The sequence below is a fragment of the Schistocerca gregaria genome, chromosome X (genome assembly GCF_023897955.1).
Source record: "Schistocerca gregaria isolate iqSchGreg1 chromosome X, iqSchGreg1.2, whole genome shotgun sequence".
Classification (NCBI taxonomy): Eukaryota; Metazoa; Arthropoda; class Insecta; order Orthoptera; family Acrididae; genus Schistocerca; species Schistocerca gregaria.
Window position 1 is genome coordinate 720,079,581 of NC_064931.1, and position 144,179 is coordinate 720,223,759.

The 144,179-nt window shown below is 40.3% G+C and overlaps 1 long non-coding RNA gene across 1 annotated transcript; it reads right to left on the reverse strand.

Annotated features, from left to right (window-relative positions):
- Positions 1 to 9,260: 9,260 nt before the first annotated feature.
- LOC126299219 (uncharacterized) lies at positions 9,261 to 117,780 on the reverse strand. Its single transcript, XR_007552745.1, has 6 exons — positions 117,543 to 117,780; positions 71,562 to 71,711; positions 56,893 to 57,142; positions 56,699 to 56,817; positions 47,184 to 47,381; positions 9,261 to 11,467 (listed from the first exon to the last, which is right to left on the reverse strand). It is a non-coding gene; the product is annotated as an uncharacterized LOC126299219 (long non-coding RNA).
- Positions 117,781 to 144,179: the final 26,399 nt, after the last annotated feature.

Sequence of the window (144,179 nt, forward strand, 5' to 3'; positions counted from 1 at the left end):
TATTGATTATTGATATTGCACATATATGAAGCATTGTGCTCGTGAATTTGGTAGCAGGCTTTCACACACTTCCACAAAACAATGTAATTCCTCAAATCGTAATGATTGAATACAGTAGTCTCCAACATTTGAGTACTCATAAATGTTTCCTTATATGTGCTACCGAGTTTACGCACTCTGCTGGGTCCTGATAAGCTGGATCACAGCTACACACTACCTGCCACTGCAGAAACTTACACGTCTTTACAAACACTCACTATTTAAACCTCCTTGTGCACAAGTTACTAAATGATCGTTGCAATATTCCTTACTAACACGTCTACCCTCAAGAGATCGCCAGTTTCATTTTTAGTATAGAGAGGAGTTTTATTTGCGACTTCAGAGCAGTTATACAAAATCTGTGCACAAGAAGCACCCGATCACGCTTCAACGCTACAGTCGTTCTTGACCAAACCCTCCTAATAGAAAGCCGTCTTGTTCATTCACAAACCGTTGCAGTCCACACAGCTATGGACTCGACATTCATCAGGTGCTTCCCCTTGTAAGAGAGAGCCCCACCATGTTTCTCTGTTGCCGAAGCCGTTAATGAGTGCGGAAATTCCCACTGTGCCGCCTAAAGCTCACGATAACACCTGAACGTAAAACGGGCCGTACGATCAACAAGACAAACAGAAGCAGTCATCAGAAATTCTTAGTACAGGCAAGATAATGAAACCATCCACTATGTGACATATTATTACTATGCAAATTCTACACTACCATAAGACACTTTGTAACTAGTGAAAAAATTTAGCAGCAAAATTGAAAGTACACTGACACTCCACTATTTGGTACATACAATCTGCCCACTCTTCTGTGGCTTTCCCTTGCCACGTGTTTTAGGACAGTGTATGGAATTTACTTAAAACACACAGAAAATGCATTCACGAGGGAACACATTGCTGCCACGAGGTGAGCGCGTGACAATCCTGCAGTGCAGAAATTGCTAACGAGTGCTGCTTATTCAAGAAGAGCTACACACGTTCATGAAAAAAATATTTCAATTCAGCCGCCAAAATCATTGCAGAAAATCTGTAATAACTACAATCAGCTTTGTCGAGTAACTTTCCGAAGGATTATCAAAACTGTGTTTAGGAGTACGAACGTCGAAAGATAAGTTTGTCACAGGAGATGCTGCTGTCACCGCGGCTCTGAGATCGATGGCCCAGCAGGTTGGTCAGAACAACATGATCAGGAAAATTTGTAAGTACCTGGTACAGGACATACAATACTTGTGGAGAAATGCATTACGCACAAATTCAATAGCATTTGTGACATTACTGATTATCAGGAAGAACAACTTGAAAGCCTCTGAAGATATATTCAGAACTAAAGATAACGCCACAGTAATAAAATGAGACAAATAACGTTGAATCCCAACTCAAGTTTATGTGATACTGGAACACAATTCATCTCACACATAATCCTGATCTTCTCTTCAGTACTGCTCAGTGTACATATAATATTCGTATGTTTGCTTCTAAAGTCCTGTGCCTTATTACATTCAAGGCATGCATTATAAACTTTAAGTAATGCCTAATGTAATATGGTAGCTTAAACCATTTTAACTCTTTTCCGTGAAGATGGATCAAGACTGCAACTGGTAGATATTTGGGTTTAAAATAAAAGCTGATTGTTCAAATATGCAATTTATACATCACACATAATGGGTTAAATGTTCATGGTGCCTTCACTCTGTCAAGTGAAGTGCAAAGTGACGGAAGACTTTTCTGAAACGAATGATACGCTAGCCACTCCCAATGTTGCTGTGGATACTGGCTGTACATCGTAATATTTTTATGCCTTTTGTGATCGTACAAGCTGTGGTGTGAGATTAGAGTAGCAGTTTCTCGCCACAGAGCACGTGGCTGGTGGTTGCTATGTGGCTGTGGCGAGCGGCTAGCGTTTACACAGCCTTGGAAAAAACCCGAGTGCTCGGCAAGGGCACATATGGCCGTGTCTGCGCACTTTGAGAAATTTATATGCCTCAGAAAAGTTGATAAAACAAAACTAAGCATAACAGGGAGGTGCGAGTTGGCACTCATGGACAGAAAAATATGTAAGCTAATTATCTAGACGCACCAAAAAATATACAGGGTGAGTTGCATAAGACTTAACACCCCCTTTACTCCAGGTGCGATTGCACGTATCGGCATGTGGTTTCCAGCAAATCGTAGTGGACTACGGGGCACATACATTGGTACATGCACAATAATCACAATGTTTATATTGACCAAGATAATGAGGCAAGTACATGTTTTTTAAATGGGATGCTATACTTTGTTAACCATCATTCGAACGCTCTGGAAAAGACGCGTATAGTGATATAACGCATGTTGCCACTGTAATTCAAACTTTGCTTAAAAGGCGCTATGAACTATTGTGCGATTGAAGGTCGAGCAGTCGGAAGCAGCTGCAGACTGCAAACACACCTCACGCGACCCGGAAAGCAGGCCACGTCGTACAACTAGGAGGTCATGTGACTTTGAATCAGTAGGACGTGCATCTCCTATCAAGACATAGTTGCTGCTGGAACATTACGTCAAGATATGTACATAAATCAGGAGAAGTTAGACATATTACTTTTGTATGACGAATGTCATAAGAATGCTGTCGAAACCATATGGAGGTACAGGGCTCTGTATCCTGACCGTCAGTGTCCAACTCGCCAGGCCATTGCAAAAATGATTACTACACTAGTGCGAACAGGCAGCTTTAACAGCAAACAAAAGAGGAGGAAGAAGAAGACTGAGACCGACAGAGACCACGTTTATCGATCCTCATTGTGGAACGAGACGTATTGCTGCGGAATGTAGTGTCAGCCAGACGAGAGTCATGCGCATTCTGCACTGGCATAAGTTCCACCCATATCACCTTTCACTCCATCAGGCACTCTAAGGACACGATTTTGAACGTCGTGAGGAATTCTGTCAGTTTGCTCTGCGACACCTGCGAGATAATACATTCTTTAAACGTGTGCTCTTCACCAACGACTATTATGATGATGATGATGATGATGATAATGATCATGATGATGAGTTGGGTTGGGTTGAGGGGGCGCTCGACATCACGGTCATCAGCACCCCGATGAAAAATCAACATGAAATCTCATGGGTGGGGACGAAGGCTGTCCCCACATGCAGAGCAGTTTATAACTTACTAAAGTCTGCCGCCCTTCCCCATGAGTTTAGGGATGAGACCTGATAGTTCGCAAAATTTCACCACTCTGTTAACACTGGTATCGGTATCTGCGAGGACTGTGGGCAGCCCAAGGGCTGCCCTATTATCAGTATACAGAACACACGTAATCACAATATGCTGAACTGAAACTGGCACGCCAAAAACTTCATAGAAAGGTGGATCCTCCCCCCAGAGGAGGACGCCATGTGTATAAGGGCTACGCCCGATGCGCAGTCTGGTAAGCAAAACCTCCTTCCAGCGGTGAGGCTGACACGAAGTCCGCCAAGCTTTTGTGATCAATTTGAGTGACCGCAGTTTGTTGTCCGACACCTGCAACCATCAGTCTTCCACTGACGCATGATGCATCTGTCAGAAAATGAGATATGGCGTGCAACGGGATGGGACACTGATGGACAGCACTATCCCAACATGCTTCCTTGGCAGCTTTATCAGCTATGTCATAACCCTGTATCCCAACATGGACAGGTACCCAGCCAAAGATCACCTCCTTGCCATGGCATTGGAGCCATTGTAAGCAGTCATGGATGAGCTGAATCAGTGGGTCTACCAGATACATCTGGTGAAGCACTTGCAGTGCACTAAGAGAGTTCACTGAAGAAGAGACATTCACTAATCACACTAATGTAAATTTACGTAACATGCACTACTGGGCAGCTGAGAACCCACACTGGCTGCATCAGGTATAGCACCAAAGGCCATGGCGCGTCAACATGTGGTGCGGCACTGTAGGAAATTACATTTCATTACAGGAGTAGTAAATGGAAATAAGTATGGTGACTTTCTTAGGAACATTCTACGTGTTCTGCTAGAGGAGATACCACTCAATGAGCGCTTGTGTATGTGTGTGTGGTCCCAGCTCACTTCTTATGTGTTGCAAGTCAAATATTGATCGGGACATTTGCCAACTGCTGGATTGGATGGTATGCTGCAGTACAATGGCCTGCCAGGTCCCCCAATTTGACTCAACTTGACTTCTTTTTGTGGGGAACACTGAAAGATGTGGTCTACCGTAAAGCCCCAACAATGCCGGATGACACGGGCCACCGAATCGTCACAGCTTGCTCCGCCATATCATCCACTGACCTTTCATCTGTTACCCATTCTCTTCAATGTCGATTACAGATGTGTATTGCTGTCAAGGGTAAACTGTTTGAGTACATGCTTAAGTAAGGTACAACGCCACGTTTTGTTAAGAACACTATGAATTGTGAAGGTTATCAGCAGGAATCAATGTATTACCTAACGATATGTATCAATGACCAGTAACATCCTTGAAGTATAAATGTAATGTGTGTGGACAATGTGTATACCACGTAGGTTGTCCTTCTGTCTTATTGTTTGGTGCGAGGTGGTCCGCATATAAAAGTGATTATCTTATCAAGCAAAGCTTAAATGAGAAACTGCGTGACAAAGAAGTTGTTATGTTCACACAATAACTATTCATTTCAGCCTCGGAATGTCCATGCATTTGGCATAGTTCTCATAATCCCCTTTTCATATGCAATTAGCTAGCATGTGCCCACAGTTAAATACGAAACATGACTTGCCACCCTTGTACCTATAGTGCTTCATGAAGGCAGGTTTTGCTACAAGAACGATCTGGAAGGATCATTCTGATTGGTCATTCAGATCAATAGTCAATCAGAACTAAGAAGTTCCCACATGCAGATAATTAGATAGGCAGGGAGGAGAGGAGAGGAGAGGAGCATCGAGATAGTCGCTCACTAACCTACTTCTGAGTAACACTGTGTTAGATGTCCCCATGAAAATAATATGAAAAATGAGGAACTAGCGAGTTCATTGCATTTAAAATATGACGCGACTAAGGCGGCTTAAGTTAAGGACATGAGGGAAGTTTGATGTTTCTGAATAAGTTAGCTGAAGCTTTATAAGCGTGTGATCCTTTGGTCACAGAGACAATTCCACATGACATATTCTGTGTTCTTTACGGAACACTTTAGTGAGCACTTCTGACACAGAAGACCACAGAAACAACTGAATGTTAAACTCGCTAATAGTGGTGGGTCAGTGACTATTGGATCGCAAATTTAATCGGGTCGGACTTGCAGATATTCTGGCTGCTTCTTCGTGTGAAAGTATGTTGTATAGTCTGAACTTGGAATCAGCCTTTGCATTCTTAAATACAGACTTGATAGTCATTTCAAGTGCTTTATTAAGAATAACAAGCCATTTAAATAGAATTTTCAAATGCTTACTGAAATTAAACTCCATCCTCCCAACGCCAGAAATTTTTGAATATGAACTTACAGGAATTGGTTTGCAACTTGAGTTACGCAGCGTCTGTGTATTAGGTAGTGGTTTCATCAACGCTGCCTTACACTGCCTAGCGTGTATCTACTACCGCAGAGTGAAGGGACATTGGAAAGAAGAAATATAGAGGTAGGTGAACTGTTCGAAGGAAGTTACTGAGAGAGAGTATGGAGCCAAAGAATGGCAGAACGATCCTGCCCCGCCGCAAGAGGTGTTCAACAGCAAACTATTGTAGCAGTATGCTGATGTTGCCTGCAACCTATTAATGAGGCTTATCAACATTTAAGTGAGACAAGATATTAACTAGGAATGGTCAAAATAAATTAGGAAACTAATTACATACACAATACTAAGCACAAAATTAGAGTTGGTGCTATATTCCTTAAGAATGAGGGCCAACCTTTCTTTCTAATGGAAATGCAGATTATACTTATGCATGTTAATGGTAATTACGCAAAAATGAAAATAAAATTAATTTAAGGAGGCAGATTGTTAAACAAGAGAGGAAGTAAAGAGATCCTAGCTAGCTTCGTCACATTATAACAGAACGTCACCTTGAACCCTAAACTAGTATAGTAATACTCGATACAGTAAATAGTCTGGAAGTAACCGATACTCCAATGTCCGATATGAAGACTGTCAGATTCCTTATATCTATCTTTATACACTTTAACCTTCTTTACGTGGCAATGGTGTCTACAACTTGTGACTATTGAGTCGCATGTAATAGTTTCCAAAGCACATTGAATATACCGTTTAGCTTAACCTTGAAGCGTGCAGAAAACATTAGCTAGCCTTTTCTGTGCATTCCTCCACATTTAAACTAATGGCCCAAAACACATTGGCAATTGTGAGAAACGTAAAATTCTCTTGATTGTAAATTTGGTGAAAGACAATAAGTTTCATTTTATATTTGTGTAGAAGTGTTGTTAAATGTGTGAAGATTCATTAAATAGTGATGTGCATGAACTAAAGTAACTCTTTTTCTCTAAAATTCAAAATACCACATGTTACCATAAAAACCTGTTAGTCTCATCCTAACAAAAAAAAAAAAAAAAAAAAAAAAAAAAAAAAAAAAAAAAAAAAACCCACACATGAACCTCTCAGCAGAATCACTCCTAGACTCAATGAAGCCACTATATACTATGAAGAAAATAATAAAGCCATCATTGTAAAAGCTATATACAAACACTGTACGTACGTGTTAACAACCTCCATCTAAATTTGAACCTTCTGTAGATCCTAAATTACCATGTGGACAAAGGAGTAGGACTTGAATATGATCTAACTTATAGACTGTGGAACTTTAGGAAGGAAGAGGTCTGTTAAAACATGGTGAGTATCATCTTCAAAGAGGACCCCCCATGCAACATTAAGCCTCCCCATAGTGTAACACCTGCTCCACCAATACAATCACATTGCCGGGTTCATTGTGTGTTCCCACTTCTCATCACTTGAGCGTACGTCCAGCATCATCTAACATTATCATTTTGCTGGTCCAAGTTTTATCATGTGGGGAGGCATAATTGTTGCATGGGCATATTGACGTCAAAATCTCTGAACATGGTACACTCACCAGTCATCAATATTGTGACACTGCCTCCTTCCCGATGCTTTGTGACACTGACTCCTTCCCGATGTGCATCTTTTCAGGGATGCATTTGGACTTCAATTCATTTTTACAGATGACAAAGTGCAATTACACAAAAACTGAGTTGGTTGAGGAGCTCTGGGAACAAGAGGATATTTGGCAAATGGACTGGCCTGCCAATTCCCAATTAAAATCCTATCGAGCATGTGTGGGATGCCTTGGGGAAACATATTGCAGTACATCCATACGCAACAATGACCACCCAGCAGTTTTCAACCACACTGGAGGAGGGAATGGAATGCCTTACCAAAAGAACTTTACCAACCTTGTTGCCAGCATGGGAGCAAGTTGTAGGGCATGGTTTGCCATCTGTGGTGATAACATACCCTGTTAAGGATCATGTCCCAACCTCTGCAATGTCCAAGGAGCATAATAAACTGCGCCGACTTCAGTATAATTATTGTCTTTCAATAACAGCATAATTTCTGTTTGTCTTACGGTCTGTTACTTTCACTTCTGTACTATACACTAGCAGTTCTTCCTATGCATGGTTAAAGTTTCACAAAGTTATGTTACTTCAAAGTGACACATCATGCGAAAGTTACTTTTGTCCTTGCGTTTTTCACACCAGTGTATGTAACGAGACACAGCAAATCAGATAGCTCCACCTCCTGCATTTGAACTCCATAAATAACTTTTTCTTTTTTTCATTTTTACGTTTTACGCATGGTATATACAAGTAGGAGGGTAATATCCGTGGCGTGTGTAATGAGGTGTGGTTCCGACCAGAGCAAGGAAGGAAGTAAGTTCACAGCCCATCCCTAGAGGTCACACGTGCGCGTCACGTGACTATACAGGGATAGCAGCAGCATGCATCAATTGTCCATACACTGCCAGTTGCATTGCGAACAGTGGCAGGGAGGCGTCAAAAGATGAGCAAAGAGGTGTTGTTCGTTTTCTGACAGTGGGAGGAGGAGGAGGAGATGTTCATCGACGAATGTCACAAGTGTATGGCGAACACTGCATGTCCATTGCAAGCGTCAAGGCATGGCACAAGCGCTTCAGGGAAGGATGGGTGTCGTTAGCCGATGATGCACGGTCTGGAGCAGCACACTGCGTTACTGATGACAACATCTGGCTGTTGGATGCACTCACTCATTACCCACGACCGTCGAGTGACAGTGAAAGCCATAACCACCGTGGTATGATTGAGTGTCTGAAGTGTTCACTCAGCCATGAAGGAATGACTGCACATGCAGAAAATGGGTGCCGCACATTCTTCAACCACACCAGGAAGCATGCTGAATGGCTCCCTTCCGAGTCACTTCTTGCAGTACAGGAAAACAGTGTCCAGCGTTACTCACAAACCTTGACCACCCTTCACCAAGGGATCAAATTAAAACGACCACACAATCTCACGTAAGGGGTCATTCTGCTCCACAACAATGCAAAGCCTCATACAGCTAACACAGTCACAGCACTCCTGCAGAAATTCAAATGGGAGGTTCTCTGCCACACTCCATACAGTCCGGGCCTCACCCCCTATAATTATACCATTTTTTGTCCTCTTACAAAGGCTCTGAGGGGCAAACAATTCACTTGAGATGACGACATCCAGCTGTACATGCAGAACTAGTTAACATCGCAGCCCCAGGAAATTTTTGAGACAGCCATTCACCACCTTGTCACAGTGGGACAAGTGTCTCAACAGCCAGGGTCAATACTTGTGACATACAGGTACTGGTTTCTGCAATTATGCCCCCGGCTCATTTCTTTTTGAATGCCCCCTTATAATAATAATCATCATGGCCAACAGTTGTGTACATAGTGGCGATGCCATGAGACACTGTTATACTTGTGAATTCACATTGTATACTTACTCATCATTCTATACTAGTGTAGTCTGCTTTTACCTGACAACAAACTGACTTAAGTGATAAGTTATTAGTTAAATGGTCAGTAGTGCAGCCTGGAGAGTAAAGTCTCCAGACAGCAAGTTAGGAGATGACATCACAGGACCCACTGTAATGTTTAAAATACATGTACAGAGCTCGTTTCTGATCTCTATTGGTAGTATCTTTCTGTATAATTGATTGGGGTGGGGATGGGGGGGGGGGGGGGGGGGGAGATAATCAGACATAGCTATGTGACACAGATGTACTTGCTACAATTCTATTCTTCAATTATGTATTTTTTTCCTGTTTCATGTGGTACACACTTAAATACAACTGCACAGCCAGAAATATGTCAGTATACAGGTGCCATTATGCCCAACACTAGATTGTGTGTATTACGTTATTGCACTGTTTTGTTTTCCCCTTTAGTCACTTTTTCAAACCTGCTTGCTTAGGGGGTCACTTGCGCACCTCGTGTTTTTGCGAATGTCTCACTTAGGACATTTGTTGTTTGTTATTTTCACAGATCTTCGAGTCTGTTTGGGTTTTTCCCACTTCACTTGAGATTCTGTTGCTTTGTGGCCACAGCACTATTCCTCCAGAAGGAAATACAAAAAGTGTAATTATAGACATGAAAATAAGTTAGAAATCAACCTACTGTATCTTCTAAACATTCCTACACATGAAGAAAATCCTGAGCTTTGCTTTTCTGGATGACACTTGAAGAGTGAAACTGACATGTGCCAGTAAGAGCAAGAGCTTTGACTACTACTGTGTTATTTCAGCCGAACAAGTGGGTTGTTATGGAAATCTTGGGAGAGAAATGAATAAACATACTGGATGTTTTGTTTTTTTTTTTTTTTTGGGCCGCTAGAGGCCATTTGATCTACTAATATGACAGCAGGTGTGGGCGCAGCATGCCGGCTGCACCACCTGTTGGAACTAATGTCTATATAGGCTGGAGCACAAGGCTCTGCTGGCCACTGACTTATTGCTAATTGTATTGTACCTTGTCTTCCATGTGTGTGTACTGTTCGAGCAATAAATTACAGTGTTCTTGGTTAAGTACAATACTCAAAATAATTTCAGTGGTAAACTGTGCACATAAATGAACAATTTCAACTCTTAACAGTGCTAATATTTTAGCAGAAGTGAGTTGTTACACTGCTGCAACGTCGGAGCCGTTTGACCTGCAGCAGAAAATTCCATATCTGCAGTCAGTATAATTCTTGAGCCATTATTCATCTGGAGAAAGTTCCTCTGGCAAATATGAGGAAGACGATACGTAAAAACACTTATTTTGGGAGGATATATTAGAAGCTTGTCCTTTCTCCTGGCAGAAGAGGATGACCCTCTGAAATCAAATTCTTTAACAGAATGAGAGAACAATAAGACCATTTTTTCACACATTGTGAAAACACGCAAGCATTCATTTCCTCAAAATGGCAACTTCAGTGCCTCGTGAAACAACAAACACCCCTCCAACCACGAACCTGGCACTCCACTCTCACAACAGAGAGATCAAATTTTTGCCAAAAACCAACAAAAATAAATATTTTAGGCAGCATATCAAAACAGAATATTTCTGTTAAATGCAACTTTTCACTACGAAAATAGTTTCGTTTTTAAGAACGGCATTTGTGTGTTAGATGAAATTTATATCTATGCCTCTACTTTGGTTGAAATTTTGAAAATTTCACTGTTATGGTTTTGTGTATATTACACTTTATACTGAGGTCAGTTCATGTACATACAGTGCATGTCCCATATTTTGCACTGTATTCCAAACCATTTGTCTTGAAGGAAAGCTCAAAAATATGTAAAAAGCCATCAATACCTTGCTGTATTTCCAATATCAATACTTTTGTTCCTATATTATCACGAGACCTATATAACTGTATGTATTGGTATTGATACCAAATATCTTATTGAATCTGGTATTGGAACGTCCCTATATCCAGCAGCAGTACATAAGCCAATTCAATCTATGTGCAGTAGATGCACTCAAAGATGCCCACTAGCATTTGTTTTGCCTGAAAACACACACACACACACACACACACACACACACACACACACACACACACACACACTATTGCATAAGGACACAGTTTAGGAAAAGGGATCTGACAGCAAACTGATCTGACAGAAAACCAAGCTTCCAGCATTAAGGTCTGTTTGCCAGTCCAGCCTCCAACCACAATAGGGTCAGTTCACGTGGTTTGTCATTGGGAATCCACAGGATGCAAACACACCTGAATGTAGCTCTTCAAACTGAAGAGTTTAAACCTTACCAGGACATTTAGGCAAGAACATCATAAGTTAATTCTTTGTGTGCCATCATTCCCAACTGTGACCTCAATGGCTGCACAAGCTAGTTGGCACCACAAGGACACATGGACAGCTTATGAAACACTGGACACAAGCGTCAATCCACTTGCTCCAAACACCATTCTTCTTTTACATCTTCCTGTAACAAAAGGGAATTTATGTTAATCACTTGACAATATTATTATCAGATAATTTAAGATACACATTTTTACAAAACATTTAAAATATGTTAAAAATGGATTATAAAAGACATGTAAATGGTCATAATTATCTCGGTGAAAATAATTGTTCTCCTTTTTGTTTATGCATGTGCAGTACTCTGATATATTGAAAGTGCAATGTAATCTCTTTGCCTGTGCAACTAAGCAACTGCGGCCTCCACATCCCAATGGGTATGCGCCCTCGCACACACACTACTGATTCTGCTTTATAGCAGTGCATGCGCACCTGCTCTCACTCATTTACCACCCATAACTGGAGGCTGGCCATTCAAGGGCTAGTGCTCACAGTCCTGTTGGATAACTTTAATTGTTGTAAGTTTTCTGGCAGTTTTTACCACAGTTATTCCTGTTAGGAAGGTTAGCCCAGTTGTCGATTTGGGAATGCTACTTGTTCTGATTCTGTGTAATTTATTTTGTACTCAGGATTACTATACGTTCAATTTCACCACTTTGTTTTGTTTCAAGCTATGGTTTAAATTTTGTGTATACCTTCTTTTAGTGTACTAGCCCGAGAGATTTGCATTCTACTTGAATTCAATGTTTAACCTACTTATGGGAGTTCAAGTAACATTTCTTATATTATCACTATTTTATAGTTGTCCTTTGATTGATTTGATATGCTCTGCTTACGCGGGTTGAAATGTTCTTTTCTTTGTTTTAATAAAAGCTGAATTCATACTGTGCTTTATTAAATTTCAGACAGAAGGTCTAATGTCATCACTGAAAATCTTAACTGAAAATTGCTTAATTTCAAATATTAACAGCTTATTGGCAATCATCTTGCATTTACATGTTTATGTCAAGTTTCACGTGTTATACCCGTAACAACAGTTGGGTGAAATTTTTTTTCATAAATTAGCATTTGACCCCCACTGCAGCTGAGCCCTGCTGTCCTGAGTAAGTCAAGCCATCGTTGTTTGTCTTATGTCCCTAACCAGTGTGCAACACAGTATTTGACCAACTTAAGGACAGCTGTCACTCATGGTCTCCCCATTTCTGGCACAAGCTCATTTCTATCATTTAAGTAATTAGTTAAAGGATTTGTTTAAAATGAATACTGATGTGAAGCAGAGCACAAGAGAAAGTTAAGGAATTTCACCGTCATGCTAATTTACTGCAGTGGAAAGAAATTCCTTACAAACACATACGCATTGATGATGATAGTATTTTGCAGCATGATAGTGGGCTGCAGATATGGGAACATTTTAATTGTTTACCTACCCCCGTCATGGCTATTATACATGAGATTCATAAACTGTCAATGGAAACCAGTGACCAAATTTTAGAAGTTTTGTATTTGTTGGTTAAATTACAATAGGCTAATGTTCTCCAAATTCTTGATCTTGGAGTCTTCAGACCATTTACCCATTAACTATCAGGTGGTTGGCTAGTATTATTGATCATGTTATTCCAGAAGGGGGGTGCCTTGAGTGGTGGGACTGTAAACCTAGGTTTGTCAAATAGGCTGAGAAAGTAATTAATTAATGAACATTATTTTTGGGTACAAAGTCAACAAGAAACCTTAGTTAATTATATTGAGGATGTCAGATTGGCTCGATTAGCATTGTGAGTCACGGTCCAGCTCTCAGCTGATTAACACTTTTACCGCTCTGTAGATGTTTATCTTTTCCTGTCTTCTATTTGTAGTATACTTCTTAAGTTTCATGCACGTTTATCTGTTCCAGAGGTGTAAGCTTGCATTTTGGAAGTGTAAGTTCAGGCAGTCAGTACCAAGCTTCATTTCTTCTGAACAGCTAGCTACATAGTTCACTGAGGCATCAGGATCTATTGGTGATACATCAGAGGGTAGCAAGTTGCATATCTAAGATTATGTCTGCTTTTATGGTTAACTCCTTCAGTTAGTCTTCCTAGGATGGGTAGATGTATGCATGCTGTGTGTGGACGCAGGAGCAGCTGGCCGCAGCTCGCAAAAAGTTGAATGCGCTTTTGGCTACGGCCAGTCACCATCAAGCTGCTGCCTCTGAGTGTAGCTGTGGCAGAGAATTTGGTGCGTCATACGAGACACCGTAAGTGCCGCTTGTTTCATCCACAGGCTCTGCTACCAAAGCATCACCTAGTGAATTCGCCCTCACAGCAGGGGGAGTGGCAGGTGGTAACACATGCGCATCACTCTAGGCGGAGGGCCAATGTGGAGACTGGCTGTCTAGTGTCGCCCATTCACCCTGTGAGTGGATAGGTGGCTGCTCCTTTAGCAGGGTATGAGAAGGCACACGATCAGGGGGGGTGTGTGTTTGCCAGTTATCGGGAGCTCCACGTTAGGTGCTTTATGGAAGCCCTTAGCCAGATGACATTCAGGGCTGGAAAGAAATCCAATGTGCACTTGGTGTGTCTGCTGGTGTGCCTTATCTGAGATGTGGAGACAGCCTCGCCTGCTGCTACAAAGCATGCAGAGTGCAGTCATCTGCAAGTTGTGGCTCACATCAGCACCGATGGCATCTGTTCCATGGGTTCTGAGGCCACCCTCAGGTCATTAAGGCGGCTGGCAGAAGTGGTGAAGGCTGCTGTCCTTTGTGATTAAAAGCTATGACCTTAATTCTCTGAAGAATCTACTGCAGTTAAGTAGTTGACAGGAATGGTGATGTGCAAAAGATCGTGTATTACAGCTTCTACCCATGGCACATTATTAAGGGTTTGACAGTACTTTCTAAACAAACACTGCAAGCAGCAGATAAGTCATTACTTTTATCAGGTGATATTTCTCCAGTTTCAGGGCCTCCAGCGAATGAACACTTACCAATGATTTGACATTACAAAGTCTTTATCGTTTTTATGAAGTGTCATACAGACCTCTAATCTGGAGTCAAGGTACATTCCCCTCAGGTCAACTTTCATTAAAAAGACTGAGATGAATCTGTCGAGACTATGAGTACTGCAGTATACTGTACCAATTGAGATCTGGCCATTTCACTGCATTATTAACCACCAGCAAAGCGAATTCTGATTCCTACACAAAGAAGGAGAATTTAAATTCAAGCACCACCTTCTACACATTCTCTATACAACAAATTTCAACCTGTACATAATTACCAGGTGTTATTTGGTGAAAAGAATGCGCTATTTCGTTGGTCACTTCAACACATATACAGGGTGATCAAAAACTGTCTGTAAAGCTTGTAAGGGTATTGCAGGATGGTTGTGCGAAGAAATAATTGTTAAGGTAAAAATTTGATACATTGCACCACATCTGTGTTAATTAACATTGAAGTTAGCCAATCATGGCACTGTGCATCCAAATTCAAGCAGCATACCAGATACAGTAAGAGTCAGTTTTTCTCACAGCGAAGATGATAGTGCACAAGACTGTTCAACCTTTGACTCTGGTTTGATCATTACTATCACCCCAAATTCAAGTTTTACATCCCTCTTGTTTGGTTTTAGGAAACCGAATGAAAAATAGGTATGGGAACACAGTCCCTGACAGGCCACTTGAATTTGCAAGCACGAAGGCCTGATTGGCTAACTTCAATGCCAATAAACTCTGAAACCAAGGGAAGTATATTATTTTTGTTCTTCACAATTCTTTATCAGCACAGTCTACGCTGTAACACTCTTACAAGCTTCCCAGATTGTTTATGACAACCATTCATTTCCGAGTGACTCCCCTAACATGGTGGTTGAAGAGGGTTAACTGACTTAATTTTGCTGGAACTATTTACATGATCAGTTCCTAATTTCCTTAATTATTCTGTAACCTTTTGCTCTTTAGACAGGAATGACTGCCACACTTTCTGCTAGTGTCTACACGTAATCATCCACCTTCCCCGTACTATAGTGCAATAGTCCTCATTCCAGCATCGGGCAGACTGATTCTAAGCTGCCAAGACAAAACTGGAACGAATATTAGAGGCTTTGTGGATCACAATTGTAATGACATCCACTGTGTTCATTAACAGCATAACCTTTTTTAAAATTTATGCCACCTAACTGTATTGCTCCCAGTTTGACGTCGTGTGTATCCCTCTAGGCGATTTGCTCTTGAGCACTGCTATTTTGGCTAGTATAATCCAGTTTGAGAGTTTTCACTGGAATGTAGATCATCATGAACTTCCCAGCAGGAAGTGTTCATACGATCTAGTGATGATGAGAGGGTCATGTCTGAGAACAATCCTGCTGCAATGCACCATTTGCTCTTTGCTCAAAATAGAGAGCGCAAATCAGAATGTAGCTTACTGTAATTTGGCCCTTGTAGCAAATGTTAATAGGATCACATAACTGTGCATGGGGTAAGGGCAGGGGGGAGGGGTTAGTCAATACGGCAGCAATAAAGCACACACTGTGTTCAGTGATGTACACATTCTGATGGCAGCTGCTTTTAATATGATGGTAGGAGAGAATAAGATGGAATTGTAAATGCCACTATAGAAAACAGCACCAGCAAGTAAATGCTTTATTCTAGGACTGAAAATGATCACACTGTGACAAAATTATATGCAACAGTAAAAAACGGTTTTGAATTTATACGACTAATGCTGGAGTTTCCCTTGTTTGCAACACTTGTGTGGTCATGGTGCACAAATTTCCTAATGTAGGTCAATTCTTACAAAAAAGAAGACAGCAACCAGCCACTATTGATACTGCTATTTATTTAGGTGAATAGCACTGTTACCAGCTTCGAACTGGCAAGTTCATCATCAGACGGCTGTTCACATGATTTCCAAGATACACTTTACTTCGCCACAGTGAAAAAAAATAAAATCAAAAACAGATGATAGTGTAAAGTGTATCTTGGAAATCATGTGAACAGCCGTCTCATGATGAACTGGTCAGTTCAAAACCGGTAACAGTGCTATTTACCTAAATAAATAGCAGCATTAATAGTGGCTGGTTGCTGTCTTCCTCTTTGTAAGAATTAACCTACATTAATTGTACATAGCCACGGTCTCACCATGTCAGTTTTAGACAAAATAAGATTAGAATTTCCTCACGAGTTCTATCTCAATTATAGAAAACAAGCACACACCTTTGTACACACCAAGATTTTACTCTTGTGCATTTTGCAATCCTTTAGTGCACACATGCTCTTATCATCTCCTGGTGAGTGATGTGTATAAAACATGTTTCGCTTGGGGATATTTACAAATGCCTAGACTTTACTAGCTTTGGAAAGAGGTGGTGTGGATTTAAGGGAAGACACAATTCTTACTATTAATATGGACTCCTGTCTATATGCTTTCATCTTTGTTTTCTTTGGCATCATTACACAAAATTGATCACTGGTACCAAAGAGCACTGTTATGCAGATACATGAGATACCTGACAAAATGTCACCTTTTGTGTGTGCTGGGCCATGTCCATTCTTTGACATACAACCCGGCCACCACCTAGCCACCACACAGACTAAGTTTGAGTCATTCACTTAAGGCATCACAAACTGGCAACTTCTCAGACTCCTAAGTCAGGCCACCTGCACAAAATGGCAACACTTCAGGGCAGAAGTTTCTGGTGGAAGTGTTGTCTTTTGCTTGAGCACTTGCTGTATCTATTTGCAATTCAGTGGTAAATGTCTCAATACAGCAGACGCTGACCATTACCTGCCTGATGCAACATGTGTCTGCACATGTGATTACAATGTGGCACACCTTGGCCAAGTTTCTGCAGTCCCATTGACAAGCAAAAAAATTGCCCACTATTGTAGTTTGATTTTCCATGTGAAGTAATTTCCTTAGATGAACACCAAGCAATAACGCAATAGTGCTGTCATTGCTCACATGGGAGTGTGAGGAATACTGGTGTGTGTAATATACCATCAAACAGCCACATAAAATTAGTTTAGCGTATACTTTTGTAACATTTATGTCTGCTAATTTGGAGCACAGCTTGCTATTAGTGTATTTATAGAATTTTCTATTTTGATTATAGTTCCAGTAATTGTCTTGCAGCTACTTATTGGATTTTGCATACTTTAATCTTATAGATGTTGTGCAAGACTGACAAAACAGTCTTAAGTGCAAAGAGGTTAACATTTGTGACATTATGTTTGCTTTTGGTGAAGGAAGCACAGGAAGCATCTGTACCATGTGTGGTGCAATTGTTATTGCAGAAATTATGTCAGGAAATGGTTCTCTCATTTCAAGAAATGATCATTCCAGCACGAACAATTTTCCAGGTTCAGCAAGCCTGAAAACTGCCGAATGTTATGAACTGTGACCATTTAACTTGTGTGTGACACAGGCATTCAATGGGCAAGGTTCGGAAGGCCAAGCATTCCTGTGCAATGTTGGCACTGGTGGTGAGGTTGATGCCCTTGTGGTAACTTGATTAGAAGAAATTAGTGGCCGAGCCCTAACAAGACACATCTACTTAGACAACAAGCAATGGAACAGATAATATTTTGCATCTTGTGGCACAGAAAGGATTGTGTGGTATGAACTGCTGCTCCCAAGGGGTGTGTGTGTGTGTGTGAGAGAGATTATACTTGTTTCGGGTACGAAGTAAGAAAAACAACCAAGAAAACTATATGAAGTGTTGCTGTTGCATAATAGTATATGCCTGTTCATAAAAAGCTATCCAATAGCTCCCTTATGCCCTTATTCTTCTGATCCTGCACACAAATTTTTCTTTTTTGCTCTTTATCAAACAACTAGCATGAACATTCCTTTAGAGAAAATACCCTTCAAATCTGAACCACTAGGTGTCTACAGCCATGGAATTAGTGAACTTTATATGCACTGCCACACTGTTTCAGATAAATTGAGAGAATAGTGTTTTGTACTATTGATGATTCATTTCTTTTATGTTTACTCTTGTGTTCAATAAACTAATGGAAAAATACTATAAAAATATGCACTTTACAAATACAAATGAAATAACTTACTATTATAACCTTAAATGCGAACATTTTAGGTTAGGCTTTACCGTGACTGTTATTGACTGTTTAGAAACAGTGACTGGTAACAGTAAATTTGTTGTTTCATTTAATATTATCACCTTGTGATGAAAGTTTCTGTAACATAAGCATGCATAAATCTATATGATTTACTAAGATATTATGCATTTTGGTCCGCAACACAGTTTCTGTTTACTTGCATCATACTCAGGTAGTACGAAAATGTCTCAGTTGGAAGAAACACAAAGAAACTCCATCAACAAATAATTCAGTGACAATTTCACCAACAAAATTAAGTATTTGTGAAAGTCAAACCTTTTTTGGCAGAAACAGGGAAAAAGCCTGCAATATTGTAAGTTTTTAGCCTTCAAGGATATGAGTACTGAAAGTAGCAAGACAACTTATGTTGTTGTTTCCTTAAGAGGTCCTTACTGAGTTTTCATCTGGCTGTTTGTAATTCTGTCACAGAAGAGGTACAAAGCTACTTGGAACACAGCTACTGCAGCAGTCACCTTCCAGAACGACCATGGAACTAACAAATGACTGCAGCATCCATCTTCCCTCCAGTGCCCCAATGGTGGTCAACACACACAATTTCCAACATAAAAGAGGAGATTAGTAGTAGTTTCTGCATGGAAAGACTTTCCAGAGTCAAAAGCATGTAACTGATAACCTGATTTCAGTTCTCATTTGAAAATCACTATGATTCTTTAATGAAAACTGCATAATATAAAATGGATTTAAAATGATAATTCTGTCTTATTCTCAAAGATACAGATGCCGCGGTGACCAATGGACAAAACAATAACGTTTTTTACTCTTATCCTTGTAGCCAGGTGTAAAGGCTACAGTGTAGTTATTAGTAATACAACAGGAAATTACAGTCTCAGAAATCCAGTTTGGAATTAGACTGCCCAGGTTAAGAGCTCTGAAGTTTTACTTAAAACTCATATAGCAGTCAGTTTATACACTATGGTAGCATAGCAAAATGGCCACCTGTACCAGACTCGCCAACAGAGGATCCAAGTTCAATCCTAGCTTCAGGTAACTTTTTGTTTTATTCTGTAATGGCTTTAAAAATTATAACATCTTTTAAATGAAGTTAATGACCTAAAATATTATCAATTAAATCTTAAAGAATTATTTTATTTATGAAATCACTTTTACAGCTAATTAACACAAAATGTTAATTTCAATTAATATCTCTTTTTAAAAAATCTGTATAATTTCAAACATATTTTCAGTGAAGGAAAATTAAAGCTTAATTACCATTGTAATAAAATTTTCGGTAGAGTAAAATTTATAAAAATTAACTTTTACAATATTGTCTTTGTCAGTTTCCTATTTTATGTGCAAGCACCAGAATGGTAATTATCATAGAAACATTGAAAACAAAGTATTCTGACATCTTGCACAATTTATGAAGGACAATTGTTTACACAAGCATTTTTTAAAAAAAGGGTCTGTTGCAAAACATTCTCCATCACCAATCATGAAAACTTATCTTTTATCAGAAAGCCTGGAAATGTAACTGGCGTACCGGATAATTTCATTAAAAATTAATGATGACAGTTGATGATGCACTATCGATTGTACTTCTATACAGCCTTGATGGGAATTTATTTCTCTATTATTTTGAGTCAGATAAGTCCAATGTTGTATACACTGTGTCACATTCTTTTAGCTGTCTACAAAAATAAATGTCATGAGGTTGAACAACAGGAATACATTTTGGATTTTTCATCATCCTGAAAGATTTCATCATATAGTTCCAACAATTTGGTTATCCACCAAAGGAGCCAATAATTAACACTGCTTGTTTCCCCCAATACTAAACAATGGTTGAGAAAGTTAATATACAGTCCTGTCATTGGCTTCTAAGATTTCAAAGACATTATTAAGAGATATTTATATTTCTGCACATATTCATTTACTGTTTTTGGACCTGGGGAGGGCCAAGTTACTGGGTGCCTCTCAAACAAAGAAATACTCGAGGTAGGACTTTTTCCAGACACAGTGAGAGCATATTGAAGGGTATATGTATGCATCAGTTTATTCATGTCTCATTTTTATGAAAATAGTTTTCCTTTTTTGTCAGCCAGCAACCTGTTTTACACTGATTGATACTGACAAGAGAAAACAACTGAAACCATAGTATTTTGTCATAGAATCATTACAATTGAGAGCAAAATAAATTTGTAAAAACTCAGCATTTTTTTAACAGATTGTCATTTTTCATTGGCGAAGTCCAGTCTTATTTTAAAATTTATGAAACCAGCTGTCAGAAGCTTTAAATTCGATATCTGCCAAAGAAAACTGTTTGAAATTCCAAGATGTCACTTGTTGGTAATTCTCTCAGGCTCCAAAAAAATGACTATGTCCAGGAATTGAATGTTGTGTACTTACCAAATTAATTGCCTCCTCTTTTCTCTCTTCTTCCCATTGGGGTACATAATCCTTATTTTGAAGTGGCTGCAGCCTTTTTTGTAATGTTTGTAGTTTTCACATGGGTTGAGCCTTCTACATCTACATCTACATCTACATGATTACTCTGCAATTCACATTTAAGTGCTTGGCAGAGGGTTCATCGAACCACAATCATATTATCTCTCTACCATTCCACTCCCGAACAGCGCGCGGGAAAAATGAGCACCTAAACCTTTCTGTTCCAGCTCTGATTTCTCTTATTTTATTTTGATGATCATTCCTACCTATGTAGGTTGGGCTCAACAAACTATTTTCGCTTTCGGAAGAGAAAGTTGGCAACTGATATTTCGTAAATAGATCCCGTCACGATGAAAAACGTCTTTGCTTTTATGACTTCCATCCCAACTCGCGTATCATATCTGCCACAATCTATCCCCTATTACGTGATAATACAAAACGAGCTGCCCTTTTTTGCAACCTTTCGATCTCCTCCATCAATCCCACCTGGTAAGGATCCCACACCGCACAGCAATATTCTAACAGAGGACGAACGAGTGTAGTGTAAGCTGTCTCTTTAGTGGACTTGTTGCATCTTCTAAGTGTCCTGCCAATGAAACGCAACCTTCAGCTCGCCTTCCACACAATATTATCTATGTGGTCTTTCCAACTGAAGTTGTTCGTAATTTTAACGTCTAGGTACTTAGTTGAACTGACAGCCTTGAGAATTTTACTATTTAACGAGTAATTGAATTCCAACAGATTTCTTTTGGAACTCATGTGGATCACCTCACACTTTTCGTTATTTAGCGTCAACTGCCAACTGCCACAACATACAGCAATCTTTTCTAAATCACTTTGCAACTGATACTGGTCTTCGGATGACCTTACTAGACGGTAAATTACAGCATCATCTGCAAACAACCTAAGAGAACTGCTCAGATTGTCACCCAGGTCATTTATATATCAGGAACAGCAGAGGTCCCAGGACGCTTCCCTGGGGAACACCTGATATCGCTTCAGTTTTACTCGATGATTTGCCATCTATTACTACGAACTGCGACCTTCCCGACAGGAAATCACGAATCCAGTCACACAACTGAGACGATACCCAGCTTGATTATAAGTCACTTGTGAGGAACGGTGTCAAAAGCTTTCAAGAAATCCAGAAATACGAAATCAACCTGAGATCCTCTGTCGATAGCGACCATTACCTCGTGTGAATAAAGAGCTAGCTGCGTCGCACAAGAACGATGTTTTCTGAAACCATGCTGATTACGTATCAATAGATCATTCCCTTTGAGGTGATTCATAATGTTTGAATGCAGTATATGCTCCAAAACCCTACTGCAAACCGACGTCAATGATATTGGTCTGTAGTTCAATGGATTACTCCTACTACCCTTCTTAAACACTGGTGCAACCTGCGCAATTTTCCAATCTGCAGGTACAGGTCTATCGGTGAGAGAGCGGTTGTATATGATTTCTAAGTGGGGAACTATTGTATCAGCGTAATCTGAAAGGAACGTAATTGGTATACAATCTGGACCTGAAGACTTGCCCATACAAAGCGATTTGAGTTGCTTTGCAACCCCTAAGGTATCTACTTGTTAGAAACTCATGCTATCAGCTGTACGTGTTTCAAATTCTGAAATATTCCATTTGTCTTCCCTGGTGAAGGAATTTCGGAAAACTGTGTTCAATATCTCTGCTTAAGCGGCACAGTCGTCGGTAATCTTAGCTTCAATTTTGTAATCCTGAGACAGATGGTCTACCTTTTTTTTCCTTTTCTAGTTCATATCATCTGATGAACACTGGTTTGACTTTTTGAAAAGGTTTCTCATCACAGTTTCCAATTTCTTATGCACATTAATCATCAGTCACAAGTAGTTTTTCAGCCACCATGTTCATAGTACATTTATAAATTTCTTTACCGATCAACACTACTTCACAAGCAAATTGACACTAAAGATTCCAATGTAAATCAAATCATTTTCAGCAAGCAAGCTTTCATAATAAATGACTGGATCTTCAATATTCACCTTTGACATTTTCCTGTATAATGAATCTTGGCCAATTTCATCTGTGGCTTCTCATACTTTTGCGATGTCTTCATTAAATTTAATTCACAATATCTTAAAAATTCAGATAATATTTTGCAGTACAAAATGCTCCAATCTCTGAATATCAGGAATGAAGTGGTACATTAGTTCAAGTTACTATACAAATAAGGGTGGGTACAAATGTGTGTATTATTTTACAGCAGGTAAGGACTATCTGTCAATTAGTCTTCACACTTCCTCACCAGTTGCCTATTTGTATGTACAATAGGTCAACAGCTATGATCTTCTCTTCCATGTAGAAACCTGTTCCACAGATTTACAACAAATATTTTTAAATTCTCTGCAGCTTATAATATCACTAAATTTATAATAATATTTTAATGAAAATAGTTATTAAAGCTTTAATTTACCTCCATTACAAATGCATTTGAAACTATTCAACTTTTTAGAAGGAAATATTAATTTAAATTCACACTTTATGTTAATTATATGTAACAGTCCTTTCATAAATAAAATATAGTGGAAACTCAATTAACCGTCATCTTCGGGACCGTGGTCGTGATGGTTGAGCGAATAGATGGATAACAGAAACACTGTATTCCTCCAAAACATAACCTCAAGCAATTATTGTATGTATAAACTCATATCACTCTCACAGTAATATAATAATATTTCGGAGCGAAAACAAATTAAACACAATTGTAATAGCAAATAAAGCTATTTATTACATGATAAAAACATCCATACAGTAGCTACAAAAGTTGCAAAATACGTGATGTACAGTACAGTACTGTACTGTACTATAAACTTACAGGTGAAATAGTTTATCTAGCTTGGAAATAGTCAATTTCTTCTGCCTTTTTGATGTTCGAGCTTTCACCGCGGCAATATTTCGTATTTTTTGGAGCAGTGGTGCCTGCGTTGTATTAGCGTCTTCTTAACTTTCAAACCCTTCTATACACTTGGATAGCATTGTTTCGGCCTCTGAATGGCTAATAGTTTGGTTTTCTTCATGGTTTGAACACTCCTTCTTCTTCTTCTTCTTCTTCTTCTTCTTCTTCTTCTTCTTCTTCTTCGGTAACACTTACGCTGGCAACAATTTCGACATCACTCAAAATTTGAAAACCCCCCATCCACTTTGTCACATTCTAACCACTCTGATACTACTTCTGACATCAAATTTGTGACAATTTGTAAATTACTGCACAAATTGACCATCTCGTCAATTGTCACACACTCAGGTTCCTCCGATATTTATTCCAGCCGTTCTCGAGATTTGACACTGGCAACATTGAAAATGGCATCTTTAATACTGTAAGACCTCCAAAACTGTTTTACAGATGTTGATTCATCAGATGAGAGCAAACTTTAGATAAATATTTTTCTATAACGACGTTTCATGTTTTCGATGATTCCCTGATCCATGGGCTGTATAAGTGAAGTTGTGTTTGCTGGAAGGAAGAGACATGTTATGTTGCCGTCATCATTTTTCATTTCACAAGTAGGGTTTTCCCCTGTACAATTATTTAAGATTTAATTGATGATAATTTAGGTCATTAACTTTATTTGAAAGTTTTTATAATGTTTAAAACAATTAAAAAACAAAACATTACCCAAAGGTAGGATCGAACCTGGATCACCCATGTGGCATGTGAGTCCACTACAGGCGCAGTGATTTCTCTGTGCTGTCATTGTGTACAACATGGCCAGTATACAAGCTGCATGTAAAACTTCAGAGCCCCTTTTTCTCAGAGTCTTCTAGCTTATGTGCTTTACAACTTTTATGGGAGGGGGGAAGGGGGGGGGGGGACATCAGCCTTGTGGTTTACTATTAACCTGCCAGTCTCATCCCAAACTGAATTTCAAAGACTTTAGGGTCCCCCTGTCAGATGGGCAGACTGCAAACTGGACATCAAAAATCTGTAGCTGTCTATTTTGTTTTTTTGGCATAAGCTTCACAAGAGAGTGTTCAATTTTTGGAGCATCTTCAGTGGTTACAGTGCAATACTCTTTAGATCATTTTTGACGTAAACAACTATAATTTTGTAATCTTGCACACTGCAGGTAAAGGTCGTATACTGAATTTTCTTGAAGGGAGAGAAAAATTCAAGGAGGCTTCACAATCACCATCATGAATCTTAACGAACATGTGCTCTGTGACAATTTCATGCAACAACTGGTACACTTGTGAGGATTGACTGCCGAGTTAAGCAACTGTGCAGTAACAATTCTCTATAATGTGTTCCCGCGCAAGCTTCACAAGGTTGTCTGTAATGACGGGTGGCTGCTGCACAGCTCATCATGACCATTTTGGTGCTCTGCTGTGAACACACTGCACCAGTAACACACCACCTGCTTGCTTGTGTTGTTAGGACAATAGATCTGACACAGCTGATTACGACTTTCAGTTGGCTTTTTGAGGGTCTATACGTGGACAAGGAAAATAAATTCCCAAGTTTTTCCCGGATTTCCTGGTTAAAAACACACTTTCTCCTGGATGAAAACACTTTTTCCGTGTTAGTAAGTGACAATATATTTTCCCTCTGAACTGTAAAACTCATCAATCCTATGAACGGATATGTTTTTACACACGGGCGTAGAATTTCGAGGTGCTTTAGAAAACAAAATTCAGGGAAGGAAACTCCTTTAGGAAAGATTTTTAATGTGCAGCAGAATGTACGCTGTATATTTTCGTATTAAAAAAGTATAAATTTGAATGCCACCAAACACCGCTCATTACTTTCCAAACCGTTGTAATCGAGACTGCGATGCGCTTTTGAAATCCAGTCATAGCTCATGTCACATGATCCTGCCAGCCGACGACAGTGGATATTCAGACCACAGGACACGTGATGTAGTCAGTTAATAGTAACATCACTGTTAAGTAGCACAGATACACAAACAGGAAAAGTTAATATTTTAAATTAATATACATACTGTTGCTACAAGAAATTCAAAACTTTCACATATAATATTGGTTTCTAAGGTTAATAAGCAGAAAGAGAAGCTAAGCTTTCACATATAATGTTGACATCTTTTGCGTGTGTTACACTTTAAGATACATCACACAAATGTGCCACTAAAATTTTTATGAGAGTCCAGTGACTTGTCCTCAAAGTTTTCCACAAATAAAATAGCTACCGCAGTGGAGAGAGAACTTCCCGTAGCACTACATCAATTTGCTCATAATAACAATATGAATGTCTGATCTTCTGGGCTCTAAATACTTCTACATGGCTAGTCATCAAACGCTCTGTGATTTAAGAAATTCGTCATACATTCTTGCACATAGTTCAACTTGCGTAAAAGGAAATTTACTCTGAAAGTAATGCTTTTCAAACTACCATTCGCAATATTTTCCCATGACCTGTTAGAAATAGGTTCGTTTCAGTAGTCGTCATAGAGCGCCAGATAACAGGTGCCACCACGCTTTGGTAGCTGCTATGATGCAGGAAGCCTGTATGTTCGTATGTGTAAAACATTAAAGGATATTACATTATGTAATAAAAGAAAAAATACATCAGAGGATCGGGATTTTGTGAACTATACTAAAATGGCACATTTAAAGTGCATACTTAAAGAGCACATTCGTATGTGCAGATTCCCAATGAAGTAGGCCTTGATCTGATGTTAAGCTTTTCAGTGTGGGTTTCGGGATGTAAATTTTCTTGGAGTACCAGTACTGTATTAACTAATTTTTGATTCTTTATTGTGGCATAATGCCATACGTGCTAGAAAATGAAAACGTGCACTTGAAATGCAGCAAACAGTTGAAATTAGCCAATAGTGTGGAACTAAACACTTTGTTTCAAATACATTGACTACCTCAGAATAAAAGATTAATAAAAACTAAATTTCTTTAGCAAACCGACAAAAATAACTTCATTGATCTACAAGGCAAATAATGCACGACTGTCAGAAAAGTGGAAATAAAATAAAATCTGAAACTAACAACATATATTAGCCTTACATAATTATGTGAATGTATTTTAATTAACTTGACAGTTCCCGGCCACAGAAATCCATTTTGTTTTCATTTGAGGTGAGAGCAGTAAACGAAGAGGAAACAGCAAAATCACTAAATGTAAACACGGGTCACGTGGAGACTACATACTTCCCCACTATAACTCAGACTGCTCTGCGCATCAGTCTCGGATCTACTATATTAGGGGGCAATACTAAGATAGGGGCGCCACTCGCCACTCGCCCCCCCCCCCCCCCCCCCCCCCCGAACATTTGAGGTAGAAAGAAAAAAAAAAGAAAAGAGAGAGAGAGAGAGAGAGAGAGAGAGAGAGAGAGAGATGTTCATTTTGTAGCACACTTCTTTCTGAAGAGTCTGATACATAAAACATATTTGTTCGAGGAAATGTAAGACAAGTTATTTGGATTTAATTGTGCCACAGTGCAGTGGCACCCCTCTTCCCACAGCATTCTTCTACCATTCCTTCAATTCTTAGCTCCTAACATTGTTGTCTCTCTAATCTTGTTACAGCTTTACATGGTGTGCTTTCCTTTCTGCGACAGAATCTATTACCTCATCAAAGTTTGTCAATCTTTTTGCTACATGAAAAATAGAAATATCGTTGTCTAATACTGCATAAGCTGTTAATACAAACAGTACCTAAGAATGGTGTGGTTTCTCGATCTGATTACATCTATTTTGTCACTGTCTGCTAGATAAAACGAAATAGGCCTTCATAACATCGCAGAAATTGTAACACACACCAAATAAACGAGACTGTTTTGCCACAAATGGTCATTTTTATAACACAACACAATATAATTCAGGAAGACGAACATAAAATGCCCATTATGCCTGCTACAAACAAAAATCTTTATGTTAGAAAATAGTTTCACATTCCATTCACACACTCCAGTTTCTCGAGCACAAGATCAAAAAGTAGTAGTACGAGATTTTCATATAAATTTGGAATTGTCATATTCTTCCCTAATTTGTGTGATGTCCCCCTTTCTTCTCCTTCCTCATTCTAACTAACAATCTTGTCATGAATATTTCTAAAACTATTACTGCTTTTGTCAACACTTATTTGTCAGTTAACTTCACTAACACTGCCAGAATCACTGGTTTAGTTATCCTCGATTATTCTACGGTTAGGCGTTGTTATGTTTGTACAAACCATTTTCGATGCTACTTCCAGAATAGAACCTAAGTGGCTGCTAGACGGGGACTGTACAACTGGCCCTTACTAGTGTAGCGATCTGGCAAAAACTTTTCTGACAAAGTTTCATTTTCTTGGATATACCGAGAAGGTAATAAGTTATCTTTCTTACCTGTTATTCCTGTTAGTCGTTTATTTCCAATCTGGCAGTCTGAATCTATGGATTTCTCTAGTAATTATAACACCGCTGATCATTCGCAAACCCAAATAACAACATAATCAGACAGTGATTGGCGTTCACTCGTCCGGCTTTACTCCACTCAGCTTGTATAGCCCGGTCCCCTTTTGCCTGCAGGCAAGTTTATTTCTAGATGCGACGAGGATTTCCTTGACAAAGACATCATGTACACTATGCGCACATTCAAAAATCATCTTACGACTTTTTTTTAAACCGTGGGACCAAACTGATGATGTCATCGGTCCCTAGGCTTACACACTACTTAATCTACATTAAACCTACTTACGCTAAGGACAACACATACACCCATGCCCAAGGTAGGATTCAAACCTCCGACAGGGGGAGCCGCTCGAACCATGACAAGTCGTCTCAGACGCACGGCTACCCCGTGCAGCTTACGATTCATTCAGAAATCAACTTACTGAGTGTGTTCAAAAACAGTGATGTGCATCAAAACCATGAGTAATCGATAGACCAACGTGCGCTGGATGCTAGGTGCTTCGTGAAACTAGGTTGTTTTTTTCTTCTTCAAGAATATGAATTTGGCCCTGCCCACAAATCACCATTGACAGACAGCACACCTCATGTCTAACTCTGCTTGCCTTGTTTTGCATAATATTTTGCGTATTTTGAACAAATGGCAACATGTAGTTACTACATTCCTAAGTTTCCAGAAAGCATTTTACGCCACTGGAGACTTAAAGATCCACACAAAGGGAATAGGCTCTCAAATATGTGAGTGGCTCAAGGACTTTTTTATGTAATAGAACCCAGAATATTGACCTAGATTGTAAGTGTTAATCAGAGACAAGGATATCACCATGAGTTTCCCAGGGAAATGAAAGAGGATCAATCATTCTATACATACATAATCTGACAGATAAGAAGAACAGCAATATGTGATACTTGCTGATAATGCTGTAGTGTACGGGTAAGCGTCATCTGACTTGGAGGGTGCAACATGACTTAAGGCACAATTTCTAATTGATGTGATCAATGACAGCTTTCTCTGAATGTGCAAAAAAGTAAGTTTACGCAGAAGAGTAGGAGAAACAATCATGTAATGCTAGAACACTGTACTAGGGGTGTGCTGCTTCACACAGTCAAGTTTATTCAGTCACTAGACATAATGTTACAACACAATATGACATGGAATGAGCACATAGTGTTGTTACCATAAAAGACAAAGGGTCGGCTTTGGTTTACTGGGAGAATTCTACGAAATCATAGGTCATCAATAAAGGACCCCAATAGGTCGGATAAAAAGAAGACATCAAATTAATTCAGAGGCATGCTGCTAGATTTGTTACCGGTAGATTTATCAACACGAGTATTATGGAATGCTCTGTGAACTCAAATGGGAATCCCTGGACAGAAGACGACTTTTTTTTTGTGAAACACTATTGAGAAACTTCACAGAAATGGTATTTGCAGTTGACTGCTGAATTAGTCTAGTGCCACCAATGTACATTTTGCATAAGAACCCAAAGACAAGATAAGAGAAATTAGGGTTCATACATAGGGATATACACATTAATTTTTCCCATACTCCAGTTGCTGGTTGAACAGGAAACTTAATGGCTAGTAGTGGTAAATGGTGCACTCCACCATGTTATTGGCTTTCTTAGTGTGAATGTAGATGTAGGTATTATTACCAGTGACAAGATACAGTTCCTTTGTGTTGACTTAATAAAAATAAATTAATTTCTTAGATCTATTAAAAAAACTCTAGCAGAGGGCTGGGTACATCCTTCATTTTTTATGTGGTGGCATAAAGAGGGTGATGTATACTACCAGCTGCTCCTCACATGTGTGTTCACTGCAGCTGGCATTTGTTGTCAGAACTGTTGCAAGTATGTTTACAACGGAGAGTGTTTCTCAAGATTTTGTTTCTGATTTGTTGATTTTCGATCTAGTAGCTTGTAACTATGAGAGGATAGGTAAAAAGCTGGCAGAAGCATTGAAGGTCCCAGTGAGAATGTGACCAACAACTATGGCAACTTGACTTCGCTATTACTTAACCAGTGCCGTGGCAGCATGCATTCCTTGCTCAATGCCATTGTGGTTGACAACACAGATAATTCACAACGCACAAGATGAGATCAGTTTTAGATTATGTGTGAAATGAATGACCTTCCTTGATTCAAAAACTTAAAATATTTTAATTCAAAATCATAGGGTGCGTAAAAAATCACTCAAAATACTTTACTAACCTGATTACTTAAAATGGCAACATTAGGGCCACCACGCCCACCCTTACACCTAACCAAGCATTGTACATATTTTAGATTGCATATATTATTGTAAGCATGACATACTAAACTTAGAAAAATAAAAATTACAATAATACACATATGGAAAACACTCAGTGTTTATATTCCTACATGCTAAATACAAAAATAATTAGCAATTACAATAAGGTAGGTTGGGCATATGTGCTGATTTTGGGGAAGTAATGTGAAGATGACAGGAGGAACTTCTACAAGTTTTTCTTGTAAGCAGCAGAATATTGAACTACACATAGACTGTGGGGCAACTTGTTCCATATGCAGACAGCAGTGACAGTGAAGGATTTTGGCAATGATTTTGTTTCATGAATCGACACAGCTAGGATACTAGATACTTGAGGTCTTTATCACACACAAGCACTCATGGTTAGCTTTAACCATCTGATGTTTTCAGTGCTTGTACCACATTTAATTACATCACAATAGTAGAGGTTCAGAAGAATGAGTGACTGTACAAGTTTGCATTTCAGATCCTGGGGAAATAACTTTCAAAATTTTTTGAGGGCATAGAGGCAAGATGAAGTCTGCTGGCATACAGTCGCAGTATCCTCTGCCCAATTTCGTGTTCATCCAAAATTAGATCCACGTTCTTCACTGCTTTCCGATACAGTATCTGGATGCCGTCAAGTTGAATGGGAGGCAACTGATGGTGGAATTCTGAACCTTTTAAATTCTGATGGGAAATTAAGATTACTTGCAACTTTCCTGCATTTAGTGGAAATCCCAGGTTTCTCGCCTGTGTTGCCCTGGAGACAGATAATCATTCTTCTGAGCACTCACAGTATTTATATCTTCAGGTCTGGCACTTATATGAAGGGGCCAACAAAGACTGGGCCTTGTGGCACTCCTGAAGGAAGGTATTTCCAGGAAAAATTTTCATTCTCACAGACAACCCTTTGCTGTTTTGTTTTCAAGTAGGTTTCAAACCACTTCAGAGCACCAAGAAATTTAGCTCAGCAGTAAGTCAAAATTGACCATATCAAAAGTGTTTCTGAAACCTAGTAGAGCCAAAACTGTGGCCTCACAATTGTCCATGGCATATTTTAGGTCATCAGTTACCCTGACTAGCATAGTGTTAGTCCTGTGGTGTTTATGAAAGATGGATTGATATTTATCTAACAAGTGAAATACATACAAGTGTCAATAATTTGGTTGTGAACAATACAGGCTGATTCAAAAAGAATACCACAACTTCAGGAATTTAAAACTCTGCAACGACAAAAGGCAGAGCTAAGCACTATCTGTCGGCGAATTAAGGGAGCTATAAAGTTTCATTTAGTTGTACATTTGTTCGCTTGAGGCGCTGCTGACTAGGCGTCAGCGTCAGTTGATGCTAAGATGGCGACCACTCAACAGAAAGCTTTTTGTGTTATTGAGTATGGCAGAAGTGAATCGACGACAGTTGTTCAGCGTGCATTTCGAATGAAGTACGTATGGTGTTAAACCTCCTGAAATTGGTTCAAGCACTGTCTGCAGCTGATAAGACTAAAAGAATCGATTTCAGTGATTTTATCCTTGCTCAAATGGAAACAGATGAATCTTTTGTTTCAAAGATTGTGTTTAGTGATGAAGCAACTTTCCACACTAACGGGAAAGTCAACCATCACAATGTCTGTATATGGGGCACTGAGAATCCGCGGGAAACAACTCAGTATGAATGTGACTCGCCTAAGGTGAACATTTTCTGTGCCATTTCAGCCAATAACGTTTTTGGTCCCGTTTTCTTCGAAGGTGCTACTGTAACTGGACTACAGTATCTGGAGATGTTAGAGAATTGGCTGTTCCCTCAGCTCGAACAAGAAGCACAACAATTCATATTTCAGCAGGATGGAGCGCCACCACATTGGCACTTATCTGTCCGTAACTACCTGAATGTCAACTACCCAACGTGATGGATCGGCCGCCAGGCAGCCCGTGACAGAGCTGGCCTCCAAGAAGCCCTGATCTTACCCCCCTGTGATTTTTTTCTTATGGGGTATGTTAAGGATATGGTGTTTCGGCCACCTCTCCCAGCCACCATTGATGATTTGAAACAAGAAATAACAGCAGCTATCCAAACTGTTACACCTGATATGCTACAGAGAGTGTGGAACAAGTTGGAGTATCGGGTTGATATTGATCGAGTGTCTGGAGGGGGCCATATTGAACATCTCTGAACATGTTTTTGAGTGAAAAAAACCTTTTTAAATACTCTTTGTAATGATGTATAACAGAAGGTTATATTATGTTTCTTTCATTAAATACACATTTTTAAAGTTGTGGTATTGTTTTTGAATCACCCTGTATATTCCAGGGCTTCGGAAACAGTAGATAATATTCCGACTGGTCAGTAACCACGAGGCGATTGAACGTTTCTGATCTTGCCAAACATATTCTGCGATGGCACGAAGTACAAATCATACTAGCAGCAAGAGGAATGTTTTCCCATAGCTAATGTGTTTTTTGAGCAAGCTTTAAAGTAAGGAGCACAGCTTGCATCAAAGACTTGGCTGCTGCGTTGACCGAGACACAAAATACCGGAAGTATCAGCTAATGACTTTTACTCCCATTTCTGTAGCTAGGGTTAAAGTCTAGGGCATAGGTACTTACAATATTCAGAGGGATCCACTGCAATGACATTATAAATTAATGTTGTATACAATTACTTTTGTTTTCTGTATTAAGCATAAGGCAAAGTGAAAAGCCTAACACCAGATGCGATTTTCCCTTCTGGAGCACCAGCAGTTTTTATAGTGTAAATATTACTTTTAGGCAACATATTTTCATCAAAAGATTTTTCTTAAGAATACTGTCATTTGCTCTACCCCGAGACAAAGGAACACAAAAGAGAAGACAACAACAGAGGACTGACTACAAAATACTACCATCCACAGAGAAATTCTGTAAGCTTCAAGTTATGTAAGGCCTTAAAGTATTTGTGTGGACACTTTGCAGAAATTATGTGCAATAACTCACTGGAAAGGCATGAAGAAATGAAAGCAGGGTATGTAAAACTGAATACAATACACTGACAGTAACGTCTCTAGTACGTCACCTTTAAGCAAAGATACCAGTGGATCTGTAACAACCACAAGATGGGTAAGGTTATTTCTGCCCGTAATGACTACAAAATAATCAATGCTGGTACATTGTTCATAAAAGCAAAAACCATCTGATGAATTAGCTATTCTGTCTGCAGTATGCTTATGACAGAGAAACTAAAACAGCAATAAGAGGTTCATCTAGTAGAGCATGGGGCAGATTTTCAATGCAATGTCTTGTAGCCCACATAGTTTGCTCTTAATTTATTGCCTGATGGTTTCATATTAACAATGTCTCTACATGATCACAACATTTACACAAGAATTATTGAGAAGCAACTGCCATGACAGACTGCTAGGACCTGACCTGTCTCATCCTCAATCAGAGACAAAAAGCGACTTGTGAATTGCGCGAGCTCCTAGTGGCCCTAGAAGTTCCAGTTCTCTTCATAACAGCTGTATACAAATGGAGGCATCCAGCATGTGTACTAACCTCAGCCACTAGCTTGTTAAGGTCTCTGAAGTTGCCGCAGTTCGTCCCATTGTGAAGAGGGATCATATGTAAGCTACAAATCAGAAACTGAGCAGCAAGAATCCACTCTCTTACCAACTTGATCCTACAGGCGCGTAAACAAAATTTTGCAAAATGTACCAACATACCCAAAGAATCAACTGTAAGTTGTCCCACAAAATACTAAATCAAGGTTGCCAAAGGATTTAACAGGCAAGTCAACAGGGCCAGCAGTTTAAAAAAAGGTAAATCATTCTAGGCTATTTAAGAACACACGTACTTGACTTTTTGGTAACTGTAGTGCATGTTACACTATTGAACAGTTAGGTAAAATGCTGCAGCATCAATTGCTTTATCATCAGATGAAGAAAATTTTCTAAGAAGTGTTACAATCAGGAGTTATTTGGCAGTCCGACAGTTTGTGGTCATCACCCTCACACCTAATCTGCAACAAAGTTGGATCTTTGAGACCATAGATAGATTACCATGCACTAAATGAAAGAATGATCCAGGACACATACTGGGTGTCCAGCATACAAGACTTGCTGTGTTCATTGGCTGGCGCTGAAGTTTTTAGTGCTCTCAATAGTGAGAGAGCCTATAATTAAATACCAATAGCTGCTAATTGTGTTCCGAAGACAGCGATGATTATACCATTCGGTTTGCTCTAAGTTTTATTCATGCCTTTTGGCCTCAAGAACACACCACAAAGGTCACGAAGCTTCATTGACCAGGTACTCAAAAAGACATCCATTTTGTTCCACTTTAATGATATTTTTAATGTTCTCTTCTAATGCTCAAGTGCATGAACAACACTTGTGCCGGCACACACATGGTTTATTGACCACGGGGTGGTAGTAAACGGGAGGGGGGGGGGGGGGGGGGGGGAGGAGAAAAAATGCATCACGAGGAAGACTCAAAGTCACATTCTTGGTTCGTTGGTTTAAAGGAGGGGGAGGGGGGGATGAAGGGACTAAACTGTGAGATCATTGGTCCCTTGTTCCCAGAAAAGTAAGTACACAAGGGAAAGAACAAAAAAACAGAAGTACAGTGCAATAACAGGAGAATGGAAGAACCAGAAGAATGACAGAAGGACAGCCAACACTACTATGGACAAAACAGGGAAAGAAAACCACAGAGAGAAGCAAGAAACAGGTAGAAGGGATAAAAACAAGAGAGCAGATGACCATAGCTGACTGACCATGAGAGTAAAATGGAAAAGCCAGCCACTCTGCAACACATTAAAACACCCAGCCTAAAAGCATTAGAGTGGAGAACACAAAGGGATAAAGGACATGTGCTTAAACTTATATAGCATGATAAAATCCACAGTCACATATAAAAAGTAAAACTAAAGTAGCCGATGGTGCTTTGTCTGCTAAAATTAACCCCCTTAGCTTACAATGTCGTGTGAGAGGTATAGCGTGCAGACCTAGCCAAACATCACCTAGACGTATCAGAGACGTGGTATGTTTACCGCTCCGAACAAGCGCATGTTGTGTGAGAGACATCGGTCAGCTGTGCCAAATGTAAACAGAACACCTGTGACAAGTTGCAGAGCTGATCAACTACACGTGGCATACACGAAGTGTTCTTTGCCGCATTCGGACCTGCCGACATTACAAAAATACTTCCACAATGTCCCCAACATGTAGCAAATGTGTTCACAAGGAAAAGGAGACGTGTGGTGGCATAGCCAACAATGATTTTGCAGGATATTTTGACAGTGGCAGCGACAGTGGTAGCGATGTTTTACCTCCTGTATGAAAACGGTGTAAGCGGCTGGTGATTGAAGATGATACTGACGAAGAAGAGCAAATGTACCAGCAACAATCAGAGTCGTGGATGTGGCAAAAGGAAGACAATGAACCAATGATCTGGATGTATATGGAAATTCCCAGAATAAAGGAAGCAGCTTTACAGCACGCAAGTACAGCATAAGAGAATTGGACATTTCCTATGAAATATTTAATAGTAGATTTTGGGAGAACATCGTAACTGAGATGAATAGATATGCACAAGACGTACTCAACAATGAATAGAAGAGAGAAAAAAAAAGACCAAAAGTGGTCTCCTATCAGCTGTAATGAAATAAAAATATACATTGCGCTATGTATAATCATGGCTGAAGTACAGAAACTGTCGATTCAGATGTATTGGTCTAGGAGGGCCATTATAGAAATGCCAATATCTAGGAAGACAATGCCATTCAGGAAATTTCTGCACATAAGTAGATTTCTGTATCTAGTGAAAAACAGTTTAGCCAACAACAAAGATAAGCTGTACAAACTAAGGCCAGTCATAGATATGTTCAATCAAAACTTTAATGAAGTGTACACAATGCAAGAGAATATTGCCACTGATGAATCATTAATGAAATTTAAGGGGTGTTTTATCCTACAAACAATTTAACCCATCAAAATATTGAGGTTTGGTATTAAAATTTATAAATTGTGCGAGTCCAGTTCAGGATACTGCTATGATTTTAAGATATATACGGATAGTAACAAATGCGATGCTAGTGGTAGTGCCTCTGGAAGTGTAGTTCCAGAACTATCACAGTCGATATTACACTAAGGGCGTACTCTATATTTAGATAACTGGTTTTCTTCACCGAAACTTTTCAAAACTCTCCTCACCAATAAATCTAATGTGATTGGAACAGTGCGCTCAAACAGAAAAAATATGCCCACAGACTTCCTGAAGGCAAAATTAAACAAGGGAGAATATACAGTGAGGAGTTGTAATGGAATAATGGCACTAAAATGGAAAGATAAACAACACATTTACACACTTTCCACAAAACATTCAACAGCAGAAATGATTGCCACAGACACCTCTCCGCAATGTGTCGTGGAAACCGAAATGTGTCGTCGAATACAATAGAGGCATGATTGGAATTGATCATCAAGATCAGATGCTCACATGCTTCCCTGTGATGAGAAAATGTATGAAAGGATACTGCAAGATATTCTTTTAGCTATTTGATCTTGCTTTATTTAACACATACTTTTTGTATTACAAAATACATTGCGGCAAACGACAGAGCTACGCAGTATATAGGATCCACATTGCAGAATCATTGTTGAAAACTACACCTTTACCGGAATATAATCTGAAGGGACGATTAACATCCGGCGATATACCACAAACATTGCACGTGCAACAATGGACACATTTTCCCAAACATATTGGTCCAACACCATCAAACGTAAATCCTGCGAGAGCTTGTGTAGTGTGCAGAAAGCATAAATGACACAGCTAAACAGTGTGGCACTGCAAAAAGTGCACGGTTGCATTACATGTGCCAGATTGTTTTGAACAATGTCATACAATTTAAGACTATTAAATTCGTGTACATGTCACTATGAAGACATTGCGTTTGAAAATATGTTTGCCAACGTACTAAGTAACAGGTCCCAGAATGTTTTGAACAAAATATGATAGTGTCTTATTATTAAGATGTATTTCATCACTGTATGTTTACTTATAAAGGGAAATAAAACATTTATGTATATATCATTGCATTTGAGACAATGAATGTTTCCATTTCCAATGGGCAACTAATCGTCATTATTTATGATATCTGTAGAAATGTCACATTACTGGTATCTCACACACATAATTACAAAACCCAAGGGCCTCTGAATGACTTCGTACGCCATCAGGCATAGTGCACCGCAGCCTTAGCCTGTGTAAGCACCGGAAATTGTAAGGCGCATCTGTACCTCGCAGCCAATTACGGCTCACGCTAACAGAACTTAAATCATAAGGCAAAGGGTTAATGCCAATGAGTCCAGTAACTGAAGGGTCCATCACAGGACAGCCAAAGGACAGCTCACCAAGATATGGGCCACTGTCAGCCGGGCACAACACCGAAACTGAGATGGGTCTTTACAACGCAGGACGTAGCCATGTGTCCTGCAAGCGTGGCCAATGCGGAGCAGACAGTCACAGAGTCCCAGCGAGAGACCTGTGAGTAGTTCCACAGATTCATAGTCTCCTCAATGGCACACAGTTTGTTGTGCATACTGAGGTTATGCCATTCCGTCTCCCAAAGCCGCAAATCATGCAACATAGTACTGAACACAGGTCAGTTGCAGAGGAGCCTATCTCCATATGCGGTTTCCACATAGCCTGTTTGGCCAGCCTGTCGGTAATATCATTGGCTGGGATTCTGATGTGACCTGGGGTCCAGACAAACAGCACTGAATGACTGTACCGTTACAGGGCATTGAGAGACTCCTGGATGGTCACTACCAAAGGATGACAAGGGTGGCACTAGTCGACAGTGTGTAGGCTGCTCAAGGAGTCCGTACACAGAAGAAACGACTCACCAGGGCATGAACTGATGTACTCAGGAGAACAAGATGTAGCCACCAGCTCCGCAGTGAAAACACTGCAGCCATCGGGCAAGGAATGTTGTTCAATATGTCCTCCATGGATATATGTGAAGCCGACGTGATGATCAGCCATCAAGCTATCAGTGTCAACCACTTCATGGCCTCCACACATGTCCTTAGGTCCATGTAAAGGTCCAGGCGATACCGCAGTCTAGGTGTACACCACGGAGGTGTACATGAATGGACCAGAAATATAAGTGGTAATGGCAAGGACTCCTTTTCGGCAAGAAGGGATCGGACATAAACTGCAATTGGAAGCCCTGATCTGGGCCGCCGATGCGGGAGATGAACTACCATGGGTGGGAAAATGAGGCGGTGATTCAGATGTGCAGGAGAACCATGAACGTGTGCAACGTAACTGGCCAGCAGTTGTGCATGCCTAACATGCAATGGGGGGAGTTTGGCCTCCAGAAGGATGCTGGTCACCGGACTCATGCTAAAAGCTCCTGCCACTAGGCGAATGCCACAGTGGTGCACTGGGTCAAGTAAACAATGTTGTGGATGCCTCTGAACCATAAACCAGACTCCTATAGTCAAGGCAGAATTGAACAAGGGCTCTACAGAGCAGCAGCAGCAGCACCAGTGTAGAGCGATGTGCACCCCAGCTGGTGTTGCTCACGCAGTGGAGAGCATTGAGGTGCTGCCAGCACTTCTGCTTAAGCTGACGAAGACATGGAAAACCAGTCCTTAAAAATCAATATTTCTCCACTACAGTGAGTGGATCATCATTAAGGTAAAGTTCTGGTTCTGGATGAACAATACGATGCCGACAGAAGTGCATAACACACAACTTTGCAGTGAGAACGATGGCCCTACAGCTGTTGCTAGACCATTAACGGCCACTAAAAATAGAGATACATCAATACGAAGCCCTGCAGGACCCCATTCTCCTGGACATTGAGGAGGGGGGAGGGAGAAACTATCGGAGTTCGGGACACAGGAACCACAAAGTGACAGGAAATTTTGGATAAAAATCTGGAGTGGGCCTCTGAGACACCACCCATATAATATGGCAAGGATATGATGTCGCAAGGTCATGACATACGCATTTCATAAATGAAAATGACAGCAACTAGCTGTTAATGTCTAGAAAAGGTTGTTCGGATGGCGGACTCGCAGGACACACGATTATCAGTGGTAGAGCAACCCTGGCGGAAGCTGCCCTGACATGGACTCAGTAGGCCACGTGACTCCAGGACCCAACCCAACCACCGAAACGTTCCAGCAGCTTCCAAAGAACATTGGTGAGGTTGATGAGCCGATAGGTATCCACATGAAGTGGGTTTTTACCAGGTTTGAGCACAGGAATGATGGTGCTCTCCTGCCATTGTGATGGAAAGACGCCATCACACCAAATCCGGTTGAAGATGACGAGGAGATGTCGCTTGTAGCCAGATATGTTTAATCATCTGACTGTGGATCTAACCTGGCCCAGGAGCAGTGTTGGGGCAATGTGAAAGGGCACTGACGAGCTCACATTCTGTAAATGGGGGGTTTTAGGATTCACTGTTGTGTGCAGTGAATGAGAGGACTTCCCTTCCAGCCACAGTTTGAGTGCAAAAGGTGGGGGTTAATTCTCTGATGCAGAGGCTTGAGCATACTGCTCAGCAAAGTGCTCAGCAATCGCAATTGCATTGATAGGTTACACACTATTTATGGTAACACCACGAACACCTGTTGGGGTCTAGTACCCGAAAACATGTTTGTTTCTTGCCCAGACTTGGGAAGGTGATGTATGGCACCCAATGGTCGAGACTTGTCTCTCCAAACACTCCTTCTTCCGTCATTTGTTAAGTTGGCGAATGAGTGCACGCTGTCATCTGAAGGCTATGAGGTGCTACAGGGAAGGGTGCCGCTTATGCTGCTGTAGAGCTCGATGACGCTCCTGATTTGCTTCAGAAACTTCTGGCGATCATCAAGGGACTGCCTTCACTGGGGGCACCCTAAGGAGCAAGGGACTGCATTTTTGCCGCAGAAAGGATTGCTCAACATCACATCGATGTTCCCACATGGCGGATATTCAACAATGACAGCAAAGGTGAAAGTTTCCTAGTCCGCCTTGTTTAAAGCCCATCAGAGCAGGTGTCCGTGGGCCTGATGCCAGGGAAGTGACACAAAGATGGGTAAGTGGTCACTACCACACAGGTCATCATGTTTTCTCCAGTGGATAGATGGCAGAAGTCCTGGGCTGCAAACTGATAAATCAATGGCCAACTAACTACTGTGAGCCACACTGAAATGTGTGGCAGCCCCAGTATTTAAGAAGCAGAGGTCGAACTAAGACAGTAAAGTTTCGATATCTCTGCCTCAGCCAGTAAGCACAATGCCACCTCACAAGGGGTTATGGGCATTAACATCTCCCAAAAGCAGGGCAGGTTTCAGGAGTTGATCAATCAGTGCAGCTAATACATTCAGGGGTACTGCACCATCTGGAGGAAGATATACACTGCAGACAGTTATTTCTTGTGTCGCCGTTATTCTGACAGCCACAGCTTCAAGAGGGGTTGGAAGGGGCACAGTTTCACTACAGACCGAGTTTAGGACAAACGCCAACTCCACCTGACACTCATTGTAATTTCTGCGGTTCCTGTAATATCCCTTATAGCTGTGGAGGGCAGGGGTCCACACTGCTGGGAACCAGGTTTCCTACACGGCAATGCAGACAGCAGGTGTAAAGCTTAACAGTTGCCGTAGCTCAGCCAGGTTGTGGAAGAAACTGCCAAATTCCACTGGAGAATGACGTGATCGTGAGACTGGGAAGGCATGGAACATTCAATGAGGCAGTTTACGTCTCGGGGTCACCTGCTGCCACCAACTTACTGCCTGAGCAGTCTATATCCGTTGTGCCTGAGGGTCCGGAGAGATCTAGGTACTCAACAGACGCCAGAATCTCCACCTCATCCGCAGACGCAGATCTTTTAGGTAGCCGTGGTGCGGGTGCCACCACAGTTCCCTTGGTCTTGGGGATCTTCTTTATGGCTTTCTCTCACTGCTCCTTGTGTTTCCCTGGCTGGGAGGGCTTCACTGGCTCAGTCTCCGGGACTGGGTACAAGCATGAAGCCCTATGACTCGTTGCTTTTGGGCTCTTCAGCCACTGGCAGGTATCACTTTTCCACTAGCAGAAACCTGGGAAGGGAGTGACCCAAGTGGCCCCTTCCTAGCAAGAGGAGCCAAAGACGACTTACACTGCTCCAGTGCAGAAGTGGGGGTCTGATATCCTCGACAGTTGGGGAGATGGGGGTGGTTGCTCCCTAAGTAGGTGTTGCAGGAGTAACATGGAGGGAAGTGTCCCCCACCATCAAGGCAGCAGGTGTAGTCTTCCGGCTCTGAGAAGTGACTAGGGTTGGTGGAACTAATGGGGCTAGAACTGTTGTAGCGGTGGCATAAGACGACGTCATACATACAGGATGTAGGCATTCAAATTTCCTCTCGGCCTCAGTGTAGGTCAGTCGTCCATGGCCTTTTACTCCATGGTTTTCCTTGATTTCTGGACAATCCTGCAGTCAAGCAAGAAAGGCAAATGGTGCTCTGTGCAGTTGACACAGATGGGAGGCAGAGCACATGGAGTATTGGGATGTGATGGGCGTCCATAATGTCGACATGTGATGCTGGAAGTACAGAGGGAAAACATATGGCTGGACTTCTAACATTTAAAGCACCGCATTGGGGGAGGGATATAGGGCTTCACATCACAGCAGTAGACCATCACCTTGACCATCTCAGGTAATGTACCACCCTTGAAGGCCAAGATGAAGGCATCAGTGGCCACCTGATTATCCCTTGGACCCCGGTGGACACGCCGAACAAAATCTACACCTCGCCTCTCTAAATTGGTTTGCAGCTCATCGTCAGACTGCAAAAGAAGGTCACTGTGAAATATGATACCCTAGACCATATTTAAGCTCTTATGGGGTGTGATGGTTACAGAAACATCCCCCAGCATGTCATAAGCAAGTAACACCAGTGATTGGGCAGAGAATGCTATTTTGATCAAGACTGACCCAGATGTCATTTTCGACAAGCCCTCCACCTCCCCAAACTTGTCCTCTAAATGCTCAAGAAAAAACTGACGCTTCATCATCATGGAAGATTCCCCATCAGCTCTCGAAGATGGAAGGTACCAGGGCAAATAAAAGCCACTGCCATCCTTAGCCTGACGTTCCTCCCCTGGTGGCCAGAGAGAGGCCAGAGAGAGGAACGATAAGGGGTCATACTACTGTGCATTGAATTGAGCCCAGAAACGCTTAGAGACTGCTGGTGTTTGACCACCAGCAAAAGACGATGTACTACGCTTCATTGCATGTCATCTGCCCTGATGCCACCCACTTCGACCAATGGCCTTCCCATGGGCACCACCCAGCCACAGCAAAGGCCGCCTGGCAGGTTGGTTATTGCCAGGAGTCCCGATGCCCCATAGTGAGGGGCATCTACTCCTCAGCATACATGGGGAGTTAGTGGCACAGGCATCAGCAGAGTGATTCCTGTGTGGTTAGTGGGCTATAACCAACAGGGTACATGGCAGCCCCACCACAACGGACTTGCTACCATGCTGGATATCAGGTGCAACCAAGCAATCAAGTCTATGATCATCGTCAGCATAGAAAATGATACTGCACAGTTGATGGAAAAATATGCACCCAGGAGGGTGACCTCACCCAACAGTTGGAGAATGAACAGAAGTGCAGATCCAAGTCGATGAAGGATGCAATAGGTCTCAGCGCATGGACACGATGCACCATGTAAGGCGTCCTTCCCCAATTGGTTCACTTTTGGGGAAAATTTTGAAAAATGGAGGTCAAACACTAAACGTGACCATCACATAAAGGCCAACATGTGGGACTCCTATTAGTCGCCTCTTACTACAGGCAGGAATAACTCGGGCCTATTCTAACCCCTGGACCTGCAGGGGGTGGGGTCACATTCTTAGGCTATACTGTTCCAGCTTACAACATCTACACATTGGCAGAAAACTTCGTGAAAAATCACAAATCACTAAAAATAAGCTTTTTGTGCATGGTAAATTTTGTACAGACATCTTCCTGAAATGGCGGAAGACCAGACACCATACATGGATGCACTCAGAGGGGACTGCTGGCAATATACAAGACTAAGATATTTCCTTCCGCAAATGGAAAGTCCACTGGTTTTTTTTTTATTTTTTATTTATTTTTTATTTTTTATTTTTTTTCCCAGACACCCATTTTCTCTGCATTCAAAAATGACAGTAACAAATGCTCAGAAAGACAGTTCTGATACATTTTAATTTGTAAGCCACTTTATGAAAGACAGACAACTCCCACATAAAAGAGGCACAACATTTAATACCTGATTACTTTTCCTGTATTTGTTAAGTGTCAGATTGTGGACTACAGAGAATTCTAGTGTGGAGCAAAGCATGGACCCTCACTTACAACTACTTTTAATTGACTTCCAACTACTTTTAAATGACTCATCTAAAGGACTAAAACTTTAACAAAGACCTGTACCTAAATCTAAGTTGAAGCTGTGGTGAAACGTTTCTGAAGACCAACCATGACCATGCATTTCAGACAAGTTCCGATAGATAACCTTTCACAGTTTCCATCGCATATCTCATTGTGAAGCTAACACTATATTCAGATTACTTGTGGACCATTTCAAGTGGACTGACACAAAGAAAGGCACACTTGAGTGGACATGTTCCTGCACTCCATGCCTACAAAGTAAAGTGGGCCATACCGTGCACATTGAGACCGGTAACTTCCAAGGTATACCAGCCAGATTTAGTCACAAACACATCAACCATTAGGCCCTCTTCCACAGTCTGATGGATACAAATACATATTCACAGCCATACACAGATGTACAAGGTAAGCAGAGGCAGCACTGATAACCCATCAGTTGAAACTACGATAGAATTGCTCACTTTGGGTGCCACCTTTATGTTGCAACTGATCGCTGTTCCAGGAGGTAGCGATACCATGTGGTAACCAATGACAACACAGACAGCTATGATCCTGCCAGTAATGATGCAGTAGAGCGTTGGTACATAAACTCTAAAACATCACTAACATGCCACCCTCAGTGTTGTTAGGCCTTTGAACGGCAAGCAAACCGGACATTGGGGTGTTTGTAGCAGAAATGATTTATTGTGAACCTCTATGGATTCTGGTAAACTATTTACTGTTAGCATCCATTCCAGATACAGAGGAACTTCAACAGCTTGTGCAGCAGTTAAAGCATCGCTGCGCCAATATACGATTCCCACACCCTTCCCACCACGAGGACTATCAGGTGTTTGAACATGAAGAACAAACCCTATAGCAACTGTACACTGGTCCTTTTTCGGTGTTCAGCAGAGATGTTCATACCATACAGATATTGCACAACGTCTAACAGTACCATTTCAGTCCCTTTGTCCAAACAACATAAATATATTTTTATGATGTAAACCAGGTATTCACATTTCTTTATCAGCTCTATCTGATACGTAAATGCCGGCCCGAGTGGTTCTAGGTGCTTCAGTCTGGAACTGCGCGATCGCTATGGTCGCAGGTTCGAATCCTGCCTCGGGCATGTATGTGTGTGATGTCCTTAGGTTAGTTAAGTTTAAGTAGTCCCGAGTTCTAGGGGACTGATGACGTCAGATGTTAAGTCCCATAGTGCTCTGAGCCATTTGATACGTAAATGCTATCCAGAATGCGATGGGGAACAATACTGTTGACTAGCAATTTCATTACTGGTTGTTGCATTAACTGAAAGCAGTTTTGATACTCATCTTCATTTCTCAAAGTATCTTTCTGCTCAGCCCATTTTGTATCCTAGAGTATGATTCTTGAGGTCCAGATTTGTGAAGTATCAACGAAGATATTAATTCACAGGTAAATATCATCCTGCTATATTTCCAGAGTCAACATTTTTAACAATCAACTTCACATTTTCAACTTTTAAGAGCTTGGCTAATGCGAGTCACAGTTACACAAACACCGATTTAAAACTGACGAGACTACTGCATTCTCTTACAGCTCCCTGTATCATTATTAGCTGCAGAATTAGGTAAAATTGACTTCTTGTTACACAATGAGTTCACAGTAATCAGGCCGAAGACTTATCTCCATTCCATAACACTGTGATGACTAGACTGTTCTCTTCAAAAGATGAAGACATTGTTACATTAAAAACTATACAATGAAAGCGCAACTCTTTGGTGGAAAGTAGCAGCATTACATTTTATGACATTAATGTCTATGTCTTTCCAAAGCTAACAAATATATATTTTTTCTGTACATGTGGGTTGACTTTTACCGAAGTAACATGATTCAGAATATAAACAACATTTATAAAAATAATCACACATATTTTTGAATATAGTTTTGAAATGGAATGTCCATGACCAAACACCATAAAATGTGATATATTTGCCAACTACAAATGAAATTTACCCAATAATTAACTTCTTTACAATCAGATATAAAAATGGGCTCCCAAAGTTATTACATAAAACACGGAAAAAAAGATATTATAAATAAATGTACATACAATCCCCTGATCCCAAAGGCTTCCTTAGCTAACATTAGATTTGTAGTTTTCAAAAAAACATAGTTTAAAAAAGAAAGGAATCTTAAATTTCATTAATGTACTGTTGAACAAAGGTCCCTGAGGTAATAGTTACAAATAGCATGTCACTGAAGGTATAAACTGTGAGTATCAAACTGGCATGGATTTTACCTGCAACTGACACTCCACTGACATATACACCACACCACATTGAGTCCAGTGCCAATGAGTTATGTTTCATCAACCACAGCTGATCACTCCACTCCACAGCTGATGGACATACCAGTGCCACAGTCATCAGTCATCACCACCACAACACCCAACCCACAAAAGAGCAGGTCAGCAGATAAAGCTGAAGTACCAAGAGAGCTGCAGTACACAATACGGGGAGGGAGGAATGGCAGTGATAATTTTTTGTGTCCATAATAATGACAAGTTGTACAAGTGAACTCGCTGGCATGTTGGTGTTGTGACCTCTGACTCTTCATTATGATTCTGTTGATAGTTTTTGAAGTCCTTTTATTCTTATCAATTTGTATCATCCATGATTGCAAATTCAGAATGTACAGAATTGTTAAACTATGTACCACCTTTTATTTAGGAAGTCTGTTTATGAAGTTACAGATTAAATGAATATTTAAAGTAAATGCAAATATTCACTGTGGCAAACAACTTTTACATCACCATTTTATTATTATTATTATTATTATTATTATATTATTATTATTATATTATTATTATTATTATTATAACACCACCAACTACAACAACAATAAAGTAACAGTTTAACAATTTATTTTCAAAAACTGCTTTTTCAGTCTGCACAAAAACCGCAGTACAAACTCTCAGTGGCTTTCTTAATATTCAGTTCTGGTTGTTTTCAACCGCATCAAAAGATGAAACAACTGACTTTACACACTGCTTTTCCAGTGAGATTCAGCTGTATGGCTACAATTGCACCCACATCAGCAAACAAGCGCTATACCATACAGCTAGCAATGCACTGCCGAGATGAACATTTTCTCACAGCTCTAGTAGTACAAAGTATGGCACATTGGTCAAAAAGCAAAAGACTAGAAAAATTTAATTTATGCATCAAACTACCCTCTTGCAGCACAAAAATTAAATTTTGTGGCTCATTATTACTTTTTACATAGGAATTGTTCAAAATTACAATACAATACCTATGAATGTAGAACGATAATTCAGCTCTGGTCCAGGGAGCAAGCCATTGATGAAAAGGTTGCCAATCCATTTCCAGGATATTGCCGTGTTTCAACTACTCCAGCAGCAGAACACAGTGTTGGGCAGCTCTCAATGTTTCTCTCTAGGGTTGCTACCCATAGCTTGCTTTGGCTGTATTTAGTTTACCAGATGTCAACCTACAGACAGGGTTCATTCAATAAACTTACAGAATACACAACTGAATTACACCACAATTCTACCTGATATTATCTGAATGTGTACAATACTGCAGGAACATAGTAAATACTTACAAGCAAAATATACTTTATTAAAGCCATTTTGTGTGTGTAAGTGTGTAATGAAGTTTTCACCATCAAAAATGGAAGCAATATGTAAAATTTTTGGAATGAGTGACACACCTGTGGTAAGGATAGTTTGACATATGCTTAGGATTGTTAAACATCAATGGTGGCCAACCTTGACTCTCAGTAGTACTTTTAAGGTTTAACAAAGGTGTGAACTGCACGAGTTTCGTATGTGTGGCGCAGACTGAAAGTGCAAAATCGCAGTACGCTGTTGGAAAAATTGATGGAGTATGAACTAGCAGTAAAAAGCAAACACCAATCTGTCAGATGTAGTACACACACTGTTAATCAAGAATTGTTAGGGAGGCATATCTCCTGCCACCTTGCAGCAGCAGAAAAAAGTTGCTTCATTTTAGCTAAATTTATTTGTTGTTCGAACAACACTATTTATTTGCAACTCAGGGGAGGGCATGATTTGGGAAATTCAGATTGGAATGAGGCTTGCTTGGCTTTTCGTTTACCTGAAGGGTGTTATACTGTAGTAGTAGTAGTAGTAGTAGTAGTAGTAGTGGTAGTAGTAGTAGTAGTAGTAAAATGCACTGGACAGCCAAGTCCCAGAAAAAAGGTTTCAAAGTTTTACCCAAACTTTACATACCAGTTTAATCAAACTGAACTTGTGTAAAAATAGCTCACTGGCAGCAGGCTCGATTTTTAATCTGCTGATGCAGGTTCAATCTCAGCTTACGAATTTTTTTCCTACTTTAGCGATAATTACAAGGATTTTTAAATAAAATGAATAACCAAAACTGTTTCTGAAAGTATGTGTGTGGAGTGTAGCTATGTATGGAAGCGAAGCATGGACAATAAATAGTTTGGACAAGAAGAGAATAGAAGCTTTGGAAATGTGGTGCTACAGAAGAATGTTGAAGATTAGGTGGGTAGATCACATAACTAATGAGGAGGTATTGAATACGATTGGGGAGAAGAGAAGTTGTGGCACAACTTGACCAGAAGAAGGGATCGGTTAGTAGGACATGTCCTGAGGCATCAAGGAATCACAAATTTCGTATTGGAGGGCAGCGTGGAGGGTAAAAATCGTAGAGGGAGACCAAGAGATGAATACACTAAGCAGATTCAGAAGGATGTAGGTTGCAGTAGGTACTGGGAGATGAAAGAGCTTGCACAGGATAGATTAGCATGGAGAGCTGCATCAAGACCTCAACAACAACAACAACAACAACAACAACTATAACTATAACTATAACTATAACTTAAATCATTAATAATTTTATTTTATATATGATGCAACTCTTTGCTAGATCTAATGACAAGTTAAAAATAATACTCTATTTTAAAACTGTTAAGTCATAGTAAATTCTTGTTTTTTGGACGAGGTAAATATTAATACAGTACTACCGACATTAAAAAGTCTTTTCTGAAACTCGTCATACGTGAACAGGTACCAGTTCATTAAAACTTTCTTTAACATGTTTATTCCATGGAAGAGTAACTATTGATCTGTTGTTGATACACAGATGTTTCAAAATTTCCAAAACATAGTAGTACTTACAGGTGTGTTGCCATATTCTGCATTTTAACTGGTTCTATTGAATAAACTCAATACACGTGACCATTCTCCCTTGAATATTTGTGAGGTTGGAGAGTGTATATTGTGCAAGACCATTTAAGTGAGTATGTCTGTCAATAAGCAAACCACGAGTACCAAAAGCTGGAGATTAAATAACTCAAGAATCAGTACACAGTGAAAAACTGAAGTTACTGTTTATACACACACACACACACACACACACACACACACACACACACACACACACACTAAAAAAATATAGGAATAAGTTTTGTAAGTATGCAATCATTGATTATTTTTGGACATATGGTCTTTTGTGGAAGCTAGAGAAACCTATCAACAAGTGACTAAATGGGATTCTTAACAACGGGCCTTGGTGGCTGTAGCAGCAGGGCAGTTTGCAGATTTTGAATTTAGAGCCTCTGAAAAAATGGGTCAATAAGTTCAAACATAAGCATGGATGTGTAAATGAAAAGTTACAAAATAGACCGCGACTAAACAACAAACCTTAGCATCTGCAGAGATTTTTAAATTAATATCTACTTTCAATACAAATTTTACTATTACCACTGACCAAACAGGTTAATTATCACAGATTACTTTAAAAATTTTTGCTTTATTTTTTTTCACGCTCCATACAATGTATTTCAATTTATCTTGCTTTCCATTTCAGGGACATCAGTATCAGCCTGTCTACAAGAGAGCTCTCGAAAAAAAAAAACAATCTCTCTACAAAGGCACAACACAAATAAAGTTACATGTGCAAAGATCACAATATTTTCTAACTCTGTCTGGGAAATTAATTACTACCGACAGTATTTGCTCGCTTGCTTGCCTCAACGAACAGTAAATGAATATTCTCAGGAATATACCAATGTTAATAATGTCATCAAAATATGGAAAGCTAACAACAGGATTGTACAATGACTTCCGTAACAGCTGTAGATGCCTTATGTGGGGAAAGAAAATTCTCTTTCAGTTACTGACACTCCAGAGTGGTCAAAAGAAGCCTAAATCATATAATTATATGATGAAGGTCTGCAGCTCTGTTGTTTGGTTCAAAGCCAATGGTGCCGCCTTCAGTAAAACATTCCAGACGTAAGATAGTCTAGAGGTGAAACAGTCCCCTATCTGGACCTCAGTGTGGCGACTACTCATGACGATGTCATCAGGTGAAACAAAATTGACAGTCTATGGATTGGAGTGTGGAATGTCAGCTCCCTGAATCAGGCAGGTAGGTTAGAAAATTTCGAAATGGAAACTGATCGGTTGATGTTAGATGAAGTGGAAATTAATGAAGTTTAGTGATCAGAGGAACAGGACTTCTGATCAAGTAAATACAGGGTTATAACTACATCAAATAGGGGTGATGTGGAAGTGGATTTAATAATGAAAAAGGAAATAGGGATGTGGCTAAGCTACTATAAATAGCATAGCTAATGTATTGTCATAGCCAAGACACATACGAACCTCTCACTTACCAAAATAGTACAAAGTTTATATGCCAACTAGCTCCACAGGTGGAGATTGAAGAAATGTACCACGGCATAAAAAATTATTCAGATAGTTAAGGGGGACAAAAATTTAATTGTAATGGGAAGACTGGAATTCAATTGTAGGAAAAGGAAGAGAAGTAAAAATAGTAGATGAATACAGACTGGGGGAAAGGAATGAAAGAGGAAGCAATTTGGCAGAATTTTGCACAGAGCATAATTTATTCATCACTAACACTTGAGTTAAGAATCAGGGAAGAAGGCTGTATGCATGGAAGAGACCTGGAGGTATTAGAATGTTTCAGATTGATTATACTGTTGTGAAGACTGTTTTTGAAACCAGATTTTAAACCTTAATTACTAGGGACATTGTCAGGCACACACTATTGAGGGGTCTCTCAGGCCACCTTTGTATTTTTTATATTGTCATTCATTGCAGTTCTAACAATTTGACTCTGTGGAAATTTTAATGTTTCTAATAATGCAGGATTTTAAACATTTAGACAAATGAAATACAGCAAAATTGCAGTATATTTTTAATTTGTGTGTTATGAAAATGACAGTAGATAGTTGGCTCTCTCTTCACTCACAAAGCATCATCAGAGAAACTATATTTCAGATTCACAAAATAAGTAACTGGGGAAACACACTTCATTTATGAGAAATTGGCTGCAAATTCAGTTTTGAGTTTCTTGCTCATCGTACCAAAGTAGACAGCTACTGCACATCATAATTCAATAAAGACATTTAAAAGAACAAATACAAACTAATTAAGTAGTCTTAAGAGGTCCTAAATCACATTTTTTATCACTTTCGACTTGTATGCATTTCTCACAGATCTTCCTAGAACACTCCAAACAAATCAGAACATGACACTGTTGACAGGAATATCTTTCTTTCCACTCCAGATGAGGTGGTCACAAGGTTCATGCTTTTCATTTTCGTAACTGTTCTTTCTGTGTCTGCGGCTCATCTCGTATGTGAAATATTCTTCTGCTGGTGTCACTCAACCCTCATGGCAAGTGTCCTATAGTAAAAGGCTCAGCAGGATCTCTTGCTAGAGTCATCATGAAGATCAATCTTGTCATTACTTCTGTCTTTAGATATGCTTCACATACCACATAAGAAGTAACATTACAAGTAACATCAACTAACATGAAGAAAATGGCTAAAGGCCACCTTCTCGCCCAGTAGATTGAGGATGAGCTGCACACCTTTGGTCGAAACAGTCCACAACCTTTTGTCATGTTATAAGACATGATGATCTCGGGTTTCCATGATTCAGGATCATTGTTTACTGCATCGTACATAGAGATCAGTATTGCAGCTTTTGACTTCTTGGGTATGAAGGAAACCAGTGTAATGTCCTCTGTAGAACCATACATAGTTGTCTTCACACCTCATTTCTTATTAAGTAGAAACTGCTGTGCTTTCTCCGGTTTATTTCTTGTGAGTGTGCCAAAGTATGTGAGGTCTTCTTGCGGAAAATTCATTGACTAGATTCCTGATGAATACCTGGTATCACATGTAATTTTTCTCCTTGTATTTTCAATAGATTTCACCAATCAAGGAACAGCTTGTGTGGGAACACTGTGACCTTTCAGATAGTTTGAAAAGGTGTGACCATTGCTGGCTTTTCTGGAATAAATGTATGTGTTATACAAGTAATTTGTATGAGCATCGGTCAACCACTGAATTTTCAAGTCATATTTTGCCAATTTGTTTGGCATATACATTCTAAACCCACACCTTTCACAGAAAGGTACAAGCATTTCACCAACACATTGTTGCACCTACAGAGTATAAAAGTTGACTGTTTTCAGTGAAACGCAGAAAGATTTGTGAAATTGCTGCTGACTTGTCAACTTTCTTCCCACCTCCCGATCTAGGTTGTTAAATCATACTGTTGGTAATAAAACACAAATCTTTTTTTACTAACAGTGCATCTAAAAACAGCTATGCCTGTCCTATAGGTTGCAAACAAGCTGTAAACCCACTTGTTTCACGATTTCAAAATGGCTGAATACACCAATAGACCAATTATTGCCTTCAACTCTATGACATCAGCATCTTGTAGGTAGGATAAGCGATCATTTATGTACTATGCTTTAAGTTTCTATATTTTCAGATTTGTTCATTGAACGATTTCATCTAGAATACCTTGCGTAAAGGAAAGTTTCCATACTTCCAAAACAGCAGCATTTTCTTCGAGACTTTTTGCCATTTGTCGCAGTCCAGGAAGCTGCAAGACGACGATGTGGTGTTGTGTTCTTATGTTAGCTGGCGGCTGCTGTTTTCTCCAGCGAAAACATCAGTTCTTACTGAAGAAATAAGCTTCATCATCATCGTCATGTCACATCTTCACCACTTTCTGTTTCCTTCTCTGAATTAAGTGTCGTGATCACTAAAGATCTCCAAATGAAGGTTACCATCACTGTGGTGAAAGTCTTTGTCTGAGGATTCACTGAAATGTTCTTGAACATCCGCATCTGTCTTACGTAAAACACATTCCACAGAAGGTCTAGGTTTCCCGCCACAGATAATGGTACACTCAACGGGACGATGATATGCAAATACTAGGATACATTTGAGACCTCTCAAGGGCCATAAACAAGAAAAAAAGAGTAGTAACAGTGCAAGAGTTCCGATACGTATAGCTTGTCAACCAGTAGGAAGATACACAGGACAGTCCATTTCACTCCGGAGGGGTGTGTGAAATAACGAGACAAAAAATTGTAGCAGTCAGAGATGATCCATATTAGTTACTGGTTGAAATTTAAGACATTTGGTTGGTTTAAAACGGCCGAGATGGGGAGGGGAGGGGAAGGGGGGGGGGGGGAGGACCAAACTGCAAGGTAATCGGTCCCTTGTTCCCAGTAGAATAATTACTGAAGGCAAAGAAGAAAACAAAGACGGCGTACGGCACAATAAAAGGATAAAGGAAGAACCAAAAGAACGACAGAAGGACAACACTACAATGGACAAAACAGGACAAGAAAACCACAGAGACACAAGGAACAGGGAGGAGAGAAAAACAAGAAAGCAGATTACCATGGCTGGCTGACCATGAGAATAAAAAAGGAGAAGCCAGCCACTCTGCAACACATTAAAACCTGCACCCTGTAAGTCCTAGGGTGGAGGACACAGAGGGACAAAGGATATTTGCTAAAACTCAGAGCAAATGATAAAACCAACCCTCGCGAATATAATATAGAACTAAAGCTACTGTTGAGGCATTGTTGCCCAACACCGAAGATAGGGCGCTGGGAAAGTTAAAAATCCACCACAAAGTGGCCAAAAGTGGGCAGTCCGGCAAAAGGTGGACGACTGTCATTTGGGAGCAGCAGAGACACTGAGGGGGTCCCCACGACTGAGGAGGTAATCGTGTGAGCAACGTATGGCCGATGCGGAGCCGACAAAGGACAACTGATTCCCTGAGAGAAGCCAACAGGGAAGACTTCCACACATTCAGAGTCTCCTTAATGACACACAGTTTGTTCTACATACTGTTATGGCACTCCGTCCCCCAAAGCTGGAAAACCTTGCGGCGTAGGACGGAATGAAGGTCAGTTTCAGAGATGCCCAATTCCAGGAGCGGTTTCCGCATAGCCTGTCAGCAAGTTCATTGCCTGGGATTCCCATCTTTCCTGGGGTCCACACAAACACCACTGAATGATGGGATTGTTCCAGGGCATAGATTGACTCATGAATAGACACTATCAAAGGATGAAGAGGGTAGCACTCGTCGATAGCTTGTAGGCTGCTCATGGAGTCAGTACAGAGGAGCAGTGACTCACTAGAGAATGAGCGGACGTGTTCAAGAGCACTGGATATGGCTGCCAGCTCTGCAGTGAAAACAATGGAGCCATCTGACAGGGAGTGCTGTTCAATATGTCCTCCATGAACACATGCAAAGCCTGCGCAACCATCAGCCATCGAGCCGTTGGTGTAACCAACTTCAGAGCACCAGAACACGTCAAGAATCTAGAGGAAGTGACAGTGGAGAGCAGCAGGGTTAATGGAGTTCTTACGGCCATGCAAAAGATCCAGACAAAGCTTCGGACGACATGTACACCATGGAGGTGTGAATGGACATAAAGTAGAGGTGGTAAAGGGAAGGGCTCCAGTTCGGAGAGAAGGGATCACATGCAAACTACAGTCATGAATCCTGACCTGGGCCATCGATGCGCAAGATGAACTGCCGCGGGTGGGGAAAGGAAACTGAATTTCGGATGCTCAGAAGAACAACGAATGTGTGCAATGTAACTTGGTTAGTGTTCAACGTCCCGTCGACAATGAGGTCATTAGAGACGGAGCGCAAGCTCGGGTTAGGGAAGGATTGGGAAGGAAATCGGCCATGCCCTTTCAACGGAACCATCCCGGCATTTGCCTGAAACGATTTCGGGAAATCACGGAAAACCTAAATCAGTATGGCTGGAGACGGGATTGAACCGTCGTCCTCCCGAATGCGAGTCCAGTGTGCTAACCACTGCGCCACTTCGCTCAGTGCAATGTAACTGGCCAGCACTTGTGCACATTGGATCCGCAATGTAGGGACTCCGGCCTCCACCAGGACACTGGTCACCTGACTTGCTCTTTAAATTTTTTAACCTACCTACCCGATTAAGGGACCTGACATTCCACGCTCCGATCCGTAGAACGCCAGATTTCTTTCTCCCAATAACGACATCCTGCTGAGTAATCCCTACCCAGAGATCCGAATGGGAGACTATTTTACCTCTGGAATATTTTACCCAAGAGGACACCATCATCATTAAACCATACAGGAAACCTGCAGGCCCTCAGGGAAAAATTATGGCTTTAGTTTCCCCTTGCTTTCAGCTGTTGCGCAATACCAGCACAGCAGGGCTGTTTTGGTTGATGTTACAAGGCCAGATCACTTAAACATCCAGACTGTTGCCCCTGCAGCTACTGAACAGGCTGCAGCCCTCTTCAGGACCCACATGTTTGTCTGTCCTCTCGTCAATCACATACCCCTCCGGTGTGGTTGCACCTACGGCACGGCTATATCTACCGCTGAGGCACACAAGACTCCCCACTGATGGCAAGGTCCCTGGTTCATGAGGGGACAACTTGACTGAAGGAAGTGATCAATTCAGTACTGGAGTGGAGTGTAGGTTTGGGTGTGGGTGTGAAAATTGTAAAGGGAGATCAAGAGATGAATACTGTAGGGCAGATTCAGGAGGTGGTTGGCTGCAGTAGATATTCTGAGATTAAGAGGTTAGCAGTTACAGTTGAAACAACAGGTTTGGTGCCCAAACCTAATTCACCAGGAATTTCATATAGCATTGTTGCACAAAATTATAGGTATGAGCTCCAAACAAATTTGCTGATGTTCTAGATAACCTGTTGAGGGGCCACAATCCAAAAAACCTTTTGCAGTTTGACCAAATGTCTACAATTTTACACATGTTTTGCTTTTTGCAATCATTTTATTTCTGAAATTGTTTCTTATGAAAGTCATCTTTTTATGGTAAATGTCATTTGGATAGCTACACTGATACTGTAATCTGAATTTTTTTAATTGTTTGGCATTTGAATAAAAAATTAATCTTCAACAGCATTCACTGTGCTCATGGAATGGATAAAAAAATAGTCAAACATCTCTTGAGAACAATTAATTATTTTTTGTTACACACAGTTTTAAGCCTTCTTTATTCTTGTTTCATATTCTTAGAAAAAGCACAACATTATACAACAGCTTTGGCCCCATGTTTTCTTGTTTTGAGCGTCTCAAGAAGTTCAACACTAATCAGCACTTCCCTTAATTTGGGCAACCTTAGGTGAGTAACTGAAACACACTGCCGCAATACGGTTTTTGTTCAATCTTTCACTATGAAGTCTGAAAAAATTAGCATCTAGTAGGGTGAGTGATGATGTCTAATGGTGTGATGTCTCCATTTTAGGAAACCTTAGATATATTATGAACCACCGAGTCCTGACTATTTTTTCGTTTCGTAGTACAAACATGAGAAGACAGAGTAATTTTAACAATAAGATTCACATCTTTTAGCAGTGTAGCAGAGCAATCGTCTACCGTGACACACCAACAAAGGCAAAAACCACACACAAGGACAAAAACAAAAACCTGCACACACTATACTTACCCTGAGTGTGTGGAGCCAATCATGGTAAAGAATGTTAATATGCCTCTTAACAGGACACCGATCCTCTGATAGCAATGCAAAGAACAAGAACTGGCTGGTTGTGCCATCACTTAACAATCCTACAAGAAAAAAATAACTCATTAAGTATATATGCATACATGCACATAAATAAAGGAAAAGTAACTGGTACTCACACATGAGATAGTCATCAAATACCAGATCCCCTCCCCATTCAGGAACGGTTATCTGTTGCATTAAATATGCAACTGTATCATCGACAATCAGGAGGGATGACGTGCTATCATGGTCCTTCAGATGTGGTCATTTGCTACCACTGCCACACTACTGGAACACTTCATAAAGATGATGCTGACGACACTACAGATTCTGTGAATAGTGATGCGACAGACATCTGTTTGGGCCAAACCAAACAAACAAATGGGCCTGTAAGGTAAGAAATGAGACACGATGAATAAAGGAAGGTTGTTAGGGAATAAATGGGTATGAAATGAGACAAAAAGTAAGAGTTGTGAGAGGTAACAAGGGAGGGCTTATTGTGGGGAACATGCTGCATAATGAGAAGCCCAAGAAGTACTCAAGACACAACTTGAGACCATTTAGGCAAAATCACCTTTACCACTCCACTCAGCCTCTGTGAAACACCGTAACACCACCACACAAGGATAGCCAGTTAGGCAATGAAAAGACCTTCAACAGGCAGAGTCTAACAAAAAGCTCCAGAGAAATGGAGGACACAGGGTCCTCGAGAGAAACCAGTGCAGCAGCCTGGAGCAGTCACAGAGGAATCATAGCTGAGACAGTGGCACCGTGAGTCAGTCTGCCATCTTCAGTAAGCAGTGTTAAATTAGAGACCATGCTCAGCCAACATCAATGCAAGAAAGTCTCGAGGTCAAGAAATGGTAAGCTGGGGAAGATATAGGAGGAGTCTTGCTTGTAAGTTCACAGATAGTCTGGAGGTTGGAAGATGAGACAGGCAAGCAGATTAATGTTGCTACTACTCATGCACCTGGGCTTTGAAGTCCAATGAAGATGTTCCTCCTGTAAGAGGTTTCATGAAATGAACTTTGAAGTAACATTTTACTTTTCGAGTTTTCATTCATCCAAGTCACCTCTCATTCTCATTCCTCTTCACATATAGTTAAATTTTGAAGGATAATATGTTTACTCGAGCTAGGGATGTTATTCAAATACAAACTGTGAGAAGCGTGTGAGGTGTTACAGCATAGAAATTGCTAGGTTTGCAATGATGACTAACACGAGGACAACATGCAACATTCCTGAGATGGAGATAGAAGAGATTGTTAGGCAGATGCAGTAGCAACAGAATAGCTGCAGGCAGGCACCAAGCAGAGGTTAACATGCAGTAAAAACTGACAGACAGACGGTCACAAGTTCAAGCCAGTCCTGGACAGTGGCGACCGACATAACAAGGACGCAAATTGAACAGGAGGTACAGGATGGCCAGCGTATCCTACACTGAGAACACTGCCCAGCAGCTAAGCCCCACACACCACAGCGCTACATGTCACATCTAACATAGCAAGGAGATACAATAAAAAATTGGATCTGTTATAATACTAATCTATTTTGTCAGACTGGCTACTACTAACTACTAAGAATGCAGTAAGCTCGTCAGAAAATTGTAGTATTAGTGCATAGTATGTGCTGTGCTTTATAGTCAAATCATTTGACTGTAGTAAAAAGGACCTCAAAGTCTGTTTAGAAAATGTAAATTTTGCATTTGACTTAGTGAAGGAGGAAGAACACAAACTTTATTTAAGCAGATAAACCCTAAAATTATCGGAGAGGCAACGTCAGGTTCCAAATACAAGAGAAGACAGGTAACTGGGATGAAGTGTACTAGGTCCTCAAGGACAATTACACAAGTAAGAGTGACTAACTGCTAGGGATGTAAGAGGTTTCGAGCTAGGCAAGAGTAAGCAGAACTAACTGCAATGTGAGCGAAGATTCACAAAATTCAGAGCGATTTCGGAAAAGCTGTAAGTAGAGCAATGACTAGACAGAATTTGAAAGGGGATATCAAATTAGTTGACACTCTAGGAATAGCATGTTTCACACAATCATTAAGTAACGGTCTCACACAAACTACAGTAAATCAGGCTGATGAGATAAAAACAGGCCAAGGCATTTAACTCAGCATTGCACTAAGATTGTGCCCTACTGTCAGTACAAGAGAGATATAAATCCACAAGAAAAGTTGAAATGCTGTGTGGTAAATTTAAGAGTACACAGGGGTACAAGAGAACTACTGTGTTTCAAGATACTAGGATCCATATAATGACAGGTAAAAAATTCACTAGTAATGTGATAGTGACATTCACACAGATGTAGACGGTAGAGCCAGAGTGAGATAGACAAAAACCTGGTACCTAAAAGGGAAATTGTAAAGAGTATGAAGATCTGAAAGTAATAAGGTGTCACAACTAACTTGTTGGGACACACTGGACTATGCGCAAATGCAAAAGCACTCATTTATTTTAAATGTAAGTGAAAAGGGCACCATGTTATAGGCTGCAACAAAAGTGTGTGGCATACATAGACAAAAGGCAGGGTGCCAATGCCAAGCAGAAAGAGAAATAACCAGAGAAACTAAGAAGTGACAAAGCCACAAGTCTGGCAATTTCACATTAAATAAGCCCACAGTCAGGGTAATAGACTATGCTACAGACTGAGGTATTGTGCAGAACTAAGGAAGCAACTGAAACTATTTATTTTAACGCAGGGCACAGTTCTGTGTGATAATGAACACAAATATTCCTGTTAATAACATTAAAATGAATGAATCAGAGAGGCTTCAGCTGAAAGGTAAGACCACTGAAGCAGTACGTCTACAAGTGTGGCAAGAATACACTTTAGTGTGCAAAGTGCCAGAAAAGTAGGGCATAAATTCCACGCATATGGGTCGGAATTAGGTATTCCATACAATGGATTGATCAGTAGAAATTTGTTAAAAAATCACAAGGTTAATTTTTTTTATCATAACTACCAACTGCTGTTCAGTTTTTATAAAATGCGTAACACACAGCTGTGTGGCATGCATGTCATAAAATAAGTTAAGTTATAATACATGTGAAAACTTGAGAATACAAGAGCAGAAAGTACCGTTAACAAAAGAATAGAAACAAAGTTTCTAAGTTCACAGATGATCGAGTTTCTGATTGGCAGATCGGGTAGAGAGAAGAAAAGATGGTGTTATTAAAAGTGGACGGTACCATACTACAGGATAGTTAAAGGGATGGTCATTCCAGTGCAGGAGATTGTACAAAGGTTGCAAATACGAAGATGTAAGTGAAATTTTGAAACAGAAGGTGTATAATAATTTCAATGAATTTGTCAGAGAGCAAAGTTGAATAAAAGTCACGCTAGTGGCAAATACAGCAACTAGTAAACTAGTAACAGTCTACTGGAGCAATGATATGTCAGAGGAAAGAGGAAGTCATGTTAATATGTTACATAAACAAGTGCACAGAGTGTCCCAATGCCATTTGTTCTCAAAAGTACAGATGTCTGTGGCAAACAGAAATGGCGAGTCTTAGTCGACTACAGACAATTAAACAGTATCACAATACATGCATTTCCACTAACAAATACCTTCGATATCACGTATTTCCTGACACTATCTTCCAAGTGGATATCGTTAAATATTCAGAGATGAGAAGACAGACAAAAAACAGAATTTAGTTCAAACTACCAGTACTATGGGTACAAGATAATGCCACCAAGACAAAGTAGCCCCAGAATATTTTCAGCAGCTCATAAACAGTCTCGAGAACCAGCAAGAAATAACATGTTTTGTCAATTCAGACAATATAGTGTGCTATGGTAGAAAACTGCAGGAGCATAATGAGTAGCTCCAAGAAATTCTGGACAGGTTGCGAGAGCATAATACCAGAGCTGCAACCAGATACATACGAGTTCCTAAGAAAAGATGTGATCGTTTTAGGCCACTGCACTGCAGACAAAGGAACCTCACCAGACATGGTAAAGGTGGAAGAAATGAAATTCTTACACCAGTTGAGAATGGTGCAAGAACCAAAAGGATTCATAGATTCAGTCAGATATTACTGAAGATTCATAGCAAAGTTTCGCAGAATTGGGAAGCCACTTCATGAACTGGCTAAAAAGCAGTGGAATCAGAATGGGACAAAAGATGAAACAATACCTTTCAGAAACTAAAGCACACACTGAATAATCGTCCACTACTTCGGTATCCAAACTTTGAGGAGCCACTCATAGTGATGAGAGACATGAGCAATGAAGTACTCTGAACAGTCTTGTCACAAGAAAACAAAGTCAGTTCCAATGTCTCTGCTGCAGACACATCCCAATCGTTGAATAAAGCTGGCCTGAATTCCAATATGACAGAAGGAACTGCACACCAAGCTGCAGAACTGTTACAAATGTATGTCTAGATATGGATCTTTAGCTTGAGTGGTCTAAGCTCAAGACCCTTGAAGTGGAGACTTAAGCTTGGAGAGAATGATTATGAGAATTTACAAGACTGGTAGATTAAATAGAAATGCATAAGAAATGGGCAGTGCAGTACACAGGAAAACAGGATAGACAAATATGAATCAAAAGGAAAGTGAAAAATAAGGAGATTTCTCCATTTAACCATTTAACCCATTCAGGATGGTGTGATAGCTACACTCCAAGAAAAGAATTTGATAAGAATTCAAAATTTCCCGTTTAAAACTCTGCCCGTCAAACACCTTACAAATTTAAGAAAATTTGTATTTAAAAATGCTGTATTCCAAGTTTCTTACAAATTATCGATAGATAATTCATAAATAACACCACTAGTTGTAATTGTGGTAAACCTTAGTGGTTCCCTTGGTTAAAGCAGCCTGCCACTTTATATTTATAAATTTTCAAAATTTAGATATCGCAGTTGCAATTATTTCCAGTTTGTCTTCTGCAGTTACTTCTTTACCTAATTTGTCAGCGAGTTCATTTACCGGAATATCCACATAGCTCGGTACCCAGACAGAAGTTACAGTGGTTTAGGAGCTGTGGAGGTCAACTCCTCCCCCCATGAACCATGGACCTTGCCGTTGGTGGGAGGCTTGCGTGCCTCAGCGATACAGATAGCCGTACCGTAGGTGCAACCACAACGGAGGGGTATCTGTTGAGAGGCCAGACAAACGTGTGGTTCCTGAAGAGGGGCAGCAGCCTTTTCAGTAGTTACAGGGGCAACAGTCTGGATGATTAACTGATCTGGCCTTTTAACACTAACCAAAACGGCCTTGCTCTGCTGGTACTGCGAAGGGGAAACTAGGGCCGTAATTTTTACCGAGGGCATGCAACTTTACTGTATGGTTAAATGATGATGGCGTCCTATTGGGTAAAATATTCTGGAGGTAAAATAGTCCCCCATTCGGATCTCCGGCCAGGGCTACTCAAGAGGATGTCATTATCAGAAAAAAGAAAACTGGCATTCTACGGATCGGAGTGTGGAATGTCAGATCCCTTAATCGGACAGATAGGTTAGAAAATTTAAAAAGGGAAATGGATAGGTTAAAGATAGATATAGTGGGGATTAGTGAAGTTCGGTGGAAGGAGGAACAAGACTTCTGGTCAGGTGACTACAGGGTTATAAACACAAAATCAAATAGGGGTAATGCAGGAGTAGGTTTAATAATGAATAGGAAAATAGGAATGCGGGTAAGCTCCTACAAACAGCATAGTGAACGCATTATTGTGGCCAAGATAGATACGAAGACCACGCCTACTACAGTAGTACAAGTTTATATGTCAACTAGCTCTGCAGATGATGATGAGATTGAATAAATGTATGATGAAATAAAAGAAATTATTCAGATTGTGAAGGGAGACGAAAATTTAATAGTCATGGATGACTGGAATTCGGCAGTAGGAAAAGGAAGAGAAGGAAATGTAGTAGGTGAATATGGATTGGGGGTAAGAAATGAAAGAGGAAGCCGCCTGGTAGAATTTTGCACAGAGCACATTGGTTCAAGAATCATGAGAGAACCCTGGAGATACTAAAAGGTATCAAATAGATTATATAATGGTAAGACAGAGATTAAGGAACCACAGGTTTTAAATTGTAAGACATTTCCAGGGGCAGATGTGGACTCTGGCCACAATCTATTGGTTATGAACTGTAGATTAAAACTGAAGAAACTGCAAAAAGGTGGGAATTTAAGGAGATGGGACCTGGATAAACTGACTAAACCAGAGGTTGTACACAGTTTCAGGGAGAGCATAAGGGAACAATTGACAGGAATGGGGGAAAGAAATACAGTAGAAGAAGAATGGGTAGCTTTGAGGAATGAAGTAGTGAAGGCAGCTGAGGATCAAGTAGGTAAAAAGACGAGGGCTAGTAGAAATCCTTGGGTGACAGAAGAAATATTGAATTTAATCGATGAAAGGAGAAAATATAAAAATGCAGTAAATGAAGCTGGCAAAAATGAATACAAACGTCTCAAAAATGAGATCGACAGGAAGTGCAAAATGGCTACGCAGGGATGGCTAGAGGATAAATGTAACGATGTAGAGGCTTATCTCGCTAGGGGTAAGATAGATACTGCCTACAGGAAAATTAAAGAGACCTTAGGAGATAAGAGAACCACTTGTATGAATATCAAAAGCTCAGATGGAAACCCAGTTCTAAGCAAAGAAGGGAAAGCAGAAAGGTGGAAGGAGTATATAGAGGGTCTATACAAGGGCAATGTACTTGAGGACAATATTACGGAAATGGGAGAGGACGTTGATGAAGATGAAAGGGGAGATATAATACTGCGAGAAGAGTTTGACAAAGCACTGAAAGACCCGAGTCAAAACAAGGCCCCGAGAAAAGACAACATTCCATTAGAACTACTGACAGCCTTGGGAGAGCCAGTCCTGACAAAACTCTACCATCTGGTGAGCAATATGTATGAAACAGGCAAAATACCCTCAGACTTCAAGAAGAACATAATAATTCCAATACCAGAGAAAGCAGGTGTTGACGAATGTGAAAATTACCAAACTATCAGTTTCATAAGTCACGGCTGCAAAATACTAACGCGGATTCTTTACAGACGAATGGAAAAATTAGTAGAAGCCGACCTCGAGGAAAATCAGTTTCGATCCAGTAGAAATGTTGGAACACGTGAAGCAGTACTGACCCTAAGACTTATCTTAGAAGCTAGATTAAGGAAAGGCAAACTTACGTTTCTAGCAGTTTTAGACTTGGAGAAAGCTTTTGACAATGTTGACTGGAATACGCTCTTTCAAATTCTGAAGGTGGCAGGGGTAAAATACAGGGAGCGAAAGGCTATTTACAATTTGTACAGAAACCAGGTGGCAGTTATAAGAGACGAGGGACATGAAAGGGAAGCAGTGGTTGGGAAGGGAGTGAGACAGGGTTGTGGTCTCTCCCTGATGTTATTCAGTATGTATATTGAGCAAGCAGTGAAGGAAACAAAAGAAAGATTCAGAGTAGGTATTAAAATCCATGGAGAAGAAATAAAAACTTTGAGGTTCGCCGGTGACATTGTAATTCTGTCAGATACAGCAAAGGATTTGTTGGAAGAGCAGTTGAACGGAATGGACAGTGTCTTAAAAGGAGGGTATAAGATGAACATCAACAAAAGCAAAACCAGGTTAATGGAATGTAGTCTAATTAAATCAGGTGATGCTGAGGGAATTAGATTAGGAAATGAGACACTTGAAGTAGTAAAGGAGTTTTGCTATTTGGGGAGCAAAATAATTGATGATGGTCGAAGTAGAGAGGATATAAAATGTAGACTGGCAATGGCAAGGAAAGCGTTTCTGAAGAAGAGAAATTTGTTGACATCGAGTATAGAATTAAGTGTCAGGAAGTCATTTCTGAAAGTATTTGTATGGAGTGTAGCCCTGTATGGAAGTGAAACATGGGTGATAAATAGTTTGGACAAGAAGAGAATAGAAGCTTTTGAAATGTGGTGCTACAGAAGAATGCTGAAGATTAGATGGGTACATCACATAACTAATGAGGAAGTATTGAATACAATTGGCAAGAAGATAAGTCTGTGGGACAACTTGACTAGAAGAAGGGATCAGTTGGTAGGACATGTGTTGAGGCATCAAGGGATCACCAATTTACTATTGGAGGGCAGCGTGGAGGGTAAAAATCGTAGAGGGAGACCAAGAGATGAATATACTAAACAGATTCAGAAGGATGCAGGTTGCAGTAGATACTGGGAGATGAAGAAGCTTGCACAGGATAGAGTAGCATGGAGAGCTGCATCAAACCAGTCTCAGGACTGAACACACACACACACACACACACACACACACACACACACACACACACACACACACACACACACAAGGTCAAGTAATAGATCTTGGATGCTGGTGACCGAAAGTTTTGTGGGATAGCACGGGGATATTCCGTGTGAGGGGCTCATGGAGTCCTTTCTTGCAAGAGTTTTAATGTATTGCAGAGCCTGTGATATGGCAACCAACTCAGCAGCATATACTGCATGCACTCAGCAGTGAACACTTCTTGTGCCCCTTGTAAGTGTGAAAGTATAACCAACCCTGTCATTGACTTTCCATCCACCCCAGCAAATATATGTCAAAGTGTGTGTGTGTGTGTGTGTGTGTGTGTGTGTGTGTGTGTGACAGGAGGGGTCTGGAGGGGGAGGGGGAGGGGGAGGGGGAGGGGGAGGGGGAGGGGGAGGGGGAGGGGGGAGGGGGAGGGGGGAGGGGGAGGGGGAGGGGGGAAGGGGGGAGGGGAGGGATTCACTGAAGGCAAGAGATGGCAGTTGGTGCCCCTGCATAGAGGCTCGAATCTCATCTCAGACTGTCTACCAATTGTTGAGTTGCGTGTAACCAGTCTGAAAAACTGTTGATTGCGATACAGAGCGAAGTAACAGATGAATAGATATCTGACAGATTATATAAATTGAAGTTGCAGGAGGAAGAAAGAAAAAATGAAACTAATGATATTAGCTGCAATAGGACTTTATAAGGAATCAATGGCCACAAGTGAAAATGTGTGCCAGACTGTGACTCAAACCCAGCATCTACTGCTTACTAGGCAGTTGTTTTTATCACTGAACCACCAGGATTGAATGTTTATTACAAATGCATGGACTACCTCTGTACACTCCCCGGCTAACCCACACTCACCTAGCACCACCCATCTGCAGTCTTCATTTATGTTCTCCATACTCACTAATCTTAGATTCCTGCTGGAGGTTGAATGTAAATGTGCATTTGTGCACTGAATGTTGTGACTTCATTGTCCATAAAGGCAAATCAATTATACGAATGTGTGGTATCTGTTCTTTCATACATGTCTGATCGGAAATGGAACAACCACCTCCAGTGTGGATGCACATTTAAATCTAAACTCCAACAGGAATCTAAAATTAGTGAACAGGGAGGACATGGACAGGGCTACAGATAGTTGGCATTAGGCGAGAGTGTGGGTCAACAGGGGATCATACCAAGATAGTCCTCACATTTATGATAAACACCATGTCCAGGTAGCACAGTAGTTACTTGCACTGTCTAATACGCAGGAGATACTGGGTTCAAGTCCTGGTGCGGCATACATTTTTGACTCATTGCTGCAGATTTTGCATGAAGTCCTGATGCAGCTGTCGTGTGTTGCTTGTTCTTTCGGACATATGGTGGCAATGGTCTACCAAGCTCACTATTGGTATTTGTGCTGGCCTGTAGTCAACACACTGATAGTGGTGGGATAAAATCAAAGCTTAGTAGAATCACAGAAGAACTGTGCTGTCTGCATCTTGGGAAGTGCAACTGAGAAATCTGTGGGTAAGTAAGTTTCCTCATGCAATCTTCCTCAAACTGGTGTACACGTGGTAACCATGTTAACTTATTGTCTAATACAGGGTCCAAATTTCAACAACTTCAAGTGGCCGATGTATACTTCTGGTTGGGGATGCACAGTCCTGAGTCAACTGAACAGGATTGCCAGAAGTTTCCCCAAGTGAAATTCCCTGATCTCCAGACAAATTTTAGCACTTTTCCCTAACAAATTTTGAGATATTAAGGGCGAGTAAAGACATAAGTCAACAAAAAACTGTCAGGACTTTTGTATTTCAAAATGTGTGAGCAAAAATTTTAAGTACTAACATCAGCATCTTTTGTAATGAACTGTATTTAAATGAAGAAAGCAAGCCAAATGGTAAAATGTGTTTCATTAAGAGCACTGATGTTCAGAAATAACCTCTGAGAAAAGTAGGCCTCTTGAAAGAACTGTACAAGGTGGGGAAGAGTTGTGTAAGACACTACTATAGGTGACTGCCAATGAAATGTTGGTTCTACTACATTCATTTTTGACAGTTATTACCCAATGTGTTACATCCATTAATTTAGTGGTATTGTATGTCTGCCTGCCTGCTTAGCTGAGTAGTAGTGCGTCCACCTACCATGGGTTCGATTCTTGGCCAGGATGGCGATTTTCCCTGCTCATGGATTGGGTGCTGTGTTATCTTCTTCATTATTTCATAATCACTGAGACACAAGGAGGCCAATGTGGTGTCACCAGAACGAAGAATTTCAACCCGGTGACCGAACTTTTCCGGATGGGGCCTCACGGCCATCAATGCCACACGATCATTTCATTATATAGGTATTGTGCGATTTTTCTTTCGAGAAATACAGGAATACATATCATACAAACTGCCAGCAACTGCCACAATTTTCTTCTTCTTATCGTCCATACTTTCTAATACGCAAACTACTTTCAAAGTGCCAAAATGTACTAGAATAATAAAATGTCTATAAAACACCACACTGTACAATGCACTTGCAGTGAGACAGTCACAATTCCCAAAATCTATTGCTGTGGCCTCTGACCTGCCAAGCAACACCACAGTCCACGACTAAACTCTGCTGCATTACACCACACACAAACGGACCCACCCTGCAGGCAGATCGGTGACACTAAATCCGACGGGCAGGGCCTGTACATTTATAGGAAATGACGGGCTTCAGATCGGCAGGCCCAATCCATTGGAGATGACCAGCGGTTTTGGCCCATTGTGGAAGTCCACTCGTGTGGCCAGCTTTTCAAGAGTCACAGACACCATGCTAATGAAATGAATCACATGACCAATCCAACCAACAGATAACTTGCGCCAATACTCTGAGAAACAGCATTAATGAGCATAGGTAGGAATTCACCATGAAGATGACCGTTGAGCTGCAGACAGGCACGTAGGAAAGACAGTCACACTCTCACAACTAAATTTTTGGCCATAGCCTTTGTCAGAGTGCATATTTTCACATAATCACTCTGACACAAATCACACACACGTGACCACTGTTTCGAGCCACTGCATCAACTGTCTCTCAGAATCAGATCCACACAAACCACTCCTCACATCTCCCAGCCTCTTGTCGGCAGCTGCTAGGTTAATGGCAAGAACTGGTGGTAGCGTTGCCTGCAAGCTGAGAGGAATGGTAGGAAGGGGAGAGACAGTAAGAATGAGGGAGTAGGGAAGCAGTGGGCATACTCAGCTGCACGCAACCAGTGACTGCATGACATCTCAGTAAACAAACCATTTCATCTACTAAGACAAAAACGAGATTTTTCCGGTGTTTTTTTTTTTTTTCAAATTTCCCTGCCATGTTTGAAATTCCCTGATATTCCTCGATTTCCAAAACTTGTGGCAACCCTGCTGAATGGAGTGGTGCAAGTTTTGATAGGAGAAAGTTGATATCTACAATTCATTCCAGACCTAGTTATGTACTTTCTGAATGGCTTTCTGAAGTTGGCATTCTGTGGTGAACAATGAAGTAAGAGATGTAATATAGGCAAATTGGGATATACACATTCAGAATTTAATTTTAAACCTCTTCATGCCGTATAATGTGTCTTGTAGTGCCAGTCACCAGAACTGGATGAACAACTCCAATTCACTCGTCCAACTAAAAAACATTCTTCTTAAGATCTGCATCTCCTCAAGTAATCCTACTTGGTACAGACTAACAAGTGATACTCAAGAAACATTAATCACAAAGATTTGGCAGATGCATTAAATTTCCTTGCGATTCTTCCAGGGAGACGCACTGTGGCATTTGCTATTTCTAGAACTAATTTTATGCAGCTGTTTCACTGTAAGTCATTCTGGAGACACACTAGTACATCTGTAACTCTTGTGACTTACCAGCGACTGGTTGCCATTTGTGTAACTGTGTGGTTTTTCCTAGTAACTGATGGCCAACTGTGTTCAAGTGAGTTTCCCACTAATGTATGAGAAATAGTTTAATCAAACAATAATGGTTCTTGGTAAATATTTTTCCGCAATACACCACATTTGTTTGTGTTAAGGCTCAAATACCAGTCTGTGCGTCATACATTGATCCTATGCAAGATTTATAGCATTTTACTACAACTTCTGGTGGTGTGATCTACATGACAGCATCATCTGAAACTATCAAGCCTCTCCCTCTCCCTCTCCCTCTCCCTCTCCCCCCCCCCCCCCCCCCCACACACACACACCACCCTTCCTTTACTGATCACCTATTACATTAAAAAAATTATCACCCTCCATGTACTCTCCTTGCAATCAGAACAACACTCCCCCCTGTTCAAGGCAGTGATGAAAGTTTACTTATGTCAGCTTGATCACAAACTTCATCACTTTTGATCTCATCGCTTCAACACTCAAGTCTTGTCTCTTTAAGTACAGATTTGACCTCACGAAATAAGAAGTAGTCATAGGGAGCCATGTCAAGCAATATGCTGGGTAGTCCACCAGACAAAGCAGAATGGGTTGGCACATTGTCTTTGTGGAGCTCCAGGACTTGCAGTTCCACAAATCCTATCTTCGTCTCATCACTTATTCACAATCAGCAGTCAGAACCTCGACATCATAATGTTGATTGACTGCCTGACCATATAGAATGATTTTCAAGGATCAATTAACCAATTTTCTCAATGTTATTGTCCATTTCTGATGTTGAGGGTTGTTCAGGGTGTGAATCATCATTGGTCATTTCGTATCACTCCTTATATCTTTTAAATCAGTGAGAAGCTTGTAACTGCAATAAACGTTAACTTCCGTACACTTCCTTCAATATGGCATGATCTTTTCCCCAGTTTCAAAAGAAATTGGAAGTTAGCTCATTGTGTTATCTGAACACTTTGCATTTTCCGCCAAGGTGCTAGTGCAAGGGCTTCAATCAATGATTGCCATAGTGAGATTGTGTGATGTATAACCATTCCTGGCAGGTTGAGGGCGTGTGAAACAGTCAATGACAAACATGATCACACCTGCTACAGCACACTCACTGTTGCCGGTAGCACAACCAGACTATGAGCATTTGGATGAGGCTATTAACAGGTGATGCTGCTGTGTAAGGCACAACACCAGAAAATGTGTTTTACGCACAACATTTGGCAAGAACCGTTATTGTTTGATTAAACTATTTGGCATCAATTTCTAGGAAACCCCATTTGGTTACACAAATGGCAACTAGTCACTGGAAACAATCAAGAGTTAAATATATACAAGTGTGTGTCCAGAGTGACTATGTTCAACAATCACATAAAATCAGTTCCAGAAGCAACAAATGTCACAAAATCACTGGAAGAATCAAAAGGAAATTTAATTCATCCATCAAAGAGGTAGCTTATAAAATCATTGTATTTTATGTTTCGTATGTATTACTTTTTAGTCTGTCCAAAGTAAGATTAATAGAGAAGATAGAGATTTAAAGAAAAATGGAGCATTTTGTCATGGGCTTGTTTAATAACTGGAGGAGTGAACTGGGGATGCTCATCCAATTCTGGCAGAAGGCACTGCAGAGGACACTGTACATCACAGGGAGGTTTACTATTAAGTTCCACATGAGCACATCTTAAGAAGAAACAGCAGCAGTATATGCGGTTGGTAAAGTATAAGAAATTTAAGCTCATACCAAGGCTCACCATAGTTATTCTTCACACACACTATTAGCAAAAGAAATAGGGAAATGAGTAAATGATAGTTTTGCAGTAAGGACCCTCTGCCACACACTGGCTTGTGGATTAGATACAGACGTAGACACATCACCATCAAAATGTGTAAGAATGCTGTAGTTTACTACAGCAAGCAGAGGAACTTCTCTGATAGGCACCACAAATTACTACACACATGTAATAAAGGAATCACAATGGTTTCTTTCAGTTTCAGTATTTAGTTTTCATGCAATTGAAAATATATTTTTGGCATTCTGTGAAAAATGCTTCCCCACATAAATGAATGTGACAAAACTGTTTCAAATGTGACTTCTGTCAAATTCTACAACAAGTATAACACAGCAAAATTTATATTATAGTATTCAATATCCCATAGTGGTTAAACAAGTGTAAGATGAAATATAAATAACTGCCTACACATTGTAAGAAACTTACTTTTTACAGGAAGATATATAACGTGTTGCCTTCATCTGCCATTAGTCACCATCGCTCCCGCTCCCGCTCCCGCTCCCCCTCCCCCCCCCCCCCCCCCCGCTCTCTCTCTCTCTCTCTCTCTCTCTCTCTCTCTCTCTCTCTCTCTCTCTCTCTCTCTCCTCTTGTCCCCTCTCTGCATTAGCATGGCGAGTCATGACAGCACAATTAAGATGTTATATTCACACATAACTGTTGGGGAAATATTCCTTCACATCATTACCATGTTGAAGAAGAGAGTTTAGGGAAGAAGAGAATTTAGGAACTCCTTGGAAAGTAACAGATGCCTAAACACATGTATACAGCAAAAGGACCAAAATGCTTCCAATTTTGTTGCTTTAAGTTTATCAAAATACATACTTACATGGGAAATGGGTTAATGAAAAAGTGAGGAAGGATATAATCTGACTTATTTACCTCGTGTTTCTGGTGACTTTCATTCTACATCCAGCCTGTTTCTCAAATTTCTCCGTAGCCCTCACTTCACATAAACCAAGTCTTTTAGGTCCCTTTTTTTGAAAATGAAGCAGTATCCAATATGGTGCCCTTCTGCGTAGATGCAATAATCTGAAATTAATATAAGAATTAAGCAATGACAGTGTTTGCATGTTGTTGGCACAGTTAACATATTTGTCATTTTCAAAGACAGTCAAAGAAGGAACAGTATTTCATTTATAAAGAGCAGCATATAACAGCAAAAGAAATGTATATTTTTGAATGTTGATGAAGTGTAAGCACTATCAGTCTGTTAGATCAAGTCATTACAAAATCATCTTAACATAAAAACACAGCACAATCACTAAGGAAACTCTGGTAGGAGATGATCGCAGCTGCTGCTAATTGTGGGTTCAAGGAGACTAAACATCTGAAGTCGTCTAGCTCCTACTCCCTCTGCACGACTGAATCAGTATACTCAACTGTGTGCATCTAGAGTAAATTCCATGTGCAAATGTGAAAAAGATTTCTAAGTGTTTGCATAACATGTATCTTAGACGAGACATTCAGGCTGGCAAGCACACTGACTCATCAAACTGCTGGGCAGACTCGAACCCAGGCTGGCATGTCTCCCTGTCTTGGAAGCAGGTGCTTTAATAAACATAGTTGTCCAGGTGGGTGAGATTTAAGTAGTAGAAGATTTTAGTATCAGTGTAATCTTGGCAATTCTGAATCTTTTGATGGCATATGACATATGATAATGTTTGAAACTGAAACATTGAATTTTATGCAACAAGTTAGGCAAGAACTCAGTATTACAGTGAGGCTTCCAAAATGCAGTCATCACATAGTATTCAAAACATGCTCTGTACATATAAATTACAATCATCATCTTTATGAAGTCTTTAGACCTCTTTCATTGTGTCTTGTCTAAGCAAACTTCTAGGTTTACATTATTATTTATAGTTGTGGATCCTTTTTCAATGCATTAAGAACTGGCTTCTTCCAGAAACCTCAAGGTCTTTTGCACTGTACATGAAAATTAATTTCAAATCTCTTAGTACAGAGAACTGATGCACATGCCTATCCTATTACATCATACCAATGTTAGCATCATAGGAACAAAGAAAATAAAATAAAGAACAAAGTATATCTTACAATAAATGCGCAACAGCAGCTAACAAACAGCTCATATGTGCCTCATAAGAATGAAGCCTCTGTAGAGTGTTGAAAGTATAAAGTAGTAAATATACAAATAGCATATACTATGAGGACAAAAATCTCAAGCAAACATTAGAAAATTTATTTGTGAAGCCAGCTCATGAACGAAGAATGTATGAAGGCAGGTACAATGTGTCAACATAAAAAAAGGCCTATCAGAATGATCTAATGGAGATAATTTATAGTGTTCAAATAAGACACTATTTTAGGTCTCTTACAGGTTCTGGCATTCCATGTACCCTAATCAACCATTAACAATGTTATTTCAGGGTGTATACGTGAGCAAGAAAAAATAAATTCCCGAATATTTCAAGGATTACCGGTTAAGAAAGCGTTTTTCTTGAGGTGAAAATACACTTCTTCCATGGTGAAAAATACACTTTTTCCATGATAAGTAACAGTATACTTTCCCTCATAGATATTAAAGTATCGATCCTTTGAATGGTAAAGGGTTTAAAACACCAGTGTAGAACATCCTGGCACTTACGAAATGAAAAAACTCAGCAAAAAGATGTTTTGGAAAGATCATCTATGTGCAGCAATATTTACGCTGCATATTTTTGTATTCATATTACGAAAGTATAGATTCGAATTCCACCAAACACAGAACGTTAGTTTCTGAAGCACTGAAATCAAAAGTCAAATGCACTTTTGTAAGCCAATCAGTCTGGCAGCAGTAGCCGATCGAGACAGATACAGCACCAGGGAAGTAACTGCTTCTGTGACATTTACGAGTTCCTAAGAAGGAGCGAATTTTATTATATCATCTGTGTGCTTTAATAGTTTAGTTTCTTGAATTGCTGCATGTAAATTTAATATCTAATAGCCACTGTTTTCGCATTTTCGTCTGCATCTGAAAGTAAATAGACTTTGTGACATATTACAAGTTCGTAATCAGGCGCGAATTGTTTAGTTTCGCCCGAGTGCTTCGGTAGTTAGGTTTTTGAATATTTGCATATTATTAGACACAGTTCCTGCATTTTCGTCAGGGTCTACAGTAGAGTTCTGCAGCACATGCCGATAGTCTGTTTATCTGCATAGTTTAGTTTTCCACGATCTTTAGTACAGACAGGGACTGCGATTGTTGTGTTCGGATGCAAGCAAAGTTGGTGACACGTCGCTCTCAGCTTCATGCTGTGATGGCTTCGGTTATACAGCTTGAGGCTGCAGTGGATGGGCACCACTCTTGTGGGCCGGCCGTGGGGTGAAGCAGGCGGCGAAAGACTTTCCAGGTGGCCACACCTAAGGCCCCCCCCCCCCCCCCCCCCCGGTTTGTCTGTTGCTGAGCCAGGTGCTGTCACCTGTCCTATTTAAGAGGAAACCACTCAGCCCGCAAGATCCGGGAAATCACAGAGGGTGGGATCATTGGTAGTTGGAAGCTCCAACATTAGGCACTTTTTAGGGCCCAATTGGGGACTTGGCTGACAAGAACGGTAAGAAAACCAATGTGCACTCCGTCTGCATACTGGGTGGAGTCATTCCAGATGTGGAAAGGGTCCTCATGGATGCCAATCAGAGGCCTTAGAACTTGAATGCACCTTGTACTTATGTGAGATGTTGGAGCAACAGAAAAATTTGGATGACTCAGTAAGGTAACCTTGGGCTGATTTATTTTTGGTTTGTACCTTCACCATTATATTTTAGCTGGTGCAAAACTAAAAATGAAGGTGTTTTATATACATCTTAAACAGGAATATGCTCCCCACAATGATCCGTGAGTATCACTGCATCTCAGTTCTAAGGAATACTGTGGATTTGCAGTACCTGTCTGCTCAAAACTGAGGATTTAATCCAATCAAGTATCCTGGAGATGAAAATGTTTTACTTTTATGGCATATCACTTCACCCACAAACCTAGCAACAATTAATCATCAGGCTTCAGGAGACATGGAAGTAAATTCCACTTTCAGTGCCATAGCTTAGTAGAAAGACTTCAATAGATACTAAAAACCAACGAAGAATGAAAGGTGATACTACACACCCTAAGGACGGAGGGTATGTCTGTACATGCACACGACATCAAGGTCTTCAGCGCCCACGCAAAAACAGTTTGAGACAAATGTCAGTAAGATACACTAAAGAGGAGTATAACACAGCACATAAAGTAAAGGTAACAGAAGTTGTAATACTATGTGTACCCACACAGAAGCACCGAACATAGTATCACCAATATTCAAACGAACTAAAAAGGAAGAAAGTGGTATAAAGAGCTAAAACAATAAAGCACATGGATGTCACTGGCTGACTGCAAAAATAAAAGAGGAGCAGCCAGCTACTCTGCAACACACTAAAACATCCAGCCTAAAAGCTTAGGCAGGAGTCCAGACACATCACAAAACTTTGTCTCATCATCAGCTATAATAGAGGGCAGATCCCCACCAATATTAGCTTCTTCCTTTGTGTCACAGTATAGCATGCACTCTGTTAGAATATGGTGTACAGAGATTTGCATGCCACAAGCATCACAAAACGCGATGTCTTCTCGGCATAGTAAAAAGTCATGTGTAAGAGGGCGGTGCCCAATTTGAAGACGTGTGAAGGGCACTTCATCCCGTGTGAGCAACTGACAGGATGAATGCCACTACCAGATAGCTGACTTCACCAACTGTAACTTATTGTCTGTTACTGCCAGGCATGTGTCATCCCACAACAGCAGAAACTCTGTGTGTAGCGCAGAAATGATAGCCTGCAGTGGGAACAGGAAAACGTGCCACATCCTGTCCTCTGCAGGTCTCCTTGGCAGCCCGATCTAGCTCTTCATTACACCCATATCCCTACATGACCTGGCATCCAGCAGAACGACATCTGCTTTCCCTGCCGTTGGAGCAAGTATAGTTGATCATGTATCAGTTGGGCCAGATTCTCGGCTGGGTACAGGTTCCTTAAGAATTATAAGGCACTTAAGGGAATTGGAGCAGATGAGAAACCCTTTGCCCTGAATACATCGCATCTGCTCCAGTGTCTTCAGGATTGTGTGGAGCTCCACTGAGAAAAAATGGTATATGTTATGAAGGCGAATCCTAGTGACACGGTTGGGGAACACAACAGGGCAGCCAATGTAATCCTCTTGTTTGGAGCCATCTGTGTACACTACTGTGAAACAGTGATGCATATCTAAAACGTTAAAAAAACCGAGTGAAATGTAAAATCTGGGGTACTATCTTTCTTAAAATTGGTCAAGTCTAAAATAAATCTTGTGCCTCCAGAGGAGCCAAGGTGGAAATTTGCTACAACCTCGATATGAAATACTGAGACCTGTCACACCCATCTCTATAAGGCAACCCTCTGCGTGAATACCATAGGGCCTTACTATCTATTGCTGGTTATGAAAATGCCTTTGCAATGGAGGCTGAGCAACGGTACAGTATGTGGGTGTGTATGGTGTGAACAGTGCTTGATATGCCTGGCACCCCATAAAATAGTCATTGCCTGATGGGAAGTGGCAGTTCACCAGCCTCTCCACAGAAGTTTGGTATGGGGCTTGTTCTGAACACCCCAACGGCCAACTGAATCCCTTCAGGACACACCACGTACAACATCTTTAAATAAGAGGGTCTCACAAACCCATACACTGTCCACCCTTAATCTAGCCCATATCACACAAATGATCAGTGAAACCGTAGCAGCCAAGTCCTGTCTTCTCCCCATGTACTGTGGCTAAGTCATTTTAAAATACAGCCCTAAGGTACTGTTTTTTTCTGTTCCTTAAGATGTGTCAACCACGCAAGTTTGCAGTCAAATATGAGGCCCAGAAACCCCACTGTGTCTTTAAATTTAAGAACAGGGTCCTTCATCCCCAACTCAAAGTTAAAAATGATAGAGAACAGTTAAAAAGAACCCACACAGACTTTTGGATGAAAACTTAAAAACGCTCTTCTGTGCCCATTCATCCAAATATTGAAGAGTTAGTTGCAACTCTTTGTGTTGTCGTCGAAGGGCTTGAAGAAGAGCCAAACACAGAAGTTGACCACAAACCAAGAACACTGAACAGGAGTTTTCACTACTGACATACTGCTAGTAGCAGCTACAGCAAAGACAGTCACACTTAAAGCACTACCTTGAAGGACACCGTTCTCCTGCTCAAAGCGATCGCACAGGATGTCATGACTCAATGTTGAAAATACTGTGGCGAGAGAAAGGACTGAATAAAAATGGGAAGACAACTGCAAAAACCCCACTCACAAATCTGCTCGAGCATTAGATGCCTCCAAGTAGTATCATAGGCCTTCTCAATGTCAAAAAATATACCTAGAAGGTGATGCTGGCACATGAAACCCTGTTGTGTAGCCACCTCCAGGAGGGCCAGGTTACCTAAGGTGGAGAGATACCGCCTGAACCCACACTAAAAGCGATTAAGGAGTTGCCTTGATTCTAAGATCCAGAAGAGGCAGTGGTTGACCAACACTACGATAACTACTTGGGCAGGTATGGTCTTTCCCGGGTTTTGAAAGAGGAATTAATATTGCCTCAGGTCACAAGTTGGGAAAGTGAACAGATGCCCAAATTGCATTAAAGTGCAAGGAGCATATCTTTGTTTCACTTTGGGTGGTACAGTAGCATACTATAATGTACTGTCATTACCAGGGGATGTCATAAGCTGCAGGCAATGCAGAATCCATATCCCACATTGAAAATGCGCAGTTGTAATCTTCATCAGTGGAGGACAGGAAGCTCCTCTAGGCAACCACTCAATGATGCTGGAAACCTGGCTCCTGACTAGTGGTGGCAAAATAGGCCAGCACAGTTTGGGCAACATCTCGTGGATTGGTTTCAAGAGTGCTGTTCCCATTACAGCACCCATGGGGCACCTTGCGCCGCCCCCCCCCCCCCCCCCCCCCCAGAAATCCTCCTGATGGTCTCCCATACAACAAAGGTCACTGTGGAATGATTAATGGTGTTCAGGAACTGTTGCCACGATCTCTCCTTGCTCTCTTGAATAATCCAGCAACATTTCACCCTTGCCAGCCTGCAAGATTCTCTGCAGTTGGCTGGCACTTTAACAGAGCCACATGCTAGTCCTGACTGCAGAGTGGGATTTGTCACTCCACCAAGGGGCAGGCTGCCTCTTCAATTGTCATGTGGACTGAGAATTAGATGCTGCAGCAGCATGGTGGATCCTTTTGGTAATATGATCCACCCATTCTTCAACATTGACTTTATGTTCATACTGGACTAGCTGCCTGTAAAGTGTCCAGCCTGCTCTCCTGAGCGCCTAATGTGGCAGTTTCCTTTCAGGTTCCACGCTATCTGGCAGGTGAATTAAGATCCAGAAGTGACCACTTCCAATCAACTCACTGATCACTTCGCATTGCGTCCTGTGAGAAAATGCTAGGGAGCGAACTGAGAGACTGGCGACAGAGAACAACTCGGCTGCAGTGCTGAAGTGCGTGCTCTATCCCATATTTAGCAAATACACATGACAATATGACAAGCCTCTCAACTGCTCTACCCCTGAGACAGATAGTTGCGGAGCACCAAAGCTCACTGTGTGCATTACAATTACCAACAAGGGATGAAGGGGTGGGGGGGGGGGGGGGGGGGGGGGAGTTGTGCAAGAAGATTGTTTAGAGCCTCTTTGCCGAGCACATCAAGTGGCAGCAGGTAAAGGAAACACATTGTCAATGGATAGTGCACATGCACTGATATGGCACCTGACTGTCAATTCGTTGAAAGTGAGAGGCGAGGAATGGTAGTCTGTACTGGTAAAAATACGTACTCTGCTTTGAGCTCGCTCTCAACTCAGGTCATTCTTTTATGGAGTACATAGCCCCGTAGCTCAGATGTCTACAACTGACTGGTCTCCTGGACACACACACACACACACACACACACACACACACACACACACACACACACACACAAACACACACACACACACACACACACACACAGTGGTTTATGCAGAGATAGTAGACAAAGTTTCACTATATCTACATTCTACATTTATACTCCGCAAGCCACCCAATGGTGTGTGGCGGAGGGCACTTTATGTGCCACTGTCATTACCCCCCTTTGCTGTTCCAGTCGCATATGGTTCGCGGTAAGAACGACTGCCGGAAAGCCTACGTGCGCACTCGAATCTCTCTAATTTTACATTAGTGATCTCCTCGAGAGGTATAAGTAGGGGGAAGCAATATATTCAATACCTTATCCAGAAATGCACCCTCTCGAAACCTGGACAGCAAGCTACACCACGATGCAGAGTGCCTCTCTGGCAGAGTCTTCCACTTGAGTTTGCTAAACATCTCCGTAACGCTATCACGCTTACCAAATAACCCTGTGATGAAATGCGCCGCTCTTCTCTATTTCCTCTGTCAACCTGACCTGGTATGGATCCCACACTGATGAGCAATACTTAAGTATAGGTCAAATGAGTGTTTTGTAAGCCACCTCCTTTGTTGATGGACTACATGCGTCCTCACCTTCATCCTGTCTCTCTGCTGGGGTGGGAGACAGCAGAGTGGAGGTTCAGTCGCGGGGTGATACGACTGCCCCACACATACCTTATACTCCATCAGCTCTGGGAAAGAGTCAGATGAAGCATCAGCTAGAATCAAATTAATATGGTCCAAAGGTTTACTACTTGATTTTACCTGTTATTGCTGCTTTACAGTAGCTTTTCACTGTTTTGAGGGCTTTGCTGGAGCTGGCGTAGGAGTGGCAACAACCATGCTGGGCTAATGAATAGCGTCAGCTCATGTTGGCCTCTGTACCTTTTCTTGCTGATTGGGAGGGGGGGGGGGGAGGGGAGGGGGGGGGGCACAAGACTCAAACACTTGCTGTCTTGCAAGTGCACTTGCACATGCACGTGTTCGTGCTGACATCTGCCACCTCTGTTTCTGTAGACACGTCAGCTTTTGGGGTAGACTTCTAAAGCATTGACACAAAAGATGTAGTAAATGTGAGAGGCTGCATGGACTTTCAGATCTTTCTGGCCTCACCTTAGGGGATATGCCTTGTTGTTTTTATTTCCTGTACTGTGTGTTCCTCTAGAAAGATTCTGCAGTCCCTACTCCAAACAGGGTGGTTTCCAGAGCAGCTGACATTTGGCAGGAGATGAGCAACCAACTCCATGAGCAGTGTTACTGCAGCTGCTACATGTTGCTTCTCCTTTACACCCTAAGGTTGTATGCCCAAAATGCTGGCATTTAAAACAGCTTATCAGGTTTGGGACATACAGCTGTATGTTTAGGCAAAGAAAGCCTGCCTTGATATGCTCTAGTAGTTTTGGGGTACTGAAGGGAAGAATGGAAGAGTCTGATGTCACCAGGTCTCCATCCAACCTTTTCATAATGTTCTGAACATCAACAATTCCCTCCAGAGCCCACTCACTCTTCAGTTCTTTGATAGGTACAGCAACTAGGTCCCTAGATGATACAGAACTTCTGCTGAATTTCGAAGTGCTGTGGAATTCTGTGTTGAAGGCATATTCCCAGGCACTTAGCACTCTGTAGGTTAACAGTTTGTTGGGAACTGATGTTTCAACCAACACAGTCACATATCACAACCACTTTACAGATTTTAGAGTCGCAACAATTTCTTTTCAGCCTTTCTGGATGTAGTAAAGCAAGATTTCATCGAAACTTCTTTCTTTCCTTTTTGTAACTACACACACAATTCTGATTACTAGCATGAGTTCTGTTACTGTTGTGTACTGCTTTAATCTTGCATCTGCCCTCTTATTAGTTTGAGTGTTAGTACCTTCCAGCGGCCCACCCTTTCCACTGGGAGGAGGAAAAGAAAATTTTGCAGGATCCATTTCGGTTCCACGAGCAGTTAGGAAAATAAGAGTCCACTCTGACAGATCCCTGCATGCCTCAGTAAGCCTTAACTGAGGTTAATGAAAGAAACAGTCAAGTTGGTAAACAACCATCATTTATGTGCTGTAACACAATGGTGTGCAAAATAAAGAGAACTTTTATGTTCCAAGGTTTTTTTTTTTTGTTGTTTTTTTTCAAAGTTCTACCTGTTTGCATTACTGACCAAGCATATCTTACACACTTGTGTGGCTGCCCTACTTGGTCTTCCCAAATTCAGCATGGCCAAGTACTCCAATTTGCAGTCACAGATACATCCACTAATACAGTTCACAGGTGCCTTAATGAAGGTTGTTTATCTGAGTTAACTTTCCACTGCCACTGAGACAGTCTGAAGTAATCAAGAAATCCATATTCAGAGGCAGTTATGTTCCCAGGCAAGTCTCAGCTTTCTCTATTGCAAGTACACTTGACTTAAGAGAATCAGCTCATTTCCAACTAACCAATATCATTGGAAGTGATCAATATGGAAATAAAGGGGCAATACGTATTTGTGAGCATACATGCATGCACTGAAAGGGGTACTACTTAGCTTTATTTCAATCAGAGAGCCAGGAAAAATGAATTAAGAAAATGAACAGATTCCTTTAAACAATGGAAAACCCAGGAGGTAATGTAACAATATTATGAAAAGTATAGTTGCTACTCACCATATAGTGGCGATGTCAAGTCACAGATAGGCACCACAAAGAGACTTGAAAAATGAGATTTCTACCAGCAAGGCCTTTGTTGAAAAACAAACAAACGCACACAGTGGAGAACAGTAAAGTGCTGCTTGTGGGAGCACACAAGAACGGTGGCCATTCATGTGGACAGACAGCTTATTGGTTGTCATGCTCACGGACAATGCAGCACACTGGTTGAAGCTTAGCTTCTACATCACATGATTGGTTTCACAGGTAGCCTTTGATTGGACAGGTGATGTTTGTGACCGGATTGGTCTATGTGGTGGTGGGAGGATGTACATGACAGCAGTCCTTCTCAAAATATACCAAGAATCTCACTGAGGCCTTCACAGTTCGTAATTACCATTCCAACCTTGTACAAAAATAGATCTCCCATGCCGTATCTTTCCAGTTGCTCTCCGCCTTCCAAAGTTCCACCGCCTGGCCACAGAGAAGTATTCCCCTCACCTACGACTGTAGCAACTGAATTACATTCTCCCCTGGTTTTCCACTACCTCTCATCGTGCCCTGAAATGAAAATTATCCTACCAACTATCCTTCCCACCCCTTCCACAATTTTATTCCGCCTCCCACCAAACCTACACATTATCCTTGTCCATTCCTATACAACCACTGCTCCCAGCCCCTTGCCTCCTGGTTCATATCCCTCTAACAGACCTAGATGCAAGACCTGTCCACACATTCTCCCACCACCACCACCACCACCACCACCACCACCACCACCACCACCACCACCACCACCACCACCAGCTACTCCAGTTCAGTCACAAACAGCACCCATAACATCAAAGGTAGGCCTACCTGTGAAACCAGTCATGTGATCTACGCTGCAACAACTCTGCTGTATTCTCCATGGCCATGACAACCAACAAGCTACCTGCTCGCATGAATGGCCAATAAACTGTGGCTAAGAAACAACTGGACAGTCCTGTTTGTAAGCACATCACCCAACACGACGTTCTTGATTTCAAAGACTGCTTCAAAGCCTGTGCAATTTGGAACCTTCCCATCAACACCAGCTTTTCTGAATAGCCTAGGTGGGAATTCTCCCTGTAATCTAGCCTGCTTTCAGTAATCTTCCTGGCTTCAACCTTCATTAGTCATTGTCTTTATCCATCTAGCCCCTTCCCTGTTCCCATTCCAGCACTACACAGCTCTCTACTCCAGCTACACACCCAGTTTTCCTACTTTTCTCCTTTTATGCTACCCCCTCCCTGCCCCATGCTCTGTCTAACCTCATCTACATCTACATGACTACTCTGCAATTCACATTTAAGTGCTTGGCAGAGGGTTCATCGAACCACAATCATACTATCTCTCTACTATTCCATTCCCGAACAGCGAGCGGGAAAAACGAACACCTAAACCTTTCTGTTCGAGCTCTGATTTCTCTTATTTTATTTTGATGATCATTCCTACCTATGTAGGTTGGGCTCAACAAAATATTTTCGCATTCGGAAGAGAAAGTTGGTGACTGAAATTTCGTAAAAAGGTCTCGCCGCGACGAAAAACGTCTATGCTGTAATGACTTCCATCCCAACTCGTGTATCATATCTGCCACACTCTCTCCCCTATAACGTGATAATACAAAACGAGCTGCCCTTTTTTGCACCCTTTCGATGTCCTCCGTCAATCCCACCTGGTAAGGATCCCACACCGCGCAGCAATATTCTAACAGAGGACGAACGAGTGTAGTGTAAGCTGTCTCTTTAGTGGACTTGTTGCACCTTCTAAGTGTCCTGCCAATGAAACGCAACCTTTGGCTCGCCTTCCCGATAATATTATCTATGTGGTACTTCCAACTGAAGTCGTTCGTAATTTTAACACCCAGGTACTTAGTTGAATTGACAGCCTTGAGAATTGTACTATTTATCGAGTAATCGAATTCCAACGGATTTCTTTTGGAACTCATTTGGATCATCTCACACTTTTCGTTATTTAGCGTCAACTGCCACCTGAAACACCATACAGCAATCTTTTCTAAATCGCTTTGCAACTGATACTGGTCTTCGGATGACCTTACTAGATGGTAAATTAAAGCATCATCTGCGAACAATCTAAGAGAACTGCTCAGATTGTCACCCAGGTCATTTATATAGATCAGGAACAGCAGAGGTTCCAGGACGCTTCCCTGGGGAACACCTGATATCACTTCCGTTTTACTCGATGACTTGCCGTCTATTACTACGAACTGCGACCTTCCTGACAGGAAATCACGAATCCAGTCGCACAACTGAGACGATACCCCATAGCTCCGCAGCTTGATTAGAAGTCGCTTATGAGGAACGGTGTCAAAAGCTTTCCGGAAATCTAGAAATACGGAATCAACTTGAGATCCCCTGTCGATAGCGGCCATTACTTCGTGTGAATAAAGAGCTTGCTGCGTTGCACAAGAGCGATGTTTTCTGAAGCCATGCTGATTACGTGTCAATAGATTGTTCCCTTCGAGGTGATTCATAATGTTTGAATACAGTATATGCTCCAAAACCCTACTGCAGACTGACGTCAATGATATAGGTCTGTAGTTAAATGGATTAGTTCTACTACCCTTCTTGAACACTGGTGCGACCTGCGCAATTTTCCAATCTGTAGTTACAGATCTATCGGTGAGCGAGCGGTTGTATATGAGTGCTAAGTAGGGAGCTATAGTATCAGCGTAATCTGAAAGGAACCTAATCGGTATACAATCTGGACCTGAAGACTTGCTGTATCAAGCGATTTGAGTTGCTGCGCAACCCCTAAGGTATCTACTTCTAAGAAACTCATGCTAGCAGATGTTCGTGTTTCAAATTCTGGAATATTCCATTCGTCTTCCCTGGTGAAGGAATTTTGGAAAACTGCGTTCAATAACTCCGCTTTAGCGGCACAGTCGTCGATAACAGTACCATCGGCACTGCGCAGCGAAGGTATTGACTGCGTCTTGCCGCTTGTGTACTTTACATACGACCAGAATTTCTTCGGATTTTCTACCAAATTTCGAGACAATGTTTCATTGTGGAACCTATTAAAGGCATCTCGCATCGAAGTATGTGCCAAATTTCACGCGTCTAAGTTTTAGCCCATCTTCGGGATTTCGCGTTCTTCTGAACTTCGCATGCTTTTTCCGTTGCCTCTGCAACAGCGTTCGGACCTTTTTTGTGTACCACGGGGGATCCGTTCCATCTCTTACCAATTTATGAGGTATGAATATCTAAATTGCTGTTGCTACTATATCTTTGAATTTGAGCCACATCTCGTCCATATTCACATAGTCAGTTCAGAAGGAATGGAAATTGTCTTTTAGGAAGGCTTCTTGTGACACTTTATCCGCTTTTTTAAATAAAATTATTTTGCGTTTGTTTGTGGTGGATTTGGAAGAAATGGTATTGAGCCTAGCTACAACGACCTTGTGATCACTAATCCCTGTATCAGTCATGATGCTCTCTATCAGCTCTGGATTGTTTGTGGCTAAGAAGTCAAGTGTGTTTTCGCAACCATTTACAATTCGCGCAGGTTCGTGGACTAACTGCTCGAAATAATTTTCGGAGAAAGCACTTAGGACAATCTCGGAAGACGTTTTCTGCCTACCACCGGTTTTGAACAAGTATTTTTGCCAACATACCGAGGGTAGGTTGAAGTCCCCACCAACTATAACCGTATGAGTGGGGTATTTATTTGTTACGAGACTCAAACTTTCTCTGAACTGTTCCGCAACTGTATCATCGGAGTCTGGGGGTCGGTAGAAGGAGCCAATTATTAACTTAATTCGGCTGTTAAGTATAACCTCCACCCGTACCAATTCGCACGGAGTATCTACTTCGACTTCACTACAAGATAAACCACTACTGACAGACACAAACACTCCACCACCATTTCTGCCTAATCTATCTTTCCTGAATACCGTCTGAGATTCCGTAAAAATTTCTGCAGAACTTATTTCAGGCTTTAGCCAGCTTTCTGTACCTATAACGATATCAGCTTCTGTGCTTTCTATTAGCGCTTGAAGCTCAGGGACTTTTCCAGCGCAACTACAACAATTTACAACTATAATTCCGACTGTTCCTTGATCCAACCACGTCCTGTAATTGCCATGCACCCTTTGACATTGCAGCCCACCCCGTACTTTCCTGAGGCCTTCTAAACTAAAAAACCGCCCAGTCCACGCCACACAGCCTCCGCTACCCGTGTAGCCGCCAGCTGAGTGTAGTGAACTCCTGACCTATTCAGCGGAACCCGAAACCCCACCACCCTATGGCGCAAGTCAAGGAATCTGCAGGCAAAACGGTCGCCTCTTGAGAGAGAGAGAGAGAGAGAGAGAGAGAGAGAGAGAGAGAGAGAGAGAGAGAGAGAGAGAGCACATTTTGTCTTTTCGACAAAGACCTTGTTGGCCGAAAGCTCACTTTCTGGCAGTCTTTTTTGCTGTGCCTATCTGTGACTCAGCATGGTGAGTAGCAACTATTCTTTTCATAATAGAGGTTTCTTTAAAAGTAGATTATGAGCCAACAGAAGATGGCCCAAATCTGCAGAAACTTTTAACAACTTTTTTCTCCCAGTAGCTGATACGAGGTGTATACAGAAACAAAGTTCCCCTGGTCATGAAAACAAAATTAGTACAGGTAAAAAACTTTATTGAAAAAAATTAACTATCTTCTACATAGTTCTCACCATTTTGTAGAGACAGTATGACACTGGTTTTTGTAGGTCTTCCTCACAGAATGTTGCTGCTTGTGTTGTGAACCATGTAGTAACTTATTCTTTGCCCTCATCATTGTTAAATTTTCTCCAACAACTCTGCATATGGCTGTTCTAGGTGTCAAGATTTGCTCTTTACTGGCGATGAACTGTGTTTTCATTTCACTGATTACTGTTTTGATTTAGGTGCAACATAAGTGATCGAAGTGTCATCCCTATTCATTATCTCGATTAGAAAATAACAATCTTTGTTGTAGTGAGCCATAAAGTCACATGCACTATCCACATGGTGTTTTTCTGTGTTGCTATATAAGAGTTTCTAGCACCCAACGAGCACACAGTTTTTAAAAGTTAAATTTTCCAGATTGAATTTCATGAAGAAGTGGTCTTTAAATCTGTGTAAAGTTTTTAGAAACATCAACTACCGTAAACTTGCTGTTTTCCTTTACCAGTTTTTTAACAGCATGAACCAATTCATTCATCATAATACACTTTAACACTTCTTTCACTGAACTGTTAGATCCAACTCATTTCCATTTAATCACTCATTGCATTCTCTCTGCAAATTTCACAAATCTATTCATGAAAGCTAATTGGTTTAGTGTTCTTCGCATTCAGAAAAAACAATTGCAGGTCTAATACCACCAACAGCTGGATGTCTCCATCACCTTCACCATTCTGAGCGAATGCTATACAGTAGAAACACCACACAAACAACTCTAGTTGTTATGTCCTTGTTGACACAAAGTAATTTCCATGCACATGCCAAACTGCTATTTTAGAGCTGACGTGGAAAAAACACTACATACATGAACGAAACTTAATTTGTCGACATCCCTCATTCAACTTCAAACCTTAATCTAGGAAAGAAGTTTTCAATGTTCTCAACACCCTTAAGTGGTTATCAAGAAATTAGTAGCAAAAATAGTGAGAAGTGATCAGCCGAACTTGTTAATATATTGAGTTATTGATATAATGAATCTTTTCCAGTAACATTCTCGAAAAGATACTTCAATATGCTGTTTTAATGGCATTTCACAAAAATGAGAAAACAGTAGTAAAGAATTTCTGAGCTATCTTTTTACTGCCAGTATTTTTGACAAGACCAAGTACAATAGACGTTGTGAACACAGTATGGAAAAACAGTCAGTAACAAACTGTACAGGATTATAAATGAAAAGACATTGCAGTTGTTCTACAGTATTTTGTAATATCCCCAATTTTGTTCTTACCAATCCTAACTATGAAATCATTCTAACAAGAAGTGATAGAAGAATCAGTCAACAAACAGTTTGGATTTCAAAAAGGACTGTGAACCAAACAAGCTATATTTACTTTGTCGTAAAACACAAACACAAACACACCTTCATTTTGAAATTTGTGACACAGCAAACAAAACTTGGCTCTGGCGCATGTGTATTTATGCATTTGGAATGTGTCCTGATCACAGAATTAAAAAACTGTAGTGACAAAACTGTCCGTTTCCCATGAGGGGTTTCCACAGCATTCCTGAACAATGGTAATAACACATGGTGGAACGTTCCCTTGTTCAGATGCAGACTTGGATCCATCCTGGCATATCGCCAATGGTATCATACACCTGCCCTCATCCAAACTGCCCCACTCTTCAATGGCAATTCTGCCTAAGTCGCGCAGAGTATGTGGTCATTGTCAACATCAAAAAACGGCTCATATCCATCGCTCCCACCCATTTTAGATTGGGTTCATCTACAGGGAGCAGGCAGGATACTCCAGTCTGGTGAAGGAGTAACTTTAGAAGAACAGCACGATGAGCCCATGAGTTGTCATCCATGAAGATGAAATTGTGACCAAAATGTTGGCAATACGGTCCCACTATTGCCTGCAAAAAGTACCACAGAACATTGAGATTGCCCTCAACAACCACGAGAGGTTTACGATGGCTGCATGAAATGCAACATTAGAACATCACTACTACACCACCTTGTTGCACATGTGGGGAGTCAGTGTTGGAGGTGTTCAATATTACCAGGTTGTCTCCAAAGATGTCTGCGAATATCAGAGTACTAACACACCTGCGTTTCATTTGTAACCAATACTCACAGCCAATTCTGGGGCGTCCATTCTACAACATTTCCTGCCCATTGCAACGGAGTCAATGCTTTTGTGGTGTACACCTGGTACCCACTATGGTCACTGAGAAAGGAGATTTGCAACATGTAATCACCTCAAAGTTTGATGCGATACACAATGCCCTGCATCCTCTTTGAACACCAAATTCATTTCAGGAATACTCATCCTAGGGTTCATGCGACTCTGAAATGAAAGGTATCTATAATCCTGTGGCACCTGCCAAATGTGGATTACCTGTGCAGTTTAGGTCCTGAACACTTTCTGTCCACTGAAACTGATGGCATAGCTGCACCATGTTACTTTGACTCCAGTACACATGTCGAGCAACATCCCTAATCAACAAGCCTTCTGTGCTTAACACTGATGTGAACCCAATCATTTGTTGTAATTATCCGTCATGGTATGACGGATGATCACTCTACTGTTACACAGACATCACTCACGTGTCCCAACTAGTGCTTTACCTTCACTTGTAACACTGTAATCTACTAACTTGTGGCATTCCACCTGTATGCAGTGCTCACGAACATCAGGGTGACCTTCCGATTGATACAAGAATAGCCACAATAGCAACACATCTGCAAAACTGTTGATATTGGTACCAACGTCTATAAATCTTAAATTACCACCACTGTGATGCTTTGACTTTCCTATTGATTTTTGATTGTGTGAACCATGGTACCCTTTTGCAAAAGTTAAAATATTGTGGAAAAGTAGACAGCAAGCTTATGGTTTCTATTTTATCCATAAGACAGAAAGTAATGTGTACGAGTTCCATGTCAAACTCAAAAACATGCAATCAGAATCTGAAGCAATCACACAGCGTATTGCAATGCTTGTTTGATGGTTCTCTCTTTCGATACACATTTCTCACTTGCAGTTTGATAAGAGCCAAAACTTTTCATTTTGTAGATGATACAATTATAGGAATAAAAAATAGTATCACACCCATTACTGAAAATGGCAGATAATTAAATATTTGATAATATCACTGGACGGTTCAAGGCAAATGGATTATCACTGGACTTTGACAAGACTCAGTCATACAGTTGAGTACTTCTCATAAAACTGCACAACCTATCAAAATCATGTTTCTGAAACAATGACATACACTAAGTAGAAAAAGCAGAGTTTTCAGGGCTATAGATCACGACCTTAATTGGAAAACCCACTGTCTAGAATTAATAATACCCTTGGTTCAGCTGCATTTGCAGTATGCATAACTATTGTTACAAGTGATTTAAAATGTATCACTTGTTGTTAGTAGGGAGCTGGAAAATTAACATCTGCATAAATGTGCATTCTGCTTTAAAGTGTGAATGTACCTAATAAATGCTACTTCACAGCAAATTTTAGCCAGATGAGCTATTTTATTGGAGGTAGTTGGAAATGGTTTCCTTTTCTGCATATAAATATAAAAAATATAACCAATTTTTCATTACTGATATTGCACATTATTTGGCAAAAGAAAGTTTATGCAAAATAAAAAGTGCACAAATGCAACAAAGTATCAGTATTCTGTATGCTCTGGTGCCACACCAAACTTGAGTGGTTGAATGGTCTGCATAAGATACACACTACATAATGCAATGTACGACTAAGCCATTGAAGCTAGCACCTTAGAACAGAAAAATGTGGGCATTTGTCTTCTAGCTGAAGTTCAAAAGTTTGTATAATGTGACAGTTTAGGTGGCAGATGTTTTCAACTGTGGTCATGTCAAATACTGGTAGACATCAGGCCTGAACTAGCGATTACTCAGTAGCCATTCGAGAATGCTTTGTGTTGCGTGTTGCAATAGTTTTCTTTTCTTATTTTGATAATTCTAGTTTATTTACACACCCTGTCAACTGTCCATTTATAGTATTCACACTCTGCACTATAGAGCCACATGTCACTGAATTTCGACTATGCCAGAGGTTCTCTTCTAGGATGCGAATAGTTATGTTTGGTTCTACTTCTAGGCTAAGTACCCTATTGGTTCTATGTGCAGCAACATCAAGTATGGGCTACACAGCTATGAATACCCACAAAAGGTCTCAATCAGTAATCTGCAGATTTTGCAATTCTCAAGTCAGGTGGAGAAAGAAAAATAATGTTGAGAAAACACTTAAATCAGACCAGCACTCTCTTGACCAGTGTGAAAACACTTCTGCTTCTCAACAGAAACAATTATTTGTTGTAAGCTTACACAGAGACAAAAGAAGAAAACAAAGACCATTTTTGTACAGAGTGAGGTGGTGCAGTGGTTAGCACACTGGACTCATTTAGGAGGATGAGGATTCAAACCCAAATCTGGCCATCCTGATTTACGTTTTCCACGATTTCCCTAAATTGCTACAGGCAAATGCAGAGACGGTGCCTTTGAAAGGGCATGGCCAATTTCCTTTCCCATCCTTCCCTAATCTGATGGGACCAATAACCTTTCAGTTCAGTTCCCTTTCTCTCTCCCTTCCCCTTCCAGTGTCTCCAGGTCTCTTCCATTTATACAACCTTCTTTCACAATTCTTAAACCAAGTGTTAGCTACGATTATGCTCTGTGTGAAATTCTACCAGGCTGCTTGGTCATTCATTCCTTTCTCCTAGTCCATATTCACCTATGACTTTTCCTTCTCTTCCTTTTCCTGCTATCTAATTCCAGTCCCCACATTACAATTAAATTTTCATCTGCCATTACTATCTGAATAATTTCTTTTATCTCCTCACTCCCTTCATCAAATGCAGAGCTAGTTGGCATATAAATTTTACTACTGTGGTGGGCGTGGGCTTTGTCTCTATCTTGGCTTCAATAATGCATTCACTACGTTCCTAGTAGCCCTATTCCTGCATTACCCCTATTCAATTTTTTATTTGAAACCCTGTATTCACCTAACCAGAAGTCCTGTTCCTCCTGCCACTGAATTTCACTAATTCCGTACAATGCCAGTTTTGTTTCTCCTGATAATGACATCCCTCTGAGTAGTCCCCACCTTGAGATCCAAATGGAGGACTATTTTACCTCATACCCAAGAGGATGCCATCATCACCATCACTATCACCATAACAACAACAACAACAACAACAACAACAACAACAACAACAATAATAATACAAAACATTAGAGCTGCATGCCCTCGGGAAAAATTAAGACTTGTTTCCCCTTGCTTTCAGCCATTCACAGTACCAGCACACCAAAGTTGTTTTGGTTGATGTTGCAAGGCCAGTTCAGTCAATCATCCAGACTGTTGCCCCTGCAACTACTGAAAAAGGCTGCTGCCTCTCTTCAGAAACCACCCATTTGTCTGGCCTCTCAACAGATACCCCTCCGCTGCAGTTGCACCTGTGGTACAGCCATCTGTATCGCTGAGGCACGCAAGCCTCCCCACCAACAAGTTACATGGTTCATGGTTACAAATACTAACTACGAGCACAGAAATGGAAGTACAATTGTTTTCAATGGTCAGCTTTTAAAGAAGCCTTTTGCACATTGTGGGCATGACCTGTTTCAGACCACTGCATCTACTAGATTCCAAACCTGTTTAGTGTGTGCCCTCCCCAATGGTCCCACTGAGTAGTACCAACTATTATTCTTGCCATGTTCAGGTCCATTACATTTCGTTAGGACCTTAGGCATTCGTACATGTATCTTATTTTCTTATTGTGTTATTCTAAAACAGTGGCAGATGTATCATATACACAAACGATGAATAAGAGGATATGCTTCTGGTCTTGCTGCAACTGATAACCAGGCTGGTGTTGCCACTTGTTAATATTCTACTCGACATCCTCATTGACATCATCCAGATAAAAATGTGTTTTGTCATTTGGAGCTGCTAAGGAAGCTATTCTGGAGGTCATACACAAAGAACTTGAGTGAAGTACACAGTATAGCAAAGCAGCTGTGTACCTTGCAACACATGGCCATTGACATGCTGAACAGGCATGGGCATCACCCCTAGCATTACTGTTCAGAGCAACACCTGCATCCTGCAGGTCATTTGTAGATGAAATTCTGTGAATGGTTCCAACAACAACAGTAAGCCAACAATGACTTCATAAACACCGTAATATGATCAGATGAAACAGCGTTCACTCTTGAGGGTGTTTTCAATAAGCACAGCACCCACCATGGGTATGATGCCAACCCGCACCTTACTCCTGACCGTGGATAACAAGTTCACCTCAGCTTCAATGTCTAGGCCGGAATACTGGGCGACAGGAGTTTGGGTCCCTACATGTTGCCAAATTGGTTGACTGCTTATGGTATCTAAATCTATATCTACATATATACTCTGCTAGCCACCAAGCGGTGTGTGGCGGAGGGCACAAAGTCATATTCCCCCCCCCCCCCCCCCCCCCCCCCCCTGTTTCACTCATGGATCACACGAGGGAAAAACGACTGAACGCCCCAATACAAGCCCTTATTTCACTTGTCTTTGAATGATGATCATTATGCGATTTGAAACTGGGTGGTAATAATATATGCTCTACATCCTCAGTGAAGATTGTATTTCAGGATACAGAGAGCAGCCCCTTGTGTTTAGCGCGCCGTCTATCTGCAAGTGTGTCCCACTTCAAACTTTCTATAAGATTTGTAACACTCTCGCAATGGCTAGATGTACCAGTCACAAATCTTGCCACTCTTCTTTAGACCTTCTCAATCTCTTGAATCAGACCCATCTGGTAAGGGTCACATACAGACAGACAATACTCCAAGACTGGACGAACTAACGTGTTTTAGCCATTTCCTTTGTTGAATGACTGCATCGCGTCAGGATACTTCCAATAAACTGCAATCTAGAGTTTACCTTACCCGTTACTTGCGTAATTTGATCATTCCATTTGAGATCATTTCAAATAGTCACACCCAGATACTTGACTGATGTTACCGCTTCCAAAGACTGATCATTTAGTTTGTACACTTACATTAATGGGGATTTTCGCCTTGTTATATGCAGTAGGTTACACTTACTAATATTGAGAGATAACTGCCAGTCATTACACCACGCATTAATTTTCAGCAAATTCTCATCGATTTGTTCAGAACTTTAGTGTGATACTACTTTCTTGTAGACTACAGCATCATTGGCAAACAGTCTAAGGGCACTGTCAATACCATCAACCAGATTGTTTATGAAAATCGTAAAAAGCAGAGGACCTATTACACTGCCCGGGGGCACACCTGAAGTTACTCTTGTTTCCGTTGAAGTTACCCCGTTCAGGACAACATACTGCTTCCTGTCTGGTATAAAACTTTCTATCTAACTGCATATGTCATTGGATAGACCATAAGCGCTCACTTCTAGTAGCAAGCGACAGTGCAGCACTGAGTCGAATGCCTTCCCCTCAAATGTTTTGCCTGAAATACTGCAAGATGTTCCATCTCACATTCGGTGGAGGTTATGGTTCCAACATTATTGGTTTTCATGTGTCACTGTGTTCGGAAAGAACATGTCCAGGGAAATGGCACTGACGGAGAGGTCAGGTTGTATGGCCTCTGCGTTCAGCTGACCGAAATCCCTGGATTTCTTCCTGTGGGGACACATTACGGAGCACGTGTATCCTACTCGTCTGACACACTTAGATGAATTGATATGGAATGTTCAAGCTGCTCCTGTATCTGTGGATGCAGCCACATTGCAAAGGGTCCCGAGTGTACAATCCAGCGGGTCACACAATTTTTGGACATGCTGGAGGTCACTTTGAGCATCTGCTCTGAGGACAATGTATTCATTTGTATGTCGTGTGGTCATTAACATTGAAATAATTATTTTTCACTGGTTGCTAATATGTAACACCTGAGCAGACATACTGCATATAGTATAAATGACTAGTCGACAGTTATTTAACTGCGAAATCATCTTTAGCATCTCCAAACCTGTATTGTTTTTGTAGTAGTTGTGTCCTAAAACACATAATCTGTATCAACTGTATTTCTGACTTGTCTGCCCACGTTTTTGTTATGTTCACCATTACAAAATACAGGGCGACTCAAAAAGAATACCACAACTTTAGGAATTTAAAACTCTGCAACGACAAAAGGCAGAGCTAAGCACTATCTGTCGGCGAATTAAGGGAGCTATAAAGTTTCATTTAGTTGTACATTTGTTCGCTTGAGGCACTGTTGACTAGGCGTCAGCGTCAGTTGATGCTAAGATGGCGACCGCTCAACAGAAAGCTTTTTGTGTTATTGAGCATGGCAGAAGTGAATCGACAACAGTTGTTCAGCGTGCATTTCGAACGAAGTATGGTGTTAAACCTCCTGATAGGTGGTGTATTAAACGTTGGTATAAACAGTTTACAGAGAATGGGTGTTTGTGCAAAGGGAAAAGTTCTGGACGGCCGAGAACGGGTGATGAAAATGTAGCACGCATCCAGCAAGCATTTGTTCGCAGCCCAGGAAAATCGACTCGCATAGCTAGCAGAGAGCTGCACATTCCACAATCAACTGTATGGAGAGTCCTACGAAAAAGGTTAGTTATGAAACCTTATCGTCTGAAATTGGTTCAAGCACTGTCTGCAGCTGATAAGATTAAAAGAATCGATTTCTTTGATTTTATCCTTGCTGAAATGGAAACAGTTGAATCTTTCATTTCAAAGATTGTGTTTAGTGATGGAGCAACTTTCCACACTAACGGGGAAGTCAACCATCACAATGTCTGTATATGGGGCACTGAGAATCCGCAGGGAAACAACTCAGTATGAACGTGACTCGCCTAAGGTGAACTTTTTCTGTGCCATTTCAGCCAATAAAGCTTTTGGTCCCTTTTTTTTTTTTCGAAGGTGCTACTGTAACTGGACTACAGTATTTGGAGATGTTAGAGAATTGGCTGTTCCCTCAGCTCGAACAAGAAGCACAACAATTCATATTTCAGCAGGATGGAGCACCACCACATTGGCACTTATCTGTCCATAACTACCTGAACGTCAACTACCCGAGGCGATGGATCGGCCGCCAGGCAGCCCGTGACAGAGCACTTCTATCACTGGCCTCCAAGAAGCCCTGATCTTACCCCCTGCGATTTTTTCTTATGGGGGTATGTTAAGGATATTGTGTTTCGGCCACCTCTGCCAGCCACCATTGATGATTTGAAACGAGAAATAACAGCAGCTATCCAAACTGTTACACCTGATATGCTACAGAGAGTGTGGAACGAGTTGGAGTATCGGGTTGATATTGCTCGAGTGTCTGGAGGGGGCCATATTGAACATCTCTGAACTTGTTTTTGAGTGAAAAAAAAAAAAAAAACTTTTTTAAGTACTCTTTGTAATGATGTATAACAGAAGGTTATATTATGTTTCTTTCATTAAATACACATTTTTAAAGTTGTGGTATTCTTTTTGAATCACCCTGTACAGTACTATGTAAATGACAGGTAAATGTGGCTTAAGAAACAGTGTACACCACAGTATTGTAGGACAGAATAAAATCGGTAAATAAAAATAAATACACCTCGACTCAGAATCGAACCCTCAACCTCCTGTATGCTAACCCAAAACGATACTCTGCACCAACTGCACAGCATTGCTCCTATGTGTTGACAGAGGTGATTACTGTACATGGAATTACATTGTTGTCAGATTGCCAGTCTTTGACATCCATCTACTGCCAGAAATATGCACAGGGCGAAAGTTGGAAACATTTTTGTCACACTGCGAAGTCCCGGTGTGTGAATTTTTCTGGCAAGACAGCCAATGATCTCTTCCTTGCAGATGCACAATAGGCTCAAATTCTCTGGGGAATTGGCAAAATGCTGCAAGTAGTCAGGATAACAGACACTACACTGGTAGTGTGAGGATAAGTTGAGAATTTGGTTTCCGACAGGAGGCGTGCTAGGTTGACTGTGCCACTGCAATGACCATTGTGCCCGGATGCCTCAGTGGTCAGAGCACCTGCATATTAAGCAGGGCCGGCTGGGGTGGCCGAGCAGTTCTAGGTGCTACAGTCTGGAACCGCGTGGTCGCAGGTTCGAATCCTGCCTCGGGCATGGATGTGTGTGATGTCCTTAGGTTAGTTAGGTTTTAGTAGTTAAGTTCTAGGGGACTGATGACCTCAGAAGTCAAGTCCCATAGTGCTCAGAGCCATTTGAACCATTTTATTAAGCAGGAGACCTGGATTTGAATCCTGGTCCAGCACAAATTTTCAATTTTCCCCATTTATTTCAATCAATGACTGTTTGCAGCCAATGACTGCAATTCCTTTGTCTATTAATTCATAATGGCTGCTGGACGAAGGGTGAGCTGCTTGGGGTGCAGACTGCAATATCTATAGCCGAGTACATTCAATGAGCCGTACTGAAATTTGTTGCAGCTCCAATCTTAAGTAAGCATGCTTTCACTTCTGAAATTAACTTTGCTATCACTTGGCCCCAGTCAGGTGTGATTTTTGAGAAACCACAGAGGATTGTAGGCATTGAAGCCCCCAGTAGGAGGAAGAGTCATGTTCCACTAGCTCCAACACCTCACGATATGGTAAGAATCTGTCCGGTAGTAGACAAATGTTACATGCTGCTACTCTAAGAGGTTGGCACACATAGCACCACCTGTAACACAGTAATTTGCCGTACCTGCTCACTGGAAGTATCAGAGCCTATGGGCGTGTTGACTTTTCTAGACAGCCTCTCAGCATCAACCGCAATTTTTACAATAGGATTTGTAATTTTTTATGGTAGGTAGTCGGGTCTCTAAGTAACTTGTCTCCTAAAACGCCACACCAACTGCTGAGTAAATAGCATTAACTGACAGTTCAGCCATTACAGTTCCACTGAAGGAATATCAGACTAGGATTGACAGAGCAGCCAAGTAAAAGTTACATTTCTGCTGAGTCGGCTCCACAGAAATGTGTGTTTGTTCATTGGTATTCCTGGGAGGGAGGGAGGGAGGGAGGGAGGGAGGGAGGGTTCCATTCAGTTCAGCAGTGATGTTACCCTGTGCTATGGCTGGCTGTCTTGACCCTCTTTTCACTACATTTAATGTAGCTTTCAATCTGTTGTCTGCATTACTGATTTATGACATTACATGCATGTTCCTTAATTTTTTTAATAACCTTTCATAGTAATTTGGATCATTGTTTACAGTGTGCAACTACTGCAGGATATCTACAGTGAAGAGCTGAAGAAACTGGTGCACCTGCCTAATATCATGTAGAGGCCCCACAAGCAGACAGAAGTGCTGCAGCACAATGTGGCATGGACTCTACTAATGTCTCAAGTAGTGCTGGATGGAATTGGCACCATGAATCCTGCAGGCCTGTCCATAAATCCATAAGAGTACGAAGGGGTGGGCACCTCTTGTGAACTGCTTGTTGCAAGGCACCCTGGGAGTTTGGTGGCCATCAGAAGTGTAAACCCAGAAGACTGTTCCTGGAGCCGCTCGGTAGGAATTCTGGATGTGTAGGGTGTCGAACTGTCCTGCCAAAGCTGCACGAGTCCATTGGAATGCAAAATGTACACGAATTGCTGCAGGTGATCAGACAGGAAGCTTACGTACGTGTCACCTGTCAAGAGTAGTGTCATATCAAGAGTTCCGTACAACTCCAGCTGCACACTCCCCACATCATTCTTTACCCCCCCCCCCCCCAACAAACAAACAAACAAAATTACAGAGCCTCCACCAGCTTGAACAGTTCCCTGCTGGCATACAGGAACCATTGATTCATGATGTTTTCTCCATACCCATACATCTCCATCCGTGCGATACAACTTGAAGCAAGACTCATCTGACCAGGCACCATGTCTCCTGTCATCAACATTCCAATGTCGGTGTTGATGGGCCCAGGTGTGGCATTAAGGCCGGTATTACACTATCAAATTTCTTTGTCAAAGATATGGTCGAAGATGTGATCAAATATTCTGTCAAATATATTTGACAAATATCTTTGACGTAACGCTAGAAGGAGTATTACACTGTCGTCATATTTTTCGTCAAAGTTCAAGATGGCTGACAACAACAACTTGTTATTAACCGCAGCAGTTGCATGTACCACAATTACATTGTGTGCACATGAGGAAGAGAAGTGGGGGGAAAAAAAAGGAACCATACATACGAGGTTGACAGTCTTAAATTCCTGGGATTACAACTTCATAATAAACTCAGTTGGGAGTTGCACACCACAGAACTGCAAAATCGCCTTAACAAATGTATATTTGCAATTCCAGTGTTAGCTGACATATGTGACATAAAAATGAAAAGGCTTGCATACTTTGCCTACTTTCATTCCATAATGTCACATGGTATAATTTTTGGAGCCAAACAAAAGTTTTCATAGTCCAAAAGTGTGTAATACATATTATTTGTGGAGTAAATTCACAGACGTCGTGTAGAAACCTCTTCAAAGAACTGGGTATACTAACTACTGCCTCTCAGTATATTTACTGCTTAATGAAATTTGTTCTAAATAATATATCTCTTTTTCCAACAAACAACTCAGTTCATATATACAATACCAGGAACACAAATGATCTGCACAAGGACTTAAAAGCACTTTAGTTACAAAAACGGGTCCACTACTCAGGAACACTCATCTTCAATAATTTGCCAGCAAACATAAAAAATTTACTTACAAATAAAGATCAGTTTAAAAGGAGCCTGAAAGACTTACTAGTCGCCAACTCCTACTCCACTGACGAAATTTTTAATAGAAACAAATGATGTATAATTCATACTATTAGTATTGTTATTTCAGCTTAAAAAAAAATTGACATGTTCCACATCCACGACGATCTCCTCAGCACGGATCTATGGAACGAAAAACTAATCTAATCTGGGTGAAGCCGTGGGTTTTACGACGACACAATAAAAGCATTCAACAAAACTTGTTACGTGAGCTTATAGTGGAGAACGTCGTAGATCAATTACTTAAGAGTGGATGAGCATACATTTCTGCATGTGCTCAGTGAAGTGTATCCTCATATCACAAAGCACAATATTCACTTGAGAACTGTTGCATCTGCAGAAGACAGGCTCAGTGTAACACTTCGATTCCTTGCTACAGGAGAAGGTTATGTTATGTTAGGTCAAGTCTTCAATCTTCTTACTCTATTTTGGTATTCAGGGCGCCTCATCAGCTTCGTACATCTCTATTAATTTTGTAGTTGTCGGCACACACCAATTGTACTTACCGGCAATGTTTGTAAAAACACTACAGATGACAGATGCTGCAGCGATGCTAGCGCTCCATGCGGTAACATGTCACATTGCAGTGAACAGAAGACAAGCGACTTCTTTGATCAAATCTACAGCGAGGCCCTAGATTTGATCAAATATTGGACCACATTTGACAAAGTCCCTTATTACACCATCAAATATCTTTGACAAAGAAATTTGATAGTGTAATACCGGCCTAAGCTTTGTGTCATGCAGTCATCAAGGGTACACGAGAGGTCCTTCGGCTCCAAAAGCCCATATCGATTATGTTCTGTTGAATGGTTCACACGCTGACACTTTTTGATGGGCCAGCACTGAATTCTGCAGCAATTTGCAGAAGGGTTGCATTTCTGTCACGTCATAGAATTCTCTTTAGTCATCGTTGGGACCGTTCTAGCAGGATCTTTTTCTGGCTGCAGCGATGTCCCAGATTTTATGTTTTACTGGATTCCTGATATTCACAGTACACTCACAAAATGGTTGTATGGAAATATCCCCACTTCATCGCTACCTTGGAGATGCTGTGTCCCATCGCTCGTGCACCGACTATGACAACATGTTCAAACTCACTTAAATATTGGTGACCTCAATTGGAGCAGCAATAACTGATCTAACAAAAGCACCAGACCCTTCTTGTCTTACAAGTGTTTCCAACCACAGAATCGTATTCTGCCTGTTTACATATCACTTACTGTATTTGAATATGTATGACTACACCAGTTTCTCTGGTGCTTCGGAGTATTGTTCTTGCGAAAATATAAACTTCCCCATTCCTTTTTCCTTTAAGATACTTTTCATACCTCTAGTGAGCAATGGTTTTTTTTACACAGCTGTTTACTGTCTTGTCTGATTTGCTTATGCGGAAAGCCATTTCCAAGTAACATGAATTCATCATAGACTAGATTCAATTTTATGTTAGCATTATAAATTTCATCCCACGTTCTCCCTTGTAAAAATTGTTAAAAACATTTGTCATTAGTTATTGTACACTATGTGCTCAAATGCATCCGGCCACACTCCAAAAACCTACGTTTTTCATATTAAGTACATTGTGCTGCCACCTACTGCCAGGTATTCTATCAGCGACCTCGACAGTCATTTTTCATCGTGAGAGAGCTGAATGGGGCGCTCCGCGGAACTTACGTGACTTCGAACGTGATCAGGTGATTGGATGTCACTTGAGTCATACGTCTGTACACGACATTTCCACACTCCTAAACATCCCTAGGTCCATTGTTTCCAATGTGATAGTTAAGTGGAAATGTGAAGGGACACATACAGCACAAAACCGTACAGGCCGACCTCGTCTTCTGACAGATCGCCAACAGTTGAAGAGGGTCGTAATGTGTAATAGGCAGACATGTAGTCAGACTAGAGATGGGTCATTCGCAAAAAGACGGGTCCAAAGGAAGGGTTGACCAAGATGAGCAGAAGGGGAGAGGAACAAATTCTAATGAATGGTTTTTCATAGTTCACTTTGGTTGCGGCTTTCTACTTATAGTCCCAGGGACAAGAAATGGTCGGTCTCAATCCCACAACGGAACATCGGCCAATCTCAGTCTCCTTCCCTTCTCTGTCTCTGTATTGGTCTACCTCAGACAGACCCATCGTCCTCCATGTGGCCACTCATCGCAGTTCCACTGCCGACTGCTAGTTACTTCAGTATCTAGTTGTTCGTTTCGTCTGCTGCACATGCTTACTCTAGATCTGTTTCAAACCTTCTTCAGCTCTGGACTTATGGTTCTTTTCATATCCCATTCAGCGTCCAAAACCGGTAAATTACATAAAAATTAAGTTGTGTGTAATGCATACACCTTTTCAAGTAACAAAAGGGCACATCAGCTTACTACTTTATTTCAATAAACAGCAGCAGACTTACAGAGGCAAGTGTTAATACACCGTCAGAAGAAGTCAGCAAGGCACACACGAGTGCTCATTTTCCATCTTTTTTTTTCGATCTGAGGTAAAACACGACGTTCATTGTTACGCAAGGCAGACTGACTTACAACTGAATGAAGCCCGCACTCCATAATCGAGAGTCTGGTCTCATATTTTGTAAAGACAATATGGTAACTTCCACAATATTATTTCTGTGGTACAGGGTGGTGCACAAAAAATTGGCCCGAGTACTAGACAGCTCACTGTAACCCACCAATCGTCATCTATTGTTTCAAAAATGTTTTTGCATTAGATTATTTGTTATTTCTTTACTGCTTAATTATTACATGTTTATCTATTCTGCTCGTAGTGGTCAACAAATCATGCATAACTGACAAGCAGTCTGTACTTGAGGCCGGTTTTTCATGCTCCACCTTATATTATTTCACTGCGATCAACCACATGACACTACACTTGGCTAAATGAGAAGTTTTGCAAAATCAGGGAAATTACTTCTACAAGTGTGTGAGAATTCTGTAATGAACAAAAACTCTGTACTTCAGGGGGGGGAGGGGGAGGGGAGAGAAATGCCCCCAGTTGGCACCTTCCACCCTTCAGTCACCTACGCTACTAATTTTAAATTTTTCGTAAAAACCATACACCACGCACAAATGAATGGTGAATGAGTAAACACGAACAGTTCCCAAAAAGGAGCCATCGCCTGTAAACTAGTTCCTACGGATGAAGGAGTTTGCCATCTCTAATCCAGAACATCACACAGGAATTTCAAACAGCATCAGGATACACTGCAAGTACTATGACAGTTAGGTTGGAGGTGAGGAAACTTTGATTTCATGGTCGAGCTGCTGCTTTATAAGCCACACATCATGCCCGTAAATACCAAACGATGCTTCGCTTGGTGTAAGGAGCCTAAACATTGGATGACAGTGTAAAAACATTGTGTGGAGTGACAAATCACGGTACATAATGTGGCGATCCGATGGCAGGGAGTGGGTATGCCAAATGCCTGGTGAATGTCATCTTGCAGTCTGTGTAGTGTCAACAGTAAAATTCGGAGGTTGTGGTGTTATGGTGTGATTGTGTTTTTCATTAAGGGAGCTTACAACCCTTGTTTTTCATGGCACTATCACAGCACAGGGCTACACTGATGTTTTAAGCACCTTTTTGCATTCCACTGTTTAAGAGCAATTCGAGGATGGCGGTTACGTCTTTCAACATGATCGAGCACCTGTCCATAATGCACAGCCTATGGCGGAGCGGTTACAAGACAATAACTACCCTGTAATGGACTGGCCTGCACAGAGCACTGACCTGAATCCTACAAAACACTTCTGGGACATTGTGGTATGCCAATTTCGTGCCAGGCCTCACTGACCAACATTGATACCTCTCCTCAGTGCAGCACTTTGTGAAGAATGGACTGCAATTCGCCAAGAAACCTTCCAGCATCTGATTGAACATATGCCTGCGAGAGTGGAAGCTGTCATCGAGGCTAAGGGTGGGACAACACCATACTGAATTCCAGCATTGGCGACACAGTGCGCTAAGAAATTTTAATTCATTTTCAACCAGGGGTCTGGATACTTTTAATCACATAGTGTAACTGATTTCCAGTGAGGGAGGAGTAGCCATAGAGTTCGTGCATTAAGCTCAGAGACCGCATTTGTTACTGGGTAAACAGCTCTTTTCTTGCTTTAAGTTTCACCAAAGACAACATTATCAATTACGATCCTACTGTCTTTATCCACACTTGATGGAAAGCTGATTACCGAGATGAAATTTTAGGATCCAAATAAGTTTTCCAAATCCTCTTTCCTCTCGCAGTCCCTTAGAAAATCTACACTGAAATCAGCACAGACTGAACTGCTTGCTGCTGCCTGACAGATTCCTTGGATGGGGAATGAAACTGGACATGTGCACTTCAAACAAACCATCCCAGCAGTTGCCTCAAAGGCTTGAAGGAAACCACGTAATACCCAAATCTGTACGGCGACAGAAGTTTATAACCCAATCACACCTGAAAGGAGTGAAACAGTCTTAACCAATGTGCAACCTTTCACAGATGACAATCCCATTCTCTCGATAAATATTTAATAGAACAGGTTAATTTCAGAAGCTTATCTTTAATCATGAAGGATGCTTGTGAATTTCAAATATATGAAAGAAACTTTCACAAATCAATGTCAGATAGAAACCTCATGCCATTTGTTTGTATATTATTGTAATGAACTAATAATTGCAGGGTCAATTTCAAAGTGTAAACTTGGGATGAAGCTCGATATTGGTCTGAACAAGGGGCACACTATTTACACTTGATCTCTCATTTGGGAAGTACAGGATTCATTCTCCGTACGACAGATTTGTTTTCTTGAGAGGCGGGTGTAGGATACGAGCTAGTGGAGAGTGCAAGTGTAGTTGAGTGGGCACAAGGTGATTGCTGATGGTTGTAATTGGTAGGCATGGTAGCATGCTCCACGTGAGATGCAAGATCATTTCATGTTCTCAGGTAGTGTAAAACTGTTACTACATAGGGAATACTGAAGCGCCAGATACAAGCTAAGCTAAGACCTGTGATGTCGCCGATATGACAGACATTGCCATTTTACACTTAAGTAATATGGTGGCCATGCCACAAATAACACACGAAGAAATGCTGCATCAGATGACCTATAATCTAATTAATTGATGAAAGGACATCAGCCTAACAGAATAACTGTGGGAATTGGGAGTTTTGGGGTATGTACAAACAAACTAAACAACATTCATAATATAAATATGTAGCAATACCACCACGCAAAATAGAGAAGTAGCACCAACAGAAATTATTTGTTGAAAATTTCACTTGACCCCAACACAGTATTCAAATAAAAATATAAAAAACATAATAGCATGGATACGTTTGGAAGGAAAATGAGATACAAAACAACACTGTGGGTACAATTGAAATATTTATTCAAAAATATTCCAGTGTTTTACAATCTGTAGGCTGTAACAAGAGCCAGTTTCTATTGTGTCCTTCAGCTAGTTGTCATAGTTGAATCACTTGCCTTTGAGGGTGGGGTGTTTTTTAACGAAACACACAGAAGTCGTAGGGCAATGTGCCCAGGATGCTGGGCGGGTGCTCAAGCTGGTCATGCTTCAACTTAGCCATTACAATTTGTGCGACATTGGAGATGTGTGGACATGCGTTGTTGTGGAGCAGAATCACTCCATGAGCTGCCCAGGCCATTTGCCCTCTGACTTGCATAGGTGATTCAGTGTGTCACAGAACATGTCATTGTTAATGATTCTTCCATGCTGAAGGAATTCAGGGAATACCGGACCTCAGATGTTGAAAAAGACAGTGACCATCACCTTGTGTGCTGCAGGCACAGCATTAAACTTCTTATGGGGATGTAATGATGCTTGCTGGCCATTTCTAACAACTGCATTGTTGACGGGATGCTAAACTTTAACCTTAATTCCTTAGTAATTCTGTTGTTAGAAGAACCACCAGTGAAAGATGACTGCATTCTTGTAGTAAAAAGATAAAAACCAATAAAATCTTGAAGTTATCTCCTGTTTACAACTCAATTTCATTTTATTCTATGCTAACGATTTTTCTCCGAGGACCATGTAGCGTAGTAGCAATTTATATTATGAAGCTTTATACACATTTCTCATTCATGCTTATTGTAATTATGTGAATCTCCTGCACTGGTGTTTAATATTCCACCACTGTTGATTTGTTGCACTTGCCAAACTGTATGCAGCAGCTGGGCTTTGTGATGTGTGTGTTAATGTGCTATCCCATCTTGCCAGTGCACACCAGACCACATTCACATAAGGATTGTAGAGTCCAGGCACTTTCATATTATCAATAGCTTCCTTAGTGCAACCAAGGAAATTTCTAATTTTGTAACCAAGTAGGGCAATGATTAAGTACGATATTCAGCTTGAGTGGGATTAAAATCCCTTACAAGGCATTCCAATTTAAGTTTCCAGCAAATTCCATAAATACACACAAATTAATGGTGGGTTAGTTACTTTAAGACATGAGCAGTTTTGTTCCCTATCCTGGTCCTATCTGAACTTCTACTCTGATTCCAATGACCTTGTTGTCAACTTTAATATTTCTTTCACCTGAATTTGTGACTACTGTAGCATGCTGGGTTATCTGCCCATATAGAATCTTTCCTACCCTGTCACTGGTTAGCTTTGTTTCAGCAAGTTGTGTGTAATTTGTGACATGTTCTATAGCACTACATTGTTTACACAGATACCCAGCCAGATAAAAATAAAGACAATGTAATCCAGAAAATTCTCGGAGTTTCTCCTGACAGGGAGGGGGGAGGGCTTATATTTTAGTGGCAACACAATTTGGAAATCAGGTGTCAGTCAGTAGCCATAGCAGTTAAGGCAGTTTGCTTCATCATGTGTGTGGATACTTGTTTCCCAAAAAGACCCCCTTACCTTGTTAGGAACCATTCGATGATTGTATCACATAAGTTGTAATGGAGGTTTGTTATAACATATTGTTGATCATAATTTTCGTTTACAGATTATTCTTCATATCTTAAAGGATATAAGTGATTTCTAATTTTAATCGTATAAAAAAGATACTTGTAAAATGGTTATTAAATGGCATGCCTGTGCTGCCCCATGTGTAAAGTGACAGAATCTTCCTGGTATGCCGAGAGCAGATTCTAGCATTTTTGTCCAAATGTTCTTTCAAATATTTGTCAAGTTATGTCCCTAATCTAAGAAAATTTTGAGATGTTGCCTAGTTCTTTTGTATCCTGTCACCCTTCAACACCTTCTGTTTGGAATTAATTTGTTACTGTCCACTTTTACATTCCATGGTAGATTTTTAAATTTTCAGATTCAATTTGTACGGTGTTACCTTTTTTCCAGAGCTGCTAATCTTCACAGGAATTTTAAAAATAATTCAGAAATACATTTTGGTTGAGGACATTATGCCAAATGTGTAAGTAGCAGTTCACATGTCATTTAACCAGTTCGCTATAGCAATAGTACATGTGGTGGTCATAGAAGATGTAGCACTATTTCTTTTGACAAACTTATCTGAGAATTGCACCAAATTTCTTTCTGCAGAAATATTAATAATTTAGTTCTGTAAAGGATTTGAGTTTCAGGTTAACAACTTTCCCATTTGTAAATTTGGAAGATTATTGAAAATGTGCAGAAGAACAGGTGGTGTTGTGTTTCCTTGTACAAAACATTTACTTTTCTGGGTGAAAAGAACCAAGATATGTGGTAGTGAATACAAACAAAAAATGTGTTAATAATTAGTTGTTAGAACACCACCTGATGTCCTGTGCTGTGAATTAAGGTTGATCAGTCTGTGTTATAGAAAGTTGCTGTAGTTCATTGCTGGAAGTGATGCAAAAGATTCTTGTTAAGTATCTTGGACATGCGTGAAGCCAAGATCATTACTTTTCACATTTGTTGATAAAATCACGCCATATTATTCGTGGACTCGCCGTGTGTGTAACTGCAACCTTTTAAGCCTCACTTTTAGCAGTTTTGTTAGCTTTAAGCTAAAAGGCTTTGAGTAAATGTGGCAGCATTTACTCCATTGGTGTGGCTATATTTTTTACTACAGACATCACATTTGAGATGTGGCTCAGTATTGGAAAGATCAGAGAGAATAAATGTACCTCAGCATAGCAGCCACGAAAAGTAAAACAGTCTGTTCTGTCAATAACTCATACTGGTAAAGTGTTTCAGTTCCTATGATAGTAAATGTAGACAGTAAAATTAACATATTAAACACTGTAAAAGTAAAGTATTTATTTCATGTAACTGCTAACCATCTAAATAGCCATGCACGTCAACATGCCGCTTCCGGGATTCAAGGACGTGCACTGGGCTTTAATTGAATCTGTGTGGTGGACTAACGATGAGGGTCAGTGTGCTAGACATCCTGGATATGGTTTTAAGGTGGTTTCCCACATCCAACTAGGTGAATACCAGGATGCTTCCATGCCCTCCCTCAGTCTCACAACTCAAAACCATTCTTACACTTTCACATGGGATACCACTGAATACAGGTAGAGGGGGTACACACATTATGTCATGGGGAGAAATGGGGGAAGGGGGGGGGGGGGCTGAGGCGGGGTGGTTGACGACAAGAGGAACTCCTAAAACATCTGATTTTCAACAGTTTCGCTGTGTTCGTTGTGATTTAGTCCATCTGATCCCAAAACCAATAGCTTTGATGTACGGATGTGACTTCATAGTTTTATGTACTAAGAAATCAACAAGCTTTCTTATGTTAATATTACCATTACAAGTTCGCCCTGTGGCATCAGTGTCTACAATATACCTGGGGTAATTTGTTGCTTCTCACAAGAGGTGAGTAAAAGGAATCTTACACTTAGTGAAGCTATTACATTATTGACTGCTATTATTCAGACCTTTGTCAGTTTTAGCAGTTTTTCTTTGGATGTGGGGATCAAATTTTATGTTACAGTGTCGTCCTCCTCTTCTATTTTTATTATTAGTTGATATTGGTGGTAACCAGAGAGTGTCTGCATCATTTTGGGCAGGTTAGGTTTTAGATACTACATACAAGTGTCCTGGTTTGTTGGTACTGTGAGCCTCCGTTAGGCTACGTATGTCATTTGAAGCTTTCAGTACAGGTTTTTGGAGCAATCTGTGCTCTCATGGGCTTGGTTCAGGTATATGGGCCAACTTAATTTTTGATACCAGGTTTTTGTTGACAATGCAACTTTTACATTTTACACATTTCTTTTGATGTGTATTTACAAGTGTTGCTTAGTTTGTTCCGATGTAGAAAAAATATCCAATTTGCACAGTTATTCTGTTAGACTGGTGTCTTTTCATCAATTAATTAGATTATAGGTCATCTGATGCAGCATTTCTTCGTGTGTTATTTGTGGCATGGCCGCCATATCACTTAAGTGTAAAATGGCAATGTCTGTCATATTGGCGGCATCACAGGTCTTAGCTGATGGGTTGTATCTGGCACTTCAGTATCCCTACACTACCTGATAACATGAAATGATCTTGCATCTCACGTGGAGCATGCTGCCATGCCTACCAATTACAACCATCAGCAATCACCTTGGGCCCACTCAACTACACTTGCACTCTCCACTAGCTAGTATCCTACACCCGCCTTTCAAGAAAACAAATCTGTCATATGGAGAGTTGAATCCCGTACTTCAAATGAGAGATCAAGTGCAAACAGTGTGCCCCTTGTTCAGATCAATATCAGGCTTCATCCCAAGTTTACACTGAAATTGACCCTGCAATTATTAGTTCATTACAATAATATACAAACAAATGGCATGAGGTTTCTATCTGACATTGATTTGTGAAAGTTTCTTTCATATATTTGAAATTCACAAGCATCCTTCATGATTAAAGATAAGCTTCTGAAATTAACCTGTTATATTAAATACTTATCGAGAGAATGGGATTGTCATCTGTGAAAGGTTGCATAGTAGTTAATACTGTTTCACTTCTTTCAGGTGTGAGTGGGTTATAAACTTCTGTCGCCATACAGATTTGGGTATTACGTGGCTTCCTTCAAGCCTTTGAGGCAACTGCTGGGATGGTTTGTTTGAAGTGCACATGTCTAGTTTCATTCCCCATCCAAGGAATCTGTCGGGCAGCAGCAAGCAGTTCAGTCTGTGCCGATTTCAATGTAGATTTTCTAAGGGACTGAAAGGAAATATGATCTGGAGACCTTATTTGGACCCTAAAATTTCATCTCGGTAATCAACTTTCCCTCCCCCCATGAACCATGGACCTTGCCGTTGGTGGGGAGGCTTGCGTGCCTCAGCGATACAGATGGCCGTACCGTAGGTGCAACCATAACGGAGGGGTATCTGTTGAGAGGCCAGACAAACGTGTGGTTCCTGAAGAGGGGCAGCAGCCTTTTCAGTAGTTGCAGGGGCAACAGTCTGGATGATTGACTGATCTGGCCTTGCAACATTAACCAAAACGGCCTTGCTGTGCTGGTACTGCGAACGGCTGAAAGCAAGGGGAAACTATAGCCGTAATTTTTCCCGAGGACATGCAGCTTTACTGTATGATTAAATGATGATGGCATCCTCTTGGGTAAAATATTCCGGAGGTAAAATAGTCCCCCATTCGGATCTCCGGGCGGGGACTACTCAGGAGGATGTCGTTATCAGGAGAAAGAAAACTGGCGTTCTACGGATCGGAGCGTGGAATGTCAGATCCCTTAATCGGGCAGGTAGGTTAGAAAATTTAAAAAGGGAAATGGATAGGTTAAAGTTAGATATAGTGGGAATTAGTGAAGTTCGGTGGCAGGAGGAACAAGACTTCTGGTCAGGTGACTACAGGGTTATAAACACAAAATCAAATAGGGGTAATGCAGGAGTAGGTTTAATAATGAATAGGAAAATAGGAATGCGGGTAAGCTACTACAGACAGCATAGTGAACGCATTATTGTGGCCAAGATAGATACGAAGCCCACACCTACTACAGTAGTACAAGTTTATATGCCAACTAGCTCTGCAGATGATGAAGAAATTGAAGAAAAGTACGATGAAATAAAAGAAATTATTCAGATAGTAAAGGGAGACGAAAATTTAATAGTAATGGGTGACTGGAATTCGAGTGTAGGAAAAGGGAGAGAAGGAAATATAGTAGGTGAATATGGATTGGGGCTAAGAAATGAAAGAGGAAGCCGCCTAGTAGAATTTTGCACAGAGCACAACTTAATCATAGCTAACACTTGGTTTAAGAATCATGAAAGAAGGTTGTATACGTGGAAGAACCCTGGAGATACTAAAAGGTATCAGATAGATTATATAATGGTAAGACAGAGATTTAGGAACCAGGTTTTAAGCTGTAAGACATTTCCAGGGGCAGATGTGGACTGACCACAATCTATTGCTTATGACCTGTAGATTAAAACTGAAGAAACTGCAAAAATGTGGGAAATTAAGGAGATGGGACCTGTATAAACTGAAAGAACCAGAGGTTGTACAGAGTTTCAGAGAGAGCATAAGGGAACAATTGACAGGAATAGGGGAAAGAAATACAGTAGAAGAAGAATGGGTAGCTCTGAGGGATGTAGTAGTGAAGGCAGCAGAGGATAAAGTAGGTACAAAGACGAGGGCTGCTAGAAATCCTTGGGTAACAGAAGAAATATTGAATTTAATTGATGAAAGGAGAAAATATAAAAATGCAGTAAATGAAGCAGGCAAAAAGGAATACAGACGTCTCAAAAATGAGATCGACAGGAAGTGCAAAATGGCTAAACAGGGATGGCTAGAGGACAAATGTAAGGATGTAGAAGCTTATCTCACTAGGGGTAAGATAGATACTGCCTACAGGAAAATTAAAGAGACCTTAGGAGATAAGAGAACCACTTGTATGAACATCAAGAGCTCAGATGTAAACCCAGTTCTAAGCAAAGAAGGGAAAGCAGAAAGGTAGAAGGAGTATATAGAGGGTCTATACAAGGGCGATGTACTTGAGGACAATATTATGGAAATGGAAGAGAATGTAGATGAAGACGAAATGGGAGATACGATACTGCGTGTAGAGTTTGACAGAGCACTGAAAGACCTGAGTCGAAACAAGGCCCCCGGAGTAGACAACATTCCATTAGAACTACTGACGGCCTTGGGAGAGCCAGTCATGACAAAACTCTACCAGCTGGTGAGCAAGATGTATGAGACAGGCGAAATACCCTCAGACTTCAAGAAGAATATAATAATTCCAATCCCAAAGAAAGCAGGTGCTGACAGATGTGGAAATTACCGAACTATCAGTTTAATAAGCCACGTCTGCAAAATACTAACGCGAATTCTTTACAGACGAATGGAAAAACTGGTAGATGCAGACCTCGGGGAGGATCAGTTTGGATTCCGTCGAAATGTTGGAACACGTGAGGCAATACTGACCTTACGACTTATTTTAGAAGAAAGATTAAGAAAAGGCAAACCTACGTTTCTAGCATTTGTAGACTTAGAGAAAGCTTTTGACAATGTTGACTGGAATACTCTTTTTCAAATTCTAAAGGTGGCAGGGGTAAAATACAGGGAGCGAAAGGCTATTTATAATTTGTACAGAAAACAGATGGCAGTAAGAAGAGTCGAGGGGCATGAAAGGGAAGCAGTGGTTGGGAAAGGAGTGAGACAGGGTTGTAGCCTCTCCCCGATGTTATTCAATCTGTATATTGAGCAAGCAGTAAAGGAAACAAAAGAAAAATTCCGAGTAGGTATTAAAATTCATGGAGACGAAGTAACAACTTTGAGGTTCGCCGATGACATTGTAATTCTGTCAGAGACGGCAAAGGACTTGGAAGAGCAGTTGAACGGAATGGACAGTGTCTTGAAAGGAGGATATAAGATGAACATTAACAAAAGCAAAACGAGGATAATGGAATGTAGTCAAATTAAATCGGGTGATGCTGAGGGAATTAGATTAGGAAATGAGACACTTAAAGTAGTAAAGGAGTTTTACTATTTGGGGAGCAAAATAACTGATGATGGTCGAAGTAGAGAATATATAAAATGTAGACTGGCAATGGCAAGGAAAGCGTTTCTGAAGAAGAGAAATTTGTTAACATCGACTATAGATTTAAGTGTCAGGAAGTCTTTTCTGAAAGTATTTGTATAGAGTGTAGCCACGTATGGAAGTGAAACATGGACGATAAATAGTTTGGACAAGAAGAGAATAGAAGCTTTCGAAATGTGGTGCTACAGAAGAATACTGAAGATAAGGTGGATAGATCACGTAACTAATGAGGAGGTATTGAATAGGATTGGGGAGAAGAGAAGTTTGTGGCACAACTTGACTAGAAGAAGGGATCGGTTGGTAGGACATGTTTTGAGGCATCAAGGGATCACAAATTTAGCATTGGAGGGCAGCGTGGAGGGTAAAAATCGTAGAGGGAGACCGAGAGATGAGTACACTAAGCAGATTCAGAAGGATGTAGGTTGCAGTAGGTACTGGGAGATGAAGCAGCTTGCACAGGATAGAGTAGCATGGAGAGCTGCATCAAACCAGTCTAAGGACTGAAGACAACAACAACAATCAACTTTCCATCAAGGGTGGATAAAGACAGTAGGACCGTAATTGATAATGTTGTCTTTGGTGAAACTTAAAGCAAGAAAAGAGCTGTTTACCCCGTAACAAATGTGGTCTCTGAGCTTAATGCACAGTTAGTAATAATGTAGTACCTTACCCTATGGCTAATCATCCCTGAGAGGAAATCAGAATATTTTATGACTCCAGGGCAAATGTTTTCAACATTCATTTACAAGGGAGGACCTGGGACAAAATTTATGATGAACCAAATGCTAAAGTAAAACTTAAGCTATTCCATGCAAATTCACATGACTATTTGGAAATAGCTTTCTGCATAAGCTAATCAGACAAGACATTAAACAGCCGTGTAAAAAACCATTGATCACTAGAGGCATTAAAGTATCTTGTGAAGGAGAAAGGTATTGTCCCTATTGGCAAGAACACACAGATATCTTGCAGTAGCTGCACACTGCAAAAACTACTCAAACTTTCTATTGAAGGTTATTAAAGAAAAAAAATCAAGAAACACACATGTTGTCATAAATCAGTAATTTAGACAAGAGACTGAAGGCTGTATTGAGTGTAATACAAAGAGGGACAAGACAGACAGCCACAGTACAGGGTAACGTCACTACTGAACTGAATGGAAGGCCTATAAATGATGGGCCACAGGCTGCAAATGTATATAATCATTTTTTACATGTAGTAGAAAGCTTGGGGACAACAGTTAAAGAGAGAAATTACAGAGGTATGCTGAAAAAGCAACTCCCATAAAATGCAGTCATTTGACTACATCAACTTCTTGGGAAATTTACAAAATTGTACAATACCTCAGAAGTAAAAGCTATATTAGTTTTGATGGTGTTCCCAATAGAGTACTAAAGATACATTCCATATAATAAGCCCAGCCTCACCCGAAATATGTAATCCATCACTGACAAACTTGCCGTTGTTAAACCTACCTTAAAGAGGCGTGATAACACATGTCAATACTTAATGACCTGTTTCACTGCTGACATCATTCTCCAAAGTCTATGAGAAGGCAATGTATTCTGGAACAAAATCCTTCCTTAGCAACAATAATATCATCGGGGAATTATACTCTGGGGAGTCGGAAGAGTTGCTCTACTGAAAGTGCTATATACATGTTCACCGGTCATATTTTATAGACGTTAAATAATAAAATAGAGCCCACTGGGTTCCTCACATATGTAAATGACGTTCTGTGTAATATACAGCAAACATAGTTAGTTCTTTTTACAGGTGACAGTCCAAACGTGGCTGAACTAAGTTGTTTTAGCAGTTCCAAAGTGTGTTTTTTCCAGTTTAAGTTCTCATCAATATGGACACCTAACAATTTATTGTCTCTTCAACATGTGTTACATCATCATTTGTGTACTACCTCTAGATGTGCAGAACTAAATACATTGTCTTTTTTTGAAATTGAGGATACGACCATCCGCAGAAAACCAGTCAATGACACCTTTAAGAAGTTTGTTTACCGTTTCTGTATGTATGCTTGGATTGATGACAATACTAGCATCATCTGCAAAAAGAATTCTCCTTGTAGGATATTTCACATATCATTTACATATATGAGGAACAAGAGGAACTAAGATTGAACCTTGGCGAACCCCATACGCAGTTTCTCTCTAGTCAGAATTATGTCCCCGGACTATATTGGTTGAATTATTAAGTACAAGTTCGTGCACTTTTTTTTGGTTAGAAATGACATCCATTAGAGATGACATCCACTGGTCAGCAATCCCACACGCCCACAAAAACTTCAACTTAGCTAGGCGACTACTGTAATTCATACACTCAAATGCGTTCGATAGGTCGCAGAGCACATCACTCGATGATATTTTATTAGTTAATGGCTGTAGAATATAGTGAATGAACATGCAAATGTTATTTTCAATAGAGGAAGCCATCTTAAACATGCACTGTGATTTGCTAAGGGTATTATTATTGTTAAGATGAGAAAGTATTCTCAAATAAATCATCTCAAAAATTTTGGAAAATGTCAGCAGCGAAATAGGCCAGTAGTTACTGATATATCCTTTACTCGCCTTTCTTTAAGAGTGGTTCAACAGTGGCATATTTGTCTCTCTGGAACAATGCCGTGAGTTAGTAATGCATTACAAATTTCAGGTAAGACTGTGCTTGTATAGCAACAAATCTTTAGTACTCCATTGGAAACTAAAAACTAGTTGACCTTTTATCTGAGACAATGTATAATTTTCTTTAAAGAAACACTGATTTTCTTGAAATGGTCTCATCCTCAATGTTAAAAAAGACAACATACTCAGTTTTGCCCATTTCAAGATACTAACCCAAGGATAAGTTTAACACATTGTGAGCAAATAATAAAGAGAGTGCAAACTTCAGTGTACATATTGATTAAAGTATACTGTAAAGAGCATTTTTGAAACTCTTCAAACATTTAGCCACATTTGCACTTATAATCACCAAAAATCTTGGGAAGAAATCAGCACATTGACATATTTTCATTCAACAGCATCATATGGAATAATGATTCTGGGGTAACTAATCTTTAAGAATCAGAGTGTTTGTTGCTCTAACGTGCTGGAAGAGTAATATGTGGTACTCATCCACAATAGTCTTGTTTAAGGGGCTAGACATTCTGACTACTGCTTCACGGCATATTTATTGTCCCATAATGTTTATTTTTGATCATTTACAACAATTCGACAGAACAATGATTTATATAATTACAATACCAGACAGAAAAATGTAATTCATTGCTCCACATGAAGGTTATCTTTAGAACAGAAAGGGGTGAACAATGCTGCAACAAATATTGTCTTTCTACCCAATGATGTAAGATACCTGACAGCAATGCAAAATCTGAAAATAAACTGAGGACGTTTCTCCTTGACAACTATTTTTATTCCATAGAAGAATTTCTTTTACAGAAATGTGTTAAATGTAATGTATATGAGCTAATTCGCACCTCTATCTTTTTTCATTAAAAGAGATAGAGAGAGAGAGAGAGAGAGAGAGAGAGAGAGAGAGAGAACTTTATGATCAGCATGTAACCACATGTACAAACATGGTGATTTTTAGAGTACAAATAGTTGCACAAATTAATTTTCAATATGAATGTAAAGTGACTCAGTCCCCCTCATGACTATTGTGCTAAATCATCCATGGAATATGAGATTAACTAAGTAACAAATTAACTTGCAATGTAAATGTAAAATGAGTTTTTCCACATTTTTACAAATCATCGTGCAAAATGATTTACAGAGAGCTCACAGTCCAATTTGAAGAAACTTTTCAATTTGATGTTTCCTAATATTCAATTTCAATCGCACGCATACAGGTTTTACATAATGAAATGTGTAGAGTCCTGCACCATGAGCTATAATACATATTTTCAACAGTAACATGTTTTTTTCCTGAAACTGCATATTTGTTTTCATTAGTTGTTGGCATATTTTCAGATAAGCCAGGAATTTTTATTTGTTTGAATACAAATACAACTATAATTAAGTCATGATTTTTTAGTATATGATTAGAATTTGGACCAATAATAATGTGGAGTGCAGTCATCACTCTGCTGCATCCAGTTCACATATGCTTCTTGTTTCAGCATGTGCTGCACTCTACCCCACAGATATGGGAGGAGTTATTCCATAGAACGATGATACAATACTACTACAGGGTGAAGTTTCTGGAAAATATTGCACCTGTTTTTAATGCTATGCAAATGATCACCCCCCAATGTTTGAAATCTTAACTGTCCCCTATGTATGTACTTTTCAGACTTAGGTACCTTAAAAAAAAATATCTACTACATCTAAAATTGTATAGTACATCATTATAAAACTAGAAACCATTAATTTGCATCAGGGCTGGAAAAAAAGCTAAAACTCTGTAGAATCTATTGTACAATGGCATCAAATTAGGCAAATTAGCACAACACATAGGACATAGATAATACCTTCTCTTTCAAAACAAAACTGAAAAATTACTTACAAAATAAAAAAATTTATATGGTGATGAGTGCACCCACCCGAAGTAAAACAGGTAACCAAATTTAAGACTATCACAATAAGCATTGAAACAATAATTACATAGAAATATAAAACTAATTTGATTACAAGAAAATTCATTGTCAATTACTGTGTGAAAAAAAATAAATAATTTTAAGCTGTTAATGTTTTCAATATTTGAATGACAAAATCCGTACAATATAAACTGTTTTACGGATTACTAAAGAAATCCGTCTATAAGAACCAGCAGCACAGAACAAACAAACTGTTTCATTGTCTAATAAAGAAATCATTTGAATGACAATATCCGTACAATGTAACTTGTTTTACGGATTAATTATAAAATCAATAGATACGAGTGGACCAGAGCAAAGGGAGATCATACTTGACATTTACAATGGTTCCTTGATGACTGATTCATGGTTAATGTCCAGATTCTACTAAAAAGTCTGGAATTCACTTAAACCCAGTTCTTAATACCTATGTGGTGCACTAAGAAGGAAACTGAACGACAAAGCTGTGGACAGAGAGATTCAACTGTAAAGGCATTATCAATTAAAATTACTGTTTAATTTCATCCATGACGGTCACAGAAAGCACAACTTCAGATCTGTGAAAGAAATCAGCCCTGCCCTTTCAAAGGAATCCTCTTTGTACTTACCTTATGTGATTTGCAGAATTCAAGGAAAAAAGAAAACAAATCAGCTGTCGTCTTTAACAGTAGTCAGTATCTCACCACTGCTCCACCCCAGACAGTTAACCTAAAGCTGCAGGTATCCTTTCTTGCCATTTTACCGCTAGCAGATACTACATTACGACTACTTGGTGACCACTTAGCAAATAAAAATTTAGACCAGATGTTGAACATTTCTTACACAAACCTCTGCAAAACTTTCTTTTGCCCGTGTAAGAACTGAACGAATGCAGACTCTGAAAATCATTCTGCAAATCCAACATCGTATGTTAAAACGAGTTTAATCGGTTTTCTGGTGACTGAAGCAAAAGTAAAGAAAATCAAGTTAATGAAACTGTCAAGCACTTGCTACTGCATTCTTCAATAGATTTTAAATTTACAGTTATTTTGACGTAATATACCGGTATATAATGAAAGTAAATTCTATTAACTAATATAGTCTTGTGTTTTATCCGAACGCAATTTACTTCTTTATTTCCAAAACTTACCTTACGATGGTGGACAAATAAATTTGCATTATTATGAAATATAAAGGGTTGTTCATATCAGCACAAATTAAGGAACGTCTACGATGATTTGTTACTCTTCTAAATAAAAAGCGCTGTCCTATAACAACACAGCATGGAGTACGCCCAAAACGACATAACAAGTATCCTTTACAACTTGGTAATTACTTACTTGTATCTTTTTGGTACAACCATAAATGATGGTCCGTGATATTTTTCGGTTTGGCATTTTTTTTCTCTCTATATCCTTATTTCTCGCACTAAAATATTTCTAAGCAAAAATTAGTAACAGTGAGAAACAAAGGTCATTGCTTCGAAACAGATTCAGTACACTGCCTTTCGCTTCTGCCGCCCAGAAGCCCACACTGCGCCCCCACATGTCACAACTCACCTCAGTATTGATCCGACTCGCTTGAAAATTGTGAATATACCCTTCAGCAGCTTTGCCAACATACGAAAATTTATTCCACTAAACTGAAGTCAAAATCCCGCTAAATGCTTATTATTGTTATTTAAACTCCTGAAATTGAAATTTCAATGCACTGATAACTTAAAAAAAACTTTGTCATCGACACTGCATATTATTATTATCCACTCACCACATTAATGTACTTCAAACCACAGAAATTAATTTTCCTCCTCATCTTACAGTAAGGTGTTTTCCATGTCCACCGCCGAAATACTGATTCCGGTGAAGAAATAACTGTGCCATATCTCCTCATGGTACGGGAGGGTCTCCCGACAGCACGCACTTGGCTGTTTTGACTTTTGGCTGCTGCAAGTCACGTGACTGTCCCTTCAGTAAACACTTTGCTGCGAGGACGGTTTTCATGCAATTGCAATTGCATCAGTATGGAGATCACTGTGTTGCACACGTGAATATTGAGGGAATTAGTTAAGCACGAAGTAATTTCCATCTTATGTTTTAGTCCTTCATGTTCAATAAACAAAATAGTGTAAAAGTTCCGCAGTAGGCCCATACTGAAATTTACGTAATTGATATATGTGCGTACAGATACGTCGAAATATTCTGCCGATTGGTGTCTTTTTTTTCTTTCTTTCTTTCTGTGTATCTTAGTTGTTATAACGAAAAGTGCGTAAAATATGGAAAATAAATGTGGTTAAAAGGTCAACACAAGGCTATACTGCTCATAAGTCTGCTACCTCGATTTATTTCGCATTCACATGTAGGGGGACCAAACCGGGGAATATGAAGTATTTTTAATATTTTGGACGACGAAAAGCGGGTTTTAAGTAGCCATAGTATAGCTCCAGCCCTGCTGAAAACCCGCATAAGGAATGCTGTATGGTGAAAAAAGATCATGGCTGCACCTGAACAGTCATAATTTGTACAACTCTAGAAAACGTCATTAGCTTCCCTAAACATAACAACTTAACAGCTGAAAATCTTGAAAGTGTTTACCCTGAGTTTAGATATAGCGTAATGGATAATGCTACATGGCTCAAAAATACTGTGATGTATCGTTTTTTTTATTTCAGAGTGTCGCCAATATTCATGTGAAAAAATCTTTTCTGTGACAAACAGAAAGAAGAATTAAGTGTAAACGGGTCACATACTGCTCAGAAAGTTACTCCCATAATGCCTGTGTCTAAACTTAATGTGTTATCACGTTTTATAGAAGTGAAGCCAATTTTACTGTGTCTGTGTAAACATTGGTTATCAGCACAAGAAGCAGGGTAGTATAACTGAATTGAATGCCTAAATTCAATAAGTGCATGGTGCAGAACACCTGCTTCCTTCGGTGGTGTATCTAAATATACCAACAGAAAATCTAGTGTCAAAGAAATTTACTTAAAAAGCTACTGTGTGGACCTAGATTTTGAGTTGGCTGCTTTGGACTTATTAAATCTTATTATAATAATTGTTGTCTAGTATACCATTCTCCAGATGGCAACTTTGAAAATTTTCTCCTCCAAATAGAATCTTGGCTGTGCAATTTTATGCACTTGAAATCAAATTGCACTGGGTGTTCATTTCAATGTACACTTTTGCAAGGAGAGTTCTAAGGAGGAAAATTTATGAATCTATTAACAATTTATGGACTATTGGTAGCTTGTCATTTACCAACCAGAGGTGATGCTTGCCTTGACACTGTTACCCCAAATCTAAATACATGGGACTATGAGATTACTTTAGTTGACTCAATGACATCTGCCAACAGGGCACTAGTCATGGGACTTTATACAAAGAGAACTAATAATCAACCAGCTGTTTCCTAGCATTCTCCTATTAACAAGGAAACATTAAACTCTTTTCAAACAGCACTATCTGCAGTAGACTCACAGGTGGGATTACAAGAAATGGCTGTGATTAATGCATTTAAAGAGTTATTTCAGACCATCAAAACCAAATTTGATTATTACTATCCACAGAAGACCAAAAAATGTCGTAACACAGGCAAACTATTTTGTCATAACAGACATGACATTTAAGCACTTTTGAGAATTTCAGCCAGTTTTCTTTTACATAGAAACTAAGACTTGCTGTCGCATGACACTAAATCCTTGATTTTTGTGCTCAAACACTGTAGTAAAATCATGACAAATTCCATTACTTTCTTTGTTGTCTTTTGTTATCTCAAATCCTTTACCAAACACAGATACAGACCAATTATAATGTTTAATTGCGCAATTCAGTTTTATTTACACAATTAGATATTACTGAATATAGAATACAGTTTGAATGAGCCAAGATGGTGGGACAGCATTGTTTTAGTATACCATGATTAACAAAACTCAAAGAATGCACAAGTAAATTTAAATTTTTATTCACCTTCAAGTACATGGAATCTCTCTCTCTCTCTCTCTCTCTCTCTCTCTCTCTCACACACACACACACACACACACACACACACACACACACACACACGCAAATTGACATAATGTACAAGACCACATTTATGTGCATTAACAATATTAGGAAAAGGATAGTTTGCAATTCACTGTAAAGGTGACATGCTGATTTCTTGGAGAAAATTCTCTGACAGCTTATAACAGCGTCAACACTTACCAACGCGATTAAGACCAGCTCTTTTTGTACTAATAGCGTTCGCCATGATGGTGGTTAATCTGTTTCGAAGAGATATTTTTATGAAATGTAGTTGGCTAAAGTCCCTTCCTATTATCGCATTGGACTATGGTAAAACCAAAAGCGTAATAGTCGTATCTGAAAATCATTTGAAAGGATTTAAGGCTATAGCATCTCTGTAGGACGTAATTTCATTCCAGAACGACGCAGTATTGTTTATTTCTTTCCACTGAGCAGCAGTGTGCTTCGACTACTGAAAATCGGTTTTGGTTACTGTAATGTCTGACAAGCTCACTTCCTCAGCCAACGATACTGCTAGTTCTTTTATCACTTGCAAACATTCTCTTGGGACGATTAAGGATACGTGCTGCAACACTTTTACATTTTGGAGCAAGGGGCGTTGCAGCTCAGAGATAAGAGAAATAAGAAAATGATCACATATTTTCCTTATGGCATGCTAAACCTCATATTTTGCAGTAAGAGTCCGACTTCATGACCTAAGTGTACTCTTCGGTGACATATTTTCGAATGTCTACTGTTACAATAACACCTCTGTACCCTGGTACAACAGTATTCCATCCAAGTACAGTAATTAATGAGAGAACTTCATTTAGTAGCCGTGAGTGGTCTGCAGGATTTGACTGGAATGCCTTGTTTACCACGTGACATGCTTCCAAACGATGTTTCAGAAAAAGTGATATTTTCCTCTGTGATTAGTGCGAAAAGAAGAAAATTATGGGGGAAAAATGTAAACGCCCAGTTTAAGAAATGTAAAAAGATTTACATTACTATCGGCGTAATTTCAGTGACAACAGAGTATGCTTGTTTTCGCTTTTTACATACGGCAAACCGTGTGTGAAATTTCGGCAGCTTCCAGTGTTTACTTCGTGAGTGAAACGTGCGGATGAAATACATTACAGTGCCCTATGTTCACACTTGTTCGTAACCTATATTTATTAATGACTGTAAACGACACAAATTTCATGTCTAATGAATTGCGTTACTGTAGGAAAAAGAGTATCAAAGACGTTTGTTGTTCAAAGTGTGGTAAAAAGCTTCACTTCTCCTGTGCAAATGTTACCGAAAGAGTAGGCCTAAAAACGTGGACTTGTACACGGTGTTTACATCGTATTCAGGTTGAATGTAACAGCAATAAATGCCCGTGTGCGTCTGATAAATTAAAATTGTAATTGGAAACAACACAAAGAGAAGTTATAGCTTTAAAACCCGTGTTTAATAGCTTATCTCACTACACGCAAAAGGAATATCGCCACTCATGAAACACTAAGGAAAAATACATTAAGCCCCGTGACAAGATAAGCCAAAATTTTCTTATTCTCGCAGTTATCCACGGCCAGAAACTTGCAGACAAATTAAGAAGACGTGACGTAATTTCCACTGCCTACGTTGAACCAGGTGTCTCAATGTGTGAAATCCTAAGAGACTGTGAAAAGTTAGCCCAGAATTTGACGAAGAACGACCTGGTAGTAATAACAGGAGGAGCGAATGGCATCAACCATTCTCATGAAGAGCAACCGATCAACTCAACAAATGAAGCGCTAAAACTCTTAGCTAATACAAACGTCATGCCACTAGGCATGACCTCACACATGACTCCAGACAAACATAATGATAGAGAAAACTAAACTGGGAACTTGAAAGATTTGGGAAACTATACACAAATGTCTCGCTTATAAGACTCTACACACTTGTAAAGTTTCTCTTTACAAATCACGGGATGCATATGAATGATTTACGAAAACAACATTTGTGCCAATTAATTGGAGAGTGCATAGCCAGCCTACGAACACTGATAACCAATAGCCAATTTTTGGTGCAGCACCACAAGAACAAGTAATAAGAAAATAAGCTAGGTCAACTTCATTGCCTACTCTAAAACACCCAGCTCCACCTACAGGTCTCTTAGATACTAGAAGAGACTTACCAGCAGCCCCAGCATCAGAAGTAGCAAAAGATCCTGCAAAAGAAGCAACAACTGACTCCTCAACAGCACATCCACCCTAAATGTCAGATGCTCTTCCACCACAAGAAGATTTGGCAGTATCTTCAGAAAAGCATGTGTCTGGTAATTATGCAAGTGCAGATATTCCTTATTCTTCATCAGATGTTCTTCCACCACAAGAAGATATGACAGTAGCTTCGGCAACATGTGTGTCTGGCGATAGGACAAATGCAGCTGCTAATTACTCGTGAACAGTTGCTCTTCCAACCCATGAAGATATGGAAGATCTAGCATCAGGAGCAGGTGTGTCAGGTGATGATGCAGTGTTTTTGCTAGTCACTCATCTCTAGTTGCTCTCCCAGCACAAGAAGTTATAGAAGTTCTTGCTTCAGCAATAGGTGTTTGTGCAGGTGCAGTTGCTAATAACTCATCATCAGATATTTCTACTGCAACAACTCCACCTCAAAGTTCAGGTAACAGAAAAATGCCTCTAAGCCTGAGACGACCTACTGTCAAATGGGATGATTTTTACTGCCCCCTCAACAAGAAAGGATTGACGTAACAACAGTACGTCACATAGATAATCTTTTTTGCAATAGTCCTGTAGATGATAAATCCACCCATTTAAATGCAACTGCCAAAGTAGCCCTAACTGTTGATTAAAAAAATAATTATCTAGATATAATTAATGAAGAACCTAATTGTAAAGACTTTCTCTCGAAAATTTACTTTCATAATGTACAAGGTATTAGAAGTAAAATATGTGACCTAGAAGTTTTAATAAGCTCTGTAAATGAAATTTCAGACGCAAATATTCTATGTATAACTGAGCACTTAATGGAAGCACAAGCAATCGAATGAACAAGGCTCCCACAATTCAAACTAATAGACAATTTTTCAAGAAAAATTTCCAAAGGTGGAGGGAGTTCCATATTTGAAAGAGAATGAATTGCAACCCATCCACTCAAAATATGCTGTTCTTACAGTGTTGAAAAGGATATAGAATTATCTGGGATTCAACTTACTGATATCAGTCTACTGTTATAACTGTTTACAGATCACACTCTGGTATCATAGGCTCATTCTTTAAAACCTTTACATTCCTTCTTGAAACTCTAACAAATAGAAGCATTCCACATATCTTAATCTGTGACGATTTTAATATTGACTTCTTGAATGATGGCACCACCCAGACAATCTTCATAAATTTGAAGAATTCTTTCAACTTTCGTTTGAAAGTAAAATCTGCAACTAGAATCACATCCCATAGTAGTAGCTGTATTGACCAAGTAGTCACTAATATAATATGTGTTGCAAATCCTGTACACCTAGGATTCTCAGACCACAATGCTATAATTGTAAATGCAGAGTCACCATGTAGGGACGCCTTAGTCAAAAAAGTAGTAAGAGAAAGCATAAACTTTTCAGAAAGCAGTATTCTAAATTTTCCATCCCACATGAATAAAGAGAACTGGCAGACAGTCTTCCAATCACAAACAGTAGATGATAAGTATAAAACTTTTCTAAACATTTTCTCCTACTACTTCAATTACCTTTTCCTTTTAAAATAAAAAAAGTCATTCCTGGCTGTTCCTGGAGATGGATCACTTCCTCCAAAAGAAAGAGAGAGCTTTTCTCCCTGAGCAACACAAATTTTGTCAGGTGTGTTCAGTTTAAGAAATACGTCACTGCTTGTAAAAAGATTCTCAGATATTTTGTCAAGGAAGCCAAAAAACTTCATTATAAAATAATTCTCAAAACCACAGCTAACAAAAGTAAATGTATGTGTCAGATATTTAACATTAATACATGTAGGACTAAAAACGTTACAAATATCAGTAACCTAGAAATAAATGGAAGATTGATTACTAACAAAAATGAAATGGCTCATGACTTCGTTCACAGACGTTCAAGTATAATAATTAAGCCTCTATTGCATATCATTAATTCTTCATTTTTGGAAGGCATATTCCCTAAATTACTTACCATTGCAAATATTATACCGATACACAAAAAAGACTCAACAAGATCCCAATAACTGTAGGCCTATAGCAGTCGATCTCCGTGTTTAGTAAAATATTTGACTGTGTAGTGGCTGATAGACTAAAATCATTTCTGAATAAGAATAGTATCCTCTCACCACCTCAATATGGATTCTAGGACGGGAAAATAACAGTAGATGCTGTTTATAAATTTCTAGATACAACTCTCACACTCATAGATAAAAAACAGCCAGCTGTGGGGTTGCTCCTTGATCCTACAAAGGCCTTCGATACTGTAAACCACAGAATACTATTACAGAAACTATACAGGGTGAGTCGTCTAACATTACCGCTGGATATATTTCGTAAACCACATCAAATACTGACGAATCGATTCCACAGACCGGACGTGAGGAGAGGGGCTAGTGTAATTGGTTAATACAAACCATAAAAAAATGCACGGAAGTATATTTTTTAACACAAACCTAATTTTTTTTTAATGGAACCCCGTTAGTTTTGTTAGCACATCTGAACATATAAACAAATATGTAGTCAGTGCCGTTTGTTGCATTGTAAAATGTTAATTACATCCCTAGATATTGTACTCTAAAGTTGACGCTTGAGTACCACTCCTCCGCTGTTCGATCGTATGTATCGGAGAGCAACGATTTACGTAGGGATCCAAAGGGTACGGTGATGGACCTTAGGTACAGAAGAGACTGGAACAGCACATTACGTCCACATGCTAACACCTTTTTATTGGTCTTTTTCACTGACGCACATGTACATTACCATTAGGCGTGAGGTACACGTACACACGTGGTTTCCGTTTTCAATTACGGAGTGGAATAGAGTGTGTCCCGACATGTCAGGCCAATAGATGTTCAATGTGGTGGCCATCATTTGCTGCACACAATTGCAATCTCTGGCGTAATGAATGTCGTACACGCCGCAGTACATCTGGTGTAATGTCGCCGCAGGCTGCCACAATACGTTGTTTCTATATCCTCTGGGGTTGTAGGTACATCACGGTACACATTCTCCTTTAACGTACCCCACAGAAAGAAGTCCAGAGGTGTAAGATCAGGAGAACGGGCTGGCCAATTTATGCGTCCTCCACGTCCTATGAAACGCCCGTCGAACATCCAGTCAAGGGTCAATCTAGTGTTACAGTCCACGGTCGCTGTCGCTCTACCTGTCTGAGCCAGAGAGTATTGTCCACAGACCAGTAATGCATGTTCCGTAGATTCACTACCCCTTGGTTTGTGAAACCCGCTTCATCGGTAAACAGGTAGAACTGCACCGTATTCTCTGTTAATGCCCATTGACAGAATTGCACTCTATGACTGAAGTCATCACCATGTAATTGCTGATGTAGCGACTCATGAAACGGGTGAAAGCAGTGACGATGTAGTATGCGCATGACACTACTTTGATTCAGTCCACCGGCTCTCGCAATGTCCCGTGTACTCATGTGTGGGTTCATGGCAACAGCAGCTAACACACCAACTGCACCCGCTTCTCCTGTGACGGGCCTGTTACCGACCCATTTGCGTGCTACGACCATACCTGTTGCATACAGTTGACGGTAGATGTTTTGCAATGTGCGGCACGTTGGATGCTCTCTGTTCGGGTACCGTTCTGCATACAACCTGCAGGCTTCAGCTGCATTTCGTCGACACTCGCCATAGATGAGAATCATCTCTGCCTTTTCAGAGTTCGAATACACCATGGTCACAGTTCCTACAACACTACACTATCACAGACGTCTGGTAACACGGTGTACTACAGTTGGTCTGCGTGCGGAGACGAATGCAGAATAACAATAGCAGCAAGCACTACATGCGGACACTGCGACAGCTAGACAAAACCACAACAGTGCACTACAGCCACACTCGTCAACTTTAGATTACAATATCTCCGGATGTAATTAACTTTTACAATGTAACAAACGGCACTAATTAGGTATTTGTTTATTTGTTCAGATGTGCTAACAAAACTAACGGGGTTCCATTTAAAAAATCGTAGGTTTGTGTTAAAAAACATACTTCAGTGCATTTTTGTATGGTTTGTATTAAACAATTACACTTGCCCCTCTACTCATGTTCGGTCTGTGGAATCGGTTCGTCAGTATTTGATGTGGTTTACGAAATATATCCAGTGGTAACGTTAGGTTATTCACCCTGTATAACTATGGAACACGGGGAACTGCCTATGATTGGTTTGCAAGCTACCTACTTAACAGAAAACATTATATGCAGTTGTGTGAGGTCACTCCTTCAGGAAAATCCATGGTTTCATGTTCTGATATGCAAACTGTAAAACATGGTGTCCCTCAAGGATCAAGGATGAGTTTTAGTCCCGATCCTATTTCTCCTGTTCATTAATAGTCTTCCTTTTCACCAACCAAGCTGGCCGGTGTGGCCGATTGGTTCTAGATGCTTCAGTCTGGAACCGCACGACCACTACGGCCGCAGGTTCGAATCCTGCCTCGGGCATGGATGTATGTGATGTCCCTAGGTTAGTTAGGTTTAAGTAGTTCTAAGTTCTAGGGGACTGATGACCTAAGGTGTTAAGTCCCATAGTGCTCAGAGCCGTTCTCCAACCAACTTGCAATACCTTCCTTTTTGCTGACGACACCAATATCTGATATCTGACTCAGATGATCATATTAAAGCTGCAGTCAACCAATCTACAGCTCTACTAGATTCATTGATTATGGATAATAGGCAACTTGTTAATGCAAAAAAGACTGCAGGCTTAACAATTCATACAGCCCAGAACAGAAATCCCACCGTCCCAACTATACAAATGAGTGTAAATAGTACTGAACTGGAAAATATAACTAAATTCGGTGGAATATCTATCTCTGACACTCTAAGCTGAAAAAGGCACTCTGACAGCTTAGTTACCAAGCTAAGTAAAGTAAATTTTATGCTTGTATCAGTCAGAGAAGCGACGAGTATAAGTATGCTAATCTCAGTGTACCATGCTCTCTTTCACTCAGTCCTAACATATGGCGTTATATTGTGGGACCACAGTTCTGAGCCCAATAAAATATTTAAGCTACAAAAGAAAGCTGTCAGGATAATGTTATTTAAAAAGCAGAGAGACTCATGTATACAACTATTTCAAAAAGTAGATATTCTTCCACTTCCATGCCAGTACATATTGGAGATACTAAGTTTTACGAAGCTAAATATTGGCAGCCTGGAGCAGAATTGGGACCATCACCAGCATGACAGTAGAGGGAAATACTTGTTGACACGGTTTCCCTATTCCACCAAATTATATGCTGATATTGTAAAATGCTTGGGGATTAAACTTTACAATCATCTAATACTAAAAATAAAAAAACATCAACAATCCAGCACGTTTCAAGTTAAGGCTTAAATCGATATTATTAAAATACTCTTTTTACAACTTACACGAATATTCTGATTGTGATTTTTCTATGAAATATATTTGCTCCATTGTCTTTCTGTACTATTATTTATCTCCAAAATGTAAATGTCTATAAGGCCTAACCGACTGTTAAAAATTAATCTACTTGTATGTACTTATTATATTGATCTAGTAAATCTTAACTAATCTATAAATTATGTAATGCTTACCTGCGCTTAGTTTGATTTTAAATGTATCCACAGATTTTAATATTAATTAGGCCTTGACCTTAATTTTGAACACCTTATGAGTATACTAATACTATATCTTGCAATCTGTAACTTTCAGACAACTGTGTACATCTAGGTGTATTTAATTAAGTGATATGTATTTTTTAATGTTTAACCACTATAACGACTTGTCCCATATCATGTATTATTCTCTGTACACAAAATGACTCAGTGGATCAATAAAGGATGAATGAATGAATGTAGGGAATTGCAGTCACAAACCCAGGAAAAAAAATTATTGACTGTGATGAAGATAAATTTTGTTTACGTTTTCACTGTACATATTATGGAGCTGCTGAACAGTTCAGCACTTCTCATGAAGCGCTGATATCTCAAAGTAGTGTTTAGTTCTAGACACTGAGACAAAACACGAGAAACAACCTCCAAACTAGACAGCCAACGTGTCTTGCACATGTGAACTATCTTCAATGGAGTAGCTGCATCATTTATTGCACCGAATAACTTTCTATAAGCAGTCTGAGGAAACGAAGACTTAGGAAACTAAAAATACGTTTCTGACAAAAAAATCCAAATTATGAGGCAAAGTTTCATCTGTAATAGAAGATTCCGCCAGCTGCACAGAATGGAAGACACAAGTAATCAAGACAAGATGAGAAACTTCTCTTTTCAAATTATGATACACACCATTATTGATGCTTACCTTAAATGTTATACTGCCAGTAACCAAACACACATTAAATGAATATTCAACCCATACTCTTTAAGCAAATTTTCCAGACCATTGGCTATTTCCATTGCATTGCCTTCTGATAACCTTGCCATTCCCAATAATATGGAAACAACGCGATCTTGGGACTGAGCAAAGTATACAACATCATGCAGTTAACAGTTTACTGACACTAATGTTTGTAGATTCGTCTAAAATTACATTGAAATATCTGTGCTCTAAGTCCTTTTCAGTCTTGCCTTGAAATGAGGGAAGAACTTTTTTAATCACACCGTTATACTTTCTTCTGTGCAAACACATCTGAGGGACATGGTTAACACCTTTAAAATATCTTTTTGAAAGACTGCAGAGGTGCCCCACAGGTCATATTATGCAAAGGATAGCCACAAATAAATTTAATATCGCTTCTGCTACAGAAATTTCGCTGGATTGCCTAAGTACATGTGAATATTGTTTCAACTGCCCCTGTGAAGAACAGGGTGCTTCAGCTTTTACAGTTTTTTGCTTTTTGAATGATTCAAAAAATCCAACAGATGTGAATTTCAATTGCACTGGCAAAATCGACGTCTTATATGAATACATGGTGTCTGTTCTTCCAGACATGTCCAAAAGAACAGACATCACGCAGAAACCGCAGCTGTTATACATTACATGTAAATTGAAGGTGGAGAGGGGAAGAAAGGAAAAGAAATTGAGGGTATCAGTGCTTTCAGCTGCATTGGGACATTTCGCGGAATTAGCGGCGACGAGTGAAAATGTGTGCTGGTCTATGATTCAAACCCAGGATTACATACTTACTAGGCAGGTGTAGTAACCACTGCACCTTTCGAGAGACAGCGTTATCGCAACTGTATGGACTGTCTCGAAACGCGTCACGACCAATTCACGCTCCCACCGAGCGTCATCTATCTGAAGTCCCTGTCCATTTCTTCCATGTTCGCTGTCTGAGATTCCCACAGGAGGTCGGATGTATTTGTGCATCCACAATGAAGATCGTGGACCCATCGCCCAGTTAGACCTTTCAAATTACATGAATGCATGGCGTCTGGAAGGACAGACACCATGTATTCATATAATTTGATAAGGCAGGAGAAGGCAGAATTGAACCTGTGGGGCAGGTGGTGAGTCGTGAGTGGATAGCTCAGTCGGGAGGGCACTTTCCTGCCAGAGGCTAATGCCCTGAGTTCCATTCTCGGTCTGGCACACAATTTTAATGTGCCAGGAAGTTTCATATCAGTGCACACTCCGCTCCAGAGTGAAAATTCATTCTCAAACAATCCCCTAGGCTGAAGCTAAGCCATATCTCTGCAATATCCTTCCTTCAAGAAGTGCTAGTCTTGCTAGGTTCACTGGAGAGCTCCTGTAATGTTTCGAAGATAGGAGATGAGGTACTGGCAGAATTGAAGCTGTGTGTGTGTGGGGAGGGGGGGGGGGGATGAGTTGGGTTTGGATAGCTCAGTCGGTAGAGCACTTGCCTGCAAAAGACAGAGGTTGTGAGTTCGAGTCTCGGTCCGACACATTGTTTTAATCTGCCAGGAAGTTTTTACACTGACAAGTTCGTTAAAGAGGTTCGTAATCGATGTAAAGCAGCTTGGAATCTGGCAAATGAGCCCTGCCTTAAATTCTTGAAGTCCTGATGTCTTCAATCACTAAGTCAAGAGAACAGTAAGAAATTTTTTAAACGAAATTCCACACTCAAGCCCACAGTTCATACAAAAATGTAAGCTGTTTCACTATTAGAAACTGGAAGGAGGTGCACCTGAAAGACACAGTAAAAACTTTGAATACACATTAACATTCAGAGAGTGCAGATGTCTGTAGCATGTCCTGCACAGTCCTGAAGGCGATTACTCCAGAGCTTGCTCAATTACTGGATATAGTAATTAACAAATGTTTATCTTTTGGCGTCTTCCCAGAATTCCTGAAACTGGCACAGACAGTACCAGTCTATAAAAAATATGACCCATTTGAAGAATCCAGTTTCAGACCAATTTCCGTAATTCCCATCCTGCTCAAAGTTATGGAGTCTGTAATGAAACACCATGCTATAGATTTATTAGAAAGACAAAAAAACTCTTTCAGGACACACAACATTCTTTTTGCAAGGGAAAGTCAACTATCACTGCAGAAATGGCCTTAATTAGGAAGCTAAAGCTGCAGAAATGGCCTTAATTAGGAAGCTAAAGAGTTTGAAGACAGGAAAAGTGCAGCACTGCACTCTGTGACTTCAGCCAGGCATCTGACAGCATTTCCCACAAAATATTGCATAGTAAATTAAAGTGTTATGGTACTGGAGGTGTTGTGCTGGCTACTCTTCAATTCTATCTTGAAAACTGAAAGCAGATAGTATCAGTTCATGGTGGAATCTTTTAAGAACAGAAAAATGGAGCATGGCATACCCCAGGGGTCCATGATAGGACTCTCCTGTTCCTTATTTATGTCAACGATCTGGGTTGTAACAAGAAAATGTTACAGTTTGCTGGTGACACCACTCTTTTTGCCAAAGGATAAGCTGCTGCACAAACTCTGCAAGCAACAATGTGCTCTTTGAAAACATCAGAGAATGGTTCATCGAAAATGAAATGAAAATAAGTGAAGAAATATGACTTCCTCATGCTGTGATAAATCTCCTCCCCGTAAGACCTTTATAAGAAATATGACATCATCTGATATGCAGCTTTAGCACTGTTGGATACCATGGTAATAAGAAGGCTGTCAAAGTGCTTAGGAGTCAAGATTGACAACAAACTATCAATGAATGAACACCGAGCATACGTGTGCCCCACGCCTTACCATGCAATACAGCTTCTGAGGAGATTAAAATGTGTATTAACTGACCCATACCTAATAATAGTGTATAATGCACTATGTTGTACCCACATTGATTACAGTATGCTCTTATAGGGATACTCTGCAGGTTGCAAAGCTATATTAATGCTACAAAAGAGAGCATTCAGAATTAATGCATCAAGCAAAAGACAGGAGCACTGCAAGCCTATATTCATCCGGTTAGTAAGAATGACAACCTTCAACCAGTATTCATTCTTATGCCTCGTCAATTTAAAAGAAAACCAGGGGGTTTTAACCATGAGGCAGGACATACATAATCACAACACCCAGAACAAAAGGAAGATTGATCCACGAAGCTGTCGATTGTCTGGAACACAAGTTAGTATTCCACTGATTGTTTTAGAAATGTTTAACTTGCCGTCATGAGAAGTTCGCCAGGACCATTTAAAATGAAAAATACACAGGAGCTGAAAGATTACCCATTACATTCCACTGGACAATTCTTCATTTTCATATATAAAGAAAAATACACACCACACACACACACACACACACACACACACACACACACACACACACACACACACACACACACACACATATATATATATATATATATATATATATATATATATATATATATATATATTTCTTTATATATGAAAAATTGCAAATAACTCATATGTATGTATGCATTCTTGATGCAGTCTGCACAGTCATGACCGGTAAAAGAAGAAAATCTAGCAATGAAACTAGATAACTAAATGAAGAGTCTATAATCTAGTATCTACATTAGCCAAAAAACAAAAGATGGACGAAAATGTTTCAGAAGCGACAAGAATCACAAGTGTGTTGATGACATTCGAGTCAAATTGTTATCAGAACATTTGTTACGTACTATATATAAGATACAGGAAATGACTGAAACTGCCATTCAAAAATAAAACACAACTGAGAGATGCAAGTCCAAGCCATAACTTATGTGTAACTGTTTAATCACGTAGAGTAGAAGGTTTCATGAAAAAAGCTACCAGTACATGCATAATCTGTGCAACTGACATGTTTATTTACTTTATTTCCGTTGAAGTGCTTACTCCCAAGCCTAATCGGTGTCAGATAAATGGTTTAAAGTACTTCATGTTATCTTTATCAAAACTCGTTTCTTGCGGCATGGAGTATTTTTAATAGTTTGGAAGATGAATGACGACTTGCAAGTAACCATTAAAGTGGTCCAGCTCTGACATTGTTTAAAACCTGTGAAATACCAACGTTTCAATCATTTTCTCGAAAGAAAAACACCAGACTACACTATATTTCTTTCTCTCCCTGAGAGCTAGATGGAGGCAGTGGCATCCCCTTGTCCTTGGGCGTCCTTGTCAACAGGGTGACTTTGTTTGGTCTCTGGGCATCTCCAGGAGTACTGTGTTTGAGATCTGGACACCAGTGCCCTACATGCCTGACCAATTACCATGATAATCTGTCCAGCACATGTAGCTGCTACCTACCAGAGACCTGACATCATTCTCATGTCTGCACGGTCTCAGCAGCCCCTGATAACTTGCTGAGGCAACACTCTTGCCTAGTGTCCTTGCACTGCTGCAATCAAGCATGTCGCTGTGTACTGTGCTGAGCAAACAGATGCTGCCTTTGGGTCTACACTTGCCACTGAGGCACTGCCATCAACCTCTGTATGAGGATGTTACTGAATAAAGAATGTTACTGCTAAATGAGCTCTTCTGTTTCTACAACTGACAGGGAGTTGGTAGTATGCAACCTATCAATTTGGCCACACCATCCTGAGATGACCATCCTGGCGTTAATGATATGAACAGCACACAACTCGATTACACTTGATGTCAGAAGAAAGCCACTGACAAAGGCCAACATCATGGGACAGCTATCATTATCGCCATCTCAACATGGTGACTGTGTTGAGAGTATCCAGTCATTTGGCTTGGGGAGTTGGCTGGAAGGTGTGACTGGTGAATACAGACGCAGTCAGGGATTTAAGTGACTTTATGGGAACACTAAAGAAACTGATAGTGGTTTATGGCCAATTACGTGTGGGCAGTATAATTTGCTGGGGCACAGTGCTCCATGCACTCAGTCTTCTCAGGTGATCTGTTTTAAATGTAGAAGGCCTTGGGATTATGTCAGAGAATGTAAGGAATAAGCATGGTCAATGGTCAGTTTAAGGACTAGGAATGTCTGTATCAGAAAGTGTAATTATGATATTACACTACTGGCCATTAAAATTGCTACACCAAGAAGAAATGCAGATGATAAACGGGTATTCACTGGGCAAATATTTTATACTACAACTGACATGTGACTACATTTTCACGCAATTTGGGTGCATAGATCCTGAGAAATCAGTACCCAGAACAACCACCTCTGGCCGTAATAACGACCATGATACGCCTGGGCATTGAGTCAAACAGAGCTTGGATGGCGAGTACAGGAGCAGCTGCCCATGCAGCTTCAACACGATACCACAGTTCATCAAGAGTAGTGACTGGCGTATTGTGACAAGCCAGTTACTTGGCCACCATTCACCAGACGTTTTCAATTGGTGAGACATCTGGAGAATGTGCTGGACAGGGCAGCAGTCGAACATTTTCTCTATCCAGAAGGGCCCATACAGGACCTGCAACATGCGGTCGTGCATTATCCTGCTGAAATGTAAGGTTTCGCAGGGATCGAATGAAGGGTAGAGCCACGGGTCGTAACACATCTAAAATGTAACGGCCACTGTTCAAAGTGCCGTCAATGCGAACAAGAGGTGACCGAGATGTGTCACCAATGGTACCCCATACCATCACGCCCGGTGATACGCCAGTATGGCGATGACGAATACACGCTTCCAACGTACGTTCACCGCGATGTCGCCAAACATGGATACGACCATCATGATGCTGTAAATAGAACCTGGATTCACCCGAAAAATTTACGTTTTGCCATTCGTGCACCCAGGTTCGTTGTTGAGTACACCATCACAGGCGCTCCTGTCTGTGATGCAGTGACAAGGGTAACTGCAGCCATGCTCTCCAAGCTGACAGTCCATGCTGCTGCAAACGTCGTCGAACTGTTGGTGCAGATGGTTGTTGTCTTGCAAACGTCCCCATCTGTTGACTCAGGGATCGAGATGTGGCTGCACGTTCCGTTACAGCCATGCGGATAAGATGCCTGTCATCTCGACTGCTAGTGATATGAGGCCACTGGGATCCAGCAAGGCGTTCCTTATTACCCTCCTGAACCCACCGACTCAATATTCTGCTAGCAGTCATTGGATCTCGACAGACGCGAGCAGCAATGTCGCGATACGATAAACCGCATTCGTGATAGGCTACAATCCGACCTTCATCAAAGTCGGAAACGTGATGAGACGCATTTCTTCTCCTTTCATGAGGCATCATAACAATATTTCACCCAGCAACACCGGTCAACTGCTGTTTGTGTATGAGAAATCGGATGTAAACTTCCCTCATGTCAGCACGTTGTAGGTGTCAGCACCGGCGCCAACCTCTTGTGAATGCTCTGAAAATCTAATCATTTGCATATGACAGCATCTTCTTCCTATCGGTTAAATTTCGCTCCTGTAGCACGTCATCTTCGTGGTGTAGCAATTTAAGAGAAGATAGAACCTCACCCAGTTTTTAACACCCCTCCTAGACTCCAGTATTGCTATTGTAGATTCTGCATGTTCAGGTAAAGCAGGAAAGGATGTGTTTGTAGACAAACTGTTGATGGTCACAAAGCTTGGATGTTGGTCAGAGGAATATTTGTTACACGTGTCCAAGTTATGGCAGGTAAGAGAAGCAAAATCATATGTGGTGTATCACGGACATTTGTAGTTCTTAGGACAGGCTTATTAGAGGGATGTCCCTAGGTTAGTTAGGTTTAAGTAGTTCTAAGTTCTAGGGGACTGATGGCCATAGATGTTAAGTCTCATAGTGGTCAGAGGCATTTATTACAGGGAGGTAAGAGGAAGTATAGTTGTAGATTTTAGCGAGAGCTTTTAATAGTTTACCACAGAAGCAGGGTGAGGCCTTCAAGATTTTTGTGGACTGGTTAAGAAAGATTAATATAAATATAAATGAGGTGATGGAAAGTGATGACACTAACAAGGTCCTCCTGCAAAAAGCAGAAAAATGGTTCAAATAGCTCTGAGCACTATGGGACTTAACTTCTGAGGTCATCAGTTCCCTAGAACTTAGAACTACTTAAAGCTAACTAACCTAAGGATATCACACACGTCCATGCCCGAGGCAGGATTCAAACCATAGCGGTCGTGCGGTTCCAGACGGTAGCTCGTAGAACCGCTGGGCCATCTTGGCCGGCCAAGAAGCAGAATAGAGAGCATTAGACGCATTTCTGCAGGGATTACCACCTGATGTATCAAGAAAGTTATGGTCAGAGTTCCTCAAAGACTGAGCTGTAGTCGTAGGACTGGCAACAGCAATGGAGGAGATGGACACAGTGACCCGAGTTCATGATAAGAGGGGGATTTTTCGCTGCCATCAAACATTGCCACTGTGGACGCTCTGACCACCTATGGGGAGATTGCTGTCAGTCACATTGTAGGAAATGTGGGAGAGTAGCGTACTAGGAACAATATTGTAGGCAGAAAATTGGGCCTAGTAGAAAGGTATCGAATGGGAATGGTAGCCTGCTGTTAAGTGACAGTGGCGGCTACAGGACTTCCAGTGGCACTCCCAATAAATTTTAGCACAACTAAAATGTGTGCATAGGTGGAATTTTGCTCTACTGGCTTGGTGGATAACACAAATTCTTATTTGACAAGCGTGTGCATGTGTCCGTGGAAAGTTTGGACCTCATAGAATGGAATTCGAGTTAAATCAATAGCATTAGCTGCAGATGAGCGTTGATATACATCAACGGGGACAGTTAAAAATATGTGCTCGGACCAGGATTGTAACCTGGGATCTCCTGCTTACATGGCAGATGCTCTATCCACTTGAGCCACCAAGGGCACAGAGAATAGTGCAACTGCAGGGACTTATCGCCGGCACGCTCCCCGCGAGACCCACATTATCAACTTATAGTCCACACACTACATTCGTAATGCCCCTGCCATTATACCCATTACTCCCTGCAGACAATCCACCGACTCCCGTAAGAGTTCAGGCAATTCGTGCACATCCATACTGAAGAAGGTCATCAACTGGTTAATCTTAACGATATGAAGATGGCATCTGTTCTTTCGAACATATCATAGAAAGGAGGTGATTAAGCCCACTTGGGTCTAATCTAATTTTGTTCGCTGGTATCTGAAAATTTGAGTTTTCAAGTAGGAGGCAAACGTTTCCAGGGATGTAAGGTGGTTTTGCCTCATACAGGAAATGATTATTGTGTAATCCTGGGGCTAGATTTTCTATATGAACATCATGCTAAAACCCACTATGGATGGCGTACATTGAAACTCGGTAGAACATTTTTCATCTGAGGGTAACTGCTGTCAGTACCAAATTGCCATAAGGTTCAACCTGGGTGCAAAGGGAACACACTGTGGGTGAGTTTAGGAACTGTTTTGCTGGAAAACATATTTTGTGTTGTTGAGTCACTAAAAATAAATGATGAGTTGGATGAGGCATGGCATTTTATATACAGGAGTGCTGCTTAGATACAGGAGGTAGATGGTGAACAGGTAGTGCCCGTTGGAATAGGTAACTTTAAGGCTGAAGACATGGAATTTTCTAAAGGGTTGTTGGTCACAAACTTGGAGATTTTGGAGGAAGATGATATAGAAAGTGTAAATTCAGGTCCTAAAAGTAAGCAACACGTCAGTTCAATTGCATTACAGCAGAAAGCAAAGCATTTGGAGGGAACGAAAACAATAGCAAAGCAGCAGTTGTAGTTAGAATTTGAGGACCTGTAAAAGCCTGATGGATCTTTGCCAGCAGCCTCAATGAGACCGCATATATTCTCAACTGCCAATGTATTCTAAGTCATACCCAATTTCCTTCAATTGGTAATGGAGGGGCTTATTAATCAAGTTATGGGCCAGTGTTATTGGAGAGAGTACCAGTCCTTCGGGAGCACTAAAGGTGTTCATTCCAAAAATGAGAATGTTTGAACCAAAACTTGTCGTTTTTGCTATGATTACAGTTATATTAATAATTTACGACAACAGACAGTATCCAATCAAAAATTTAAATGGAACTTCGCACAATTTTGAGCAGTCCAGATATTTTTAGACCCTGTATCTGCTGAGTGGCTATCACCAGTTAGAATTAATGATGGTGGACAGTCCTAAAACACCGTATACTGTTCATTAGGGATACTATCAATGGTGTTGTATGCTGTTTGGGTTAAAGAATACACTATCTTTAAGGCAGTGTACAGTATATTTGGATGACATAATTGTCTTTGTAAAGGATATGAAAGAACATGTGCTATGGCTAAAAGGCTATACACAGTGCACCTAACACTAATTATAGACAAGTCTGACTTCGCAGTACAAGAAGTATGATATTTAGGTCATGTGATTAGTCATGATGGAGTCTGGACAGTGTAGTGGCCCCACCCATACTAAGAATTTTTAGAAGAGATGAATGTTCCAGCCATGACACATCACTGCATTGGGCATGGCAACCACACAAGTTGTAGTTTGTGAATTGTTGCATATGGAGGTCTAGACTGATCAATCTGTGAAGAAGGGATCCAGCAATTTTCACCTTATTTTCCTTATTTCATCAGCAAGGGATTTGCCTATCTCTTCCTATCTAAAGTTGTCTTGATTCCTCATTGGATTTCTTCTCCGTTAGTCACATCTCCTAACACAAGATCAATAGACGGTGAATTTTTGTATGGATTTTGGGAATTCTATGATGATGCTACAATAAAGTATCACAAGGCAAGCAAGCCCTAAGAGTTAGGATAGACTAGAGTAAGTCTATGACTAGCTCTTTGACAGGCAAAATCCGTGTTCTGAGTGTAGTTATTACATTTGAGTAGGAGTGAGTTAATGTTTAACTTTGCTACAGAAAACGTTTGTATGTAGTCTTATACTGCCTTCAAGAACATGAAGAAACAAATGTTGTGTGCCAGATTGCGAATATTAAGGTACTAAATTAGATATAAATAGGCTCAGTGATTGTTATTGCAAAGAATTCTTTTAGAATGACACTCAGATAGGATTCATTGTGAGATCACATTTTCCTCATTTTGATATGAATTAATAAATGAGGTTGCAAACCAGATTTGTGAAACTTTATTGTAGCATCATCATAGAATTCCCAAAAGCCACTCAGAATTCATTGTCTATTGACCCCCTGTTAGGAGATGTGGTCAACATTGAACAAGTCCAAGCGAGGGGGGAGGGAGGGCGAGAGGGAGCATCAAGTCAACTTTAAATAAGAAGTGATAGGCAAATCTTCTTCTGATGAACTAAGGAAGAATTAGGTGAAAATTACTGAACCCATTCTTTACAGAGTGATCAGCGAAGCTCTCCATATGCAACAATTCACAGACTACAACTTTCATGGTTAGCATATCCATCACAATAATTTGTCACAACAGAAATGTTAATATTTTCTGCAAATTCTTAGTAGTGATGATACCAATACACCTGCTATCACGTTGCAGGAATGAGAACATTGTTAGGACTCCCAAATAAATTGATAATAGTAGTTTATTATATGGAATGACAGATGTCAAAATAACCTCATAGGAGGTTAAACAAACCAGTAATAAAACTGAATACGCTAACAATGAGATTGTACAAATTAACAATATTATTGAATGAACTAGCAAATCAATTACTGAGTGAATTGACCAACTGACAAAATCTTGTGAAGAGTCCGATAAGGAATTCAAATTTTAGTGGTCCAGAATTTGATCTAAAATGCAAAGTATCAAAAATATGCTCTCAAAGAAAATGAGAAGAAATTAGAAGAAGAATTGATTACCTGAATAATCTGCTTAAAAAGAAAGAAACAGAAGGGGAATTATGAGAAAGAGTTTTTAGTAATAAAATAAAATATAGGAACATGGAACTAAAATTGGGGAACAGGATATTCAAGTTAGAGAATTAACTTCTCAGAATAGGGAAGTGGTGGACAAGCTGGCTCACAATGTTAAATTTTGTTGTAATAAAGTTTCACATTTTGAGCTGAAAATCAAGGAAATAGACAGAAAATGGTCTCATTTAGGGGTAAGAGGTATTGGAGCTAATGATCCAAAGAGTAAGCTGATAAGAAAGCAAGCAATGCTGGAAGTCGAGATTCAGGGCAGAAGCTTTAATTGTGATGTGGTGATAATTCCAGGATTATGTGTGGGACTAACTTTGGAAGTGAACTTGTTGATAGAATCTGTACAGTTTTTGATTTCACAAGAAGTGTTGTAAGCGTAAAGATAACCAATGAGGAAACTGAATCAATGTTCTTGGGATGTGTGATCCTAAAGAATAAACAGAGTGAGGTTCATGTTAAAATACTAAATGATTAATTTAGTAACCACCCTGATGAAAGTAGCGACAGAACAATGGAAGATACACATAGTGCAAAAGCAACTTGAGGGGAGAAATGGAATTGTGCCTTCTTTAATGTGGAAAATATTTCTTTTGATAATGTAGATGATAGCAGGTTTAAGTTACACATATTAAAGTTAAATTTTGTGGCACTCCAGAAAAATAAAGATGAAGTAGCCAATGACAAGGTGTGACGAGTAGAGGAGGCTGGATGTGAAGAAAAAGAGGCACTCAGAAGGTTGGTGAGGAAACTTATGAAAGTATTATCCAGAAGAAGTGGTGTTAGGAAGGACTATGTCTACTGGTTCGAGATAAAAGAACGCACCACCTTGAAACTGCAGCTTGATATCATTCTGATAGCAATGCAGGAGGCCATTGTCAAGGAAATTATTCAGGTACTGCAAAACAAATATTATAGTCCAATTACTGGTGTAGTGAAGAAAGATGTATAACATTAGACACAAGGGTAATAAATAAAATACTCATTCCACAAATGTATAGACCATATATATTTGAGGAGCTGATCCCAAAATTTAATAATATACAAATTACGACTAGCACTTATTTAACTAGTTTCTAGCAAGTGTCACTCGCAGTGCAATGGAGAAAATATATAGGATTAGTTACAGGTTTTGATGTTACCATTTCAGAATGACACTAGTTGATGTAAATGTCTTTGTGCCACCATTTGTATATATGCTGAATGGTGTGTTAGGAGAGGACCTATTGTCAAGAGTTACGTATTATGTAGATGATGTATTCATACCAGGCAATAATTAGAAAGAACACACTGTTATATAAAGCATCAAGTATATTCTCAGACAATGGCATCAAGTTCAATGTTAAGAAGTCTGAATTTGGATGAAAGGCAGTTAAATTTTTAGGACACATTACTTCAGCAAATGTTAATTGGCCGAATGCAGGACACATACACACAATAAATGAAGCACCAGAACCCAGAAATAAAAAGCACATTAAAACCTTTCCCACGTTAGGTGATTTTTATAGAAAATTCGTAAATAACCAGCCTCAGAAAGTAGGAGCACAATTATTCTTCACTAGGAAAAAATTCCCATGGGCTTGGAGTGAACAATGTAGGCATGAATTCAAAAAAATAGAAGAAACATTATTTAAGACTATAGTGTTAGTTTACCAAGATTTGTCAAAAGAAATGTTTCAGAATATGGGACAGCAGCAGAAATGTTCTGGATAGTATAGATCCCAAATGGTAGTGAATGAAGGATAATCAGCCTTGCTAGCCAAATATTAAATAAATGGATGGGACAGTTCTCAGAAAAGGAAAGGTTCTATTGGTAGAAAGATTCTATTTTATACTGACCATAATGTGCTATCGTTCCTACAGGACTGTGAGATGAATCATACTATTGTTACCATGTGGGCATTGGTATTAAAGAAACATAATTTTGAATCAAGCTACCAGCCAGGGAAATAAAACATCATTGCAGATATGCTCTCAGTTGCCAAGAAATAAGAATAACATCGACTTTACAGATAAAAGTGGTAAGGATCTCAAAATATTACCTATGACAAACTTTCCCCCTGAATGTTTTTTAGAAAGAAGTCTAAGGGATATGAGGAGAGAAGAGAATGATGTTGCCCATTTAGAAAATATTAAGACTATTTGGGGAAAGAGAAATGAAGTTAAATTACATAACTAAACATGATAAAAGATGGGATTCTGTTCTGTAGCATCAACTGAGAAACAGATGATTGGAGGATCTCTCTTCCAGAACAAGAAACATATTTTTATACAATCTTTACATCTTGGATATGGTCACAATGAGAAGTGTCCTGATAAACTCAAAGAAACATGTTTATTTAGTAACATGAAAAAGAGCACACAGAAAGTATTTTAAAGATTCGAACTACACTAACAGCCCAAAACAACAACTGTTCTCAGGCTTAGCAACAGTTGCTGTAGACTTATATGAGCCAATACTCACAACTGAAGAAAGGATTATATATATTTAGTGACAGTGGGTAATGGATAATGGTAATAATCTGCAGTTTATGTCAAAAGTATGGCAAGTCCTATAAAGGGAAGAGGAATTAATGCTCATATACATTTCTAAGTACCATTTATTTACACATTTATTTATTTTTGTTTATTTATATCATGTTCTGTAGATCTCAAATTGTGAGCACATCACAGGAGACGAGTCAAATATCTAAAGTAATGTACATACAAAGAGCTACAAAATAATCTGCCTTAAATTTCTGAGAATGTTCAATATAATTGAACTTTGCTTTAACACAAGATTTAAAAGAAAAATAGATAATGTACATATAACAGCTTCTTTGATCATCAAAAAATGAATAGCAGTACTATAATTTCATATGTTTTAAATTACAAAACTGAAAGCACAGTTCTTTCTTTCCAAAATGGAAAGATCTATCTAAGTGCAGTATCCCCTTTTTGTATATCCAGCATATCTGTTCTGCGATTGTCTTCTTTTGTCTCATTAGTTTTTTCTGTGGCCAAAGAGTGGCGTAGTATACCGCTGCTGGCCTACCTGTAGCAGGTGTGAAATTAACAATAAAGAAAAAAAAAGAGTACTGCTACAGCAGTCCACCAGCTGGGCAGCACGTGCCGCACTCGACTGCTGCAGTAGTCAACTGGCTTAGCGGCACGTTCGCTCCCGACTGCTATAGAAGTTCACCGTAGCGAAAGGGTTACAAGAACAAATTTCAGTCAATCAAATATTACAACACGTGAAACAATGTCATGAGAAATGTAGACAAAACGAAGTCATTTGCAGTTCATCAATGATAAGCATAATTTTGGTTCTGTATTGATTTGTGCAACTTACTTTTGTATAAGTGTAAGATATCTCAATCACATGGGGCAACCAGTCACCAGACACATGTAGAATGGATATATATCAGTAATAAGTAGTAGAAGAAGAAACGTAAATGATGCAGTCAATCAGGGCAATATGACAAAGTAGATTTATTAAGCTCACTAAGATTCAAGACTTTGGATACAAAGCAACGTACGAAACAGTTCTAAACCATTTAAAAATATATAAGGCAGGTGTTGACTAAGTAGTAATCAGTAAAAAAGGGAAAATTTGAGAAGAACTTTGTTAATAAGGAGGGATGTGTTCTGGCACAGAATAGGAAGTGATTGAAAATTATAAAATTTTATTAAAACTCATTCACCTTGCCACAAGCAAAGCGCGGTCATTCCAGATGCAGAGACAGAACCAGTATGTCACAAGTGGGTCAGGCCTCGGCATGTTTCAACACTACGCCGAGAGAGAGAAAGGACAGGCTGAGCAGAATATAGCATGGGACAGAAAACCAGTGGAAATGTGACATGCATATTTGTTGGCTCGTAAGCGATGACGAAAGAAACTGTACCTATTTCGTAAGAAACAGTATCAGAAAACCTACACAGCAGTTATGAGCCTGTTAGGTGAATATAGCAGAATAAGAAGTACACACGTGGTCATTACGAGGCGACCATTGCGTCATAGCCACATGTTACCTCGCTTTAAATACTCGAGCTCTCCAGTTTTGAAGGAGCTGATCACTGGGAGCAATGGTGTTCGCAGTAATAGCACTAGCTTACATGGTTACGATACTGTAGCAAATCTATGTCCTACATACTCCAGAACAGACAACGATCCAGCCGAAAATGCACCCAAGATGAAGGTCTTCGCCTGATGAACTTCATACTGTTTGTCACCTATCATTGCCGAATATATGGAATTGTATTATACCAGGGATCGAGAAACGACATCCCAACGTAGCCCTCAGTTGTTCACACGCTAAAGCAGTCCACTCACCTCACCGCCGCCCCACACCGAACCCAGAGTTATTGTGTGGTTCGGTCCCCAGTGGAACCCTGCCCCCCCCCCCCCCCCCCCTGCAACGTCTCATACCAGACGAATGAAACCCCAAATGTTTGGTAGAGTAATTATGGTGTACGCGTACGTGGAAACATGTTTGCGCAGAAATCGCGGGCACAGTGTAACAGAGGCGGAATAAGAGGAACCAGCCAGCATGGAGTGCTGACTGCAGCGAATGTCAGTACGGAAAGCGGCAGCAGGGCCTCGTGCAGTCCACGTTCCTGTTTAGCACTTAGGCAACTCCGGGTGCTGAAACCTACCTAGCTATCAGGTAGGAGATCGACCAACCACACGACT